The sequence below is a fragment of the Heloderma suspectum genome, chromosome 5 (genome assembly GCF_057233095.1).
Source record: "Heloderma suspectum isolate Gila_16-S chromosome 5, 16-S_ref, whole genome shotgun sequence".
Lineage (NCBI taxonomy): Eukaryota > Metazoa > Chordata > Lepidosauria > Squamata > Helodermatidae > Heloderma > Heloderma suspectum.
In genome coordinates this window covers 97,746,257-97,852,275 of record NC_139462.1, presented here as the reverse complement: position 1 = coordinate 97,852,275, position 106,019 = coordinate 97,746,257, and the positions used below count along the sequence as shown (strand labels likewise).

Genomic DNA, 106,019 nt, shown 5'->3' with positions numbered 1-106,019 from the left:
CCCAATGGGTTCTTAACAGTTACATAAAATCCACGGGTCCCCCCCCCCTCCTTTTTCGTTTTTGTCCAAGGATGTCACACAACATAAGCATAGGAAGCACAATATTTTGGACCAAGGAAAATATCAACTTTCCCCCAAATAGCAGATTTGTTGCCATTGTGATCGCTATGAGGAATGTGGCTACTTTTATTGCCATGACACAGTGTTCAAATATAATTAATACAGTAGTAGGCAACTTCTTTGACAAGTGTACACAAGTCTAATCTATAAATTCACATCCTTTCTGTGGCACTGTAAGACATGTACAGTTCCGTAGGCTTTTGAGAACGTTTTACATGTTGCTTCCTGAGACAGGGAGGAAGTACTAGTACAGTGCTGAATAAGCAATACTCTCATACAAGTATGCACAGCTCCCTCTTAGTATAAATATCTCCCCCAATCTTCCGAAACTACACATTTCCATACTCCACTGTTGCATGATGATGCAGGTTTTTAATGTTTTTGTATGGAGAGAGGGGCAGGGTGGGAGGGCAGGGCTGTCTTATGGCTTTGTAACTTGAAATGAGACCAGTGGCAATATCACACAAAAACGAAGTGCAGTTATAAGCCTGTTGTATAGAAAAACCCTACATCAAGCAGAAACCACTTGAATCCATTTAAGGCCATCCATTCACTCCAGCTCCAGTATAGGCATCAAACCCTTCGGAAACCTTTGACGTAACTTGAAGTAAAAATGCCCTGCGGCTGGATTCATTAAGAACCCCTGTAAGGGAGATGGGTGGGTGCGGGGGGGACCCACTGTAAGACTGAAATGCATCACTTGTGAATTATGTTTTTGGGGTGGAGACTGAACAAGGAAGATACGTTTTTAAAATACTGTGTACATTCTGCATTACAGATGCAGGAAAAAATTAAATATTGGTTTAATCATTACTTGAAAAAATGGCCTCTGAGATATTTATTTACTAAATTCTTATTTATTAAATGCCTAATATAATATATTTTTCTAGGCATTTTACAATGATGATAATGATACAAAGTAGATATAAGCTCTTGCTCATCAGTATAACTTGAAAAATGGAGGAGGACAAGAAATCAAAGGAAAGAATAAAGCACCAGGAAGGTACTGAGACAGTACTTATTCTCTCAAAATTTTGTTAATAAACAAAAAATAAAACTCTCATTTGTTCTCTCTGGCTTTTCATTGAAAAGGTTTTATGGTATTTGCTGCTGTTAGATACCTGAAATAGTATTTTATTTCAACTGGTTTATTTTACCATTATTTAAATGTACTATGCTTTTTTGACTTTGCATTATACTATTTTTATATTGTAAGCCACCAGGGTTGACTCTCCTATGAAACAGGGTGAGAACATTGCCTCAAGTGGCTGGCTGCAAGAGGTGGTGAATCACATTCCTTCATCTACTGCCTGAGGGCCACCTGTTGCCACCACAACTGGCTCCCTCACTCTCTGGCTGGCTGCTGTAGCTAATGCTGCTTCCTAGCTGCCATGGAGTGTCACTGCTGTTTGCTGTGCAGTATACTATTTCCTGGGCCCAATACTTCACTCTGAGGAAAGACTACTCAAAGCAAGACATGGGGTGAAAACTCTAGAGAGCTATGTCAGCCATGTTCCTTTTTTTATTTATTATGTATTATTACATCTATATCCTACCTTTTTTCCTCTTGCAAGGAACCCAAGGAGCTTACACAGTCCTCCTCTCCATTTTATCCTGACAATGACCCTGTGAGATAGGTTAGACTGAGAGTCAGTGACTGGCCCAAAGTCACACAGTGAGCTATATGACCAAGTGGGGTTCTAGAATCTAGATCTCCCGAGTCCCAGTCCAACACTCTAACCATTACATCACACTGGTTCTCCTGCTGTGTCAAAGTAGCCAGGGGAGGTGGGCACTCTCCAGAGCCACAACAGGAAAATGGCTGTTAAGTTTGCTGGTCTGGCCACCCAATGTCTTGTTCTAAGGGGTTCTTCCTCAGAGCAAGTAACGGTAGGCAAGGTGTGGCCACAGAGACCACCTGTGCTATGGAAGAATCGCTCAGAGTGAGGCATCAATAGGTGTGATCACTCATGCTGCCACCACTAACAGAGTAGAAAAAGGGTGGGCAGGAGAGAAGGCAGTAGCAGATCCTTCTATATCAAGAGGTGATATCACATCTTGCACTGGGCCTGTAAGCCACCTTGGGAAGACCATGGTGTGTGTGTATGCATGTGGTCAACTTCATTTCCATATGATCTTACCTGTATGCAATCCACCTAGTATTTCAGTTCATAAAAATTATCTCATATTTAGTATAGCCAAAGTTGGTCTTTCACCTAGTCTATACCAAGTTGAGTAATTAATAAACTGAGTCCTGTTTGGGGGGGATTTCTACACTTTCATCTGTCCGTCCCATAGTGGTTTATAACTGGTAATTTTATTCATAAGCACAATAAGCACCATGCAGTTTGGGAGGCAGAAAATGTGGCATCTTTCAAGTGCCTCCTAAAAACACGCCTTTTCACCTAGACTTCCCTGGGGTGTAACTGCTGTTGGATTTTACTTTGGTTTTACATGCTGCTTTTAAACATTTAAAGTGTTATGTTTGGTTTTATCAAGTTGTATATGATGGTTTTAATTGTTGTGAACTGCCCAGAGAGCCTCAGCTGTTTGGCAGTATATAAATGTAATTAATAATAATAATAATAATAATAATAATAATAATTTTAAAAGTATCTTTTTTCCATTGATCAATTGATGGTATATGAGCTGTTCACCAAGGTTTTGCTAACATAAATATATGCTGCAGTTAGCATATATGTTACCATCACAACATAGTCTCTGGTCTTTAATATGTCCCAACAATATAGTTGCAGGACTTAACTGTAACTCAGAACATGTAATTCAATAGGTACTGAAGATGATTTATTCCGATATTATCTGGAGTATATATATGAGCAAAAGTCTGCCTTCTGCTCCTACACTTCTAACACACATCTGTTAACAATGGAAACATTTTAGATTATTTTTCTGGTTTATAATACTACATGTAAATGATTTTATAAAAATGTTATTTTCAATTCACATCTAATATTTATCTAAGACAATTTGTACATACATATTTCCATTGATCCATTGATACTGTTATATTAAATGCTCTTTCCCAATTCTGTTTAACTGCTTTAGTTCCACTATTACCTGTATTCATTAATATTTTATATACTTAAGATCATAATCCTTTTTGTAGCCTGGAATTAATTTTTTTTCAAAGGAGGTATACATTCTAGACATATCTACCCCTCTAGATACTTCCTAAATATAGCTTCTAATCTACAAATATTGAAAGAATGGAAAATTGAGATTAATATTTTATGTGTTAGTTGAGTATATGAAGAAATAGTTTCTTGAGAAATAAAATACTTGAATTTTACCAAGTCACCTTCAGACAAAACTTAATCATGTCATGGTTCCTTTGCCTTCTGAAAGCCAATACTATTAAGGGCCAAGGGAGAGATTCCAGTGCCAAAATATAGATATAGGTCTGTATTTTCTCAAATTTTAACAACTGTGCATATGTTATGCTGTCCTCTCTTGCTTTCCAGATGACTAAACCAGATCCAGTCTGCTGACAGGAAGACCATAGTCTTGAAAAGTGGCTAAGAAATATGTTAATTAAATAAATAAAACAATAGGCTTCAATAGGATGCAAAGAATAAGGATTTATCCCATTTGTAATATACTTCTGTAGTGCAAACCACATTCATCATGAACAATTCCCAGTATCCTTCAGCAACTCCTTAAAAGAAGGATAAATATTGACTTTGAAAATACTCTCAGGAAAATGTAATTTATTAACTTAGTTTCTGGCCTTATTCCCTTGATAATTTGTCTTCACTACAAAATTGTTGACAAAACGTCAGGCAAAATTGCAACTGTACAGGATAACACTTAACAGTAGTAGATGCTTTAGAAATGTTTAAAGAGTCAAGAAAAACACTTTCTGCATAATTTCATATTACTTCGCTGTTCTTTGCTGTTCTCAGAAACCCATACTGAGCATTTTTTACTATATCCATGTTACCTTCACAACGGGTAAGTTAGGTTCAGATACAGTAAGCTTCATAGTTATGACAAGCAAGCAACACCACACTGGTTTTCTTAGGCTAAACAGATAGTTTGCTTGTCATTGAAATAAAGGTGGTTAATGGATGAACAGATTAAATTTGAGAAGAAATTGGAAGCAAAAAAAATGTTTTTGGTTTACTTAAGTCATTGGGGTGATGAGCATGGTCTATGGAATGGTAGCCTAGAATGTGGTGAGAAAAAAACATACCTGTTGGCTATGAATATGAGAAAACCTCAATATAGCAATTATCCCTAACGAATCAAGGGAGAAGCACGAACAGCCAGTGTAGCTGTTACACTAGAGGAAGATAGGTTCTTTGGGGAGAGTCAGATGTATATTCAGTGGCCACTCTCTATACATTTGGCTTATCTACAATGAGAATTAATGAGCCATGCGGGTGGGGTAGGGGGACGACAAACAAGATGATGAGTGCAGACTGAATACAGTATTGACGTAGATGCAGACAGTTCTCCTACTACACATTACTCCTGGTACTACAGCAGTAACTTCCCTGCGTGTTCTCCTGCTTTATTAGCAAAGCTCCAATGTCATGAAGTTCCCATATATAAACGAAGAATGCCTCCTACACTTGTAGTGTTATTAATAGTTATTTCTCTACAACCCTAGTGAAATTGTTACACCAGCTGTAGTAATAGGAAGAATGGCTGATGTCTGCACTAAAGGTTTGTAATCATGAATATCCACTTTTTGAATATCAGGGAGGCCAATGCAGGGAGACCAATGAATATCTCAAACGAAATATATTACCAAGTTCTTTTATGATTTTTGCATATGTCTTTAATATGTTCTTTAAAAGAAACCCAGTGGAGGCATGTCATTAAAAGCAAGTGAGGTAGTACAAAATGCCTTCCTACTTGCCCAGAGTCCCAAAGAGCTGCCCAGAGTTCAACATAGCAAGAGCCCAGATTCTCTCTATTCTGTCCCATCAGTCAGGACACTTGCTGAAGTTGCTTTGCTGCAGTTGCACCATCAGATGTCCATTCTGGATGTTGCTGCACATGTACCTTAGTTTCTTCATGTGGCTTGCCTCCTCTCCTGTCCCGAATGGCCACCTATCACCTAAACCCCCCCCACCAAATCTGTTTTCAGTGAGATTGCCTCAGGGAGGACATTGGTGATGACCACTCACTATTTTCCTCTAGTCTTTCTATGATTGGTTTCCTGTAGCCAAAATATCCAAAATTTCATGTCCTAGTGGGGCATCCTGAATGACACCCTCAATCAATCTGGATGCTTGCTGGTGCAGTTCAAACTTTTGTTCAGTGCACCAACTACTGGCCAAGAGGAGTGAAGACCTGAGTCCACACAATCATGTCCTGAGTGCATTTGAGGGAGAGAGCAGTGATGGGGGGGAGAGAGAAGGGGGGGAATCTTATTTTAAAATTTATTAAAGGAACCTGTTTGTGGGGGTGGGCGGGGGGAGAGGAGAAAGAATTATTTTTAAAGTGATCAATAGAATCTGGTATGAAGGAAAAGAAAATATGAAGTTGATCCATTGTAATAAGAATATTGATTAGAATGAATTTTTAGGAGAGGTGAAATGGGATTTGCTGCCTTGGAACTGCTTTGTTGCCTTACACACAATTTCTTGGGCTAATTACTGGCCTCTAAACCCCATCAGCTTGACTTCTATAAAATGGGTTTTGGAAAATGCTTCATTGCCATTTTGGCCTGGCTGAACAGCTTTGCTGCCTGGGAACTGCTTTGTTGCCTTGCTCTCTTTGTCATGGGAAAGTTATCGTCATTATTTCCATCCCTAGGACCTTCCAGTGTACAGCAGAAGATGTGGACAAGGCAAAGGTTGTTTCCTGGGGTAGGACAGTCAATACCATATTCAGTGTACTGAATAAACTCTGCCATTATCCTCTGATTCAGACAACAGTCTCCCAGCTTAATCTCCATCTCCCAAGTCTAGCAGAAGTCAGACTGCAAAATCAGGTGGGGCCTCTTTAACAGTATAGTCATCTCCTCCAGAGATGGAGCTGACTACATTACAGGTCTATCAGCCTACCTAAGGCTTCAGTTGGCTTTAGCAACCTGCTGAGACAACATCTTCATATTGTCTAAGTAGGAGAGAGCTCCATCTAGCAGGGCTCATCTGGAGCCAACCAAGGTTCTGTTTTCATCTACCTAAGAAGGCTTCTGCCTTGACATTGCCTGTTGTACCTTAAGCTGACCTTGCCTACTGTGACTTTACCTGCTTTTATTAGATTCCAGCAGACACAACTGGCTTTCCCATCAGCCTCAAGTAATCACAGAATGGAATAGGTACTGGTCTCTGAGACTGACCACTTTTCCTGCTATGAAATAGGTTTTTACGAATGTTTTGTTGCTGGTGCAAGTTTCGTTTTATGTTCATTTTGATACCTGGAGCAGGCTCCAAAACTTTGTAGAATCTCTATTCTTAGGAAACCTACACTTGTTAAATATCTGCCTCTCCTGCAGACAAGGTGGTAAGTCTACTTGTTCCTGTAAGTGTACAACCTGAGGCATCTTTCCAGACTACATGGTAGAAGCAAAATTGCCAACTTTTTTTTTTTTTTTAACTAGTTCTGCTTATTCTGACCCCTGGCTTCTACTGATCTTGTCTTTGACTGCTGTTAGCTGTCTGCCATCTGCCCCACTAGGCCCAATGGGAACCCACTGCCACTAGTGAAACCTGAATCAATTGGGAACGAGAGAGACCAAATTTAAGTAACATTTTTTTTAATGGATCCACATGTAAGAGATATCCTATTTGCAGGGCTAAAGAGAGCTTCGACTATTGGACGGTATACAAATGAAATGAAATAAATACATACATACATGCATGCATACATACATACATACATACAAGTAACCAATAGCTGCAGACAAAGGAAGATATTATTCTATCATTTTATTTTGTGCTTGGTCTGCTCAATGATAATTTTGTAACAAGTTTCAGCACTTCAAGAAAATTAGTTAGGTGAATCTAGTCAGCTTTTTATGTGTATTGTATTGCTCATTCTCTAGGATCAACATAGCAACCCACCAATGAGAATTTAAGCATCTTCTGAAAGAACTAAAAAAGAACAACCCCTGCTTTTCTTGGTACTGTAATTTTGCTGGCATCAGTTTAGCACCAACAGTGCAGTATTCCTGATCTCATCTAAAGGGAGGGGGTAGAAAGGGAGGGGGTAGACTTGCTTCAGGATACTGTTGTTCATCCTTACATCTGAAGGCACTATCAGTGTGTCTCCTATCAAGAACAGTTGGGAGAAGCTCTGCTCAGGCTATCCTATGAGGCAAGTCCTTTTCTTTTGTGAACTCCAATTATCTGGAATCCCATTCCTACATAAGTTTATGTCCAGAAGAACCATCCAAGGCATTAATGTTTACTATACACAAGCCCCAATACATTTCAAGTCCGTGTGTTCTTTAGGGGAAAAAAATTAAAATGAAGGATTTGAGTTTTGGAAAGTGTAGATCTTGTTTGAAAAGTGGCATGAATTTCTGACACACTTTTATATTTTGAAGTTATTACAGTAATGGGAATTGTTCATATTCAACATTTAAATGCCTCTTTAGATGCCCCAGTCCAGAGAAAAAAATTGTCACATTTTAATGCCACTGAAATGAAATAGGAGTTAAGCACAGGCAACTTTGCTTTGACTGGGCCTTTCCCTTTTGTACCTGGTTTATTAGTGCCACCCTCATGTTTTTCCAAAATTATTCTGTGCCCCAGTTTTCCGGCATTTTTCAAGGCTACAGTGCCTTGCTAGTCTAAATTTGGTGGACACCTTGTGCTTTTCATAATGTAAATTTGTAAATGAGGCAAGAAGTGCCATGATGATATATTATGCCAAGATGTTGATGTTGATTTTATGCAACACACTGTTCGAGATGTGTGTAAGTTTTATATTGCATACATTATATATTGCATAAGCTTTATGCAATTATTTATGTGATTATTTTCCTTTAAGCTGCCTCAGACTAATTTTAAAGGAGACAACAGAAACAAGTGAGAACTGCAACAAAATGTTGCAGTGTATTCCCACCCTTAAAAGAAATGTTCCTATTTATGACTGCAGGAAGCCTATAATAGGAGCCTTATAGTGCTGCTCAGATCTCTGGCGTGGCGGCAGGGGGACATATCCCTAGTCAAGTTTCACTCCTATCATGTGAGGATAGACCTGCTGTGCTACATGGCACTAGGGAGCTCAGGTTTGGGGTTGGCTTCCCTGTATATTGTAGGAATTGGAGGGGTTTTTTTAACCTCATAGCACACATCCCCCACAACTTCAGGTTATTTACTCTAAGCTGTTAGGGGCATGAGTTGGCCAATTCTCTTTTCCCCTCCCTCCCTTCCAGTGTCTTCTCCCGCTCCCCCTCAAGTGACATCTTTCATACATCATGGAAGTTCACAGGTCTTTGTCTAGTCTTTTTGAATTTTTGAGATTTTAAAAACAAAATCTTTTGAATTTACAAAGCTATGTACTTCTGCATATATAAGAAGTCCTCCATTATTTTTAGTGTCCCTGCTTTGCTCCCTAGCTGATAGGTCCTTAACCACCCAAGTTCACTATTACAGGAAATGATGCATTAGTATCCAGTAAGTGCTGGTGACACTTGGCATAATTACATTCCGATCACTCACTACTGCAAGGGATGGCTTGGCCAAGGGAAAACATAACATTTATCTAGGGCCAAAATAGTGCTGAAAGAAAATGTGATGACCCATAGGCTAATGCAAGGACAGCCATCTGAACGTTCTACAATGAATGAAGATTTTATGTTTAAACTGATTATTCACTTCTAGATGATAGTTCATCTAGAAAGGCCTTAAATCAGAGGTGTTGAACATGTGGCCCTCCAAGTGTTGTTGGACTGCAACTCCCCTCAGCCCTCATCATTGGACAAATTATTCCAGCATGAGTTATAAAAGTTTCCTAATAAAAGTGATATCACGTAACAGATCTTATACTTTTTACTGGCTTATTTTTAGTCTCTTCAATTTTACCTAGGGCCTAAAAAATTTAAATATACCATCGAAAAGGAATGCCCAAGTGCACAGGTGGCTTAGTAGGATTTAGGAATCATGTATAAGATTTGGACAGAGCTCTTCTTCACATATATTTCAAATTACTGTTTAGCCCACTTGCCATTCATACTGCATTGTCACTAACTACCCATATATCCTTGAAAACTGGTCACAAACCTGTTTAAATAATTATTATCTTTTGTCATCGTGCAGGTATGCAGAACATACAACTGGTGATTTCCAAAGCTCAATATAATGCCTTCAGGATTACTAATTTCCTTTTATTTCCTATTTGTGCAAGTCTAACAGATGAGATGCAAGATGAAATCTAACTTTAGAAGCCACTTCTCATTATTATAATAAACACCCTTTATTTTAAAAGACCCATCAAGTTAATGTAGCAGCCAATATCTTTCCCTTTCCATAGTGCGTCATTGCAATACACACCCTCTCTTGGAGCGATTAAAGATGGTGTCATTTGAAATATCAGTTTGTGAACTTATCATGTGGACAAAATACACTATTAGAAATGCTGCAAAGAATTAAATCCAGCAATTCCCTCTATGCCTTGTCTTTAAACAAATTTAGAGCAAGAAAATAAATGGATATTGGATCTGTATGATTTCAGCAGACTGGCAACAGGAAATGTAAGGAATAAAAGCAGCAGGAATAGCTGTAAAGGCAAACAGAGGGATCAGGATTCTTCACACTCTAAATTCTAAACTGCAACTGTTGAACACACACAGTTTGGCATGTTTCAAACTTGCTTTAAAAAAGCTGAATTCTGAGATATGTAAAAATTGTACAAGTGAAATATATTAACACATTTCCTTATTTTTGTACAAATGTTTTGCTTGTCTCAAGGAGCTAGGAGCCAGCACAGGGAAAAGAAACTCAGTGGCAACACCAGCTCACCACTACCACTGTCTCTAACATCCAAGATTTCACCAACATTGCTTACCCCTTTCAACTCTGCCCAGGACAAAATTCTGTTGTTGTATGAGGAGACACAGAGACCTGGTTTGTATGACGTGACAGCCCACCATGGGTTAATTTACCTACGGCAGCTGTCGCATCATATCTGGTGCCCGCAGGCGCCATTTTTGCATGGCGCCCCATGGGTACCCGGCTTGCCATGTCATGTGAACCCAGATGGCAAGGACTATTTGAGGGTTGTCTAACCCTCAAATAACTCTAGAACAAGCCATGGGTTATCTGAAGGTTGTCTAACCCTCAAACAACCCCTGCCGCCTGGGTTCATGTGACGTGACAAGTGACGGCAAGCCAGATGTACACAATGCAACAGCCCCTGTGAGTAAATTAACCCACTGTGGGCTGTTGTGTCATGCGAACCAGGTCACAGTCTTGGTAGTAGTCCTTGGAACATAGGAAGTTGCCTATAATACCAGGTCAGATTATTTGTCCATCTAGCCCAGTATTGCCTGGCAGTTGCCCTCCAGGATCTCAGGCAGGGCTCTTTTGCATCATGTGCTACCTGGGATCATAGTAACTGAAGAAGCCAGAGATTAAATCTGGGACCTTCTGAATGCAAAACTTGTGCTCCACCTTTGTGGTTCCTCCACCCATCCTTATCAATGGATGGCAAATGTTTCTGAAGGTTTTTAACACTTAAGTTCTGTCTGCTGTTTTCAGTTCTCCCTCAGCTGAATACCCAAAACATGAAAAGAACCAGCCTCTTTCAAATAAAGATACATTATTTTCACAAATTGAAGAAATACAAATGTTTTAATATGAGAGTTGCAGTAGTCTAAACATTTTAGCTCTCCAGTTATTTGTGTCAAATTTGTGTTAACAAATTTCATTAACATTCTCAAGTTCTACGTAAACACATAATACACAGACATACGAGTCAAACTGCTATTGGTTTTCACACAATTGATCAATACTGACAGATGAATTTTCTCTTTTTCTAATAAGGATACAAAAATAAAGGGCTCATGCTGACATAGCTAAGAGTAAAATCTGGCAACATGGAGTAATAGAAATATCCATTATTCATGTGGATAGAAGTCAACTGCTGAGCTAGTTAAGGTTTTAAAAGAACATACAACTGCAGGACGGATCTCTTCAGAAGTTATTTTTCTTTAAGCAACAGAAACACCAAGATAATTTCACTCTTTTGTAAATATAGCAAGTCAAAGGCTGCAACATAAAATCAAGATGATTTTAGAGTTTGCACAGCATACTTCTGATACTCATAACCTTGAACAATGGATATATTCTATGCAAAGATACTTTTGAACTTTGTAGTGTTAATAATCAGATCTGATCCACCATTGGTGATATGTGAAAACATCAGGGTAGTTGTAACATCTGCTCAGGACTCCTACAAGCATTCCTTCCAGACATCACATGGAATGTTTGCCAAAGTTGCAGGACTTGGATTTAGCAAATTCTTATATGGGGTTTATTTACATAGGAAACTGGCCATCAGTTAATATTTAATTTACCACTTTAATTACCAGCATGAGAGCCAGATAAACATGTACTCCCTTTATTTGATGTGACAGTATTCTCTATATAATTAATTACTAAAATAGTTTAGGATTTGAGCAATTATCTTAATCATTCACTTTTGAAAGGTTTGAAGCAAGGCTGCCAGTCTGCTAATAGAAATATCTGCCAGGAACTAGATATTTAAACAACTACTGGGCTTTACACTTTACCTAAGAGCATTGTCTTAATCCAAGATTTTGTATTTTTGTACATATCTTGCACACCTGAATCAAGAATTAACTTGCTACCTGTACATATACTGTATAAGTCTCTTAAATGTGAATGCCACTTTACACAGCAGACATATATACTAATTTATTTAAAGTAAATTTTCTTTCTGAAAACTACTTTTTTAGAGGGATAGGAATATCAGTCCTGGAAAACTGTGGATTGGATCCAGATTTAGGCACACACAGAAGGGCCCTGGTCTGATTTTGGGGGATCCTCCCTTTCCCCTGCACCACAGCCCATCCCATTCAGCAGGGTCCCATGAGCCTCTGTGTAGCATTTTGAGGGGGACTGCTGTGGGGAGGAGGGGAAGGGAAATCTGCTTCTGTCAGGCAGAGTTGCACATGCCTAGATCTGGATCCAACCCTATGACTTCAAAGGACAGCAAAAAAAGAAAGAATTTGGAGTAAAAGTCATATATATAATTGGCTATTTGCATGTCATCACTGTTGAGAGTTGTCTATGGGAAAAAGCTAAAAAAAATGATTAAGTTTTGCTCTTTATGGTCTTGGGGGTATGGAACACTTGAATTATATTAGAAAAGGTAGAATTTCTATGGAGCAGGAGTAGATTTATGTTCCAAGACCTACATTCATGCAGCTAAATGAAACATTAAAACATTTTCTATTCAGATAAAAGCCTAATCCACAACTCAGCTAAAATAATGTTCTTGCATTTGATGCAAGTACTGTAAACCAAACAAGGGTATTCTTTGCACACAGGGGTGGGTGGGTGTGCTAAAGCAACTGCATCTAGTATTGGGGCTCTGTGTGCAGTGACTCCTGTGGGATTCAAGTTTCATGCATCCTTTGATAGATAGTGGACGTGGCCATCCATGGCAGTCCCAAATCATCTGTTTCTTTCATCTACCCACCAAGAGGTGAAAAGCACCATTAAAAATAACTACATGCATGGAAATCCTCACACATAACATGATATATGGATGCTCACAGGAACAGGTCTTGGTGGATCTCACTCAATGAGACATTTTAAAGAATCCGGCACAATTACTTAGGATTGATGGCATGTGTATTTTGGGGGTAAGTATAAAGACTGGGGTTGGGTTGGGTTTTTTTCCTAGATGAACAGAGGAAAATTACTAAAAACACAACTGAACATTAAATCCTAATTTATACCATAACACATTATAGCAGTTAGCTACCCTATAATCATACTAAGGCGAGCTGAAATGAATATTAACATTTTTAGTCATTGTAGGCTATGAACCACGCAACCATTATGACTGCAGCTCCACATACTGGCAGCACAATCATGTTTTTATATTTTTGCCATACAGATTTTTCAACTTCAACCTCATCCTTTTTTCTCTTGTTCTTCCGACGTCCTTTTAACCTGTTCTCAAAAGCCTCCAGTTCAGCCTGGACAAGAAGAAAACAGAAAAATAGTTATGAAAAGTTATGATATTAAAATGGTACGGAAAAATGAAACATAGTATTATTTTTGTTCAACTGTGTCTCAAAATAGTGTGTGAAAAGGTTCATTTATATGCATGGTTCAGTAGTTCTGTGGCCTAAGTTGGATGAGATCAGGTGTTTAACAAATGATACCATATGTGCTAAAGTATCTATACTAACTCTTGCCCTGCCCACAAAATCCACATACTGGAAAGATAAGCACACCTGCATAGACACAAGTTTTCTATAGAGCATTCAGATTACGACAAACTCTTAAGAAATAAGGTTGATGCCTTATTTAACTAAAATGTTAGTCTATATGGCACTAAGGAGATAATTGTTCCCCTGCTGATTATCAAAGAACATGACACAATGCACTTAATTTCTGCTGCACAAGTGCTGTAAGACAAATGGGTAAAAAAGGAGTTGAAACAAAGTTCTTTATAATCTTGGGGTAGGCAACTGATGTCTGCGAGTTCTCATTAGAATCTTGAGAATTAAAACTTTAATTTAAATAAAAATGCATTCTAGTGCTCATGGAGAGTAGTTTGAAGAGACAAATTTCTAATACTGTTTTCTAAACAAGCTGCTAAACGAGTTCAAGGACTATTAAAGGGAGAGGGATCCTTTCATCAGGGCATGTACTCATGAAGCACCCTCTTAAATATACACTATACTACATTTGCTTAACTCTTACCACTGTAGACAGGCTTTAGTATTTTATGATGCTACCATACTAACTGTACTTACTCCTTATGGTGCGCTTTCGTTACATTGCTGATCTGAGTGGTTGTCAGAGTTCAGGGGGGAAAATGGCAATCACCAGGCTTGAGGACTTAAATTCACTCCCCTCTCCAATAAATATAGAAAATGATGAATAGAATAATTTACAAATGTGATTTGGAGATCATTAGGAACAATACTGTACCAAGGCTTTCAGGCATATACTGCTGAACAGGAGATCAAATAGCTCATTCATTCAGAATTACTTAAGGCTGGCCCTGATTGTACCATTTTCATCCTCTGGCCCAAATGGTTTAAAATAAGACCTGCCTATCTAGCCAGCATAGAAGACTGGAGATCTTTGGTCTGGTTGACACTCTTCATCCATCTCACGGTTCCCTCTGGCTTTGCCAACCTTCATCTTACACATCCAGCCAATCAGAAGACTCCAGCTCACCACCACTCTTTCATTCCTCTCAGTGAATCTTGATTCCCAGCATTTGCACTGCCAATCTATTCACATCTTTTCACTAAACCAGAGGGCACAGGACTCCTTCTCTATTGCATGCCTTTTCATTATACTTTGGGGAACCTTTGTCTTTTCTTCTCATCTAGAATCAGGCCCTCTCTCAGTGATATTCCTGTACAACAGAATTATACTAAGGTGGCACTAAGAAGCCAAAAGTCTCTCTCATATAGTCCTACTTCAAATGTTTTATTACAGAAAGTTGCCTATGGCCACCCACTGATGAAGCATACTGTGAAAGACAAACCTCTAAAGCATGTTGAAAGTGTACATTTTTCTGAAGTGATTTCGAAACACACGCCGTTTAGGCTGTAATTCTACCAAAATGTTATACATTTTTCTAATTAGTGTATTTGAAGAATCAAAGCACATCACTTATCCTGAACACATTAAATCATTTCTAAGCTTACTCCAGAGGCATATATTTATACTTGAAGAGTAACCTTTATGTGGTGTGTATATACAGTTTGCAAGAGAGAGTTTCCCACCTTGACCCAAAGAAGAGACACTTAATACCAATTTGCTATGAGTAACTTGAAGAGGGAGAGAAAGAGCATTTAGAAGCCATGATTTAGTATAGCATACTGTTCTTGTTGATTTGGGTTGCATACTTCCACTAAATAGGAGTTATTTTAAGAACAAGATGCCTGACAATTCCCTTCTGGAATACTAAATGTGCAGACCTTGATCAGATAACAGCAAAAGCATTTAGAGGCAAGAATTTTTGCAAATACATTAGACACTTCAATTTTTTAAAAATGTAATTATTCAATAATATTTGGCAAACACAACACATGGGCATTGCCCTTTTCCAATCACTGCAGCTGCATATCAGTATTATCTTGCACCACTGTAAATGACATCCTTTCATTTTGTGATGAAAGACCCTTTTGTAATGCATGCAGAAAGAAGCTTGGCAGCTGGGCAACAGTAGCCGAATTTGTTGTGGAACATTTAATCAAAACCTGAGTGTTGATGTATAAGCCATATTTGATCACAGTGGCTATATTTGCATATAACAATGCCAGGGGTGCAGAAGGCCTTATTAAATGCACCCCAAACAGGTGCCCTGACCCACCAACCCCCGCCAGTTGTAATGCGTCTTCTCTCTGCTCCCTCTCCCAGCAATCCTCATGCAAATTGCTCTTTTCTTGTTGCTTCTATCAGCAATGAAATAGCAATCTGTATCAGGATTGCTAGGATATGTACATGTGTGGGGCCCCCAACCCAGCATCACATGTAACCCTCAGGGCTGAAAAGGTTGTGCACCCCTGCACTAAATCATGCTTTAGTGCTATGTGGATAAGCCTGCATGAGCCTAAGCACAGCAGTGGGCTCACACACTTCCTCATCTTGTCCTGCATGGCCAGAAGGAGGGCTTCTTCAGAGATTAGTTTCATTTTCAAAGAAACTTAGTATTACATTCAAATCAGGAATGCTGGTTTAAAACAGACAAGCCAGCTTGGGAACCCATGGTTTGGAGGTGACTTGTTTAGAAATTGATTGAGGCATATTTTCAACTAGAATCCCTAGGTCTAACATAGAATCACAGAATAGTAGGGTTGGAAGGGGCCTATAAGACCATCGAGTCCAGCCCCCTGCTCTATGCAGGAATCCAAGTCAGAGCATCCCTGACAGATGGATTTAACAGAAGACCTGGTCCTCTTAGCCATGCAGAGAAGAGGAGATGCTTTGCCAGAAGTTGTTTAGATATGGAGTGGTATATAAATGCTGTAACTAAATAAACAAGTTGTTGACACTCATCCACATAGCAGGTTTAGTGTTATCTGCTAACTGGGACAGCGTAATGCAATTTGGTGATGGTGGCCAACACCACTTGGGTTTCAGTCATTAATTATAACAGATTTCTTAAGGCCAGAGACCTAATGTACATATGTAACTTCAGGTCAGGCATCCAAATGAGATTCATATCAATGAAACAAAATCACTTAAAAATGTGAAAGGTAGTTTACTAAAGTTGCAATTCTGCACTCAGTTAGCTTCAAAGAAATTAAAGTAGGATTATAGTCCAAGATAATCTTAAAAGTCTTTTTCCAGTGGAATAGAAGAAGAGGAGGACGAGTACCTGTTGCCTTCGTTTTTCCTCTTCAATAGCAGCTCTGGCCTCTGCCTCTTTCATCTGTGTGAATATAAAATACTTAACACATACACAAGCTACAACCTACTGCAGAAACACTGGCTTTGAGAAAATCACTGAACTTTCAACTCAGAGTAACTGTACGAAGAAGATTACTACTGTAAAACACTTTTAAAAAAATATGTACTGTGTTTTTAAATGGTAAGAAAGTTATTTAATGAAGCTGAGGTCATTCCCTCCCAGGTTTTCCTGTCACTCACTTTCACATAAAGTTAGAGCCTTTCCATGTGATCAGTCAAAAACTGCTCCAAATAAATTTAAGCCTTTGGAATGACAATACATCTAAATCAAGTCTGCATGTCATAGACTGGGACAGAATATCTCATGCAGCTCAAATAGCTGAAAACTTTGTTAGATCCTCCACATCTTGCAGTAGTGAATTCCATAAGTTAATTTTGTGTTGGGTGAAGTAATTTTTTTTGGTCCTGAACCTACTATTAGTCAATTTCCTTAGGTTCTAGTCCCAGTTTCTAGTATTATTAAAATTACTTTCCACTGATTATCATTTATGATTTTATAAATCTTGATCTGTTCTCCTCTTAAGATGTATTTTTTCAAAGTCCCAAAAAGCCAAAAGCTCACGGGACAGGTGCTATAATTCCATAATTTTAGTTGCCCTTTTTTAGTTTCTTCCAGATTTATTTTATGTGCTTTAAAAGGGCTGATGACCAGAACTGCACAAAATACTCTACATGTAGTAGTACCATAAAGTTATAAAGGTGTTCTGATTCTTGCCATTTTATTTTTGATCCCTTGAAAGTCCAAGTACATAACAACTATGGATCACTCCTTTCTACATAGTTGTAAACACGAGTTTATCGAGACCAGATGTTGCTCAGCAGATACAGTATTGGTAAGGTCTATTTTTTAAAATACATTCAATATTTGTCCCCCTAATAATATTTTCCACCAATTTATCCGCCACAGAAATTAGGTATAGACGTTTCCAAGATTCCACCCCCATCCAGATCTTTTTTTAAAATTTATTTTAACTTGTGTTACGCTGGCTACCTTCCAGTTCTCTGGAAAGGAAGCTACTTTAGTGATGAATTCTATATTATCAGTTAAAAGACGCCTACTTTGAAAAAAAAATGCAACACGCAATGATGTGGTATTTGGTTATCAGTAATACAGCGCTGAGTGAACATGAGCAAAGCGTACAGAATGAATGAGAAACAAGAGCACAATTGTGTGCAATAAAACTGGGCAAAAACTGCCTTGGGCACTGCCATGAATATAATTTCCTTTCAAAATTCTTCCCTTATAGTCTTCTTCACTCTCCTTCTCTATCTAAACCAAACAAATGCAGTGTTGCAGACATACCTAACTATTCCTTCTTCACATTCCAACTTTCTTCCTTCCCCAAAATACTGGTAACATCTCCATAGTCCACTCTCACACACTGCCACACTTCAAGGGGGACCCAAACCCAGACTCCCCCAGCTCAAACACACCCCATCTTGCAACCCTTACATACTGTAAAAAAGTAAGCTCCATGTGCTCTTTGAACATGGTAGTGTACTTATGTTGTACATGCTCTTTCCTATATGGTAATGATAACTGTGTAGCAAAGTAGCCTCCTAAGGGCCATGGTGCACAAAATTGGCATGAATAATTGCTGGCAATGGGTCTTCTCAATGGTAGCACCCTTCCTCTAGAATGACTTCCCCTCTGAGATACATCAGTCACCAACAATCATGTGTTTTCGATGAATATTAAAAACGTATTTGTTTATCCTGGCTTTTCCCAACCATTAATTTGTCTAAGGGTGGAATCTTATCTATGTTTAGGCAGAAAAAAGTCCTACAAATACCAGTGTGCCCTGTTGGCTAGGGATACTGAGAGCTGAAGGACTTTTTTCTATCTAAACATGCATAGGGTTGCACCCTAAATGTTGTTGTGCTTTTATAATGTTGTATTGTTTTATAATTTGTAAACCACTTCGGGATGGTTTACATTCAGGAAAATGGGAAGCAATATATAAATATTCTAAAATAAATACATAAAATAAATGAATCATTCTAACACAACACATAGCGGCTCATAGTATTAATGGTTTTCACAAACAGCAAAACAATTACAAACTTTCCACATCACATACAAAAAAGCAAGTTTAACATGTAACAGCTGTTGATCATGAATATCTGATTTAACTGCATTCTATTTCTAGTACGATAATCTTAGAAGATAATTCTGTGCTCATTTTTCTCTTTTGAAGCATTGAGAATAGATTATAACCACAAGAGGCAAATTACCTCAGAAGCTTTCCGTTTCATTTCCTTGCATACTGTGTCACATTCTAACGAAACCTGGCCTTCACGAACCTTACTGCACAGCAGCTCCTAGAAGCAGAGTCCAAGTTTTAAAAAAGATATTCTTACATTATGGCTTTTTTTTTCATACATCTGATTGCTAGACATCCATTTCTAAACATGTGTTTCCTATAAACAAAACTAAATTATCTCTTGATATTTAGTTTACAAACCATTTTATTCCATAGCGATGGTAGCACAAATAAAATCTCTGTCATCAGAAGTTGCTCTCACACACTAGCATATACTGATGTCACAAGTGTCTTGTAAGACGGACATGCGCACTTGTAAATGGCTTTGGGGGATGATCAAATGGGTACCTACAATAAAAGTATAGGATTGGGGGGTGGGAGAGAACAGGGGAGGAAAACTGCTGTCCCTCTGGTGTTAGGATAGGAAGGTAACCATTCCTCTTATTTTATTTATTCATTACATTTCTATACTGCCCATTAGCTGGAGCTCTCTTGCTAGAAGAGGAGGGCAAAATGGCTTAGAGTGTGCAACAGAAAGGAACATTGCTTCTTATCATAAAGATTACTTCTGGTTGGTGTGTGGGAAGCATACAGGACAGGTTTCATCATCCTTGTCAAGCTTTTTAAAATCCATTTCCTTCCTGATGAAGCTCCACCCCAGTTTTGTTTCATATACAAGGCTGAGAGAGAGGGAAGCCTTTTTGAAGAATAAATACCACTATCAAATCCTGAAGTGAGGCTTGAGACAGTTAAAAAAAAGGGGGGGGCTTAGAGACTGAGTGCTCAGGAGGCTCATGTGTGGTATTTAAACTGAATTGTTGCAATAGCAGCTGGTAGAAAGAAAGGTGCTGGTAGCACCTTTCTACCAGCTGCTAGAAAGTGCTGCGTGGTATGTCCTGTAAGCTATCTCCTAGGGTTAGGCAACATAATGCCTATGGGCAGCAATGTGCCCCCAACACTTTCCTTGCTGCCCACCGATACACTCTACTCCTCCTAATTTTTATTTTAAATATATTTTTATATTTTCTTACTGGCAGCTGAGATTGCTTCTAAGTAAAGTGGAAACCTCTAGTTTTGGCCATCTTAATTTCCTATGAATGTTTCTGGGCAGGTTACTTGTCCTTTGTGACTAGCCATGCCAACCCATGGCAGTCATTTTATGTTTCTCAAATTTCAAAATATGCCCATGGGTCCCAAAGGTTGTCTTCCCCTGCTGCTCTCTGCACACCAATCAGAAGTATCCTTTACAGTAAAAACCAATGTTTCTTTCTTTGTTGGTGTGTTGTGATAGCTGTGGAAAGCATCCTTTAATTCTCCCCTAACGTGTTGTGTGTACTCCCCCCCACCCCAGAATGGCAACGCAGTTATAAGAGTGCCGTTAGAATATGCTGAAAGGTGTCCAACAGATGCTTTGCTAAACATGAACCAAAGTTACGCCATGTCTGTATGCTAGGCCATCCTGCCTTAGCTCCACAGTCTGTGAGAAGCAGATTGCAGCCTGTCAGCAAAATGTCCAGGGGATTGCTAGGGAGTCACAGCTCGCAGCCTATGCTGAGAGCTGATAACATTGTACTCTGTGTTCCAACTCAGTCTCAACTGTTGGCAGACTTCCATCCCTGTCCAAAGAGAACATCCAGCTCCTCTCCAGATAACAGGGCGTGTGTGTGTGTATGCCTTCATGTAATGTGTCTACTAGAGCATGGCTAGAGTTCTTCTATATGTGACGTATTTCGCTGTATAAAAGCCCATCCCACTGGACACTCAGGGCTCTCTGCCCCTTTGCTGACAGAGTGCCTTGCTGGTCACGCAATAAAGCGCTTTCAGATCCAGAGTCTTACCCATGTCTAGCATGATCCATTGTCCGGCTAGAGAACGAACAGGTGAGCGTGTTCCGCTCCCACAACAATAGCCTAGGTGGGTTAGTGTGGCTGTTATTCACTGAGGGAGCACCTGTTGTAGCACTCTCCTTCCAAAGGGAGCCTCTGCTGAGGCATGCATGTCTAGTTTGTAATGGCAGGCAAATGTGTTGGCTGAGGACCCAAGCAGCAGCCTGGCTGACCTCTGATATTGGTGCATTTAGGGAGAAGGCTGCCAAGTAAGCAGCTAACCTCTTGGAATGTTTGTAGGGTACTGGAATGGGCTGTGATTGGTACACTAGCATGACACATGCTTGATCGAGCTGGCTATGGTAAGTGTAGAGACCCTTTCCCCCATGGAGTAAAAGAAGCCAACAAGGATGTCCATTTGCCTAAAGCAGGCTGCGCAGTGGCTGTCTGATCGGAGGGCTCCGCGGATGTCCAGTTTGTGCCATAGTTGCTCAAATAGGTGGGGGCACAAGGAAGAGAGGATAAGTTCCTGTATTCTGTGGAAGGTAGAGTTTACCTTTGGAAGAAAGGAAGGCTATGGTCTCTGGATCACTCTGTCTTTGTGAAAGATGCAGAGGTGTTTACTGATGGAGAGGCATTGTTTTCTGAGTCTCTGCCTGCAGAGGTTACGGCTATTAAGAGTCACCTTGAAAGAGTGCAATCTCAGGGGCACAGATGTTAGGTGCAAAAGGTAGGACTTTTTTCATGAGAGAAAAAGGAAGTGTGCTACTCAAGCTAAGATAGGAAACTAAACTGGGGTGGAGCTTCACAAGGAAGGGGAAGGATCAAGAAATGCTTCTCACATGGGCCAGTATCCAAATAGGAGTTTATGACCCCACTGATTTTCCGACCTGCCTCCTTTCAGAAACTAGCATTCTGGGGCTTCCCCTTTGTTGTTGTTCAGTCGTGTCCGACTCTTCGTGACCCCATGGACCATAGCACGCCAGGCCTTCCTGTCCTGCGCTCTCTCCCGGAGCGTGCTCAAGTTCATATTCATTGCATCCGTGATGCTATCTAGCCATCTCATCCTCTGCCGTCCCCTTCTCCTTTTGCCTTCAGTCTTTCCCAGCATCAGGGTCTTTTCCAGGGAGTTTTCTCTTCGCATTAGGTGGCCAAAATATTGGAGCTTCAGCTTCATTATCTGTCCTTCCAATGAGCACTCAGGGTTGATTTCCTTTAGGATGGACTGATTTGACCTCCTTGCAGTCCAGGGCACTCGTAAGAGTCTTCTCCAGCACCACAGTTCGAAAGCATCAATTCTTCAGCGCTCAGCCTTCCTTATAGTCCAGCTCTCACAGCCATACATTACTACTGGGAAAACCATAGCTTTGATTAGACGGACCTTTGTCGACAAGGTGATGTCTCTGCTTCTTACTATGCTGTCTAGGTTGGCCATAGCTTTCCTCCCAAGGAGCAAGCGTCTTTTAATTTCATGGCTACAGTCACCGTCTGCGGTGATCTTGGAGCCCAAGAAAGTAAAATCTGTCACTGTTTCCATTTCTTCCCCTTCTATATGCCAGGAAGTGATGGGGCCAGATGCCATGATCTTCGGTTTTTTAATGTTGAGTTTCAAACCAGCTTTTGCACTCTCCTCTTTCACCCTCAACAAGAGGCTCTTTAGATCCTCTTCGCTTTCTGCCATTAGGGTGGTATCGTCTCCATATCGGAGGTTGTTGATAATTCTCCCAGCAATCTTAATTCCGACCTCTGATTCATCCAACCCGGCATTTCTCATGATGTACTCTGCATATAAGTTAAATAAGCAGGGTGACAATATGCAGCCTTGTCGTACTCGTTTCCCAATTTTGAACCAATCGGTTGTTCCATGTCCGGTTCTTACTGTTGCTTCTTGACCCTCGTACAGGTTTCTCAGGAGACAAGTAAGGTGGTCTGGTACTCCCATCACTTTAAGAATTTGCCACAGTTTGTTGTGATCCACACAATCAAAGGCTTTCGCGTAGTCAATGAAGCAGAAATAGACGTTTTTCTGGAATTCTCTTGCTTTCTCCATGACGCAGCGAATGTTGGCGATTTGATCTCTAGTTCCTCTGCCTCTTCTAAACCCAGCTTGTACTTCCGGTAGTTCTCGGTTCGCATACTGCTGAAGCCTAGCTTGTAGGATTTTGACCATCACCTTGCTGGCATGTGAAATGAGCGCAATTGTGCGGTAGTTTGAACACTCTTTGGCGTTGCCCTTCTTTGGAATTGGAATGTAAACTGACCTTTTCCAGTCTTGTGGCCACTGTTGAGTGTTCCAGATTTGTTGGCATATTGAATGCAGCACTTTAACAGCATCATCTTTTAGGATTTTAAATAGCTCGGCTGGAATACTGTCATCTCTGCTAGCTCTGTTGTTAGTAATGCTTCCTAAGGCCCACTTGACTTCACTGTCTGGGATGTCCGGCTCAAGTTCAGTGACCGCACTATCATGGCTATCAGGGACATTCAGATCTTTCCTGTATAGTTCTTCTGTGTATTCTTGCCACCTCTTCTTAATCTCATCTGCTTCTGTTAGGTCCCTGCCTTCTTTGTCCTTTATCATGCCCGTCTTTGCACAAAACGTTCCCTTGAGATCTCCAATTTTCTTGAAGAGAAAATGCTAGGGGGGTTCCCCTAGCAGGTGCTAAATCTCCCTTGCCTAAGCGGTGGGTCCTGCCTGCACAATGGAATTGGGAGGACCCACCGGTTGTGGAACAGAATTGGCGGGGCAGGAGGGAATTGGCGAGGGTGTAAGCACCCCGTTGGATACTGTCCATGGTTTCCTACCTATCAAGCCTGAAGAGGAGGACAAAGCCCACCCAATATGCTCTCCCTCACCAACAGAGAAACTCACAGGTATATGTGGAGTAGTCTCCCAAGACTAGTACATACATAGCTTTGTGCTTCTTTCAACCACAGGGATTAAGAACAAGCCACAGAATGGTATCCTCCCTCTTGGAGCAAATTTCCCCTGGCCACTTTTAATCACAGTGAAAGAGATAAGTCTGCACCAATATTAACCAGAGTTAAGATGTAGGTAGATTCCCTACTTAAGCAGGATTCTTAACTAGGGATTTGAAGCCAGTTAGCAAACGTTTTGAGCAAGGAATATAGTTTGCATCATATACTGTTGTTAACTTTTATGTTTTCATTGTAAGCTTTTTCCAGAATGTAAACTGCACCAATACGCTAAATATCAAGAGAAAAAAGTTCAGTGCTAGAATGAACCGCTGAAGTGTAGTGTAGCCTCCTTGTCATAAGGCTCTTCTCCAGAAAATGCAAAAGGTAAGCAGTTAACCACTTACTTATGAATTCAATTATATCTTACATCTTCAGTCACATAAAAAGTCTTGCAGAGCAGCTGACAAGCAGGTATAAAAAGATCATATTAAAAGAATAAAACTATGAAGTTATAAAAACAATTCAACAGCAACAAATACAGAATAAAAGCCTTGAAACAGAAAAAAATCCCATTAATAATAATAATAATAATAATAATAATAATAAATTATTAGAGGACAGAAATTATGCTGGAAAAAGCATGCCTTAACAAGGCTGTTTTAGCTTTCCCTCTATACAAAGAGAATTCTACAGTCCAGCACTTCTACGGGAAAGTCCCAGTTCCATGTCCATTCTCTGTATTTCAAAAGGCAGTGGGACAAGCCATAGGGCCTCTTCTGATCTGGTTCACTGTTCATCAGGACTGGTTTATCATTCACATAATGCTAACTCACAGTTGTCTGGATTGTCGTGATGTGTGAATGTGGATGTGCTAACAAACCATGATTTGTTCATGTTGAACAATCCAGAAAGAGAACCCATGGTTTGTTGTTGGGCTGTGAACTCTGAGTTGTTTAAACCATGGGTTGTTATGTGTGAACCCAGAACCATATGTGTATGGGTTGTTTTGTCAGGCCACAGAGGCAGTGGGCAAGAATGGGCAAAACCCCCCACCACTCTACATGCCAGTACTACAGCACCACAAAGAGAAGGAGTGGGCAAAGGAGGGAAACAAACAACCCAGGGATTGAGAAAACAAACATGGTTTGTTTGATGGTCTGCCCGACAAACCCTGGGTAGGGAAACAAACCCTGGGTTAAATAAACCCTGGGTTAGTGTGGGTGTGTGAACCAAGTCACAGTGTGAGGGTAAGTTAAAGTGAGAGGTGGTAGTATTTCATATAACCTTATGTCAAACTGTTTAGGGCTTTAGTGGAGATAACCAGCACACTAAACTCAGCCTGAAAGCCCTTCATACAAGAATGAATTGCCTCTGGGAAAGAAGGGGCTACAGGAAATCAATGTGAGATTCTACAAACTACTCCCAATGAGCTCACCAACATTAGGTTTCATCACCTCTTCTTCATAGAAAGCAGACAAACTCTTGCATGCATGAACTGTACATGGCCACCCGTGCTGGTGGGCTGCATCTACAAGTGTTAACATCTTTCAAACTTAATAGAAGTGGAGAGATCAGTGTTCTTGTTCAGAATTCTGATTCTCTTGAGAAATCCTCTGCATGGAGGTTGATTACTTCTTGACCAGTTTTATTTTAAGAAGTTTTATTACTGAAATGACACTGCTTTTACTAGTGTAATAATAATGGCCAAATTTGTCATGACTATTAAGATTATATTGGATTAAATTTTATTACAGTATTTATCCATCTGACGTTGCCTCACTAGCATCTTAATAGTCTTTGCATTAAAGAGCACTATACACTGCATTAAAAAAAAACCCAATTACTTAACCTCTATTTTGATACCCAAACTAGGACTTATAAGTAGCCAAAAAAATAATGCAGTGTGTCAAAGGATGTTTTTTCTATGTCACAAGACTTTACTGCTTTGGGTTACAGTTAGATAAGACAGACTCTTAAAGTACTGCACAATCCTATGTTTCACTAGGAATTGAGTAGCTGCTTTTCTTTGGTGTCATTTAGTAATAAATGGAATTAGTTAAGCATCTGACATCTAGTTGGATTGTTTTAGATGGAAATTCTGTGACTGTAAACCACCTTGTGAGCCTGTTGGGTGGAAAAGCAGGAGTATAAATAAAATATACTTTCCCAAAATGCATTCCTCACCACTGGCCATTTTATGAGCTTATTTTCATAAAAAATATATACATTGCCCAGAGTGGCTGGGTGACCAGCCAGATGGGCGATTAATAAATGTAATACATAAATGAATAAATAAATAAATAAAAATATATACCCCTGGATAAATACCATCTGCATCATGGTAACTGACTGTTCACGTAATACAAAGCAATGGCCCAATTCAGACATAATGTTCCCCATCTAACAAATGGTGAAGCAGGAAATGAGTGATGAGCTGGAGCGCTCCTTTCTCCCCCTCGCACACACAGCTTCAGAGCAGACTATCTGGTTTGTTAAAACACGGTTTCCGGTGATGTCCAAATCAGGAAACTGTAGTTTAACAAATCAGGAAGTTGGCTCTGAATCTGGGTGTGCGAGAAGGAGAAGGGAGTGCCTGAGCGTGTCCCTACTCCGTGATTCCTTTGGGAATGTTCTGTCTGAAACAGGCTGTTGTACAGTGCAATTTGCAATGACCATTTGCACGCACCACAGATTAAATTGAGGAAAGCAATCCTTGCATTACAAATGCTATGTGGTTAAAAAAAAACAAAAAAAACCTTCCCGATATATTTTTTCAGTTCTGTTTAACAAGTCTACCTATTTTTATTATTTCATACATGTAAAATACCATGCTTCTTTTTGGAATAAGAGAATTAGATAATGACTGCATTTGCCCAATGGGAAAAAGCTTGCTGAAGCATAAATACACCTGTTGATGTGGCTGTAACTTAAGCAGACAGTTATGTGGCAAGCCATTAAAAAAGGGCAAAACCATTTAAAGATTAAAACTCTAGCCCAGGGGACTCTGATGGGCTAACAGAGCCCTCCCACACACAGAGTTTTCCCTTCTCTTCAATGTCAAAGAAAGCAGCATGCTCCATTGGCCATTTCGAAAGAGTTACGATAAACAGGACTGCGTCAGGACACAATGGAATTATAGAACTCTTTGGTTTATGACCAAACCATCTGCATCTCTCAGTGAAGTGGGTTGGCTGGCCAATTTCAGGGTACTCTATTAATCTTGTTATTAACACTCGTCACAAAATCATCATTCTCTAATAGGTGAAGGTGTTCCACCTGGTGTCCTTATTATGAGTCTGATTCTCACCAGATGGAATTTCACATACTTCCTCTCTCTTTCTAGAGGCCAGCATGGTAACATCGGTCTAAAACACCCAATCTCCCACTTCTTTCATTGGAAAGTTCAGTAAATGCTTAAATTCTCACCTGTTGAAATGGCCTAACTTAGTGTGTGACTTTAGTTGCATTGCCAAGTTAATTAACTAAGTGTAGTGAGTTAGTTAGTGAGCAATAAGGTGGACTTCACGGCGTTCCTATATGCTGTTGGTAGCCGCCTAGAGACTTGTGTAGTTTGGCCAAGCCCTTTCACACAGGTTGATGCTGTACCGCTTTCACCTTTGAGCTGTTCTGGCAGGAGAGGCATTCCCTGTCAGCTCCTGAGCTTAGAGAGAGAAACCTATAAAAGCCAACAGGTTGGTTTTGCTCTTTGGTCTCACTTCAAGGGAGAATATGCATGCTACCAGCCTGGAGAACTTTTGCCAGTCCTAGGAATGACATCTCGTATATCTTGGGGACTCAGATATACTTATCAGCTGTGGCAAAAGTGCCTGCTTTGTCAACTGAAGGGACGTGAGCTTTCTTTGTATATTCTTTCTGCCTCCATATATCATCTTTTTGTAATCAATAAACTGAATCTGGATTAATTGGGACCTAATAAATCAGGATCCTTTAAATCAATACACTAAGCAACCAATTTCTTAAGATACTTTACATGCTGTGGTTTCCTACTGAAGCTACTTCAACAGTACCCACAGTATGGTGATCTAAGGGAATGAGATACAAAGAACAGCAGCAATTTTTGGGGTCCTCTCTAATCAGGGATGGGTGGGAGACAGACAGAGAGGAATGTGAAAAAGAGGGGATGAAAAGCACACATACATATGGTAGAGAATTAGATATGGGTCTTATGATGCAGGTTGGGATAAAATGGGCATCCTAGATCTAAAAAGACAACATTATACAGTATTTAATTTTTATATGATACATTTTTTAGTGCTTTGCAGAAAAGCTCACTACATAAAGCAACTTTTCCTCTTCATAACAGTACAAGTACTATTAAAAGTGAAAATGTGTGCTTTCTGGCAAAAATAATAATGTCATGTAAGGGGAAGTCGTTTATCCATTATATTGTCTACTTCAGGGGTGATCATGACACCACAGTTGCACTGAGACTTGGAGAACGTCTGCTGTAAAATGCATTTAGGGATTCACAAGTTTAACAATTGTTCTTGGTCCAATTTTTTTATGTAATAAAATATGCCTTTTCCTGATTGCTAGTCAGGAAAACGCATTTCCTCTCTTTACTCTGGATTAGCCATACTTGAGCTAAACCACATCATATATTTTCCAGCAGAATTCGGGACACATTTAATACGATTAATTACACAATGATTTCAATGGAGGCTATAGTGTCTCCACTCCCAAATCCACTGGTTTTAGAAGCCAGAATTTCCACTAGCAATTTGTATTTGTACCACAGCAGTACACTAGAATGTTTGACTTTATATCAGTGGAGATCTAGTTCGAGATGGAACTGGTGCTTCCCACTGAATTATCTTTTAGGTGTCAGGTTAGGACACTTTAATTCTGCCAGGCATTTTAATAGTTTCTGTTTTTAACTATTGGAATGATACTGTATTTTAAACACTGAAAATGAAGTTTTCACTCTGCTGCTTTAACTGATATTTCTGTTACTTATTGGTTTTAATCATTTTACTTTTGTTTTGTTTTAATTTGCATTGTAAACTGCCCTAGGATAAATATTATGAAGGGTGGTATATAAATGCCTTAAGTGGAATAATGTTTTGAAGTACAATATGAAGTTTACCTTTTTGAGTCTCTTGCAAGGACAACGGACCTTGACCTTTTGGTTGCAATTCTGAGGACAGTCACCTGGATGACAGATCTCTTTACATCGATGACCACAGGATAACTACAACACAGGGTGGGGGAGGGGAGAAAGAGGAGAAATTTTGGTCTGAAATGGAGCATAAATCCTCTTATGAACTGAACATGGCACAGAAGACCACTCAAGTCTGTTAAATGCTTAGCTTTTTCTCCCCACCCAGACTTTTCCATTATGTTTGCTGCATAGAATGTAGCTGCCCAAATGGTGCAGACATCTATACCCTATTCAGACCTTCAAAAAAACATGTGAGGGCACAGACTGTACAGAGGGCATAGGGCTGTGCATGCTGGCCCCTCTGCCCACATCCCTGCATACACTGGTCCCACTTCCCCATTCTTGGCACAACTTGAGGCCGTTGCAACTCCCATAACTCTTCACCACTGGCTATGCTGGGAGCTGTAGGGCAAAACATCTGGAGGGCCACAAGTTGCCCACTCCTAGTCTCAAGGGAGATTCTAAACATGGCCAGATAAATGCACTTAGAATCTTACCCATGAGTGCGAACCCTGATTGTGCAGGGCTCCTGATCATAGGCAGGCTTCTTGGTGCATTCTGCTAAATGTGCTTAGAATCCCCCTTCAGACTGTCATACTAAATGTGTGAAGGTCTGAAATGAAGTCAGTGTGCCTGCAGATGTGGGGCCAACCCTTGCATGCACACCTGTGCCCCTCCTTGCTTTAAGTTATACACGTTCACCCAAACATATGAATAATGCTATATTGGGAATAGGACAGTCAGGAACAAAAGATGACTTGCAGTTCATTTTAGAAAAAGACTCAGTGGGCCAGTTTGCACATAATACTAAATTATGATTTAGTATTATGTTCATGAGCCTCTACGAGCAAAGCCTCAGGCTCAAGTGTTCCACCCTCCCATCCCACGCAGCCAGGAGGAAAAAGAAACCACGATTCAATTTTGGTTTCCCCAATTTCTGGCTTGTTGTTACATACAAGCCAGGAATCATGGTTTACAATAAACTCGTGTGTTAAACAAGCCAAATTTATAAGCCATGGTTTGAAGTTGGCTTGTTTAGCAATTGACTACTAGAGTTTATTTGAATCTATGATCCTAGTTTGTATGTAACACGCCTGAGGCTGGGAAAACTGAAACTGAGTAATGATTTATTCCTCCTCCTGACCACACAGGAAGAGGGGAGGGGAGCACTTGAGACCAATGCTTCGCTTGGGCTCACAGGCGCTTGTGTAAATCATGGAACCAGGCCATTATAAGACAGCCACATTTGTTTTCAAATGTGAACAAGATATTATGTTTATTTCAAATTTCCCAGAACATTTCATTAACTTCTAAGATAAACACTGAACCTTCCAAGTATTTTTTTAAAAAACTGAAACTGTGTTTCACATTTTTCTCTAAAATGAAGATGTTTATGTAAGCACTTTCCTGATACTACAAGTATTTTTAAAAACCAGAAGGAGGTAGCTAAATTTTGCATTGGATTTATGATTTATAGAGATGCTTTAGTTTCCATTATATTCAGAGAAAGTGTATTAGGAGATGCTAATTTTTAATGTGAATTCTCATCTGTGGATTGGCATTAGAAAAAATGTCACAGGTTATAATTATTTTAGTCATTAAAATGTCTTTTTCATATTTACAGTTGCTAGTAAATGTATTTTTATGTTACACAATACATAGTATTTTACAAGATAACCAGATGGGTTCATGGATTTTTAAAAAGGGTCTGTCTTACTCGGCATTTTTCTCTGAAATTTAGGTCTAAGCAACAGTATATTTATTCACAAAGTTTTTAATATGAGCATCTTGGTTTCTATGATTTATATGTGGTCCTGGCTATAAATGGAGAACACTCAGGTAGACACAGGATGGCACCTGGAATACAGCCCAGTATCCCATCACACGTTTCATATGACTGACACCTCCCCGCTCCCCATCAACTGTCTGACCCGTTTTGTTACATATGAGCAGGATGTACTTGTGAAGAAATAACATAATGCTAACCTCACTTAGAGGGGTGTTGTGGGACTGTGTGAAGTGCTTTCAACACTCAAGAAGCGCTATAGAGATTATGACTATAAATACCAAAGCCAAGATCTGTTATGAAATCCAATAGGAAAAACCACCCCAATGCTGGTAAAGCCACAATTTGATCTTTAACACTCCCAATGAAGGAACAGAGCACTGTTCTCAAATATTTCACTTTAACGCTTTTATTAAAGAGTCCTAGTTCCCAACTTTATAGTATCAGCGTTTTAGCAGTAGCCAAGCTTTTTAGAGTCGGCAGTTTAAAAAGTGTGCCACTAATTGTTGCTTGTAGCAGGATTATTTATTCCACAGTGTTAGGAACTTTAGAGTAAATTAATATAACTAAAAATCATATGCCACGTGCTGCCTATCAAGACAATATTCTACTCACTGCTCAAATAGAAACAAGTTTCCCCTGCTCAGTACATTTTACATATTTCTCTCCCTACATCAAACCGATATATTTATAAAGCAAACCAACGCTGCAAGAAACACAACATCTCAGATAATTTAGCAAACTTGCGACACTACTTCTTCTAGACATATAACAATGATAGTGCATTCTGCATATGTAAGTAGTTAGACAGGGTATTTGGTTCCTGTAATAAAAAAAGTCTCTTGTAAGATGTTGAAGTTTTTGAATAACATCTGTGGCAGTTTTTAAGTAACATTTGTGGCAGTATCAAAATTTGCTTGCTTCCTAAAGCAAAAGGAAATATACAAAAAATAACATTTGTACCAGACAATGGAAGTCCTTTCTGTGTTACGTACTACTGCAGCCAAAACAAAGCTCTCAAACTTGCCAAGATTTCATGACAACCCTTATACCTTTTAAACAGTCAGACTAGATAATTAGATTTTTCATAATTCCCTAAAGTAATATCAGATTTAAAATGCAAGTATGCAACAGACCACAAATAGTATTAGGGCACAATCCTATGGCCGCTAGACAGTGGCTAAAGGGTTATAGGATTATTTGGTCCCTGGAGAACTGTTTCCCCACCCCCTCCCCTGCCGCCTTGTAGGTGGCACAGAATGTCTCCGGGCTCCAGGCTTGTAAGAGCCGTATGGAGCGGGGCAAAAGGTGGAGTTCCTGGAGGCAGGGAGGGGCAGGGACAGCGGAAACCTCTTTATGAGGCATCCTATGCACCGTTCATCCTGCCCCCCGCCCCGAACTACTCTGGCTAGATGGCCAAAATCGGCTAGCTAGTAATGCAGGGCGGCCGAAGCACAGAGGAGAAGATCCCCTCCACGTTCTGCCCACCCTACATTGGATAGGCAGTCACCTCCAAGTTCGGAGGCTGCTGCCTATCCACAAAGGACTGCTCCCTTAATTTTGAATAATATTTCCTTATAGTTTACAGAGTTACACAAACACAAATATACACACTTGTCAATATTGCTAACTCTAGCTAAGTCTGGAACAGACCAAAAGTGAAATATTAAGCAGTTAATCACAAATTGCAGTTAGTTAGTTGGCAGAACATGATCCAGAATGCCACACTGCATTAGCAGAGCCAACGTTTTCACTTAGAAAAAGAAAATGGCAGCAACACATAACCCAAGGTGACATTGCAGTGGATGTCAAGGTGCACTTCTCAAATTGCATACAGCTTTTACCCTTTACTAGGATGCAAGAGGCATCAAGAAGCAAAAACATCTCACACAGAATGCTGGGGAGAGGGAACAGAGGAGAGGAAGCAGGACGTGGTAGGGAAGATTGACAGTGAGCTCTCAGTGATAAAATCGCCCTCCTCAACTAATATAAACAATCTATTCTTGTGAGCAGGCCAATATGAGAGATATGAATTTAGATAAGATCATAGCACCCATTCTGTGGAAAGAAAAAAACATATCCCTGGCAGTTCCTTTTTTCATAGAAGGAGAGACTCAATCGTGCCTGAGTTTGAAACTCCTATCTCATACTGGTCATGCATGAGCAGCTTTTAAAAGCTTAAGGCTGCAATGCTATGCATATTTAGACAGAAAAAAGTCCTACAATTCCCAGCATTCCCCAGCCAGCATGGCTGGCTGAGGAATGCTGGAAGTTGTAGGACTTTTTTCTGTCTAAACATACATAGAACTGCATCCTCAGAGCAGTATCCAATACTGCTGCTGTGCTTCCATTTGTTCTGTTGCATTTGCAGGACCCACGGCTAGCACAATGGGAAGCTAGTGTTTCCTAAAGCAACCCCGGAAAAAAACGGAAACGCTTGTTTCCAGAATGGGAGAGGTCAGCGGAGCTCCCTTCTGCAAGCTCCACTGACCTGCCCCATTCTGGAAACAGGCATTTTCACTCATTTCCGGTTGCTTCAGGAACTGCTAGTTTCCCATTGTGCTAGCAGTGTATCCTCCTAGCATGCAGGCAGCATTGGATACTGCCTGAAGTTGCTCACCTGAGCATCAGAACTGACAGAGAGGGAGGATAAACAGAGACACAACATGAGTCATAAAATAAACAGTAGGCTGTATGTTGCAAGTGGGTTCTGGGTCTCTAATGGTTAACATCCACTGGTAGAGAACATGGCACCATATATAGGTTTGATCTTAACAAACATTAGAAGTAAATAGACATTACAAAATTAACTGGTCTGATCAATAATAGACCATGGAGGCCTGAATATTGTCACTTTCTCTATTGATGCCTGTAAGTTTTTCAGTTTCCTGTTCTCTTATGCTCTTTTCTAATCTCTTCTATTGTTCATTTTTTTGTTTTTCTTTTTTAGTTATGAGCTTCACTAATATATATGCCTTGAGTTACCGCCTTCATTGCATCCCATAATGTTGTCTGTGACATATTGGGGTTTATATTTAAATCAAAGTATTATTTCAATACTTTCCTTTAGTTTTTGTTAATATTAATATGTCTTTAACAAAAAGAGTGGCATTTAAAAACCATACTGAGGTGTAAGGCTGCAATTCTGCAAGGGTGACTGTTATACTTCTGTCCAGCTGTGGACTGAAGACTTTGCTCAGATCTCCTTCCATTACTACCCAGCCTTGCTTAAAATGATTAAATTTCTGTGTTTGGGCTGTAAATTGATCCAAGTTTAGGGGTGAGACCTCCATATTTTTTTTAGGAATATATTTAAGTATGTCATTTAGTAGTAACAGGCAACATGATGTATTTTGGGATGTAAGTTCATAATGTTTTTTATCTATCTACACAGATGTTTTACAAACGCGTGCGCGCACACACACCACACACTAACATGCATCTACATTCCTCTATGTTTTATTTAAATTATATCCTGTTCATGTATACCATTCACCTCCTCCCCCCTACCATGTACAATATGCTCCCTGTGTCCAAGAATTCACCTGTACTGTTGGTCAATTTCATATATTATGTCAAAATTGATGAGTTCATATATTATGTCAAAATTGATGAGCAAATCAAAAAGGAGATCTCTGGTAAGTTCACTCCTAAGCATGTTTTCCATGCATGAGTCTCTTTTTTGTGTGGGAACTGTTCCGCTTTAAAGTAAGGTCTTCAGATCCTATTTGTCTATCCCCCTGTGTTCTCCTCTCCCCCTGCTGGTCGCAGTGCTTCCACTGCCAACCTTGTCAAAATGGCAGCTGTTTGTACTTTCATAGAATCTTCCTGTTGTGCCTTACTATTACTTAAAACTGATATCCCCATCTGAATGATGATCAGTATTTGGATGACACATTTTTTATCTTGAGAGTGTCCTGGCTTAGGGCCTGGAAGATCTGTATCTACAGCCTCTTCTGCTCCAAAGTGTGCAGGTTGCTAACAGTGCAAAAAACTTCCTTCCTCTGTTGGTATTGATTAAAACTTATGATAATGTTCCGCTCTATGGTGCTTTTCAGGTTAAGTGGACCTCATGCTCTATGAGCTCTTTCTAGATCTTTCTTTAGTAATGTAATCCTAGGACATGTTTCTGGAATCCAGCCTGCTATAAACATGAGCATATCTGTTCCTTCTTTCTTCACAACACCCTTGATTCAGATATTCAGGTGGTGATCTTGATCCTCCATTTTCAGTTGCAAATCCCTGGTGGCTAATGATATGCACTCTTCTTTTTTATTGTGCTTCAACCCAGGTCCACTGCTGCATTTGTAGTGCTTATAATCTCTGTTAATTTCACTGCCAGGTTCAGCCAGCCCTTTTTATATGGGTAGTAAATCTGTGTCCAATCCTTTATTAGGTCCTATTGTTGCTGCTAGAGCAATTTCTTTTCTGCAAGGCTTGTGAGCTTGACAACTTGGTGCCTTTGGGAATTGTAGCTGGGCCTTGTGCCTTACTGGATCCCTCCCCAGTGCACTCTGGGGTGCTCATGGGGTCCCGAACCAATAGGTGTGATCTCAGATTTCTTTCCTGGTTCAAAACATTAGATAGCCACATCTGTGCAAAGCTGCCAAAAAAGACAGGTTGCTTATCTGTAACTGTAGTTCTTCAAGCGGCCATCTGTGTAGTCACACATATGGGCTCTCCACCTGCGCAGAGCCTCCATCAAAACTTTCTAGAGTGGAAAAGCTGTCTCCACCCCCACCCCACACTCCAATGTATGCCTACAGGGTGGCATGCACGCCTTTCCCCTCACTTCTTCTTAGAGTGCTGCAACACCCCCAAAATGGGAGGAATGGTGAAAAACATATCAGAACACATATAGCGAGGTAGGTTGTGGGTTGTGTGACTGCACAGATAACCACTTGAAGAACTATAGTTACAGGTAAGCAACCTGCCCTTCTTCTTCATGATCTTGGTGTATCACACACATGGGTGATTAGCGAACTGACTTACCAGAGGAGAAGAGTACAGGTGGCCAAGGCAGAACAGATGAAACCACTGCCCATCCAAAGGAAGCATCCCTCCTAGCCCAAACATCAAGGCAGTAGTGCCTAATGAAGGTTGTAGGCTGTGATCAGGTCGCAACCTTGCATAGATCTTGAAGAGCAACAATCAAAAAGTGCTCTGCTGCAGAAGACATCACATTGGGAGTTCACTCCAGTAGCAAAGAGGTCTATCTGAGGCACACCCCATTGATGAAAAAGGCTGCACACAACTGTCCTGTCTAACATCCATTTATGTCACATCCCTTCCAACTGGCTCAACTCATCTGCCAGCATGTTCTCTTCCCCAGCCACATGAATAACATGTAACTCTACCTTTTGAGCTAAGGCCCAATCCCAAAGGTCTAAAGTCAGCCAAAGAAGAATCCTTGACCAGGTAGCCCACTCTGCGTTTATATACCAAAGCACGGTCATACTGTCTGTTGTGATTTGCACAGCCCAGTTTTGGACAATGTCTTCAAAGATGACCAGAGCCGTTTGAAATGCTAGCAATTCCAGAACACTGGTGTGGTACCATCTCTCTGCTGTGGACCACTGGGTACAGACTTGATACTATTCACAGTGACCCCCCTCCCCCTGAAGCTGGAGGCATGGGTAGTCACTATCTGGGATGGCTGTCTCTGCCAGAATGGAATCGCCCGAGAAAGATGGGGCATGACCATCCACTAGTGAAGACAGCAACTGACCAAACTGCGTAGTAACAGTCACATCTGTAGTGAATCTTATTTGGCATGAAATATAGTGATGAACCATGCTTGCAGTACTTGCATACAAAGCCTCACAACTGGGGTGACAGGGGTGGTTGCAGCCATAAATTCAAGTAAACACTGGATAGCAGAAACAGATACCGAACTCTGGGATGCAACAGAGCAGGCCATCAAAATTAGAGTCACCATCCTGTCTAATGGAAGGAAGGCTCTGCCCTCCTGGAGTCCAAGATGGGACCGATGTGCTGAACCCAACTAGTTGGGACGAGATGGAATTTCAGGACACTGACACAGAGGCCTAGGTCAGAAAGAAGAACGGTAGAATGAAGATGGGTACAAAGCAGTGAACAAGATGGAGACACAATAAGCCAGTCATCTATATAGGGAAAAATTGTAATGCTCTGCAACCCGAGGTGAGCAGCAACCACGGCTATGCACTTAGTGAATGCCCTTGGGGCAGCAGCAAGGCCAAATGTAATACCTGAATCTGGTAGCAGTTATCACCAATGGCAAAACATAGGTATCTACGATGGCAAGAGCAAATAGAAAGGTGAAAATAAGCATCCTTAAGATCTATGGAAGTGAACCAGTCTCCCTCCTGAAGCAAGGGCAAAATGAAAGTCAATGTCACTATTCAGAATTGTCTTGGCTGGATAAAGAAATTAAGGTCTCTTGAGTCCAAAATAGGCTGAAAAGCCCCACCCTTTTGAGGGGCCATGAATTAATGCAACATGAAACCTGGGACAATATGCCAAAGATCAATTTGCTCAAAAGCCCTCTTCTGGAGCAGGGAAGAGATCTCCTGTTCCAAAGGGGAGGAAGAGGCTGTAACCTGGAGGGAGCCCAGAGAGAGAGGCATGCCAAATTCTATAATATATCCATACTGCACAATGGCAAGAACCCATCCGTCAGTAGTAATGTGGTGCCAAGCTGCATAGTACCTATTTAGACGGGAACCGAAGGTAACAGGTCCACTTCCAAAACTGGCCTCAATAAGGAGTGGCAGGTCCAAGATGCTGCTTCTGCACATCACTCTGCTTCCAACGAGACTGCTATCAATATTGAGAAGGAAAAATGCCCTTGGATTGCTGGGATCTACCTTTGTGGAAGAACCGCTCAGTCAAAGGGTATCCTGATTGCCTCTGGGTTTGACCACACAGTCTGGAACGTGGGTAATAAGGCTTTTGGGGCATACCTAGCCCCATTTTCTAGGCCAAGGTCTTTATCTAGTAGATGTAGTGTAGGGTATCATTCATTGTCAAATTGAACAAAGCCTACTTCATCAAAGGGCATATCTTTAATACAGTACAGAGCTTCCTTGGTGAGTAAGTCTTAGGCAGTCTTGCAATCTCCCTTTTGTCATCAGGTAGATACTCGATTAAGAAGGCAGTCTTTTGCCAAAGGTATCACGCCATACAGGCTTGACAATTTGCAATTTGGAATGCCAGTGCAAAGGTAGAGTAACTTCTGGGTCCCATTGCATATAGCTTATGACCCTCTTGGTCAGTTGGAGCCGAATATGGTTTGGATAATGCCTTATTTTGGCCCAACTCCACAATAATGGATATAGGAGCAGGACGTTGAAAAAGATAAGTGCAACCATCAGGATGAACATAGTACAGACTTTTCATCTTCTAAAAACTGGAGAAGCTGATGAGGGGTGTTCCCCCGCCCCCCAGTACTCTCTCATTGCCTGGAAGAAAGATGGGAGAACTGGTAATACGATAGGGCCAGTGGCCTCAGACTGAACAAAGTCCATCACTGGGTCATCAACAGCAGCATCCATCTGTTGCATTTCCAGACTGAGAGAAGCAGCCATACGAAGCAATTGTTCTATGTAGGGACCATTCTCCTCCATCGGGGATGGAGGGGAATGGTTAATCACATCCTGGTCTGGAGAAAAGGTGGAAGTTTGTGCTGATTCCGATTCAGATGTATCTGACTGATCATCAATCAGGTTGGACTCCAACTGTGTTAGTGGTTCTACTGGACAGGCACTGAGACACAAGTAGTTGTGGTCCACGAGACAAGTGCTGTTGTGTGCTACAATGTGTAGAGCACAAGGATCGGAAATGTAGTTGGGACCAATAGTTGAGTAGACATCACAGGGGCCAGAGGAAGCACTGAAATTAATGTGACTGCCAGTACAAAAGTGCTGGTTCTGAGGCTGTAGGCCTGGACAATGTACCTATCACAGAATGTTCCCTTTGCTTACTCAGCTCTCTAAACTCCAGCAACCTCCTATACCTCAATGAACCCTTTCCAGTTTGAGGAGGATATGGCTTGAAGCATCATGGGTGTTCTCTGTATCAGCCTGGTGGGGAATCTCTTTCATAGGGCAATTATCTGTCCCAAGAATGACAGGGTGATCAAGAGTATTGACCCATGTATGGTTCTCACCAAGATGACCCCCATCTGTCCATGTAAAAATGGTCAGAATATCTGGAGTAGTGCAAGTCAGGCAAACCCCTTCTTGAATCCATGGAGGGACAGTGCCAAGGAAACATTGGTCAGGTTGTAGTACTCTGAAGCTCAGAACACCCAGCAGGTGACAGTAAAGAGTCCCTTATCTCTTCCTCCAAAGTCAAACCTGTAATTCGAGTTTCATCTGAAACCACTGGAGACTCTGCACCATCAGAATGGGTGACAGTAATGATGGTGGTGGTGGAAGTAAGGTTTCATCCCATGCACGGCCAGCTGTATCATTATGTAGAACAGGAGATGGGAGTGCTGTAGTGGGATATGAATTTCCCTCTGGCAACTTAAGACTTCTTTTTCCTTCTTCTTTTTGGGCTCCGTAGCCCAATCAGAGGAAGAACATGCATCCTTGTGAGCAACACAGCCAAATAAAAACAAACATTTGTACAGAGGGATTTAAAACAAAAGAAAGGATAGGAAGATAAAACTGTGGGAAGAAATCACTCAGCTCAATCGCCAAAACAACAATTTAGCAGAGAAAGCTCGCAACGAAGCTGAAGTTGTTGCTGCAGCAGCTGAAGAGGAACTCAGGGGAAAGGCCGGAGTGCCATCTTCTAGGCATAAATGGGGAGTGGGGTGGGAGGCAGGGCAGGCATCCCATTTAAATGTCTCAGGTGTAGAAAGTTCTAGTGGAAGGCACAGAACCCATCTGTATGGTGCACAGAGACCACAAAGAAGGACATGCAGTTTTGGTGTCATTTTAGCTGTTTATTAGTTGTACGTTTTGGAGAATTCTCAAGCTATGTTTCCATCTTCTTTGGCAGCAAGGACAAAAAACACTAAAACCAGAGTCTCTTATCGTAAAAACTTGCATATGTATCTTATAGTGGATACACATGCAAATGCGAATACACTTTTAAATACCCTACCCAACTGGCATCTGTTGCGCCAGCGTTTAACAAGTTAAAATAACGACGAACTCCATTTTTAAAAAGTAGAACATATATTGCTTTGACACTCCTTAAATATTCTTAAAATATATATCAATTACATATATAGCTTACTTCTTTGGGGCACTGATTTTTGCAGGAACTCAGCTCATCTTTTTCCTTTAAGTCAGCACAAGTGATGTTTCTGAAGAAATAAAAAATAAAATATAGAAAAGATGCCATTTTTTGAAAGCAGTTAAGATAACCAGTAAGTTAAGTTACTCAGGGTTTTTGGCTATACCGTCGAGAGATATCAAAAAGCAATCTGAAACCAGAAAACACAGACATGATGAGAAAAAGGGAGGGGAAAGTCTGAAAGGATAACAACTGAACTAAGACAGACCAAGTAATACGGCTTATAATAATCTCATATGATACTGTATGCCACAAAAGAGTAATCAGTACCATGACAAACCAACGCTGGAAATGCTTGGAGCACACAAACTGTACTTGGCAAATATTGGGTACCTGGGTATCCACCAATGTCATTCCACTAACACAAATTATGTTGTGCTACTGTAAGGAACCTCTCATGCAATGCCAATAGCATTAACTTGCGTGATGGGTTTTCCAGGGAATCCGATTGTGCAAGTTAATGCTACTGGTGTTGCACAAGCTAACGCTACTGGGATCCAGTCATACAAGCTAACGCGACATAAGGGACATTGCACTAGTCCCTTATACTAGCGCAACGTAATTTGCATTAGCGGAATGTTATCGTTGGAAATTGCCCATCTGCGCAGACTAGCAAGCTTGTTAACCACAGGGAATGGGGCATTAGTCCAGAATGACCACCATACATGGTGCTTAAAAAGGTAAAGGTGTCCCCAACCAGTCGTGTCCGACTCTAGGGTGTGGTGCTCATCTCCATTTCTAAGCCGAAGAGTCAGTGCTGTCCGAAGACGCTTCCGTGGTCACACGGCCGGCATGACTGAACACCGAGGTGCACGGAACGTTGTTACCTTTCCGCTTATATCAACTTTTATGTGTTTTTCAGACCTGGTCTGTGCAATATATTACCTCATGCAAATGGAAGCAACATGCCAGTAGGGCATGAGCAAGATAAATGTAGAGCAAGCTGATTCAAGATGGCAGCCCAATGCATTACATTAGCTAATATGATCTGGGGCAACCTTTTCCCCATCTTCTGACCTAATGTGTCAACCAGTTAGACTGAGATTCAAACAAGACTCAAGTCAAGCCCTGAGGAATTGATGCCTTGGTCTGGCATTCCAATATGCTGTCCCAAGAATCCCCTTCAGAAATGGCTCTAACTGCACAGAGCTTACATGTGGTGAGACAGTAGGAAAACCCTTTCCTGACAGCCCTGATTGGACTGAAGTGTGTTGCACCTGGGTGTGGGTCACTGTTTCAGCATGATATCCTACATGCAGCCTACATGTTTCAGCATGATATCCTACGTGCAGACATCAGACAGCTGCCTCCAGCTGAAGCTTCCATTTGAACAGGCTTCTTGCGGTATCCGTCCCCAACACCTCAGACGAACAGGCAGAGGGCGAGAGAGAAAACCCATACACACTGCATAGTAATACTTCACATTTTCAAAGTTGAAGTGGAGTCTTCTTTAATTACATACATGCACTCAATATACAGGCTTGTGAGTTTGCAGTGACACTTCATCCGGATCATTTGGGCACATGGTGAACATTCTCCAGGGTGGCAAGGCAGAGGGCATGAGTGAGGGCATCCAGGTGGTCGTGGCTTAGAACACTCTTCTTCACACTGAGAACATTCTTGACTTGCCTGATAGTACAGTAAAAACAAGCAAACAAAAAATGATGGAATTACTTACTCTTTGGACAATCCATCAGCTTAAAAACTAATTGCTTAAAAAAACAACAGTACGTAAATTTTGCTCTAATAATATCAGCTTGGATCCAGAGCTTGGATCAGCAGAACTGACTCAAACATCGGACTTCCTCACTCCTCCTCCCTACTGGAGCTTCCTGAAAAGTCTCTCTTGGGCAAGTCTTTGGGGGGGGGGGGTCACTGCATTAACTATTGAATCCTAGCCACTGAAAACATTTGAAAGAGCAAAGAAAGGCCTACTGGCAGAGGTCACATCTTTTCCTCACTAACATTAACACACATATACCTCTACCTGTGTTTATTGGGTAATAATATGACATCATAATGACTAAATAATACTGTTCTAACATCTTTACGTGTAATATTCCTACTTGGATACACAAACCATCTGGTAGATAAAATACACCAAGAACTGATTACCAATCATATTTCTTCTAATAAGAACTTGGGTAGCTGAATGCCCACCAGTTTGGAAGCAAAACAGGCCCCCCCAAAATCAGGTAGAGCTTTCTACATATGCAGGGGACTCCCAAGCCTAGATACACAGACATATATAAGTATGTAAAATAAAAGATTTTTAAAAACTAACTACAAATTGCCTGACAAGAACCTATGAGCCTCAAGACTGAGAATCTTGATGGCAGTTCAGCACAGATTTTAAAAAACAAAACAAAAAACAAGAGTTACTCATCACATTGTCTAGAGAGAATTTATGAGTTCACACTGAACACCAAAGACAGGAAATCCTGTCTTTGTGCTACCTTTTGCTTTGGGTGAGGAACACGGAGAGCTTACAACACCCTTCCCCGGTCTGGTGTCCTCCAAATGTTTTAGACCAACTCATATCAGCCTCAGCCAACATGGCCAATGGTGCTCTGGAGGCTTATAACCAAGTTGAACAAGGCTGGTTTACAGTATCCTGGAAGTGAGCATCAGAGTAGGAGGATGCATTCCATGAGGTTGAAACAAATCAAACCACCACCACCACCACCCATATAGCAATAAAGAGCTCTGGTTTATGGCTGACAGCCAGCTATCATCCCAAACTATTCAGCACTACATAACACACTAGGTAAGGGGGGGAAAGTATCCTCTGCAAGCCCCAAACAGTACTACAAGGCTCCTGTTCCAGGATGGCCAAAGCCCTAAACAGGAGCGCTCATGTTAGGGGCAGCATTTTGTTGCAGGTCCCCATTTGTGTACTAATATCTTCAAAGATCAAGCTGGCCTGTTAATAGAAATCTATAAAACAGCCCCTCAAATGAGGACTAGTTTAAAGAGGGTTTGGATTTTTTTGTACACAGTTACACTAATGAAGCTAGTTAGCTGTTTTGAAAGGGAAGTAAAATCACAAGCTGAGAACTTTGAGAATTGGATTTTTTTGTTTGTTTATTAAATACAGCCATATGCAGATTAATCAATGTTCCAGCTGAAATCACATTTTGACACAAGCTATGATGAAGTTTACAACTACGCATAAAGTTATAAAAATTATACGATTTTCTTATCTCAGGGTGCACACAGAGCAGCTTCAGAGAATACACAGGCGGACAGCCAATACTCTCTCGCTGTCATCTGGCAGTGCTTGTTAGTAATGTCTCAAAAGGATCTTGCATAGGAAAGTCTTTCAGGCTGGAATACAGCTTGTGCAACTTTTCTATGCAAGGTTCTTTCCCAACATTGCCACCAAGCACTGAAAGCCAACTGCAGAAAAGACTGCACCAGCAGTGCTTTTTTGTAATATCTAAAGCTGCGCCCTGCCATAGCAAAACATGTCTGTGAAGTTAAAATAAAATCTGCATGTACAGATGTCCTTGTTCCTGCCACCACAGGTAAATAGACCAGGCAATGCAACAGCAGTGACACAAATTGAACAATTCCCTGAATAACCTATGGATCTAGTAGGGTATAGTGGACAGAATTTTGGATTTAAGATTAGGGAGACCTGGATTCAAATCCTTCCTCAGCCAATACCCATTATGGTTTTGGGCCAATCACTCTCTCGTTGTGAGAATACAATGTGATAATCCCATGTTTACCACCCTGAAGTTTATGGAGAAATGGTAAGATAAGTTTGAAAAACTAAAAAGTTAACTACAAGTTAATGGTAAGCAAAATTATCCTGTGATTACTCCTTCTAACAGTGAACTCAGGTAGTGAGTGCCAAGAAAACTGTCACCAAAATAGGGCCACTGGGAAACAAGAGGGAGATATCAGCATACTTGGGGGAACCTCCATGTTGGCAGTACAAAACATTTCTTTAAAAAACACAAGGGAACAGCCCCTCATCTAAATTGCAACATCCTGTTGGTAGCTCTCACTTGTTTTTTTTAATGCACAAGTAGCTGAACTAGACTACAACAAATTCCAAAAGGATAATTAGAACAAGAGCTGACCTAAGGTGGAGACTAAGCAAGAGAAGATTAATGTCACCAAATGTCAATCTCAGAAAGGTTAAAATGAACAAAATTGTTATGCGATTCTGACTATGACATTTGAGTACAAAAGCAAGCACTTCTTTATTGCTTTTCACCTGCGAAGGACAGAGCAAACATTAATTTGAGTTACAAAGGTGCCACTGTTCAAAATATATTAGATGTGAGCAGCCCAAACACAAAATCACTATGTTAGAATGCCTTCTGTTTTTAGCTTCTGCCAAGAGATACACAGGGTTAAGAGCCATCAATGATAGTACAAATATTTTTAAACACACATTTAATATGAACTTCTGATTTTTATTTACCTTTTGAATAACTAGTAATTTTTCAGAACAGGTTCTACAAATGGCTAAAAAAGGTACATATCCAAATAACTGTAACTGTATGGTTTACACACACACACACACACACACACACACACTAACCATTACAGATAGAGGACAATCTCTAAAGGTTAAATAACTTTAATTGTATCTACTGTAACTAGGTTTAAAATTATTTCAATGGGGTAATTTACTTAACAGATTCTAGTCTACTTTAGCACACTGTCCAGGAAACAAGTGCCATTTCCACAAGTGGTCTAAATTAAAAAAAATAAAACTCATTAGGGAATGACAGTTATTTACAGACATGTTATACATAAAGAAAGTGAAATTGCTGCTGGCTTCCGTTCATAAGCCAGGCTTGCCAAAGTTCTGTCCAGTTTTCTCCTCTTAGCTTGAATGTAATTCTTAAAACGTTTCAACACAATGCTGTTCATTGTGTTTCAACACAATTGCTAATGTTTCGTTTTAAATGTTTATTCTCCTCAAAACATAGAAGTGGATAAACAGGAAAAAATGAAAACAAACAATCATAGTACTGAACCACTCACACTAGGTGCTCAATATTAAAAGCACAGAGAACATGCAGTGTCTCACATTTTTCTTTTCTCTGTGTGATTGCTTTTACATACTCACACACACATCCCTTGTATCCTTTCAGTTTGGAATCACCAACTGAAGAGACACACATGTGTACTAACACCATTCAAATTTACCAGGAACCTCCAACAAAAACACAAGTCTTCCTTCTCCATCCTGGTGCTCCAGATATGTTGGCCATGCTGGCTGCAGATGATATAGTCCAACACATCCGGAGGAAGTTTGGGGAAGGCTGGCATAAGCCATGAGAGACTGGTATGTATTAGTTCTGGGTAAAGTTTAGAACTATATGGCAGACATACAGAGCCTCCTGTCCACAGGTGGCTCCCCATAGTGTTATGCATGGCCCCCCACGACACCCACACTGCCCAAATTACCACCAGTGGGGAGAGAGCAATCCTATGGCCCCTAGACAGCATCGGCGGGGGGGGGGGGGCACAGAATAGTTCAAATTCCTCAACCTGCGGTTAGAGTCAGCACTTGACCTCGGATCCAGGAGTCCGAGCTCCCCACCTCCTCCCCTTCACAGCCAGCATGGAAAGAAATGTGACAGCAACCTTGGAGGGAAAGTAAAGGAGGTGTTCCCATGGGCGGGGAGGGGAGGGGAATGAGGAGGCTGCCATACAAGGAATCCTCCAGCCTCCCAAGCCTCTTTCCCTCCCCGTCCCCAACACCTCAGTTAGATGGGTGAAAAAGCTCATCTAACTGAAATGCAGAGTGGGAGGAGCATGAAGGCGAAGAAGTTGCCAACATTCTGTATTGGATGTCGATACACCTCCGAATTCAGAAGTTTATGGCCATCCCCATAGGATTGTGCCCTTAATCTGATTTTTACCTCAAGGATGCCAATCACTGCACCTAGGAGGACACTCTAAGAACCAGCACTCAAAGGCTCTATGCCCCTCTGAATGCTGCGGGGCTGACGATACAAATGTGTTAGGAGTGCATTCTTCAGAAGTAAGTGGGAAAGGATGGATTGGTCAAGACAGAGGAGTGCTGTTCAAGGGAAAGAGCATGTGTGCACTGGGCAGAAGAGTGGATACATGTGTGCCTGTGAGCATGCACATGGATGTATAGCTACTGGCTGCCTAACTGGCCCCAGATGTGACCTTTGGGGTTGAAAAGGTTGTGCACCCCTATGTATAAGATTCCTCACATCAGTGAAGAATTTTATGTTTTATTATGTATCTTTCAACACTGTACACACATGCGCGCGTGTGTGCGCGCGCACACACACACACACACACCTGCTTGTAATTTAATGTGGACAATCAAACCCAGTTGAACATAATCAAAACTATGATAAAATATCTGATATCATCCTATTCTGTAGTCCCGAAGAGCAAAGTGTTTTTTAAACTGCTGTAAAAACAGAATAGTCTTACCTTTCGGACATCATTGTTGCTATCCGTTTCAGTAACTTTATGGCATTCTTTCATGCAAGTATGATTCTGACAATCAAGCAGTCTTCCACAAACTCTTTTACAGGAGTAGGGTCCCGCAGTATGACATGGCAATGGACTGACCTGGAAGATTGAAACAGTGAACATTTTGCTTACGAACCACCTTAGATAACTTCCAACATTTCAATACATTCCATAAACTAAGAACTTAAAACATAAAAACTGACCTTATGTACTCAGGCATAACAAAATTATGCAACAGTATATGAAAACAATTTTACTTGCAATAAGCATCTGAATGATTAACTACAGATAATCCAGACAGGATGCTTAGAACCACCTCTCACATTTTTCTAAGTTAGGAAGCAAAGTACAGATGCCCCCAGTCGAAAAACACACCATCAGGAACTGCAGTGAACTTGACATTGAAGTAATGTTAATGATGACTGGCTTCCCATAAGATTTTCTAAAATAGAGTAAATAATATTGCTAGAGATGCAGTGCAGACTATGACAACATATGCATTATATAATTTGATGTCTGATAACATTTGTTTGGTCTCAGGTTGCTAACTTAGTAACTTACACCTGGGATCTCCAACACATTGCCTGTGAACACCTCCCTTGCTGCCTGCCAGGCTGCCTCCCCCCCCCTTTTTTTTTTTTAACTGGAAGGCTGACATGGTGTACAGTAAAACATCAGCCTCCAGCACCACCTTTATTTCCAAGAGTTGCCTCAGTGACATTCTTAGAAAATAAAAATGGTGGGAGGCTGCAGCCTAGCGCTTTGTTCTGAAGTGTGCCTAGCTGTCCGTCCCCCGCCCCCGCAAGGGTAAGCTATGGGGTGGTGGTGTGGGAGCTAGAGTGCATGGTGGGGAGTGAGGAGGGGCTTCCCTCTGCCCTGTGTGTGCTGCCTGGTGGGTTTTGTTTTTTTTTAATGAGCATGTGTTTTGCCTTTTTGTCTGTGGTGCATGTATGTGTGTGTTTTACTGGGGGGGGTGTTGATGTGGGTGGGTGGGTGTTTTGCTTGCTTGTGTGTGTTTCTCTGAACACCACAAATTTTATTTATTATGCTTTGTGGGGGCAAATATGTGATTAGGCATTTGGAGCTCAGACCCCAGTTTTGTCTTGTTCTCAGTTTCTTTGCCACGTTACTTGTTTCTTGAGCCTGATCAGTTTGTCTTCTGTGAAATGGGTGGAAGACACAAGTAAGTGGAAGGAAGACACACTTGAGTTGGTGTTACATGAGAAGGTAATGTGCGGTAGACATGGATCTCCAGTTACTACCAAACAATTTTGGGGAATATCATAATGCATCAGGATCATTAGAGGATTAGGAGGTTATGGATATCATTCAGCATTGCATCCCCCTTTTTCTTCTTCACTTCCCTCTTATTTGTTCTTTGTTTTATTGTGTATCAAATTTTGAGTACTGAAGTGGGGATGGAGTTAAGCAAGAAGTGCAGTCTGTGTGATGTAGGGAAGGGGTTAATGAGAGATGTTGTTTTAAAAATAAAATGCCTTAGTATGCAACTAAGTAATTCCTATAATCAGAATTACCATTTCAAATGCTATTTCACAAAGAAACCAGATGGTAAAAGAGTCAAATGATCCACTACCTGGCCAAGTAAACCAGTAAAAGTTTGACAAAAATAATAAACTAGTGGGTACAATCAGTTGAACTGGAGTTCTAGTCAACCATCAGATCATAGTCCCATGAATTAGTTAGATCACCACAAGATCATTCAATACAATAACATAAATTAAAATGTGATAGGCCAACACATACATCAACTAGCCATAATGAATATGGAATTCCTTTATACTTGGTACTTATATGCCACCTTTTGACCACCAGGATCCACAAAGCAGTTTACGACACAATTTTTCTTTATATTTTTCTTTATATTTACAGGTAGCTTAGATTTTTGTATTCTGATTGGACTTGAGATGCACTTTTATAAGCTACAAACATCCTATATTTTCCAAAAACGCTGACACTGAACCTATTATTTATTATTGTTTTTATTACATTCCATTTATATCCTTCTTTCCTCCAAAGGGCTCAAGGCAGCATACGCACTCCCCACCACACACATTTTGTCTTCATAGCAACCTTCTGAGGTAAGTTAGGCTGAGAGGTAACTATTGGCCCAACCTAAAGAACTTCATTGCTGAGTGGGGATTTGAACTCACATTTCCTTGGCCCTAGGAATTCTAACCATTACACCACACCTGCTTTCCAATTTGCATCCACTTCAGCAGCCAACAGGCATAGGATATTTTTATCTTTCTGAACAACAGTGTCCTGGCAGGCTTATCATGGTGAGCAATGGGAGACAGAATTAAATGTACACCACACATGTTCTTCTACCTGGAATTTGCACGAAATCTCTTCCTAATCTAAAAGAAGGGGGCCTCAAAAAGATCAACACCAGTGGTACATCAAAACCTTAAGCTTAGTCCTTTAGCCCTACCATGGAATAGGACAAGATGCTAATATCCCCATAGTACATACTTGGTGACAATTCCTTTTGAGTTTGCTCCCATAATGTTCCAGGAACACTTGAAAACTTCTACCCACATGCTTTCACTGAATATGTTTATACAAGTTATGCCTTATGCAACAACCAATGGGTTAAATAATCTTTGTAAACCGCCCAGAGAGCCTTGGCTATGGGGTGGCACAGAAATAATAATAATAATAATAATAATAATAATAATAATAATAATAATAATAATAATAGTAAGCCATGGTTTAGCATTATGTGCAAACCAGGTCTTGTCCTTTCAGTGGCAAAAACATATGGGTAAAAGTTTAACTCTTCATGGGAGCCATGGGTGCGAAAGCACGAAGACAGTATCAATCCCACTGCTCCAGGTGGATGTGGAGGGTCTAAGGAGGGGGTAAAAAAGGAGGGGGTAAAACATATGAGAAGCAAGCCAAGGAAGGCACTATACCCACTCTCCTGATTAAGTTGTAATGAGATGGCTGGCTTACAGCCTCAATGTATTTAGTCCATCCAATATTCTGGTCACAATCTGCTTTTTAGACAGAGAATTGGTAGACCATATGCAGTAGAAGCAGGGGTGGCACTAGCTCAAGAAATCGGACTGCGTTAAGGGTTTCTGCTGTGAGCTTCCAACACCAGATCTATTTCCCTGCCTAAAATAACAGCATGTAACAACTGCTTTGAAGTTCCAGCATCTTCTGATTACCTGAATTTGTTTTAATGATCACTTGTGCTAAAAGTAAGTGGTTTTACAGATCCAAAACATCAAGGTAACTTATGCAATGATAACAAGGAAAGCAGATTAAAAAACCAACTATCACTTCTAGAAAATTACCAGTAACAGTGAATATTCACCATGTTTTCTACAGAAAGAAGACAGCAAAACACAGTTCAGTAAAATACTATATCCTCCTCCAGTATAAAGCTCTCTTTCAGCAAAACGTAGGCTTGTTATCAACCAATGAAACAGCCACGGGAAAGACAAGATCTGGTTTGCACATAATGCTAAATCATGGTTTATTTAACCCATGGGTTGAGTTCTGGGTTGTTGTGTGAACTCAGCTCTATTGAGAAACCATTGACTGGGTTCACACAACACAAGCCACGGTGGATTGTGAGCCATGTTTGTTTCAGAGTGGGTTGTCATGTTGTTTGAACCATGCACAAGCCACTCTGGCTGGGTTCGGACAACATGACAAGCCACTCTGAAACAAACATGGCCCACAACTCACTGTAGCTTATCGTGTTGTGCGAACCCAGCCATGGTTTGTTAATGAAAAACAACCCAGAAAGAGAACCCATGGTTTGTTGTTGGGTTGTGAACTCTGGATTATTTAAAACATGGGTGGTTGTTACATGAGAACCCCGAACAGTGGGTTGTTTCACTAGGCTACAGAGACAGTGGGTAAAAACTAAACTAAACCAGCCGCTCTACATGGCAATACTACAGTGCCACAGAGGCTTTTGAGATACAGGGAGGATGCAGGTGAAGGGGGAGGGAAATAAACAACCCAGGAATTGAGAAAACAAACCATGGTTTCTTTGATCATCTGCCTAGGTAGGGCAACAAACCATGGGCTAAATAAACCATGGCTTAGCCTTATGTGCAAACCAGGTCAAAATAAAGTAGGAAATCCCTGGAAATTAAGTCAAAATAAAACAAATTGGAGCAGAAGTTAATGTAGAAAAATTAGTTACAACAATTCTTTAAAGATACATTTTACACTCTGAAATTTGGTTTCAATAAGACATACAATAGGGGTGGAAAACCTCTTTCAGCCCAAAGGCCCAATTAAATTTCAGAGAAGCTCTCAGAGGCCACATTCTAGTAGTGGGTGGCCCCAAAGGCAAAAGGTGTGGGGCCAAAAATATAGAAGACACAAGCCTATTATAGCTTAAAGCTCTTGCTGCCAGTAATTAAGGGTTAGGGGAGGCACTTGAGCCTTTTAAAATGGGGGGAAATCACACAACAGCCCGGAAACCACCAAATAATCGGTTGGGGGAAAGGGTGTGGCCATCTGGGGAACCTGAAGAGTCAGACTGGGACCTCAGAAGAGTTAGACTGGGACCCTGGGCATGAGATTGCCCACGCTTGGCATACAGGTTAGTTTTTGGTTTCTTAAGAAGAAACATGAAACACCAGATGAATCCCTATTTTAAGTGTAAAATATCTTCCTCATTAATAAGGTCGCTTGTCCAAGTTTGGCTTCAACAGTTTGAACCTAGAAAATCCGAATTCAGAACTGGTGCAAAAGGCGGCTGAGGATGCAATAGTCACAGAAATGGCTTGGTGTTTTCCCGAGTACTGTTATCTACACTATTTGGGTGAAACATGGCTGCCACTGCGAGACATGGCGCCACAGAATCGTTAGTAATGAAAAGTATGTCACGTGATGTCGACTTACTACATGTTTTCCTGTACAAACTCCACTTCATTGGCTATTACTTGCGTGGCCAGGGAAACTCACAAAAGCAATAATCAGTACACCATACCATTGCCCGGAGGAGGAGGAAATACAAGGCCCCGCTTTTGGCAGCGGCCACACATTGGCTATAGCAACACACTGAAGACAACATCCTGGCACATGAAGGCAGAGGCCTCAATTAAAATTCAGAATAACTTTGCAGCTAAAGAACAAAAGCCTGGCTCTATGTAAGCAGCAGCAGGATAGCAAGAATAATCCCATTATAATGAGAAAGCAATATCAAACATGACTTCTACCAAAACACTTAAAGCCTGACTCTGAAATGTGCTGTGCCAGCAAATCAGCTCAGGAAATCGTGGAGTTAATGGCATTTCAGGCTGATATTCCAATGCAAGTGTTAAGAAATGGGGAATAAATTAAGGGGGGGAAAGAGTGTTACTGAAATATATTATAAAATAAGAATCTTTGTCAGTTGCAGTGGACAAGTGCAGCCAACACTTGTAGCACCTAAGTCTGTACAGAAACAGTAAGGCCATCTAAAAGGCAGAGAGTAAGGAAAGGAGATCCAAGAGGGAAAGGGGAGATGAAAACGGAAATCCCCATGCAAAAAGATGGATTTTTAAGCAGCTTTTAAAACAGAAAGAAGGAACCATACCCATGCTGAAGAGGGGAGAGTGTTCTATAAAAAGGGCAATGTGTAAGTGAAAGGACACAGGCTGGTGACAGGAGTCAGAAAGTCTCCGTTCAGGTATTAATAATGTGCCACTACACCAAAAGAACAGAGGACGGACATAACCACTTGAAAACAAAATGCAGAAGTTTAAACATGAACACACTGGAGGAAAAGAAAGCCAGTCCGGGTGTGACAAAAGTGATGAACGGAACAAACAAAAGCAGCAGAAGATAGAACAGATGTAAGAGTATGGAGTTGAGAAATTAGAAGACCCAAACTAAGTGCACTGCTATTATCAAGTCTTGCTAGTAGAGCGACAGACAGTAATGGAATTAATTGGTGCAATCAAGAAGACAGTGAAAAAGTTACAAAGATCACACACCTCAGGAGAAGGTTCATAACAGAACCAAGAGACAAAGAAGAAAGAATTACAAAAAGTACTGAATGTACATATAACAACTTATAATTACTTTGCTCTAGTGACAAATTAGTTATTGTCATAAAATTCCCAGAATCGGTATTAAATGATTTAAAGAGTGAGCAAACTTATTCTGTATTTTTTTTAAAAGACTACACACAATTTCTTATGTAAATCTAATACATTTACACTGGAATAACTGACAGAAAGATGAGTCAGCAACAGTTACATATTTAATGATAAACCTCTTCAAAAACATTATATGATTTTTTTTTGCTGAAGTCTGGAATTAAAATCAAAGGCTACAATATGTAACAGGAAATGTAAACTACATTGAACAAGCTAGCAGTCTGGGACCACCTGGCTAAGAAATATAAAACTCATTTTTCCCCTTGCAACATGAAGGGTTTTTTTTTTCTTTAGAAAAATACATTTTCAAAGGATAAACTTAGAAAATAAGTTTTCAGTCATCAAGCCACCATAAGTTAACATGCACATTATGCTACGGTTATGAAAAATTGGTTTTTTTCTTACCAAATCAAAGTTAAAAGCAAACCAGCATGACAGCAGAACACTCTCTCAGGTAGAAGCTATGATTTGGTCATTTCATTACTGGCCTATAATCTAATAATTAAAATTGATTTGCTTTCTTTGGATTCCTAGGAACCCGAAAATGAACTGTCTGTAAACAGACATCTTAGATGGTACAATTTATTTATTTAAATTAAAAAATAATGTCAGCCATTTATAGAACAAATTTGGTGTTAACTTTCATGTAACACATAATCATAATTATTTATTTTAAAATACACTGAATCAGATCTTAGCATTAATATTACTGGCATTCATACCATATCACTGTTGATGTAGTTAAGATGGAACTTAGATAGCTTGTCCAAAAAATAATGGCAGCTTTGCCATAACTGTCCTAATCAGAACTTCACCCTTATGTTAGTCTTAAAGACCTTGACCATCTTAAACTAGAAGAGTTCAATCTTTGCTCAAGAGTCTATAGTAAAATAAACAGGAATGTTCTCTTTTTATGAATATATGAAATTACTTTGGTCTGTCAAGCTCATTACTCCAATTATTAATGAGGGATAGGGCCTTCTTGGTAGTGGCCCCCTATTGTGGAACTCTGTTCCAATTTATGTCTGCCGGTCCCATCATTACAGGCCTTCAAGCAACCCCTAACATTTATTTACCTTAGTTTATAATTGAGTCAGGACTTTATGGGGTGCCATTTTGTACATGGTATTATCTGGTTTCAATTTTTCATTTTGATTTTATTATCATTTTTGTCAATGCTTTATTGAATGTTGTGGTTTTCAGTTTTGTACACCACTGTGATGATCCTGGGAAGTTATTATGCCCCTTAGGAGGAGATATGCCCCAGATAATCTAGGTCATGTCGGGGGTTGGGGACACACACACAAAAACTCTCCCCTTGAGTTTGGTCAGAAATCACTTCAAATACTCCAAATCAAGAAACAAAATGTATTAAAACATCAGATAACAGATAAGGAAAACAAAGGAGGCACAAAAACAAAACACACACTTGCTAGCCTACAGTAAGTCAATACAATACAACCCCCACCCCATGTAGAGCTCTCACCTGACGACTGGAGTTTATTCGGTGAGATAGCATGGATCCCAAACATTCCCCTTGCACATTTATTCCCCCTGGCCAAGGGAGCAGCAGGGTGACTACTCAGTTAGCTCTCCCAACAGGTGCAAAACACATAAGCCCGGGACACTAACTGCCACCTGTTAGATTAAGCTGGAAGGATGCCACTTAAAGGATGTGGCCTTGACCGTCTCAGCCATATGAAATACCTCCAAGATCTGGTACATCTTTCCAGGCCGCAAAAGGAAGCAGCAACCCTGGCCAAAAAATACCCACAGCTTAAGGGGAAATAGATGCCAAGAAACAACTGAGTGTCACAACTGCCTTGGGAGGGTTTCCCCCTAAAAGGCAACTTATAAATCTTTTAAATGAACATAAGAACATAAGAAGAGCCATGCTGGTTCAGGCCAAGAGTCCATTTAGTCCAGTATTCTGTTCACATCGTGGCCAACCAGCTGTTGACCAGGAAACCACAAGCAGGGCATGAGTGCAACAGCACCTATGTTCGCTAGCAACTGGTGTACATAGGCTCACTGCCTCTGATACTAGTGGTAGCATAGATCTATCAGGACTAGTAGCCATCGATAGCCTTCTCCTCCAGGAATTTGTCCAACTCCCTTTTAAAGCCATCCAAATTGGTGGCCATCACTACATCCTGTGGTAGTGAATTCTATAGTTTAACTATGTGTTGTGTGAAGAAGTACTTCCTTTTATCTGTCCTGAACCTCCCACCAATCAGCTTCATAAGATGACCCTGGGTTCTAGTATTTTGAGAGAGGGAGAAAAATGTCTCCCTATCCACATTCTCCACACCAGACATAATTTTATAGACCTCTTATCATGTCTCCCTAGTCTCATGGTGACTAGAACTGTACACAGTATTCCAAGTGTGGTCACACCATAGATTTGTATAGGGGCAGTATGATATTGACAGTTTTATTCACAATTCCTTTTCTAATTATGCCTAACATAACATGCCTTTTTTACAGCGGATGCGCACTTGGTTGACATTTTCATTGAGTTGTCCACCACAACCCCAAGATCTCTTTTCTTGTTGGTCACTGCTAGCTCAGATCCCATCAGGCTATACTTGAAGTTGGGATTTTTTTGCCCCAATGTGCATCACTTTACACTTGCTTACATTGAACTGCATTTGCCATTTAGATACCCATTCTCCCAGTTTGGAGAGATCCTTTTGGAGTTCTTCACAATCCCTTTTTGTTTTAACCACCCTGAATAATTTGGTGTCATCGGCAAACTTGGCTACTTCACTGCTCATTCCTAATTCCAGATCGTTTATGAACAAGTTGAAAAGCATTGGTCCTAATAGAGATCCCTGTGGGACCTCACTATTTACTTCCCTCCATTGGGAGAATTTACCTTTTGTTCCTACTCTCTGCTTTCTGTTCTTTAACCAGTTACTGATCCATAACAGGACCTCTCCTCTTATTCCATGACTGCTAAGTTTGCTCAGGAGTCTTTGGTGAGGGACTTTGTCAAAAGCCTTTTGGAAGTCCAAGTAAACAATGTCTATTGGATTACCCCTGTCTACATGTTTACTGACACTCTCAAAAACTCTAAAAGGCTAGGGAGACAGGATTTACCTTTGCAGAAGCCATGGTGATTCTTTTTCAGCGGGGCTTGTCCTTCTGTATGCTTACTAATTTTATCTTTAATAATGCCTTCAACCAATTTATCCGGAAAAGACATTAAGCTAACTGGCTTGTAATTTCCCAGATCCCCCTGGATCCCTTTTTGAAAATTGGTGTTACATTGGCCATTTTCCTGTCCTCTGGTATAGAGGCTGATCTTAGGGACATGTTGCATACTTTGGTTAGAAGATCAGCATTTTCATATTTGAGTTATTTGAGAAATCTAGGATGGATACCATCTGGGCCTGGTGATTTATTTGCTTTCAATTTATCAATAAGGTTGAGAACTTCATCTTTTGTCACCACTGTTCCCCTCAGATCCTCAGACTCCCTTCCTGAAAACATCAGTTCAGGCACAGGTATCTGTCCTACATCTTCTGCAGTGAAGACGGATGAAAAGAATTCATTCAGGTTCTCTGCAATCTCCTTGTCCTCCTTCAGTACTCCTATAACTCCACTGTCATCCAATGGTCCAACTGCTTCCCTAGCTGGTTTTCTGCTTCTGATATATTTCAAGAATTCTTTATTGTTGGCCTTGATGTTGTTAGCTATATGCTCTTCAAAATGGTTTTTTGCATCTTACTGTCTGCTTGCATCGCCTTTGTGCAAGCTTGAGCTGCCTTTTGTTTTTCCCACTTGGGTAAGACTTCCACTTTCTGAAGGAAGCTCTCTTTTTTCTAATAGCTCCTTTAACATTGCTCGTTAACCATGCTGGCGACCTCTTGGACTTGGTGCTACCTTTCCTAACCTGTCGTATACATTTTAGCTGGGCTTCTATTATTGTGGTTTTGAATAATCTCCAAGCATTTTGAAGGGATTTAATCCTTTTGACTGCCCCCTTTTAACTGCCTTTTTACCAGTTCCCTCATTTTAGAGAAGTTTCCTCTTTTGAAGTCAAATGTGATTGTGTTGGACTTTCTGGGCAATTTTCCACTTAAATATATAATAAATCTGATAGCACTGTGGTCACTATTTCCAATTGGTTCAATAACATTAACATCTCATACTAGGTCCTGGGCAACACCACTTGGGATTAAATCCAGGGTCACCTACCCTCTGGTCAATTCCATGAACAACTGTTCTAGGGCACAGTCGTTTAGGGCATCAAAAAATTGAACCTCTTTGTCGTGACTGGAACATGCATTTATCCAAACTGGGGGTAACTGAAGTCACCCATTATTACATTTCCTCATTTGGAGGCCTCCCTGATTTCATTTTCCACCTCAAGGTCACCCTTAGCCTTCTGGTCTGGGGGACAATAGCATGTTCCTAGTACTAAATTAGTTTATATCCCGGTATTCTCACCCACAGTGCTTCTGTGGAAGAGTCTGCCCCTTTTAGTTTTTCTGGTCTGCTCGACACTGCCCTCTTTGACATTCAGAGCAACATCTCCTACAGTACACCCTTCCCTGTTTTTCCTGTAGAGTTTATATCCAGAGATAACCATATCCCACTGGTTCTCTCCATTCCACCAGGTTTCCGTAATGCCCACTACAGTTAGGTTCTCTTATAAAACCAGGCACTCCAACTCTCACATTTTGGCTCGGAGGCTTCTAGCATTTACAAAGAAACAATGGTGTCCCTCGCCAGATGTCTCTGGCATGTGTATCTTTTGCTATGGCAGTTGGGCCTCTTTGATTGGCTATTATTTTTCATCATAAGCTCATGGTCTATTTCCTCCCCTTCTACATTTGGACAATCAAAAACATTTTCATCCACTGGGGGTGATTTAACCTAAACCGGATGCTTCCCAGCTCCTGTCGGCTTTCTCCAAGGGTTTAGTTGAAAAGCTGCTTTGTCACCCTTTTTATGTTTAGTGCCAGCAGTCTGGTTCCATTTGGTTCAAGTGCAACCCATCCGTCTTGTACAGACCCAGCTTGTTCCTAAACACTCCCCAGTGCCTAACAAATCTGAACCCCTCCTTCCTGCACCACCATCTCATCCACGCACTGAGACTCCTCAGCTTTGTCTGTCTAGCTGGCCTGCATGTGGAAGAGGTAGCATTCAGAGAAAGCCACCTAGGTGGTCCTGAATTTCAATCTCCTAAATACCAACTTAAATTTGGCTTCCAGGACCTCACAACTACATTTTCCCACATCATTGGTACCAACATGGACCACGACCACTGACTCCACTCCAGCACTATTATTAGGCTATCTAGACAGTACATGGTATCTGCAACCTTCGCACCAGGCAGGCAATTCTCCATGTGGTCTACACGCCCATTACAAACCAAGCTGTCTATGTGTCTAATGATCGAATCTCCCACTACCAAAAGCCCCCTCCCCCCAGAGGCACATCCTCGATGTGAAAAAATATTTGCTCATCTTCCGAGAAATGGGTCCCTTCCAAGGGTTCATTTCCCTCTTCCTTAGAATGACACCCTCCTGCCCTAAGACCCTCATTCTATGGGACAGCAAAGGAGCGGTGGGACACTGCTATTAGGTCCCTGAAGGTCTCATCCACCAACTTCTCTACCTCCCTTAACTTCTCCAGGTCAGCAACCTTGGCTTAAAGAGAACAAACTTGTTCCCTGAAAGCCAGGAGCTCATTACTCCGAGCACACACGCATGGCTTCCATCAAGCCAGCAGAGAGTTGTACATGTGGCACTCAGTGCAATACACTGGATAGCCCCCACACCCTTGCTGGCTTTCTACTTTCATAACTTTAAAAAAAAATATTATTATTACTGCCATTATTGGATCTGTTTACCTGGAAAACTAAGTTGTTACTAGGAGAAGGTGGGGGATTTATTTATAGTTATTTATTTACAGTTACTTACTATGAGTAGGGAGGGAAGAGCTGATTGCCTTGGCTTCCTCGCCCTGTTGCTAAACTCACACAGTTGCTTAACTCACTTGTTTGCTGATGCTTTGTCAGTGTGGTTGAGACACTTCGGCACAAACTAGCACTACTTCTCCACATTCGCTAACAAAGATCTAACTCAGTTCTGATGTCCAACAAGATAGGATACCAGGGATTGAACTGAAGACCTTTCTACATGTTAAGCAGGTGCTCCATCACGGAGCTATGTAGATGAGGTAATCTGACAAGCCTTGGAGGTAGCATATCAATAAGGTACTGAACTTGTTTGAATATCACCAAGATCTCCCCACTTCAACTTTGGGCTTTAGTACCAAAAAAACTGTAGAAACAAAATCGCCCTGGCCAAAGGAGGAGCAGAGTCACCAGCCAATTAGCAAACTATTCGAGAAAACCTTCACCTCCTCGAACAAAACATTACAAAAGAGGGGCACTTACGAAGATGCTGCTTTACGGTACTTGACTGGTCTTTATCACACGCAGCAGAAGGAGGTGGCAGAATGGACTACAAGAGTCGTAAGGACATAGGAAGCTGCCCTTTACTGAGTCAGACCATTAGTCCAGATAGCCCAGTATTGTCAACACTGACCAGCAGCAATGGCTGTCCAGGGTTTCAGGCAGGATTCTTTCCTAGCCCTACCTGGAGAAGCCGGGGATTGAACCTGGGACCTTCTGCATGCCAAGCATGTGCTCTATCACACTCAGCTACGGCCCCTCCCATTCCGGCTCCAGGTGCAAAATCACATTTTTTAATAACTTCTTACATTAAGAACTCCCTGAAAATAGGAAGAGAGCACAGCAGGCAAATGATGTACTACTTTTCTATTTGCAAAGAGTTCTTCTTACATGGGGGATCGTTCTCAAGTGGTATCCTGCACGTGTAGTCTGACGTGATACTGTCCATTATACCATCTCATTCCACTGCATGTGTAGATCCAGCCAGTTATAGAGTAGACTCACTCCTGCTTGGTAGAAGCAGAACGGTTCCCATAACAGACAACACAAAGAGGAGCTAAGACTAACCGGAAAACCGCGATCTGTCAAGCATGCTGCATTGTAACTGAAGAAAATTCTGCAGAATCAGACTGAGAATATGGCATCCCCTATGTGCTTCGTAAGGTCAGTACGACTCCAAACTTTTTGTTCTGCATCAAGGCACTTTTTCCTGGACTCATCTTGCAACTCAAATGGTATTCTCTGTCATGGCTCAACATAGCTTAAGCCTCATACAAACATAAGAACCATTAGTCTAAGGGCCCATCTAGTCCAGCAGCCAACCAGATCCTAGGGGAAGCCACAACAGGACACAAGTGCAACAGCACCCTGCTCCACATGTTCCCTAGCAAGTAGTACACAGAGGCGTACTGCCTCTGATAATGGAGGCAATACACAGCCATCACTAGTAGCTATTGTTAGCCTCTTATAACAAACGAATATGACTTTTATAAGACTAGCCAACTAAGAAATTGCCAGACAATTACTTTCACAGTTCTGTCAAAGCATTAATTTCAAAGGAAGGGTTATTGCATGACATATAAGCACAAGAGGATAAATGCTTTACATGAGGCTCAAATGTTGATGTCAGGATTGATTCTGAGCGTACGGAGATAGTTAGCAGTTCCCCTTCAGACTCAGAAGGGGAACAGCCAGAACCAGGGGAGGCATCTTCCCAAGCAAGTTCAGATATGGATAGGTGTGCTTCTCAGGATGCTAGCACCCAGATGGCTGGGCCTGAAGCCCCCCCCTTTCCCTCTTCCGTGAGAACCCAAGAGGAGGAGGAGGAGAGTGCGGGGTGTGACCTGAGGGATGCCAGACTGCAGCGCAGAGCTAAGAGGGAAAAGCGAGGTGGAGCTCAGATGGTTGACCCAGGTGGCAATGCGTGAGGATCAACGTAGGGGAGCATCACTGGAAGGGAGGGGCATCCCTCCCTAAGTTATTCTAGCCAGCAAGTCTTGTTTCAAACTGCTGGCAACATTGTAGCTCCCATCTGGATCCCCTGTTGCCATTCCTTTGTAGCCTGAGAGTCTTCGAGGATTTGCATCTGTAATGAACCTGTTGAGACTGAATTAAAGGCGCAAGACTGAAGCCTCTCTTCTTGTGTGTGTGCGCATGAGGAAGGAGGGGGCCAAGGGAACGTGACAGTAGTCAGTAAGGTAACAAGCATGATTTTGAAAGACGTGACCCAGATAACACACGCTACCGAGTCCATATTGCATTGTTTGGCCACTCCTTAAGAAATCCTCTTTGGACCCAAGCGGATCAGAGTGTCTTCTACAGTTTGTCTGGTTCTCCGGCTATGACTGTTGCTGGATAGGGAGAGTCTGAACGTGGTGGCCCATGCTTTGGTACCCTCCCAGTTGAACTACTATAGTGTAGGGCTGCCCTTGAAGATGACCGGAAAGCTTCAACTAGTGCAGGCTATGGCAACTAGAACATTAAAGGGTGTGGCCAGATTGGATCATATTACACTAATTCTAAGGGAGCCACATTAATTGCCTCCTTGCTTCCAAGCCCAATTCAAGGTGCAGGTGCCTACCTATACAGCTCTAGACAGACTGGGGCCCAAATACCCAAAGGAATACGTCTCCCTATATCAGCCTGTCCATTTCTTAAGAACTGCAAGGGAGCCTCTTCTCAAAATGACTTCTAATCCTTATATGACAACTAGGAAAAGAGCCTTCTTGGTTGCGCCATCACATTTGTAGAACACCCTCCCCATGGAGATGTGACTGGTGCCAATCATGGACTAATTTCAGCACCAAGCCCAAACTTTTATGTTAGCGTGGGCATTTTAAGCTGATCAGTCTGTCTTATTAAGCACATGAGAACATAAAGAGCAGCCATGCCGGATCAGATTAAAACACTATCTAGTTCAGCATTTTGTTCCCACAGCGGCACTAATGGGAGGCACACAAGCAGGACATGAATGCAACAACACCTTCCCACTTGTGTACCCTATCAGTGGTATTGAGAGGCATACTGCTTTGGATACTGGAGATACTGGTCAGGTTTGGATGATCGCAGGGGGCAAAAGAACACATCATGGGTTCTTCCCTCCACCCCGTCATTTGCATAATTACCTGTGATGCAGCATGGGTTGCCATGTCATCCGAACCCAGCACATGGTGCAGTGGGGATGCCTTTTTACCCACCCCACAACCCACGGCTTGCAATAGGGGTTTTGGGGTGGGTGAGAAGTCACCCCCCCATTGCCGTACACCATGTTCAGATAACACAGCAACCTGTGCTGCATTGCAGGAAATTATGTAAATCATGGGCATGCACACAGCACATGCAGGGGTTGGGAAGAACCCACGATTGGTTCTTTCACCCCGTGACCATCTGAATATGGCCATTACAGAGCTATCATGACTAATAGTCATTAGCTTTATCTTCCATGAATTTGTCTAACCATCTTTTAAAACCAATCAAGTTGGTGGCCATCACTACATCTTGTGGCAGCAAATTCCATCGTTTTACTATGTGCCATGTGAAGAAGTGTTTCCTTTTATCTGTCCTAGACCTCCCACCACTCAGCTTAATTGAATGACCCCAGCTTCTAGCATTACGAGCAGGAAAACTCTCCCCAATCCACTTTCTCCTCACAATGCATAATTTATACACCTTTATCATGTCCTCCCATGTATGCCATTTCTTCTAAACTAAGAGGTCCCAAAAGTTGTAACATTATTTTAACTGCCTTTTATTGCTGTTTTATTTTATTCTATTGCTTTTACTGCATTTTGTGTAGTTGTATGACCATTTTTTCTTATATTAATTGTTCACCAGCCTGATATACCTTTTGATGAAAGGCAGCATATGAATATCCAAATTAAATAAATAAATCCCCACATAAAGCTGCCTCAAGCAACATACTTGCTTTTGTTTGCGTGTACACATTTTTAGGATTCAGCAGCCATTACAAATCAGAACAAGTAATGATTCAAGCTTGACCTAACCATCAAATTAACAATTGTAAAGCAAAATGTTTTCCCTCCATTGCATTTCTCTAATGCTTTTATTGTGCCTAGATCCTAAATTTAATTTTCCTGTGAGGAAAAAACATAAACCAACCCTGACTTTCAGTGTTTTGTAACCTCCCATGTTACTGTTGCTTAATGCAAGGCCAAGTGCATGCTCATTTCCATTTACACTAGAGAATGTTCAAAGAAGCTTAAGACAACTCCCCATACCCAACTCTCAGATTACAATAAGTTTCACTGTGTAATGTCTGGCTGCAAGTCATAATACCTTCTGCATTACAATTAGAGAGCTAATTATACTTGCCTAAGCAATAGTTAATATCCTTTTTCAAAACAATTTGCAGATGTTCTTAAAAACAGCCACAAAATTTATCAAGCCAGCAACATAAACTGCACAGGAGATCATGTAAACATTTCCAAACAATTTGTAAGACCCATAAAGCAGTAAAGCTCAATAAAACCAAAGCTCACCCTACATCATCCTAGTAAATACTAAAAGAAGAGTGTTTTACCAGCATTCCACATTACTTGAAACACAATGTCAAAAGTTTAAAGTTTCATCAAGATGAATCCGGGGTTCACTCTTATAAATTTTCTAGAACATTTTTGTAATACTTTCCTGATCGAAATGTCAGCTGGTCAAAAGAAAAACAATTTGTTGGTTTCAAATGAAAACCAAAATACTTGCAGTTGCAAATAAACCTTATGTCAAATCAATTAAATGCTAAGCCTTCATTCTGAGACCTCTTATTAAAACCAGCTTATGCATATTTCTGATTTACTCCAAAGCATGACTGCTATTATGACTCACCTCGTGTTTCCCAAGGCATTGGCTGTAAATATACAAGAATAAAAAAGGTCAAACAACTGAATATTACTCCTTAAATTAATCAATCACCTGAAATTCAATAGTCAATCCGGCACTGCAGGTATGACAATCACAGCTACAAGATTCAATTGGTTTAAAATCAGTAGATCGAATAAATTCTTAGTCTATTAGATGGATGAGACTATGAGCATACTTGTTTATTTTTCAGGCCCTCTGTTGTGATATCACATGAAAGACACACACATTAAAGATGCTTCCTTCTAACAATGAGTGATAGCTTTTGCTCAGTGAATTGTAAGGAGTAATAGGGTGACCGTCTCCTCCCCTATCCCATCTAGATTCATAACTGGACTTGGAAAACCAAACTATTTCTCCCCAGATATGGAAAACAGGATGGTTTATTCCAAGATCGAGTATGAGGTGAATCGGCCCCACTGTGCAGCCAAATATGTCAATGGAAGCGCACAACAGGGTCTGATCTGACACCTTTTCTTCCCTTTACCTGGTGGTTTGTCTCCAGTGGTAGGTTTCTCCCCAGCCCAGGTACAAATCTATCTGGGAAATGTATTTTTCCCCAAGGGCTACTGCTGTTCAGGACCATTTGCTGCCTGAGGCAAAGGACAAGATGCCCTTGCCATTCCACCTAGAAAAGCCAGCCACACCGGCAAATGAATCTTCCTTCAAACACTGACAACAGGACAGCATTTCCCCCTTCACCTGAGCTCATGAAATTAGCATAAAGCGACACGGCACACACAGCTCTTTCTTCCAACACCTCAATGTCACTTCCCCATCCCCAGCATCGACTGCCTGAGATAGCAGCCTCACTCTGCCTAACAGTAGGGCTAGCCTTGCTGCAGATGTACAAAACTACACTTTTACTCATCTATTTGGTGAGCAATCCTATGACCGCTAGACAGCCACAGGGTATCTTGTTTTCCGGGAACCGACCTCAGAGCCCGCACTCCGAGGTCAGTTCCCAGAGAACTGACCTCCCCACACTTCTGTGCTGCCTTGGAGGCAGCGCAGAACAACCCCATCTTCCATGCTCGCAAGAGGACTGCAGAGCGGCCAAAAAGGGGCATGTCTGGGGGCATTCCGGGGTAGGCGGAAATGTCTATACGACACAGCCAATGTGTTGTACAGCAGCCTCCTCCCCCGCTCCACCCTCCTGTGGCTAGACAGCCAAAAATGCAGGGCAGGAGAAGTGGGGAGGGAACAATCCCCTCGTGCTTCCCCTGCCCTGCTTTGGATAGGCGGTCGCCTATCTGGATAGGATCACACCCTTAATGTACTTATTCCTGTAGTGCAACTGTATGTTGGAGGAGGGATGCGGAAGGGGAGAGATATCCTGCTGCCTTGACATTTTCTGGAGCTGGAGGCTAGGTAAGTGGGTTGGAGGGAGGGGGTTTGAGGACTGTGCATGGAGTGGTGGGGAGGAGCTGAATTCTTTTGCTTAGTGGAGAGTAAATTTTCAATACGGCATCTATACTGAGGTATTGGCAATATGCAAATTTAAGTTTGTTCAATCAGTTAAAAAAGCAAGCAATCAATGAACTAAACTTCTTTAACTGGTTAACTTTTTTTAAAAAAAAGGAGACCATTTTCAGTCTTCTGCATACTACTCAATTACTAAGCTTGAAAATGTAGATACTGACCAGCCTTTGCTGCCAAATACTTTTACTTTGCAGAGTATAAGACAATGAGGAGCTCAGTATGTTGAAATGTGAAATTTAATGAGGACACTTGATCTCCCACAACTAACGAGTAACAACTGTGTATTTGTGGTGCTATAAATAGATAGTCTAGGAAAAACTCTTCGTAAAGTAGCACTCAAATCCAACAACAAAACAGGAACTACACTTTAAGTAATGTTTGACTCTGACAAAGGATCAGTCCTGCCTAAAGACATGTTTACTTTAAGCATCATACAAAGTGTTTGCATAATCCAGAAACTGGATGCAGGACATGGAAAGCATAAGATAATGTCACTACTATACACAAATATTATTTGAATATTGTGGCATTGGTAAGTGACCTTTAAATATCTGTAAATAAGCCAAACAAGACATGCATTTATTGGACACAGAATCATAGTATAGTCATAGAATAGTAGGGTTGGAAGGGGCCTACAAGGCCATCAAGTCCAACCCCCTGCTCAATGCAGGAATCCAAGTCAAAGCATTCCTGACAGATGGCTGTCCAGCTTCATCTTGAATGCCTCCAGTGTGGGAGAGCCCACTACCTCCCTAGGGAATTGGTTCCATTATCATATTGCTCTAACAGTCAGGAAGCTTTTCCTGATGTTCAGCCGGAATCTGGCTTCCTGTAACTTGAGCCCATTATTCCGTGTCCTGCACTCTGGGATGATCGAGAAGAGATCCTGGCCTTTCTCTTTGTGATAACCTTTCAAGTACTCGAAGAGCGCTATCATATCTCCCCTGTCTTCTCTTCTCAAGGCTAAACATGCCCAGTTCTTTCAGTCTCTCTTCATAGGGCTTGGTTTCCAGTCCCCTGATCATCTTTGTTGCCCTCCTCTGAACCCTCTCCAGTTTGTCTGCATCCTTCTTAAAGTGTGGTGCCCAGAACTGGACACAGTACTTCAGATGAGGCCTAACCAGTGTTGATTAGAAGGGAACTAGTACTTCATGGGATTTGGAAGCTATGCTTCTATTAATGCAGCCCCAAATAGCATTTGCCATTTTTGCAGCCACATCACATTGTTGGCTCATATTCAGCTTGTGATCGACAACAATTCCAAGATCCTTCTCACTTGTAGTGCTGTTGAGCCACGTATCCCCCATCTTGTAACTGTGCATTTGGTTTCTTTTTCCTAAGTGCAGGACTTGGCATTTATCCCTATTAAATTTCACTCTGTTGTTTTCTGCCCAGCGCTCCAGCCTATCAAGATCACTTTGAATTTTGTTTCTGTCTTCCAGGATATTAGCTATCCCAACAGATATTCTTGTTGAGTTTGAATATGTAGCAGATGCAATTTAACAAACGTGAAAAACAGATTTTGGCCACAGTTCAGTAATGCTCTGCTGCATGCACAATTCAGGCACTCTGAGCGGGCACAATCCACTGCGAATTTCTTGTGCACAAGCCCCACTTAAATAGATGGGAGCTGTGGTAAAGCTGCGTTAGAGCACGTCATGCTCTTCCCAAAGAGAACCTTCCAGTGGATCATGTCCACTGTTAGCAATGGCCAACCAAAGAGCCAAACAAGAGTCTATGCATGTGCCAGGTTACAGACCTCTGACTATGGACTGTTTAGCCATTTTAATGGACCCGATTTTGCCTTTGGAAATAGCTCCTCTTTTTAATCAAAATCCCAATACATTACAATAGTACATGTCCTAATGTGCTGGAACTAGTGAAGCAAAATGGTGCCATGCCAGTTAAACACATTTCAAGGCATACTTTTGTACTCACGTTGGAACAGGGACTTGACATGAGGGACAAGGTAATGCTTTCTGAATAAAAGCAGGCTCAGTTGACTGTTCCCAGGGGCCTGCAGGCTGGTGCTAAGAAGGAAGTGTTTTTAGTGTAAGGTGATACACAGCACACATGTATGTTACTGAAGTCAATCAATAATACCTAGGAACACCATAGTTATTCCCCACCACCACCACAAGCATACTGACCTACTAAATCTCAATTCACTACAACAATTAAGTTCAAAAGTAAGTTGTGATAACTAATCACCACTTGTTATCAATAGTGTAGTAGCATGGTTGCCACTTCTACCTGGGTGCATCCATGCTGAAATGTCAGTTACTGTATTGTCTGAACCCAGCCGCAATAACAAACCATGGTTTGTTAACCACAATCAACCCACAGTTCACAACCCAACAAACAAACCATGGGTTCTCTTCATGGGCTGTTCATGGTTAACAAACTATGGTTTGTTAGCGCAGCTGGGTTCAGACAACACAGTATCCCATGTTTCAATGACAACCCACATTTCAACAACAACCCACACTAAACCCATACTCAGCCCTTGAGTGTAGGGTATTGGGCTGTGTGAACTCAGTCATAGGCTTGTTCAGTGGTCTTAAATAAAGCCCTGTTGCTCATCTGGAGTTCCTCATCCATTAAATACTGATGACTCCATAGGGCTGTTGTGAGGATTAATGAGATAATGAAATATTATTAACCAACTCTGAAACCTAAGAGTGGCTCTAAAGTAAATACTTTTATTGAACATCTTTTTTTAAGTAATGGTATAAGGTTACTCAAGCAGCTTTGGATCCGAAGATTTCTGATCGGAATTTATCATGAGCTCCTTTCTAATAGAAGCATAAAACCTCTAGTAGGTTGAATGAAGCCGTAACTGATTCAGCAGATATGACATGCCTTCAGAAATTTGAAATCCATTACTGAATACCACGTTGACAAGCAGGAACATAACAATGGGGGGGGGGGACACAAAGGGAGGAGATGGGCAAACGAAGGAATTTTTTGCAGAACTATTAAGCACTAAATACATTAGTCACAGTGTCAGTTTCAGTTGGTGGGTCTTGACCCATAAACAGGTAATTCCCAAACCTTTAGTTCCATCACACTGATGGCAACATACCATTCTCCCTTTTGCTCTCTCTTTTAAATGGAGGAAGAAAAATGGAATTATACAGAAAAAAAACCTTGAAATTGGCCCTATGGTGCAGACTGGGATTAAAAGGTAAATCCTCAGTCTGAAACTACCAAATTACAGGGAGAAATAAAAATTAGACTTAAACTAGGCAATAAAAAAGCCCTTCTTTATTTCACAGTTAAGCCCTTCTTTATTTCACACTGTAAAATCTAACTCTAAGTATTTACTTTTAGCTGCTGAACTGTCTATCCTGAGACTAGTGGGAAGACAAATCTTCCAGTTCTTCCCAATAAGTAGCACGCTACTACCTTAACACACTACTGACTCTTCTCTCACCAAGCCAGTTTGCTTCACAAGCGCTTCATCGTGGCAGGAAGCAGGGCACAAGTGACTGCATTTCTCTAAGACTTTCTTGCAGGGCTGACGGCAAGGAGGACAAGGGCCAAAGTGGCAACTGTGTTTCTCTCGACTAGGATGATGGCAGGTAGGTGGCTGCCTAGAGTAAGAACAGTCAAGAATTACTACTATTATTTTTATAGTTATAATCACTTGATTTGTATATCTGCTTTCCTGTATACATTACACTCAAAGCGGTTAACAACATACAACAAACCAACCCAAAATATAATTAACCAATACTACATCCCTATCCATAAATTGTACCATTCCCAGGCACAATTCAAAGTTATGACCTAGAAAGTCCTAAATGGCTTGGGACAAGGCTACTTGAAGGAATGCTTTCTCCCATAGGAGCCTGCCCAGTGATGAGAACTTTCGGAGAGGCTCTTATTTCTTTGTCTTGCCAACTTCTGATGTGTGTTTGGTGGAAACTTGAAAAAAGGGGCCTTCTCACCCAGACTTTGGAACTCCCTGCGGAAGAAAACTCATCTAGCCCCCTTGCTGATTGCTTGCCAGCAGAAGGCCAAGATGTTTTTATTTAAAACAGGCATTTGGTCTACTGGGCTGATTTGTTTAATCTTCTGCTGCTCTGTGTTTTAATCTATATTTTCAATTCCATTATGTTTTTAACTGGTTGACACTGTTTATCAGCCCATATATGCTTTTTAGACAGTTTTATTGTGATAGTATTTATTTATGTGGACTATTTATTTTGTTAAATTGTTGATATTAGTGTTAGCCACCTTGGGAATTTTATTTTTAAATGGAAAGGCAGGGTATGTATTTAACAAAATAAATAAGAAATAGCACCTTCATATAAAACACAATTCAAAACAGTTTCGTAATAACACAGACAAAACAGCCTCAATACCAAAACAATTCATTACTAACAGGAAGAGAGTGAAACACCCTCTGACCCAGGAGATGGCAGCAACAACAGCAGCAGCAGAATTGACCCTTTTAAAGAGCTGCAGAGTCCTCAGTGACAGGGGCCAGCAGGAACAAGACGAAACCCTCTGGGCCTAGGTGGTAAATGGCAGCAATCAAAGCTCTATGGCAGGGGTAGGCAACCTAGTACCCTCTAGATGTCCCAGACTACAGTTCCCATAATCCCAGACCATTGCTCATGTTGGGTGGGGTATAATTGGGAGTTTCTGGAGGGCAGCAGGGTGCCTATCCCTGCTCTATCGTGATCATATTTCTACTTAAAAGAAAACAACTGAAAATAAAAGCAACAGAAACATACCATAGCTCAGTTATTTTAAAATAAAAACAAGCACCGCTGTTTTAGCAAGGTTTAGATTTATAACCTTATTTTCAAATAAATGTAGGATTTGTTGTGTTAGATTAAACAATAGCTGGTAGAGTGCCTGCTCAGTTACATCTCATGAAACGAAGCATCCAAGAGCAGCTAAGGGTGCATTCTTGCCGTAACACCAGTGTATCTAGTTTATGAGAGGCTCTTATAGGGTCTTCACCATAGTTACGAAGATGGCTTCCTCTAGAAACCCATAAATCTCCAAATCTCTCTCAGAAGCACTGTAAGGCTATATTTGGGCTTGATAGTCTGGATTATGTCAGCATGAACTGGTTTAAAATGGACGCATCCAATATTGTTAAAGGCATGTTCTCTTATGCAAAGTAATCCTCTCAACAGTATTAGTATAGCTTGAACATTCATAATATAGTCACATATAGTTGGGATCTGAGGGAACAGTTTGAATTCGGCCAAAGAAACCTTTTTAGAACTGACAGGAATACGGTGTCTTGGAACTTTAGGGATGCTGTTGTTGCTATGGGACTTATTCAGCTTTGGGACTAACACTGCCTTCCCTGTGTACCTACTTGATTGCTACCTATTCCACCTGTATAACTGTAAAGAAGCAGATATGCCAAAACTCACATGTCTCACTTTCCTAGAAAGGAAACTGACCTCGACAGCTATCCCAGAATTTCCCATCACTCAGGAAAACGAAATATGAAACAATATTATGGTGGGAATTTTCTTATATTTTAGTCTTGATTTTAAAAGAGATAAAGTGTTGGTGCAAAGTCATCTACTCACTGCCAGAAGTAACAAAACCTTCCCCACCTCCATCATTACTGCTGGATGTGGGAGGAAACTATGTAGTTGCCTAGCTGAAAAAAAGGAACTGAAACATATACCATATCCATCTTCTCACAAACACACATATACAGGCCATACCCCAGGACTCCAAGATTGAGGGAGCTTGCTACACATGTCTATTCTGTCTGTTGTGACATTAAGCTAGTTGGGACTCAAAGTAGGACATTCTCTTTTGTTGTACTCTGAAATGCGCTCCTCAGTATCTTCGGGCAGGGGTGGGTAGAAAGTAGATCTCCAGATGTTTGGAATCCAGCATGGAGCATTCCTGCCCACTGGCCATACTGGTAGGGGATTCTGGGAGTTGGTCCAGAAAATCTGGAGATCTACCCTCTCCTCATCTCTGTCTTAGGCTATAATCCTATATCCTGTTACCTAGGGAAAAGGCCAACTGAATTCAATAGGACTTACTTCTGAGTAGAAATTTATAGGATTGCACTTAGCCCCTCACTATACTTGTACAGGTGGAGATTTTAAAATATTTTTTTATTTTGTCTGACACACAGATTTGATAGCTGCTCCATGTTTAAATATATGGTTTTGACAAACTATTTTAATATTAGTGTTTACTCTAATATTAAAATAAATATTAAAACAAATTGTGGCTATTTGGAGTAATACTTTTTACCAACATAGTTAAGTGTTAAAATTACATCAGCCCCTGAAACTATATTTGAATGTACCCATACCCATCATGTATACCCATAAAAGGTATACAGCTTTTAGATTCTTCCATCTTAAGTCAGAAAATCCCATTGGTTGATGACACATTGTATAAAGCACTATTTTTTGCCAGTGGCTATTTAATATACTAGCCATTACACTACATAATTCTCTCAAAGCACTCTAAGCTGCCGAAGGCCTGCTGTGTTAATGTGGCTCCATCTACTGGGAAGCAAGAAGTCAGGAGAATCCATCAGGCCATTATTATACCCCCTTTTTACACCTGGGGATAATCCTGTACCTTGCTAGCTTTCAGGAAGCATACGCATTGTTTGCAAAATAAATCTGCATAGCTTTTTATTCTATTCCTTTTATCTTTTACACTACGGCTTTCCCTTAGAATAGCTGGAGAGTCAACAACTTAAAAATTAATTACATCCACCTCACTCTTCACCCATTTTCTAAATGTCTTTTGAAGCAAAAAAAAGGATATCATAAATTTGTACCTTATCTGAATAATAGTCAGATTTTTTTGTCTGCAGGAAGCCTTAAGTGCCATGCTCACGTACATACAATGTCTACAGGGTACCCCTGTTCTTAAGATGCCATAAGGGAGAACCGTAGCAGTTGAAACAATACCTTGATGGATTTACTTCCTTACATTTTAGAGAAAAATCAACCAGATTATTTGTCTATTTACATAAACACATTTGCCACATATCTGCATCTATCATTTTTTTCTGCCAATAAATTAGTTCTCAATAGGTCCCCATATCCTTTTAAAAGCACTTGTGCAAGATATGGAGATCTTAATGGGAATTATGCTGTGTGTGTAACCAAGCAGGGTAAACAGCTCAGACAGAATTTCTGGCCACAATTTCAAATCTAACGTTCTTCATTTCCACCCCAAACTAAAACATTAACTTTACAATAATAAAACACAGTGTAAGAGGCCTCACTTCAGAGAAAAAAAAAAACAGAATCTGGTGTGTTTCTTTCTTCCTTTTTTTTTTTTAAATCGTCAACTTTTACCTGAAACATTTTTCTACAATTAGAGCAGTTTGAATTATTGTAAGATGTATTTATATACAGTATATACTCTTCCAGCCCCCTTGAAAGTTAGGTAGATTAGGTTAGCTTACAAACTTGAAATGTGTGATAAATGGGAATCATTGACCATATTTTTCAAAAAAGCCTTATACGTCTGTGTGTGGCCTAAAGGTTGCACATTGGAACTCACTACCACTACAAATCGGACAAATATCAACCCTTCTGAGTTTTCAGTGCCTATTAAAAACATACTTTTTCCAACAAGCATTCCCAGGAACATACTGTTGTCTTTTGTCTTCAGTAATAACATAGAGTATTTGACTAAGATCTTATACTGTATTGTTGTATATCAATTTCTTTTAATGTAAACAATTCATAAATATAGTGGAATAAATAAATGTTCTCAGTGCCTAACCTAGTGGGCACAAGACTGAAATATTGAAGAAATGGCAGAGAAAAACACATAATTTGCGCAAATATAAAATTACATCAGGGTTGTCCCATTTTCTAAACACTGCAAGAAAAGGACGTGCAATTTATGGCACACCTGTAGCCCAATTTCGTCGGATACAGGGGTTTGCCATGCTCCTGCCACTTCGCAGCCCACAAAGACCAAATCTACGATCTCTTATTCCCAACAGCCTCCCTTTGGCACACAACAGCTTGGGGCACCCTGGCCACATTATTCTCAGAACCCCTTCTTTTTCCTCCTAAGCTAAAGCTAATTTCTTTCGCCTTCCTCAGGCCAGCCTCAAGGGAACAACACAGGCAGGAGCTCCAGATTTTAAAGTGCAGAGGACCAGATCTGGCCTCTGTTGCATCAACTGGCCTAAGAGTAGTAACTAGAGATAGGAAAGAGCCAAGCATGTCCCATATCCAAAACAGCAGAACCCATGGTTTCTGGTTCCCTAAGAATCTTGCAGCCCAGTCCTATGTATGTTTATCAGAGGTCCCACTGAGTTTGATGGAATTTACTCCCCAGTAAACATGCATGGCATTGCTATCTTCCATGCCATTTTAAAGCGGAAGTAGGACAGACCAGAATTCTAAGCTCAAGGTAGCACATACTATGTTGAATACGGTACAGCCATTAACATGTGAATGCTCTACAATTATAGTGGAGCTGGGCAGATCTTTTAAATATCCAAGGGAAGAACTTAGTCCCTTGCACAGCTCATAATCTTCCCCTTTTTATACTATGCTCTATTCTCCTGGCCCTTACTGTCCCTTATATCCAGTCTAAACACCCCTTCCTTCTTGATCTCTGCCATGACAGTCCTCACTAAAAAACACTGAATTTGCTAATATGAATTCTGCATCTGGGGGCCTTTTTGATGCAGAATACAGACAGCCCAGCTTAAGAGGCTACTGATTTGTATGCTTTATCTTCCTAGCAATATAGAAATATTTTAAAACATGCATCAAAAATAATCCAGAAATGTTGGACACAAACCTTGGCTGGGATCCGAATAATCGCACAAATACTTCTGTGTACCTGAGGGATCTTAATGCTTCTGGTAACATTAACTACTATGCCTCAGAAAATGAAGTTGCTTTTGAAAGCAAGGGGACGTTCAAAAGCAGTTTTGCGATATGGAATAAAGGTCTGATGCTCAAAGGGGAGAGTCAAAAATGCTTTTGGACATGCCTAAATCCTTTGGTGCACCTAAAGCAGGTCTTTGGATCCCAAATTTTGCATGTTTGTAAAGATACAACTCAGATGCTCACCTGCATAGTTCTTTGCACCTGGGGGGTTTGGTGGTACGTTCTCTGCCACAGGGTACTTTGAGAAGAGTTTTGCCACAATTGCACTTCACATCCACAGTCTCAGGACATGGGTAGCAGCTACCTAAAGTTAACACAAACACCATTAAGTAACCAGTTTTGGAAAACGTAGTTAACACCATTTACTTTAGAAGCCATCTACACCGGCAGAACTACTCTGATATTATTTATTTATTATATTTCTTTCCCACCTTTCTTCCATTGTGGAACTCAAGCTGGCTACACATAGTTCCCAGCCGGTCTCTCCTCCAAGCACTGACCAGACCCGGGCCTGCTTAGCTTCAGCAACGTGGCTGCCCTATGTGCCTTCAGAATGACTACTGTTGCCATTTTATTTGATAAGAGAACCAGCATTTCAAGTACAATTTGGAGGCATTCTTTATTTTCTCTATTGTGCAAGTTATATGAGGAACTGGAGAAAGAAAGTGTTTGGTCGGAATAATTAAAGCTCATAACAGTATTATGAATTCAGAAGACTTAAGACTGACCAAGTTGCAGCACCAAAAATGTATTATTTATATTTCATGAATTCATATGAACAACAAAATAGATAACACCTCTCTCTACTTTCAGAAAAGTCAAAAGAGAACACTGTATTTCTGACCTTTACAAAAAGCCTTTTTTTAAAATCACAGACAGCAGAAATGCAAATGTTTCCCTTATGTTCATAAAATCTCAACATTTGTACTCCTCAAGCATCTCTGAACAAATACGAATAAGCTTTGGTAGAATGAAAAATTGAGGGTGGGAGAAATATAACAATAGAAAAAGAAAATGTATTATAGTGTTTAGCCAGAGATGAGCAACTTATTCAGCCTCAGATATTCCAAGTATTTCACAAACCAAAAGCATAGCAACTGATTGGCCGGATTTAGACGATCAGTGGAGGAAAAGAACTCATGGTGGCTTCTTTTCCGCACGCGTGCCGCTCGCGCACTTCCCATTTCCCTAATTACCCTCACCACAGCCGAGGTGCCTGGGGGTGGTGGTAGTGATGGTTTCCAACCTAACCTCTAACCCCAACAACAAGCCATGCGTTATGGGATGGTTTGGAAGCCACCTTCGCCACATACCTCACCAGGTTCAGACAACATGGCAACCCACACCACGGCAAGGGTAATTAGGAAAATGGCAGGTGCGCAAGCAGCATATGCAGCGGGCAGGGGAAGCCACTGTGGCTGCTTTTCCCTGCCCTACACGTGCCACTGTGTAAATTGTATATATACAGTTATTCACATAGTAGTCGGGTTCGGACAATCACTGGGGAAAAGAAGCCATCATGGCTTCTTTTCCCCGGTGATTGTCCAAACCTGACTACCATGTGAGTAACTGTGTAAATATAATAATCAACATGATATGTGCCAAACAGCATGTTACAGCTGCTCTATAATGTTCCCTTCGTAAGAACCATTAACAACCTGGGACCAGTCCCTTAAAAAGAGGAGAACTCAAATAATGAGCTCTGAACGTTTGCGCTCGCAGCTTTTCACTACTCATGCTTTGATATACATCGCTGTCACCTTTCCATCTTGGACATCCCCCTACCAAAGGAGGCTAGACACTTAATAAGGACTCTGAGTGATAAGAAATTGTGAACTATATGTTTTCTATAACAGACAAAGACCCTGCTAAGTTTTAAAAAGAGCAATTTAGGTTGAATGGCTACAAGAAAGATTTCCTCCACACTCTTACCTCTGTGGCAGACTGAAGGACACTTGTGATTCCGACATCCTAAAGTTCGTCCACAGGCTTGATCACAGGCTGGGCAATTTCCAGAACAACACTAGAAAATACAGATGTTTTGAAGTATAGCAATTACTGTCGAAGACTGCAAACCTATAGACACTAACCTGGCAGTGAGTCCCTTTGAACACAGTGGGAATTATTTAAGAACATGTATTTTTATTTATTTATTTATTTAAAATATTTATATACTACTCCTCATCAGAAGATTTCAGAGCAGTGAACAACATGATAAAAGAATAAAACAATGGTTAAAAGCGTTAAAAGAGTAAAAAAAAATTTTTAAAAAGACAAATCCCAAGGAAGTCAATAAACCACGGCTGGTCATGCAAGGAAGGCCTCTTGAAAGAACAACGTCTTTCAAGAAACGCAATGTTGGTGCCTGCCTGACCTCTAAAGGCAGGGAATTCCACAGGAAGGGAGCCACCACACTGAAGGCTCTTCTCCTGGTGGACTCCAACCGGGCCATAGGTCCATGTGGAACCACCAGGAACATGCCCTCTGATGACCTCAGTGACCGGGCAGGTTGGTAAGGGAGAAAGCACTCTCTCAGGTATCCTGGTCCCAAGTTGTTTAGGGCTTTGTACACTAGTACTAATACCTTAAACCTGGCCCGGTAGCAAATAGGCAGCCAATGCAGTTCCCTCAGCAAAGGAGTTACATGCTGAAAAGGGGCAGCTCCTGACAACAGCCAAGCTGCTGCATTCTGCACTAGCTCCAGCTTCCGGACCAGCCTTAAGGGCAGCCCCACAAAGAGCACATTGCAATAATCCAGTCTTGAGGTTACTAATGCATGTACCGCTGTGGCCAAACTATCCCTGTTCAGGAGAGGCCGTAGCTGTCAAACCAGCCGAAGCTGGTAAAAGGCACTCCGAGCTGCCGTGACCACTTGGGCCTCCAGAGACAATGATGGGTCTAGGAGTATCCCCAGACTACGGACCTGATCTTTCAGAGGGAGTGCAACCCCATCCAGCACAGGCAATGAGCCTATCTCCCAGACCTGGGAACCACTCACCCACAGGGCTTCCATCTTGCCAGGATTCAGCTTCAGTTTACTGGCCCTCATCCAGCCCATTATTGAGTCTAGGCACTGATTCAGGACTTGCACAGCCTCTCCTGATTCAGATGTCACAGGGAGATAGAGCTGCATGTCATCAGCATACTGATGGCATTTAGCTCCAAATCTCCTAATGCACGCTCCCAGCGGCTTCATATAGATGTTAAACAGCATTGGGGACAGGATGGTACCCTGCGGCACCCCACAGCTCAATTGCCAAGGGACCGAGGAATAGTCACCCAATGTTACTCTCTGAAATCAGCCCCATACGTAGGACTGGAACCACTGTAGCACAGTACCTCCAATACCCATCCCATGGAGTCAATCCAGGAGGATACCATGGTCAATGGTATCAAAAGCTGATGAGAGATTGAGCAGAATCAACAGGGTTGCACTCCCCCTCTTTCGATGAAGGTCATCCATCAGGGCGACCAAGGCTGATTCAGTCCCGTAACCAGAATGAAACCCAGACTGAAATGGGTCTAGATAATCAGTATCCTCCAAGAGTGCGTGCAATTGGTTCGCCACAACCCTCTCAAGTACCTTCCCTAGAAAAGGGGTATTTGTGACTGGGCGGTAGTGGTCTAATACTGTTGGGTCCAGGCTTCTTCAGGAGTGGCCGCACTACTGCCTCCTTAAGGACAGCAGGGACCACCCCTTCCCATAGGGAAGCATTTTTCACTCCCTGGACCCACCCAGTCACCCACGCCTTCAACTAGCTCTTATTAGCGTGGAGGGAGAGGGATCAAGAGGGCACATGGTCGGTCACATTATTGAAAGCATCTTGTCCACATCATCAGGCCGTAACAACTGGAACTGATCCCACAAAGTCGGGCAGATGGTGGCATCAGACACCTCGACTGGTACTGCACTAACAACAGCATCAAGGTCACTGTAGAGACAAGCGATTTTGTCCTCAAAGTGCAATGCAAAAAGGTCACAGCGGGTCCTCGACGGGGCCAAGGCCCCATTTATTGGGGAAGATGTTAACAACCGCTGGACCACCCGGAAGAGCTCCGCTGGATGGCTACTTGAGGACGCAATGGAGGTAGCAAAATAAACCTTCTTTGCTGCCCACACTGCCACACAATAGGCACCATTATGCACTCTAGAGAGTGCTCGGTCGTCTTCACCTCAAGTCTTGCGCCATTTGCGCTCCAGCCGACGTCCAGCCTGTTTCATTGACCGCAGCCCCCAGTATACCAGGGAGCAGAACGGGCTCCACGGTGCCAGAAAGGGCACTCAGGTGCGATCATGTCGATGGCCCTCCGCATCTTACTGTTCCACAGTGAGGCTAGGGCCTCAGCTGGATCACCAGCTCTCTCCACTGGAAAATCCCCAAGAGCATTCAGAAATCCATTGGATTCCATCAGTCTCCTGGGGCGGACCATCCAAATAGGTCCCCCACCACCGCGGGAGGAGAGTAATGCCCTAAGTTCAAATCTCACCAGGAAATGGTCTGACCATGACAATGGGGTTACTTGGAGCCCCCCAATCTTCAGACTACCCATCTCACAAGTTGGAGCAAAAACGAAATCAAGGGTGTGCCCTGCTTTATGTGTTGGGCCGATGACATACTGAGACAGCCCCATGGTTGTTATGGAGGCCATGAAGTCCTGAGCTGGAACTCCGGAGACAGCCTCAGCATGGAAGTTGAAGTCACCCAGAACCACCGTCCTGGGTTCCTTCAACACCACACTTGCGACTGCCTCTGCCAGCTCAGTCAGGGAGGATGCTGGGCAGCAGGGTGGGCAGTACACCAGCAGCATCCCCAATCTGTCTCTATGGCCCAACACCAGGTGCAACCCCTCAAGGCCCATTCCAAGGTAGAGTGGTCTCCTGGTGATAGAGATGGAAGTTCTATGAACCACGGCAACTCCCCCACCCCCCGGCCCTCCAACCTATGTTGGTGCTGCACTGAGAACCCAGGTGGGCAGACCTGAGTCAGGTTGACTCCACCTAGCTCACCCACCCAATTCTCAGTGATACACGCCAGGTCAGCCCTCTCATCCACGATTAAATCGTGAATGAGTGCGGTCTTATTGCAGACCGATCTGGCATTAACTAGCAGCACCACAAGACAGGAGGGCACAGTGGAAGAGCTACCAGCTACATGAGAGCTAGAGAAGGGGGGTAGAAGGGGAACAGTGTATAAACACCTGTGGCCTATTCTACTTTGATATCCCAACCGCCTCCTCCTGCTGTATCTCCTTCTGCCCCAAGTCACTGGAATAGTGGTGCCTCCTCCATGGGTCCCTGCATTAGAGTCTCCTAGGCACATCCTTATCACCGTAAAATACCCACACACTCTCCACAGCCATCCAACATTCAAATATACAATCAACCATTCAACTCATACACTCCACTCATCCAACAATCACTCCCAACCAAACTAATACAGTCACAGTTTATAATTATGGTTGTAACCAGCCACTGGTCACAGTTAGGACATCAGGCTTGTTAATCAACCAAATAAAGCAGAGAACAAGTAAAGTGCTATTTCCTAGCCATGTAACCATCTTCCATTGGTTCATGCTCATTCTATCTCACCTGGAAGGTGGCAAAGCAGTTCTCCCCCCGGCTCTCACCCAGGGTAAACTCCACTTCAAGCTACCACAGGCTCCCACCCTGGGCAGAGAAGTAGTTGTGGGATATGAAGCCTCTATCCCGTCTCTCACCCAGGGTGGGCAACAATAACATATGAAGAACTGCTGTTGGCAGAGGAGCCCTGCTCTCACTCAGAGACACCTCACTTCACCCACAACACTTCACACAATACAGGCAATCAATAGATGACCAGGATGTAAATAATCCAAAAGGAAGAGAAGATGGAAGGCACCCTTGCCCTCATGGCAAACCAAAGGGGCAAACCACAGGGGCGCGCCCCCTTTGGGGGTGGCCCACCACCTTGTAGCAGGGCAGTTTTTAAGTCTCCACGATGCCTGGAGATTTCAAGGCTTAGAGATAGCATTCTGCTCCGGTTGGCTGGAGAAAACTTCGGCAGGTGTTCCCACTCACTCTGCAGTCAGCACAGGCTGACGCAAGGCAGGATACTGGGAGATGGGGTGGGGGGCGTTTTACAGGCAGCAAGCAACCAGCCAGCTGTAGATGGTGGAACAATCCTCTCCCCTCAGTTCTTTTCTCTCACCAGTCCAGCAGTGCAGAGTGGCCAGTCCATAAGAGATATGCTGGATCAGACCAAGGCCCATCTAATCCAGCATTCTGTTCACACAGTAGCCAACCAGCTGCCTGTGGGAAACCTACAAGCAGGACATGAGTGCAATAGCACCCTCCTTGTGTTTTCCAGCAACTGGTGTATGAAACCATACTGCCTCTGATACTGAAGGTAGCATATAGCCACCAGGACTAGTGGTCATTGATAGCCTTATTCTCCATGAATTTAACTAATCCGCTTTTAAAGCCATCAAAATTGGTGGCCATCAGTACATTTCTGAGTAAGCATGCAAAGGATTATGCTATAAAACTCTGTCTACAAGGAAGAAATCATAATTTTTTTAAAAAAAACATCAACTATGTCAAAGACAAATCAACACGTCCCTTTCTTGAGGCATTACCTTCAGAAAATCTGTTGCCATTTTAAAATGTTTTAGCAGATTGAAGGTCAAGCATACATGGATGGAGCTTTTATTAGTTTTCAAGCAGGAATAATTATCTTTTGACAGGATAATGGAAGGCAAGTTCTGGTTAGAGAACTGGTGTCATGTAGGGACTAAGACTATAAAGCTGAGAAGTATACAATCCAAATCTTGCCTCACTCATGAACTAACTGGATGGCCATAAGCTACTATTACCTTAGCCGGAACTCCCTAACCACAATATGTAATGGGTTACATTACAAGGGTGTTCCGAAGATCACCAAGATAATTTATGAAAAACACTTGGATAATCCAAAGCACTAAGTATTATTGTTAAATATTTTGCTTTTTACAAACTGTATATATTGTACTGCAGCAACAGCTCACAGAATCTACACGCATATCTGTGATTCTGCTAAAAGGATTAGCTGTTGTTTTTAAAAAGGAGTGTGCACGCTAATTAAGAGGTTTATAAAACAAGATCAAACTGAGTCTCTAAGGACCAAACTACATGTGAAGTTAAATGCTTCTTTGCATTTAATATACTGTTTTTTCAAAGACAAGTAGCATCAGCTGGGGGGAACAGAACATTATTGGAATGCAGCAGGCATGAAGGGGGAAATTAATCCTTTCTTCCCCTGTGGTGAACCTGAGGAAACTCCCTCCTCTGAAGGACAAGTTGCTTTGTCCTGTACTATTACAGGACAAGGCAACCTGGTATCCTCCAGGTGAGGTTGGACTACAATCCCTATCAGCCCCAGCCATCCCCATAACTTCTCCTGTATATCTGCCTGTGAGATTTGAAGTGCTAGTGCATTTAATACCAAGCAAGAACATATGCCTCTTCTCCATTCCTCATCCCAGTCCTTTGGACCTTTCAAATCTATTCCCTTTTTGCCCGAGGAGAGCTCATGCATAGCAAAAGTAGCATTTCTTTTTTTTTAATTGATTCAACAAGCTTGTCCAATAAGAACTACTACCTCCACATTCTGTATAGCTTTCATAGTGTAGGTACTTTAATAGGATCGGTTCTGTGAATTAGAACATTCCTAACGAACCTAATTTCTTTTCATGAATGGAAATGCAGTACAAGGAAGTCCTACAGAAAGGGACAGCAATATAGCCCACCCCATAAGCTGAAAACTGTTGTGTCTTTCTCAAATGCATTCACATGTTTAAATGTATAGGCTGCTTCTTGGAAGCAAAAGAATTTTGGATGCTGAACCAAACTTCCAGGTGACTCTAGCTAAAAATACAAGGTTGATGCATCTTGAATACTTGCCTTCCTCTTGCATTGGTGTTTTTGACAGTCACGAATTTTTGCACACTTTGTTTCACAAAGGTATAGCTTATGGCAGGGCATCTGCTTTGTATGCTTTCCACAGCGGCACTGCTTTTCAACTTCCTGTAAAGATATGGATGGAAGAAAACTAAAGCTAACAGACATAAATGAATCATATCAAAATCAGGGTATATCACTGATAAGAAGACTCATGGAACTATAGGCTCTGCGAACAGAAATCTTAAGAAGAGAAAAAGTAGCATGTTAAAGGGATCTGATAACAGATGGTGGCAATTAACCTGCACAGATGTTTCCTGACATGTTGTGATAAGAGGCCTGAAAGAAACCATTTCATGGCCTCTACTGCTCCCATCATCCTTGACCATTGGCCATGCTGGCTGGGGCTGATAGGAATCACAGTCCAACATCATCCAGAGGGCACAGGTTTCCTATCCCTGACCTGGAGGACCACCTCAGTGCAGCCAGAGATGGAGACACTTGCCTTCCAGACATGTTGCCAGGCAGCAATACTCTGCCCACATTGTGTTTCCCCCCTCATGAGCATCTTGGCTCAAAAGGGTGTATTCTGTGTGGACAGGAAGGCTGGAGAGATCTAGGAAGCTGGGACAAAATGCACTTGAAAGTTCCCACCAAAACCTTCTGCTGAAATGGACAAGGGAATGTATCCACTCTCTATACCAGGGACAGGCAAGCTGGTAGTGCCCTCCGGATGTTTTTGACTACAATGCCCATCAGCCTGGGGAATTTCAGGATTATGGGAGGTGTTGTCTAAAACATCTGGAAGGCACTAGGTTACCTATGACTGTGAATCTGCTTGAAATCACTAATGCTCAATCTTCCTGTGTTCCTCTCTAATCAAAGCAACATTGCATCAACCATCATTTAGCTATGGAGAGCCCTAAGTGCTGGAGTGTCCTTTATAAGATGCACTTTAAACTCCACCTAATGCCTAAACCCCCTCCTCTGTTAAGCAGCAAAAGACAAGTCTTCCTTTTGTGCACCTAGAACTCAGTTTTCCATGCCCACCCTACTTTAACTGAGTTAGGGGGCAATCCTATGGCCGCTAGTCAGCGACTAGACAGCTATAGGATAAGGCGGTTTCCTGAGAACCGACCTTCCACCCATCCCGCGCTGCCTCGTAGGCAGTGCAGAATGGCCCCGTGCTCGGAAGAGGAGTGTGGAGCGGCAAAAATGGAGCATTCTTGGGGGCGTGCCGGGGCAGGGAAGTCGAAAATCCGGTACGACACATCCAACGTGCTGTTCAGCCACTGCTTCCCACGCTCCAACTTCTCACGGCTAGACAGCTGAAATCAGATGTCCAGCTGCAAATGCAGGGTGGCTGAAGCGCGGAGGGGACAATCCCCCCACGCTTCTCCTGCCCTGCATTGGATAAGCGGTCGCCTCTGAGTTCGGAGGCAGACAGCTATCCCGGTAAGATTGCTCCCTTCGACTACCTGAACTGAGCAAGCAGTTTTTCCCATGTTCTTCCAGGAGAGTGGCTTTGCTAGGATACACTCAGTCTGCCTGGCTCCCAGACTGGGTGCCTGTTCCTGTATCTCCAAACCCCAAAACTCTAGGTGATTCCAGAAAAAGGTCTTGCTGTGATAAACATAGCCTGACTAAGTCTGGAATACTGGCCTTTTTTCTACCCTCTGACATCCAGTGGATTCCACACAGTAAATTTTACTGAGTAAAGCTTTGCCGTTGCTGAGGAAATTTCTTCTTTGTACCTTCTTTTTGGATTTACCTTGACACTAAGAATCCCTGCTTCTCCTCCCTGTTTTGGACAGAACACAAGGGAGGAAAGATCTCTCTCTCCCTCTTTCTCTCTCAGCCGTTTTTCAATTCCCCATTTCCTTAGAAGCTGAAGCAGTCCACCACATATTCTCCTTGACAGAATCACTTCTCGCCCCATGTCAACTCTGGGACAGCCTTCACAGTTAACTCTCAGATTGCCATTTTCTTACACTCTCTCAATAAAATTCAATTTCTGGAAAAGCTCTGATCTCATCTCTGTTGCTCTTCTAAGCTTACCTTACAAGCGCAATCTGCTACCCAGACTTTAACTCAAAGTTACTCACACTGTGCTCCTGTGTATTTTGGTATTTCTGGGCCAGCTCTACTGGCCTGACAGCAACTTGTCTTCTGGCAGAAGAGAGTCAGGGTCACAGTGGGAAATGGTTCCCATAACACCTTTGAATTAAATCTCTCCCAGTCATTTGTGTTCCAGAAGGGATCCTATATTTCCTGAATATAGAGTAGTTTGCAGACATGTCCGAATAGTTAACAGAGTAGAGTAGATAGAGACATATGTCCTGAGAAAGCATAGTAAGATAACTGAATGCTCCACCATACGTAATATCATTGCACATAGAAAGCTAGCCTTTCAGGGGAAAGCTAGGCTAGAATTCTTCTCTGGCATGTTAGTTTTCTATGTGTAGGGATTTTTAAAAATTGTTTAGATGTACATTCTTAATTCAGACTTGCAGTCTGAAGTAGTACTGGCTTTAAAAAATAGAAACCGGGAGCTGTGAGGTTTGTTTCACAAGAATCCATGGAGATGGGAAGTTTCTGGGCTCAGAGAGGAAGGGACAGCCCCACTCCAAAACAAAGAAGTGTTCAGTTCCACCAATGCCTCACAGAAGCTCACTGAGAAGCCCTAAAATAATACAAAATTATTCAAAAACACATGACTGAATTGGAAGAGAAATGCTAACCTGTCTACAGATTTCACAAGGACCTCGATGGCAGCGCTGCGAACATCTATGAATCCCACATTCAAGAGCCTTGTCGCAACTGTCTCCGCAAGTAGGCACATCCTCCGTACATGGCAAAGAAAATTCTAAGTAGAAGTCAAAATAAAATTATAAAGTTGTTGCCATTTGATATACAATTGAAAAGAGCAACCTACATTTTCATGTTTCTCCTCATTTCATTTAAAAAATGATGTTGCATCAAGACATGGAATTAAGTGGGAATACTTTGCTTTTGTATCTGTGATCTAATTTAATTAATTAGATCACAGATACAAGCAGGGCTTGTGTTAACATCATTTGTGGCAATGTTTAAATAAGCTGATGCCAGTATAAGCATTTAACCAAACCGTTGCAGCTTTTCTGTAATCAGCTTATTAATAAATGCCGTTTGGATTATTTCAGTTTTACAGAGCTCAACCACATTGGCCAACCGGATGCGTGCCAAATAAGATAAGCAAAGAATAAACAAACACTTACTTGATTTTCCACACGGACAAGACCTTTTCCCAGATCGAGGACATTCCCCACAGGAGCCACCATGACAAATCTGTTCACAGGCATGATAGCCACAAGGCAATGTTTCACCACAAACCTGATGGGAAAACACATATAGCAGTTGCAAGTGAGGAACTTGGCAAATAAACAAAAGGACAAAAACCCAGCAGCAAGCAGGAAGGAAAAAGGTGAACTCTCTCGGAACAATTTAGTATATAAACCACAGGTTGACAGGAAGTAATTTAAAACCTTATGAAATAAAGCTTTGTTAAAAGTTACATTAGCCTTATTCAGCAACAAAAGATGAGACAGTAATTACTTATGACAGTAATTCTTCCATTCCTTGGATCAGGGGTGAACATCAAATAGATCTCCAGAGGGTTTGGACCAGCTCACAGCATTCCTGACCATTAGCTATGCTAGTAGGTGCTTCTAGGGGTTGAAGTCCAAAACACCTGGAGATCTACCTTCTGCCCACCTGCCTTAGATTACACTTTCTAGTACTTCAGATTTTAAACACAGAACAACTAAAGCTTTCATACTGTCACCAGCAACATTCTTGTCATTACAGCAGCTGAGGGAAAGAAGGCCTGCAAATGGGAGGGATATGGAATGCATAGGGGCACTGTGCATGCCCATGCCCACACACATTCGCAAGGGACCTGTCAGAAAGTGCCCGACTGCCCACAGCCCTAGGCTGGAGGTAGGAAGGCCGGGTACCAAGTAGGACAGGGCGCCTATACCTTTAACAGCTGTGTGGAAAAGGTGAAAAAGCTGAAAATGCTGAAATTTCCCTGCTGGGAAATTCATGTGCAAAAGAGGGCGGCCATGCCACGAGGGAGGCAAATAAGTAGTTAAAATGTTGGTTTCCACATTTTTATGCCAATCTACAGCATACCACTGAGTCAGCACTAAGTCCTCAAAGTGGTTTACAGACTTACAATAATTATAAAATACAACATTTGCTGGAGCGTATCACATCCATGATCAAGTAATGGGTATCTTATAAAATGTTTTTTATTGGCAGCCACTTGCACAAGGGTGGCCACTGACTCTAAAGAAGGAGTGAGCAACTTTGTGTTGTTGGCCTACAACTCCCATCAGCCCTAGCCAGCATAGCCAAAGGTGAGGGATGTCGGGAGTTGTAGGCCAAAACATCTGGACAGCCACCAGTTGCCCAGCCCTGCTCTAGAGCTATGGCTTAGATCCAAGCCTGCTCTTATGTGAGCTGAAGGCACTTCCACTCACAAAAGACAGCCACCCTTTCAGCCCACTTCCCCCTACCACACCACATTCTACACCATTGAAGCCCCCACCCCAGACTCTCAGGAGTATTTGGGGGGCATAGGGAGCTCGGAAAGACCCCACTGCATGGCATGGACACTTGTATGACCAAAAGCCTTGCATGTAGCCACAGCAATATGCTGGTAGTGGTGACTTGGAAAAAGGCTATTGCAAACAAAAATGGCTCCTATCTGGAGGAAATAATTCAGACAACCAGCACCTACACATACTTCCAGCTGGGTCATGACTCAGCAGTGGGGCAGCAGATGTTTGCATGTAGCTGTTGAACATATGAACTGGGACTAAAATTCCTCTCCCCCCACCCACCCCTCCACCAATTCATATCTTAAAACCCTTTGCTCCTCATGTTGACCCACAAGGTTTTCTTGCAGGCTGGGAGGGAGTTAAGTATCTGCCACCATTCTTGTAAAGCAAAGCTCTATATATTTGATGACAAATTAAGATGGCAATTATTAAAGAAAATGTACCTGATCACACTGCCATAAAGGACTTGCACAAAGTCTTTCTGCTACTTGTCTACCACAGATGCAACTTTGCTCACTGACTCTTGGACAGGGTTGACAGTCTCCTAAAAGTAAGGTGGAGTAAACGATTAGAAATTAGTCTGGAGAGAGATCATCTGAAATATTTTTTCCGATGGGGCAAGTGGCAGCAGGAGGGAAGAAAGTTGATCCTACAGACAAATGTAAATATAAAAGAGAATCAATTTGCCAAAACACACACACCCCTTTCTGACATAGCTATATCTACCTGGATGGCAAGGTTTCTCACAGCTGTGTTGTCCACATGGAAGTTTCCGTCCACAGGGCAGCTGACATGACCATTCTTTTGTGCTGCATCTCCGTGGCACAGGCTTAGCCTTCCTACAGTAACAGGTTATTGTGACCATCTTTGGACAAGGTGGACAAGGACCTAGAAAGACCAAAAGGAAACAGTATTAAGAAATAGACATCCCAACAGATGCTGCCTTGAGTTGCCTAGCCACTGCAGTATAATCAAGAGAATGGACCAGAAAACCATGAAGCTCACTGGCTGACCTAGGCCAGTCAGCACGAGAAAAAGAGAGAAAAAATAAACAGTCCATAAGTGGCAGTACCCCAAAGCTTTCACTTATTGATCGCTTTTCATAATGTTACCTGCTGCAAAACTTAATTCTCTCAACACATAGCCACATTTAAATCCACATTATCCTATGCTTTCAAGCAGCTTGGCTTTCGTGATAGCTTAGCTTATCGATAACTACATTAACTTTACATACCTGGGTGACAAAGCAGTAGGCACTTGTGTCCACACGGAGGCTTGAAATCTCTTTCACATACTTGGCCACAAGAATGGGGAACCAGCCAAGGGTCCAGTGGCGGATCCTCCACCTTTCCACAGTAGCAGTAGTAGCGAGTGGGAGTCTCGGATCGCTTGTACTCAAACCTGCATTTTGGACTGAAACGGTGGGGTGGGGGATTCATGGAGAGTCCAGTAAATTTCAACTCAAGAAGAAGATATTATTGCAACCACACTTTAGGCCAATGGTGATGCAGTCACAAACACACTATGCCAGCACAGATGCTAAATGCTAATTTTTAATCACATGGCACAACTGATACTCCAAAGTAAAGTTCAACTTAAGACTTTGTTGTAACCACACATGGAGTGAATGCAAATGTCTGGCAAACACAGAGAACATATGAGTGAACTTATTTTAGCCTGCTGAGGATAGGGATGGCCATGGTGGGAAAATCTGGCCCTCTTTGGACGCACTAGATTTCCCCAAAGCCCCCAGCTTGGTTTGCATTTGCGAGCTGCGCCGGGGGCTTTTTCCTTAAATCCGGGAACTTTTCATCCCTTAAAATTGGCATTTACACAAATTTCCCCTACAATCTGCACGTTACACAAATTTCAGCCATAATTTGTGGCTGAAAATATGCTTAACTTGTACAAAGTGCAGCCACAAATATGCTTACCTTGTGCATATTGCACCTGCAATTCTCAGGCACAATTTGCACAAATTAAGCATATTACGGTTGCAATTTATACAAATTATGGCAAAATTTGTGTAACTTACGCAAATGGTATCCACAGTTTGTATAAACGCCAATTTTGAGGAGAAAAACAGCCAAAAATCCACTTGATACAGATCGAGTTGGGCCAGCTCATGGGTGAGCTGGAGTCCAGGGGGCCAAGCTGCTGAAAGCTCAGTGAACGTGACCCACAGGATGGATTCCTCCAACATTCCTAGCTGAGGGTGTGTTGGCTCCCAGAGACAGTGGATGCAGAGAACGGGCAAATGTAATTTAAAAAAAATATTTTTTAAAGCATGGCTGAATTAATCAGAGAACTCTTCCTGACGGCTCATCATTTCCAGGTAACAGAAAACTCTCACAACAGCAAGTCAGCTGGCTGGGCAAGTCCAGAAACCATGGCATGAGCACTAGTTACTACTGCAGCAATTCTGGAGTAGGTGGCTCCTCATTATGTCAATATGCTGCTATTGTATCAGAGCCTAACTTGATCCTTGGACTTTTGTTGTGTTAACAGGCTGGGCAGCAGGAACCACTGAGCAGAGAACATGGGTTGATATCTTCAGATGCAACCCACTTAGTTGTTGTTGTTCAGTCGTTCAGTCGTGTCCGACTCTTCGTGACCCCATGGACCATAGCACGCCAGGCCTTCCTGTCCTGCGCTCTCTCCCGGAGCGTGCTCAAGTTCATATTCATTGCATCAGTAATGCTGTCTAGCCATCTCATCCTCTGCCGTCCCCTTCTCCTTTTGCCTTCAGTCTTTCCCAGCATCAGGGTCTTTTCCAGGGAGTTTTCTCTTCGCATTGTTGTTGTTGTTGTTCAGTCGTTCAGTCATGTCCGACTCTTCGTGACCCCATGGACCATAGCACGCCAGGCCTTCCTGTCCTACGCTCTCTCCCGGAGCGTGCTCAAGTTCATATTCATTGCATCCGTGATGCTATCTAGCCATCTCATCCTCTGCCGTCCCCTTCTCCTTTGGCCTTCAGTCTTTCCCAGCATCAGGGTCTTTTCCAGGGAGTTTTCTCTTCGCATTAGGTGGCCAAAATATTGGAGCTTCAGCTTCATTATCTGTCCTTCCAATGAGCACTCAGGGTTGATTTCCTTTAGGATGGACTGATTTGACCTCCTTGCAGTCCAGGGGACTCGTTAGAGTCTTCTCCAGCACCACAGTTCGAAAGCATCAATTCTTCGGCGCTCAGCCTTCCTTATAGTCCAGCTCTCACAGCCATACGTTGCTACTGGGAAAACCATAGCTTTGATTAGACGGACCTTTGACGGCAAGGTGATGTCTCTGCTTCTTACTATGCTGTCTGGGTCTGCCATAGGTTTCCTCCCAAGGAGCAAGCGTCTTTTAATTTCATGGCTACAGTCACCGTCTGCGGTGATCTTGGAGCCCAAAAAAAAAATCTGTCACAGCTTCCATTTCTTCCCCTTCTATATGCCAGGAAGTGATGGGGCCAGATGCCATGATCTTCGTTTTTTTAATGTTGAGTTTCAAACCAGCTTTTGCACTCTCCAATTTCACCCTCAACAAGAGGCTCTTGAGATCCTCTTCGCTTTCTGCCATTAGGGTGGTATCGTCTGCATATCTGAGGTTGCTGATAATTCTCCCGGCAATCTCAATTCCGACCTGTGATTCATCCAACCCGGCGTTTCTCATGATGTACTCTGCATATAAGTTAAATAAGCAGGGAGACAATATGCAGCCTTGTTGTATTCCTTTCCCAATTTTGAACCAATCGGTTGTTCCATGTCCGGTTCTTACTGTTGCTTCTTGACCCTCGTACAGGTTTCTCAGGAGACAGGTAAGGTGGTCTGGTACTCCCATCACTTTAAGAATTTGCCACAGTTCGTTGTGATCCACACAATCAAAGGCTTTAGCGTAGCCAATGAAGCAGAAATAGATGTTTTTCTGGAATTCTCTTGCATTCTCCATGATCCAGCGAATGTTGGCGATTTGATCTCTAGTTCCTCTGCCTCTTCGAAACCCAGCTTGTACTTCTGGTAGTTTCGGTTCACATACTGCTGAAGCCTAGCTTGTAGGATTTTGAGCATCACCTTGCTGGCATGTGAAATGAGCGCAATTGTATGGTAGTTTGAGCACTCTTTGGCATTGCCCTTCTTTGGAATTGGAATGTAAACTCACCTTTTCCAGTCTTGTGGCCACTGTGGAGTGTTCCAAATTTGTTGGCATATTGAGTGCAGCACTTTAACAGCATCATCTTTTAGGATTTTAAATAGCTCAGCTGGAATACTGTCATCTCCGCTAGCTTTGTTGTTAGGAATGCTTCCTAAGGCCCACTTGACTTCACTCTCTAGGATGTCCAGCTCAAGTTCAGTGACCGCACTATCATGGCTATCAGGGACATTCAGATCTTTCCTGTATAGTTCTTCTGTGTATTCTTGCCACCTCTTCTTAATCTCATCTGCTTCTGTTACGTCCCTGCCTTCTTTGTTATTTATCATGCCCGTCTTTGCACAAAACGTTCCCTTGAGATCTCCAATTTTCTTGAAGAGTTCTCTAGTCTTTCCCATTCTGTTGTTTTCCTCGATTTCTTTGCATTGTTCATTTAAGAAGGCCTTCTTGTCTCTCCTTGCTATTCTCTGGAACTCTGCATTCAGTTGGGTATATCTTCCCCTTTCTCCCTTGCTTTCCGCTTCCCTTCTTTCCTCAGCTACTTGTAAAGCCTCATGAGACAGCCACTTTACTTTCTTGCATTTCTTTCTCTTTGGGATGGATTGAGTTGCTGCCTCCTGAACAATGTTACAGACCTCTGTCCATACGGAGGTCCATACTCTAACCCACTTAGAGGCCCTCCCAAACCCAATTCAGGTCTATTGTAAATGGCGCAGAAGTCTTAGCTTGCAAATAACAAAAATCTGGGGCAATATCCAACACTACACAAGCAGACTTCAACTCTGAACGACAAAACTTCCCCTTCCCCTCTGCCCTCCTACAAACTGATTCCCCCTTCCCCTGCAGTCCTCCATGCCCTCCCCCAAATCTGCTCTGGATATAGCAAGTTGCAAGTGAGGAACTTGGCAAATAAACAACAGAACAAAAACACAGCAGCAAGTAGGAAGGAAAAAGGTGAACTCTCTCGGAACAATTTAGTATATAAACCACAGGTTGACAGGAAGTAATTTAAAACCTTATGAAATCTACCCTCTGGAGTAGATTTGGGAGATTGCAGGGGGATCCATTCTGCTAACATGGGTCTGCAGAACTTCAAGCCCACAGGTCAAATCCAGCCCTCCTGGGGGACCAAATCCAGCCCTCCTGGGGTCCCAAGCTGGCCTTCCAGTGTTCCCCAGATGGGTCTTTCCCCTGACCATCAATCTGTTGTTGGTTCCCTGGATTTTGCATGCATCTCTTAAGGCTTAGTTACTGGCTTTAAGCTAAAATATGCTGGTATTTTGGCCCTGCCCCGTTTGCCTTCAGCCCCACCCATCACTGGAATGCAGCCCCCGGGAGCATCTCCGAAACTGAATTCAGCCCTCAGGCTGACAGTGGTCCAGCACCACTGCACTAACAGTTGCCATCCTGTTGGCAGACAGATACTACTGGATACAACCCTTTGTTGTCCAAAAATAAAAAGAACAGGCAATAGCTTCGTTCTCTTCTGGATATATATATTTATATGTGCACACACATGGATACGCGCACACTTTCTCTGCGTATATCATTTCAGTGTGGCGTATAATTGTCTTTCAATTACTTCTATAAGGAGAGAAACAAGGCAGCTGCTATTTTGGGGGGTGGGGTTTAAATGCATAAATGGGTCCTGGGTCTGATGAGCTTAAAAGGATAGCTTAAAAATTCGTTAAGTGGGATGGGATGAGGAAACAGGCTCTGGATTGCAGTGAGGCCTTTGAAAACTCATATCTGTGATAAAGTGAATAAAAATGGCCAAAGTCCTAATTGGTTCAGGAAACATCACTTTATTCATGTTAAAGGTGAGACTGGAACACACATTCTTTTTAAGTTTATATGTCGCTATACCCACTCTTCTTTTCAAAAGTTATTGTTCAACTATTCCACCATATAAAAGCAGCTTTCAAAATAAAACCGTAAAAGCCTACCATGGCCATGGATAATCCCTTTTTCCAAAATCATCATCTGTCAAGGGAGAAGATATTAGGAAAAGGCTGTCCTTTGCCCACTTCTGAATGCATGGCATGTGAAATATGCAGAAACATCCAGAGCAACTCCAGACCTAGAAGACAGACAAGGCTGTGTCAGAGCCCCTTCCTAGTAAATTTGTTGATGCAGCATATGAAATCCAACCCTTAAGAGCAACCTAAAAATGCCATCCCCTTCATGGATCACTGCCTTGTTGGGGCGATGGGGCTTGCGTAACTCAGTGAAGCCATAAGCTATGCCGTGCAGGGCCACTCAAGATGGACAGGTAATGGCAGAGAGTTCTGACAAAATGTGGTCCACTGGAGAAGGAAATGGCAACCCACTCCAGTATCCTTGCCAAGAAAACCCCACTGAACGTATCACAAGGCTAAAAGATATGACGCTGGAAGGTGAGCCCCTCAGGTCGGAAAGTGTCCAATATACTACTGGGGAAGAGCAGAGGGTATTTCCAAGTAGCGCCAGAAAGAGTGAAGCGGCTGGGCCAAAGACAAAAGGACACTCAGCTGTGGATGTGTCTGGTGGTGAAAAGAAAATTCGATGCTGTAAAGAACAATATAGTTTAGGAACCTGGAATGTCAGATCAATGAATCAAGGTAAGCTAGAGGTGGTCAAACATGAGATGGCAAGCTTGAACATCGACATCTTGGGAATCAGCGAACTAAAATGGACAGGCATGGGCGAATTTAATTCAGGTGACCATTATATCTACTACTGTGGGCAAGAATCCCTTAGAAAAAATGGAGTAGCACTCATAGTCAACTAAAGGGTGGGAAAAGCAGTACTGAGGTACAATCTTAAAAATGATAGAATGCTCTCAGTACGAATCCAAGGCAAACCATTCAACATCACAGTAATTCAAGTCTATGCCCCAACCACTGATGCCGAAGAAGTTGAGGTTGATCGGTTCTATGAAGACCTACAACACCTTCTAGAACTAACACCAAAAAAAGATGTCCTCTTCATCATAGGGGATTGGAATGCTAAAGTGGGAAGTCAAGAAATCACCGGGATAACAGGCAGGCATGGCCTTGGTGCACAAAATGAAGCAGGAGAAAAGCTAATAAGAGTTTTGCCAGGAGAACACGCTGATCATAGCAAACACTCTTTTCCAACAGCACAAGAGGCGACTCTACACATGGACATCACCAGATGGTCAATATCGAAATCAGATTACGTCCTTTGCAGTCAAAGATGGAGAAACTCTATACAGTCAGTAAAAACAAGACCTGGAGCTGACAGTGGCTCAGATCATGAGCTTCTTGTTGCAAAATTTCAGCTTAAATTGAAGAACGTAGGGAAAACCACTAAACCATTCAGGTATGACCTAACTCATATCCCTGATGAATATACAGTGGAGGTGAGGAATAGATTTAAGGGATTAGACCTGATAGACAGAGTGCCTGAGGAAATATGGACGGAGGTCCGTAACATTGTTCAGGAGGCAGCAACGAAATCCATCCCAAAGAAAAAGAAATGCAAGAAAGCCAAGTGATGATGAGGCTTTACAAGCAGCTGAAGAAAGAAGGGAAGCGGAAAGCAAGGGAGAAAGGGGAAGATATATCCAACTGAATGCAGAGTTCCAGAGAATAGCAAGGAGAGACAAGAAGGCCTTCTTAAATGAACAATGCAAAGAAATCGAGGAAAACAACAGAATGGGAAAGACTAGAGATCTCTTCAAGAAAATTGGAGATCTCAAGGGAACGTTTTGTGCAAAGACAGGCATGATAAAGGACAAAGAAGGCAAGGACCTAACAGAAGCAGATGCGATTAAGAAGAGGTGGAAAGAATACACAGAAGAACTATACAGGAAAGATCTGAATGTCCCTGATAGCCATGATAGTGCGGTCACTGAACTTGAGCTGGACATCCTAGAGAGTGAAGTCAAGTGGGCCTTAGGAAGCATTCCTAACAACAAAGCTAGCGGAGATGACAGTATTCCAGCTGAGCTATTTAAAATCCTAAAAGATGAAGCTGTTATAGTGCAGCATTCAATATGCCAACAAATTTGGAACACTCAACAATGGCCACAAGACTGGAAAAGGTCAGTTTACATTCCAATTCCAAAGAAGGGCAATGCCAAAGAGTGTTCAAACTACCATACAATTGCGCTCATTTCACATGCCAGCAAGGTGATGCTCAAAATCCTACAAGCTAGGCTTCAGCAGTATGTGAACCGAAACTACCAGAAGTACAAGCTGGGTTTCGAAGAGGCAGAGGAACTAGAGATCAAATCGCCAACATTCGCTGGATCATGGAGAATGCAAGAGAATTCCAGAAAAACATCTATTTCTGCTTCATTGGCTACGCTAAAGCCTTTGATTGTGTGGATCACAACGAACTGTGGCAAATTCTTAAAGTGATGGGAGTACCAGACCACCTTACCTGTCTCCTGAGAAACCTGTACCAGGGTCAAGAAGCAACAGTAAGAACCGGACATGGAACAACCGATTGGTTCAAAATTGGGAAAGGTGTACGACAAGGCTGCATATTGTCACCCTGCTTATTTAACTTATATGCAGAGTACATCATGAGAAACGCCGGGTTGGATGAATCACAGGTCAGAATTGAGATTGCCGGGAGAATTATCAACAACCTCAGACACGCAGACGATACCACCCTAATGGCAGAAAGCGAAGAGGATCTCAAGAGCCTCTTGTTGAGGGTGAAAGAGAAGAGTGCAAAAGCTGGTTTGAAACTCAACATTAAAAAAAACGAAGATCATGGCATCTGGCCCTATCACTTCCTGGCATATGGAAGGGGAAGAAACGGAAGCAGTGACAGATTTTACTTTCTTGGGCTCCAAGATCACCGCAGACGGTGACTGTAGCCATGAAATTAAAAGACGCTTGCTCCTTGGGAGGAAACCTATGGCAAACCTAGACAGCATAGTAAGAAGCAGAGACATCACCTTGCCGACAAAGGTCCGTCTAATCAAAGCTATGGTTTTCCCAGTAGTAATGTATGGCTATGAGAGCTGGACTATAAGGAAGGCTGAGCGCCGAAGAATTGATGCTTTCGAACTGTGGTGCTGGAGAAGACTCTTATGAGTCCCCTGGACTGCAAGGAGGTCCAATCAGTCAATCCTAAAGGAAATCAACCCTGACTGCTCATTGGAAGGACAGATACTGAAGCTGAAGCTCAAATATTTTGGCCACCTAATGCGAAGAGAAAACTCTCTGGAAAAGACCCTGATGCTGGGAAAGACTGAAGTCAAAAGGAGAAGGGGACGGCAGAGGATGAGATGGCTAGATAGCATCACCGATGCAATGAATATGAACTTGAGCACACTCCAGGGGAGAGCGCAGGACAGGAAGGCCTGGCGTGTTATGGTCCATGGGGTCACGAAGAGTCGGACACGACTGAACGACTGAACAACAACAACAACAACAACAACAAATGCTAAGAGGAAGGTTTTGTTTTATTCATTGTACCTATGCTTGATGTAGAACTACCCAGTCATCTGGCTGCCTACAGCAATCACTGCGTTTATTCAAATTTATATCTTCAGCTATTTGCCACATTATCATCCCTTGTGGCTGACTGTACATGTAAAACACACTAAAATTCAATAAATCACAAGAACAACAATTAAAATATCAAATTACAGATTAAAAATAGACATATTAAATCTAAAAACATTCCTTAAAAATGAATATTTAAGGGCGCAATCCTATGGCTGCTAGTCAGCGGCTAGACGGCCATAGGATAGGTTGGTTCCCAGGAACCGACCTCAGAACCTGCACTCCAAGGTCAGTTCCCTGAGAACTGACCTCCACCCCCTCCCGCGCTGTCTCGTAGGCAGTGTGGATTGGCCCCATGCTCACAAGAGCAGTGAAAATGGAGTGTTCCTGGGGGTGTGCTGGGGCGGGAGGGGCAGAAGTGCCTTTCCAACACTTCCTATGCATCATCCGGCCTCCACCGTCCCGGCTAGACAGCTGAAATCAAATGCGGGGTGGCTGAAGTGCGGAGGAGGAGATCTTCTCCACGCTGCTCCTGAACTGCACTGGGTAGGTGGTCGCCTCCAAGTTCGGAGGCGGCCACCTATCCCGATAGGATTGTGCCCTAAGTTTCTTTAAAAAGCTGTAAAGACAGGGTCTGGCAAGCCTTCTGCAGGAAGCACAGCTGTAGGGCTGCCACAAACAAAGCCTCACCACAGGTTCTGCTAGATCAGGGTTGGCAACTTGTGGCACTCCAGATGCTTTGGCCTAACTCCCATCATCCTTCACCACTGGTTATGCTGGCTAAGGCTGATGGGAGTTGTCGGCCAAAACATCTGGAGTGTCACAACTTCACCACCCCTGTGCTAGATTTTAAGCACAAATGGAGCAGGGCTTCATAAAAACCAAAAAACAGTGGTCAGTGCTTAACAGACACATTGACCCGGTTCACACATCATCAGCAACCCACAGTTGACAAAGTGTGGATTGCTGAAAATGCAGCAGGACTAAGAATACATACTGGTTCCCGCACACTTGCCTCTCCCACTGCAATAAACAACCCTGGGATGCCCACAGATTAAACCATGGGCTCAAATTCTGGGTTGTTCATTTGCCAGCGACAAGCAACCACATTAGGGCTGTTCACACGACAGAACAGCCCACCATGGGTTATTTATCATGATTTTGGGAACTCGGAACTCTGGGTTATTTAACCCATGGTTACACTGCGGCACATGCAAGATGCGTGCAGCTGCCATTCTAAATATGCAACTCCCGCTTGGGTGTTGTTGTGTTGTGCGAACCTGGAGATTGTGGGTTATGCAAGGGTTAAACAACCCTTGCAGAACCCTAAAACAGATCATGGATTGTTCAATCCTCGTATAACCCACGCTCGCCAGGTTTGCATGACAAGACAATCCCCGAACAGGGGGCAGATATGTAACATGACAACCACAGGCATCACGGTTCATTATAGGTTAAATAACCCACAATGAGCTGCAGCATTTCGTCCGATCCCAGTCAATATGTTAATTGTGGATTGTTGATGATGTGCCAGAAAAGGGTCACTGAGTGCCAGAAAGGGAAGCAGTTTTTCTCCCATCTCTCCTACAAAGAAGTCACTCATCCTTTGGCCTGATCACTTCAAGAAAATGTCTTGCCCAGACTAGGATCCCTCTTGTACATGTGCTGTGTGTTTGTGTCAGAACTGGTCAATCAACTCATATGCAAATTTTTCTACCAGAGCTAGTAAATTCAAATGTAGCAGAAACTAGTATGGTGGAAGAAATCCCCCAAACACATATAATAGGAAACAGAAGAGGTTTGAATTCAGGCAGTCCAAGTGACAAATGGTTGTTACAGTAAAATTTCTAAGTCATTCTGAACTAATTGATCATGCCCAGCAACAAGATGAATGCCTGAATAAAAGGAGGCTTGTGTCACTTTCTGTATCAGACTTTTGAAGGGGAATCCAAAGGTGGAGCCATAAGTATACCTCTTTATATGTCCTTTCTCTCTTTGGAGATCAAGGAGTAAATATAGAAAAAATGGTCCTATGATAATACTCATAATGTAAGATACTTACAGCTTGGTTTCTTTTAATGGAAGCAATACAAATCAAGCATGTCATTGCCCCAGATTGAAAAGCATCATTCATGTACTGTCTTGTGCGTTCCAATTCACTTGCATCTCCATCTTGGAATACAAGAAAAAGATTTTGTTTATTTTAAAAAAAAAAAGAGTATATGACAATTTACTGTTTTATCTCAACTTCTAAATACGTTAGTGGACCAATGCCAAAGAATAATAAGAAGTTAGTTTGTGAACCTTTATTTCCATGTAAAAGAAGATGCATGCCATGTTAATGTTTACAGAGGCTTTGAAATGGAAACTACACATGAATCAAAGCCTCTTTCAATCCCAGTCTATAACGGCTTCCAAACTCATTTTATCTTCCGTAAATGCTGCAGAGTCCAAATTAGTGCCCCTGTGCAAAATGCTACCTTCTCTTGCTACCTATCTCTGAGAAGATAGCATATTTATTTATTTAGTATATTTATATACCACCCAATAGCTGAAGCTCTCTGGGTGGTTCATATCAATTAAGGACAGACTATAATGACTGGGAAAATAAGAAGGTCTTCACCTGGCACTGAAAAGAGCACAACCTAGGCACCAGGCGAACCTCTCTGGAGAGCTCATTCTACAACTGGGTGCCACAACAGGAAAGGCCCTCTTCTTAGTAGCCACCCACCTCACTTTAGTCATAATGCCTACCCTGCAGCTTTGGACCCCATCACAGCCAGAGGACAATCAAATAGCCTCAAATTGTTTCTGCCATAAACCTCCAAGATGCTTCTGCTTCAAACCAAGAGTATATTTTATGCTCACCAAACAAGACATTTCTATATGTTAACATAGGAAAGGGGAAACATGCTACAGAGATACCATTTCTGAACCATGTAGTGTAGCTTTTACTGCATTCCATCATCACTCTGCTTGTCACCTCCCACTGTACCTACTAAATGTAAAAAGTAACAGAAGGAAATAAATATCCAGAAGTCATCCCATGTGCCTTCCAAAAAGAGGACTATTTTAATTTGACTGCAGATCTGTAATACTTCATTTAGAAGAGAAAGTTATGTAGGTACATTTAACATCTCCACATGGTCTAGTGGAGACTTTTCTTTACCCCACTGGAAACCAAATCTAATTAGATAGGTTTCTGTTCAAGAAGCAGAAGTGTCCAAAACCTTACTGCCCTAAAATACATAATTTCTTCTGAGTATAAGTAATTTTGCTGCATTCAAGGCACATTACACAGGCTTTCAGTAGACATCCCTCGTAACAAACAACTTGGGTTTTGTTTCTTGTGTTAAGCGAATAGAGGAAAGATGCCTTACTCAAATCACTCTGAGAACCTCCAAGCTAAAACGTTAAATTATTGTTGTCATTTTTCAATGCATCCTCCATTTACCCTCTTTCTCTTTGTGCTCCATAGCATGCTCTCTCCTCTCTGCCTCACCACTGGTATATTTGAACTCCCTTTTCTCACCACTCCAGAGCATGCTCTCTTCTCTCGGAACCTCACAGCACAGTCTCTCTTCTCTCTCTCAAACAAGGGTTGGGAACACAGAGCCTGCTAGGGCCCCTGGGTGCATCCGTGAGACCTCTGCCACCTCCCTCTGCTTCTACTGCCTACCTTCATACTCACCAGAGTCTTAACAAGGAAGCAGGAAGGCGAATCTGCTGACTTCCTTCTTCCTCGTTAGGGATGCTGTGGCGTTGGGGTGGCAGCGAGAGGGGGAGAGGAGGTTAGCACAGCAGCAGGAAGGAGGAGCCGAGCATGGTAGCAGCAGCAAGGGGAAAGTGAACACAGCAGCGGCAGGGTGAGCACGGTACCAACGGTGATGGGGAGGAGTGAGCACGACAGGGGTTGCCCGAGCCTGCTCTAAACTATCACATGCCGCTGTCCAGCTGAGCTCACTGTAACACAGCTGTGGCTGCTGCCAGTGGCCAGCAGACAGGGAAGGCAGGAAAGCAAAGTGAAGGTTCCCAGACTGTCATCAGGAAAGGACCCACTATCTGCAGGATGGGGTGACAGAAGGGAGGAACAAATGGAAGCAGAGCAGGGGAACCCATACATCTAAACTCCCAGGAGCCACTCAAATCAGCGACATCAGGGCTCCCTCTCTAGTAGAGCCTTTTCCACCAGACTGCCTTTCCCCAGACGCTGATAATCTCTCTGGGGAGCTTGAGATTCCAGTGTGGCTGATCCAGGGGAGAGGCTAAAAGACATCTGAACGCCTTCTTTGCTATTCACTTAATTATGTTTCCCTGAGGCACATGCTGCTAATGTTTTGTCTCACTTACCCAATTGTCCCTTATACTCACCTGTAAGCAGAGGCCTGACTTTGCACAGACAAGCAGTGGTCTTCATCACCCCAGAATCAGCCTTCCCCAACCTGGCACACTCCAGATGTGTCGGACTACAGCTCCCATCATCTCCTGCCAGCTTCAGTCCAACACACCTGGAGGGTGCCAGGCTGGAGAAGGCTGCATCAGATGATAAGAGCCCGCTGGATCTAAAACCATAGAAACCAGACTACTTGCCTATGTTCTCCCTCTCCATGGGATGGACGGGTACAGCTCATGGCAGAGTCCCTGCAATATCAACTGCATATTTTTGTGATGTGCCCACAAAAAGAAGTGGGTAAGGGCCACAGGCAAGAGTTATTGAAAATTCCACCACAAGGCTTCCTTTCCACAGGGGAAGGGCCACATTTGACCTACATGACTTAAGCTGTGCAGGCCTGCAATAGATGAATCAAGGACCTACCAAGTATTTTAGCCACTGTGATATACTGAATTATTTCACATAAATAATTGAATGAAATAACTCCTGCTTGTGTACTTCAAGTCATCTGGCTGGGTACTGTTGGAAACAGGATGCTGAATTAGACAGACCCTTGTTCTGCTCTAGCATGGCTCTTCTTATGCTTTAATGGAATATCTACATTTTTATATTTACTGCTACACTTACACCTTTCGGGATAAACAGAGCTATATTTTTGAGCAAACATACTTAGGTACACTATTGTTCCTAGAATAAAAATACTGATGTAAGAAACAGTGAAAGCTGAGAAAGGAATATATACATATAAAAAGCTTTACCAGTTTGATTAGTATAAGTTGTAAATGTTTTGGCCAATATTTTTCCATGTTTTCCTTCAACCTCTTCATCATCGTCTTCAGATGAGGAATCAAACTGATCTTCAACAAGTTTTTTAGCTGCAGCTTGATTAGCCTTCTTAATTTCGTCAAATTTTTTCTGCGAAGCTAGCTCTGTTTAAAGGAACAAAGTGATAAGATCAACATTAAAATCAACATTGAGATATCAGTAGTCTAAAAGATGACTAATTTTTTTTACATAAGAAATGCAAAAAACAGCAAACCCTCTGTTTAAATACCTAACAATCTATGAAAAGATTTCAAGGTTTTAAAAATGTATTTTTAACATGGGTGAAACCCTGATTTTCTCTATAAATGACACAGTTTCAAGTATCTTCTAGTGTGCAAGGACAAGACAGCTAAAAAGAAGATTAGACTCTCCTCACAGTTAGTTCAATAGTCTCTTGAAACACTGCTAGACTTCTTGGTTTCTTACTACAAATCACTAGCATCACCCACACTTCTGAAACTAGGCATCTGCTCAAAATGGAAGTATGTGACCATCTGTGTGAAGAAAGTATATCAGTCACTAATGGCTTGAGCCTGCGGGCCTAATTAAACATTACATAGGAATGTATATAACTGAACCCTTGACAATCCTCTACCCTGCTTCAGAGATAGCCAATTTGGAGCAGAGAAGCAACAGGGGAAAGGGAGTACTCAGGTCTTTCCCCACCCACAGGCTGTATCTCTACTTCAATCAGCTGCTCAGCTGCTTCTACACTCCAAGACTAGATTCCAAGCACATGTTTGCAAGGACAAAGAAACTTTTGAAGGAAGATGTTTGAAGTGGAAAAGTCACAGGCAGGGAAAGGATTTAGCACTCATCTCTATCCCCACTGCTGCTTTGTTCCAAATTGCCCTCTCTCATGGTAGATTCTCCTGAAGTGGGGAAGAGAGAGCTCATGTGCATGCACACCCACCAGGATTCCTTAACATGGATTTCCGTATAATGGCTCAAGACATGCTTAGGATTCAGATAAGTATAGCAACAACTGTGTCCATACAATGGCACAAATGGCATTGGTGTTCAGTATAAAGTTAAGGTTGTCAGTCTACTGAGGAATTTAATTGACTGTTCATCTTTTAAACAAATGACATTGAAATATATTTGCATTATAAAAAAAAGTCAATATTGATGTCCTTTTGAGATAATGAAGAAACATAAATTAAGAAGGTTTAATAAATAAAATCTTTCAGTCACTGTTTGTGGGAAAGGCCATCTTTAAATATTTACTTTTTTATTCTATTCCCTATTACAGTAAGACCAGAATCAAAATAGTCATGAAAAAACAAGTATGACCTTAGTTCTCAGCAATACTAATTCATCAACTAAATCTTTAGCTGATTAATCTAGTGATTAAACCAGTAAATGTATATTATACATGTTTAAGGATCAGAATTTGAGAGTTTGTATCATATAAAAAGTCATGATTAAGAACAGATTTGGATCTTAATGAAGATACATCAACACATTCTAATACTGAAAATATATTTCCAATGAGCCCTACCAGCTTCTGACCCATTAATCAACTTATCACTCACACACACAAGTACACACACACCCCTCCTCATCATACCAAGAAATCTTTTAACTTTCAAAGTAAAAAATCCCACTTATCATCATATTTGAAAACATATTAAAGAGCTACATATAACCATAATTGGACATATGCAATCAAAGAAGTACACAAACACTGTCAAAGACACAGCTTGCAAGTACTGAATTCATTCTAGCTCAAATCAAAAATAATTTCCAGATAAATTATTAATTTCATTAAAAACCTATTGAGCATTTTACTCTGCATATGAAATATACAGAAAAAGATAGATCCTCAGTTAGGCTGTTTGCTCTACCATCAGTGTTACTTCAAGTGGAAAAGCCAAGCTGTTTTCAATGGGTTGGAGTCCTGAATTCTCTTCTGCAAAAAGAAGAGCTCCTTCCATCTGCAGAAGGGACTCAAATCCAGTGGAGGCTTCTGCTGGGGGTAGGGAGGAGGGAAGTGATTTTCACCCATTTTTCCTCCCCTGTGCCCCCCCCCCATTAAGATTTTGAGGATCTTAAACAACACCAAAAATTTTAATTGAGAATACAGCACAACTGCCTTTTTCAGGTTTCAGCTCCCCGAAGACTCAAAATAACTGTGGCTGGGCTGAACTGATTCTTTCTGAACTGATCCTTCTCCAACCTGGTGCCCTCCTGACATTCTGGACTTCATCTCCCATCACTCCCAACAAGCATATTCAATGGTTAGGAATCCTGGGAGTTGTAGTCCAAAACCTCAGGAGGGGAGCAGGTTAAAGAAGGCTGCCCCACACTATTCCAGAGGGTCCTCCAACTCATTGGAGCAGATATTCGGGGGTGCAACGGGCTCAGGTGGGAGTGGTAAAAATTGCCTTTCCCCCTCACCCGCCAGCATGGGAGTCCCATGAATGGAACTCCACTGAGGGAACACTCCTGCCAGAGCATTAGTTAGGCTCCAAGCTAATGCACATCTTTTGCTGTATGAATGTCACTGTAAACAATGGAGAAAGGCATCAGTATGATCAGAGAAGAGCAGTAACTTGGCCAAAAACATGAAGGATTGTATAATAATAATAATGTTTATAAATATACAACCCGATCCGAAACCCTGGAGCATACTTCGCTCTGTTGAAGTGAATGGAGAAGCCCTTCTGGATTTAAGAGTTCTACTTGGGCACCGGAGCCAGTCTGGACATGAGGGACAATCCTGTCATAATGGGGAGAGGGGAAGCAGGGACTTGCTACAGTAGTTAGTGATAGGTGTAAAGTGCTTTGGATGCGAGATGCTTGCTAATCCTCTCTCTTTGTTATTTAGTCAGTCAGAGGTTTGGTAGTAACTTCTCTCCTAACCCTATACTTTTCATTCAGTTTTAACATGCATCTCTCTCCATCTGTCTGATGCAGTAGGAGAGTAATTTATTACCAGTAGAAGAATATTCTCTTCAGTGGATAAAATCCAATGGTACTATACCACTGACAGAGAGGCTTTTGTTGCTGCACATGCCTCCACTAACAGAAGGGGGAGTGATTTTTGACAATTCCCCCTTCAGCCCCTATGACCAGCCAAATCTGTTCTAGAATGGAAGGTGCATCAGGGTGCTGCAGAGGCAAAACAGAATCAGCAAAAATGGCTCCCCTCTTCTTCGGGGGGCGGGGACCTGCTGGATCAAAACTTGCCCTGCAAGTGGAATGGCACCACAGGATTCCACCAAATATATTACATATTTATTATTTTACAATCTGCTGACAATATGATTTTTCCTTCCTGGATTCTTCTTCGATCTTCAGGAATTCAAACTCAACGCCATATTCTATTGGTGTCTCCAGCTATCCACTAAGGTTTACTACATCTTAACAGTTTGGGCCCTTTGCCTCTCAAGCGAGCAACCAAGTGGGAAAGTACACTTGCCTGTGGAATGTGTACACAGCCATTCAAAAAGGCTTCCTAAGCCTGTATTATGTTTAACACAGTGCAAAAATATAGCGCTGGACAGGGAGTTTACTCTCCCAGTGATGGAGATGAAGATAGGCTCTCTTAGCTCCTCACCTGACTGCCACAGATCAAGTAAGGGGGAGAGGGCGTGACAATTTTCATCCCCATGGTCATGAGAATAAACTTCCCGTCCAGCACTATGTTAAACATAGTACAGGTTTAGGAATTGTTTTTGAGTTTTCATCCTCAGTGTAACACAATGGACAGAGACGATCAAAACTCCCTGACGAATGTGCCCTGATGGAGACTAGAAGCGGGTGGGAGGCTGAGAGGAGCACGCAGGAACGTGTGTGTGAATCAAAACTTGCCCTGCAAGTGGAATGGCACCACAGGATTCCACCAAATCCATGTGCACCAAAGCGTGCACATGAATGGTGTGCGCGCATACATGTGGAAGGCATGCAGGCATGTGCATACATGGTGCATGTACACATATGGTGTTAGTGCATGCGCATGATGTGAGTGCACACTTGTATGTGAACGGTGTGGCCTCAATAGGCAAGGAGTATAAAGCATTTCGAATATTTAAAAGAACTGTTATTACAGCCATCATCGTCATTGCCCGTTCTTCTGAGAAGCGGTTCCGGGAGGCCTTTCTTGCTCCTCTAAAAATATGTTTTTAAAAGCCCTCGCCGGGTCTTCCCTCGGGCCCGACGTGGAACATGAGGCTATGCGGGGAATGGGAGGGTGGGGGATACTCACCACTGCCTCCCAATACGCTGCTCTTGCACGCGGCGACCGGTGAAACGCCTCCCACTCCTCTCGCCCTTCCCCGGCCGCCAGGTCCGTTGCCTGCGGGGATGCCCCCGGCCCCGGCCCCGGGTCTGCCCCTGCCCCTACCGCGGCCGCCCTGGCGCCAGGCCGCCCCTTCCATCCCTCTCCGTTCGCCGCCGCAGAGTCACTGCCTAGCTTGCAGCCTAAACGAGCGAGAGCGGGTCGTCGCCCCTTTCTCCAGCAGCTCGCTCGCTCGCTCGCACCGTCGGCCTGCGGGAACGGAGCGCCGCCGGGAACGAACCCGGCGCGTGAAACGGGGCGTTCTGCCCTCCTCCGCAGCTCACGACTCGCCAGCGTCAGAACTACGACTCCCAACATCCCTTTGCGCGGGGGGGGGAGAAGACAGCCGGCTAAAGGAGTCACATACCGGAAAAGGGAAGGGGGACAGCGGAAACGTGGCTGGGGGGCGACTTCCCCTTCCTCTCTTGAGCCCACGTCGAGTCATCGATTGGGCTCAGTACTTCAAAGTCAGGATACAGTGAACGGCAGAGGAGAATCGCCACTCGTAGAGCCAGGGGTGGGCAGGAAGTAGATCGCCAGACGGGTTGAACTTCGACTCCCAGCATTCCTGGCCATTGGCTATGCTGGCAGGGGCTTCCGGGAGTTGAAGTCCACAAA

The 106,019-nt window shown here is 42.2% G+C and overlaps 1 protein-coding gene across 2 annotated transcripts; it reads right to left on the bottom strand.

The window, feature by feature from the left end:
- Positions 1 to 5,554: 5,554 nt before the first annotated feature.
- NFXL1 (nuclear transcription factor, X-box binding like 1) lies at positions 5,555 to 105,753 on the bottom strand. 2 transcript variants are annotated; one of them, XM_084856850.1, is made up of 22 exons: positions 105,330 to 105,753; positions 101,053 to 101,223; positions 97,964 to 98,073; positions 92,380 to 92,513; positions 87,540 to 87,718; positions 87,032 to 87,193; positions 86,749 to 86,849; positions 84,959 to 85,073; positions 84,443 to 84,567; positions 81,705 to 81,827; positions 75,719 to 75,809; positions 73,970 to 74,090; positions 68,341 to 68,500; positions 66,843 to 66,934; positions 63,390 to 63,411; positions 46,446 to 46,586; positions 41,467 to 41,633; positions 39,945 to 40,014; positions 28,853 to 28,957; positions 18,972 to 19,058; positions 16,645 to 16,698; positions 5,556 to 13,273 (listed from the first exon to the last, which is right to left on the bottom strand). In XM_084856850.1, exons 1-22 carry the CDS (start codon positions 105,499 to 105,501, stop codon positions 13,100 to 13,102), a joined length of 2,676 nt encoding a protein of 891 aa, XP_084712976.1. In that variant the 5' UTR covers positions 105,502 to 105,753; the 3' UTR covers positions 5,556 to 13,099. The 2 variants fall into 2 exon arrangements, with proteins under 2 accessions (XP_084712977.1, XP_084712976.1); XM_084856851.1 differs by lacking the exons at positions 66,843 to 66,934; positions 68,341 to 68,500 and having other exon boundaries at positions 5,555 to 13,273.
- Positions 105,754 to 106,019: the final 266 nt, after the last annotated feature.

Bases quoted from the DNA above. Each gene is read 5' to 3' on its own strand.
- NFXL1 (XM_084856850.1), bottom strand. From the start codon at position 105,501: ATGGAAGGGGCGGCCTGGCGCCAGGGCGGCCGCGGTAGGGGCAGGGGC. The intron at 101,224-105,329 runs GTGAGTATCCCC...TCCTTTAAACAG, and splicing joins CAGCGTATTGGGAGGCAGTG to AGCTAGCTTCGCAGAAAAAA. The intron at 87,194-87,539 runs GTATGTAAAGTT...TGGTCTTTCTAG, and splicing joins CCTACTGCTTTGTCACCCAG to GTCCTTGTCCACCTTGTCCA.